At 55.8% G+C, this 135,995-nt stretch overlaps 5 protein-coding genes and 3 non-coding genes across 13 annotated transcripts; 1 reads left to right on the top strand and 7 right to left on the bottom strand.

Annotated features, from left to right (window-relative positions):
* Positions 1–8,523: 8,523 nt before the first annotated feature.
* PURB (purine rich element binding protein B) lies at positions 8,524–17,008 on the bottom strand. Its single transcript, XM_039242969.1, has one exon. The coding sequence runs from the start codon at positions 16,877–16,879 to the stop codon at positions 15,965–15,967; it is 915 nt and encodes a 304-aa protein (XP_039098900.1). The 5' UTR covers positions 16,880–17,008; the 3' UTR covers positions 8,524–15,964.
* A 16,709-nt stretch (positions 17,009–33,717) lies between these two features.
* MYO1G (myosin IG) lies at positions 33,718–47,362 on the bottom strand. The gene is made up of 22 exons (XM_039242997.1): positions 47,174–47,362; positions 45,488–45,696; positions 45,264–45,357; positions 44,459–44,624; positions 44,201–44,254; positions 43,347–43,442; positions 42,996–43,115; positions 42,267–42,491; positions 42,012–42,157; positions 41,468–41,582; positions 41,152–41,322; positions 40,919–40,989; positions 39,734–39,808; positions 39,409–39,541; positions 38,771–38,937; positions 38,270–38,477; positions 36,270–36,493; positions 35,703–35,847; positions 35,027–35,131; positions 34,773–34,886; positions 34,073–34,227; positions 33,718–33,941 (listed from the first exon to the last, which is right to left on the bottom strand). Exons 1-22 carry the CDS (start codon positions 47,263–47,265, stop codon positions 33,785–33,787), a joined length of 3,042 nt encoding a protein of 1,013 aa, XP_039098928.1. The 5' UTR covers positions 47,266–47,362; the 3' UTR covers positions 33,718–33,784.
* Positions 47,363–51,624: 4,262 nt separating this feature from the next.
* Positions 51,625–51,756, bottom strand: LOC120238932. The gene has a single exon (XR_005530331.1). It is a non-coding gene; the product is annotated as a small nucleolar RNA SNORA9 (small nucleolar RNA).
* Positions 51,757–58,624: 6,868 nt separating this feature from the next.
* CCM2 (CCM2 scaffold protein) lies at positions 58,625–100,798 on the top strand. 3 transcript variants are annotated; one of them, XM_039242956.1, is made up of 10 exons: positions 58,625–58,760; positions 81,993–82,166; positions 92,016–92,099; positions 92,476–92,659; positions 96,171–96,307; positions 97,396–97,531; positions 98,530–98,587; positions 98,710–98,848; positions 99,478–99,616; positions 100,371–100,798. In XM_039242956.1, exons 1-10 carry the CDS (start codon positions 58,731–58,733, stop codon positions 100,649–100,651), a joined length of 1,362 nt encoding a protein of 453 aa, XP_039098887.1. In that variant the 5' UTR covers positions 58,625–58,730; the 3' UTR covers positions 100,652–100,798. The 3 variants fall into 3 exon arrangements, with proteins under 3 accessions (XP_039098887.1, XP_039098888.1, XP_039098889.1); XM_039242957.1 differs by lacking the exon at positions 58,625–58,760 and adding an exon at positions 77,362–77,463; XM_039242958.1 differs by lacking the exon at positions 58,625–58,760 and adding an exon at positions 86,085–86,231 and having other exon boundaries at positions 82,078–82,166.
* A 1,472-nt stretch (positions 100,799–102,270) lies between these two features.
* NACAD (NAC alpha domain containing) lies at positions 102,271–110,738 on the bottom strand. 3 transcript variants are annotated; one of them, XM_039243011.1, is made up of 9 exons: positions 110,632–110,737; positions 105,570–108,748; positions 103,754–105,479; positions 103,507–103,634; positions 103,347–103,421; positions 102,888–103,034; positions 102,666–102,815; positions 102,445–102,567; positions 102,271–102,359 (listed from the first exon to the last, which is right to left on the bottom strand). In XM_039243011.1, the coding sequence occupies exons 1-9, from the start codon at positions 110,696–110,698 to the stop codon at positions 102,345–102,347; spliced, it is 5,610 nt and encodes a 1,869-aa protein (XP_039098942.1). In that variant the 5' UTR covers positions 110,699–110,737; the 3' UTR covers positions 102,271–102,344. The 3 variants fall into 3 exon arrangements, with proteins under 3 accessions (XP_039098942.1, XP_039098943.1, XP_039098944.1); XM_039243012.1 differs by having other exon boundaries at positions 105,660–108,748; XM_039243013.1 differs by having other exon boundaries at positions 103,754–108,748; positions 110,632–110,738.
* An 11,989-nt stretch (positions 110,739–122,727) lies between these two features.
* TBRG4 (transforming growth factor beta regulator 4) lies at positions 122,728–130,271 on the bottom strand. Of its 2 annotated transcripts, none has more exons than XM_039242993.1 (12): positions 130,232–130,271; positions 129,564–129,713; positions 128,499–128,969; positions 126,796–127,119; positions 126,284–126,455; positions 125,851–126,008; positions 125,269–125,379; positions 124,382–124,526; positions 123,822–124,070; positions 123,594–123,705; positions 123,376–123,487; positions 122,728–122,921 (listed from the first exon to the last, which is right to left on the bottom strand). In XM_039242993.1, the coding sequence occupies exons 3-12, from the start codon at positions 128,910–128,912 to the stop codon at positions 122,820–122,822; spliced, it is 1,899 nt and encodes a 632-aa protein (XP_039098924.1). In that variant the 5' UTR covers positions 128,913–128,969; positions 129,564–129,713; positions 130,232–130,271; the 3' UTR covers positions 122,728–122,819. The 2 variants fall into 2 exon arrangements, with proteins under 2 accessions (XP_039098924.1, XP_039098925.1); XM_039242994.1 differs by having other exon boundaries at positions 129,564–129,642; positions 130,232–130,269.
* LOC120238935 lies at positions 126,108–126,241 on the bottom strand. Its single transcript, XR_005530332.1, has one exon. It is a non-coding gene; the product is annotated as a small nucleolar RNA SNORA5 (small nucleolar RNA).
* Positions 126,614–126,750, bottom strand: LOC120238936. Its single transcript, XR_005530333.1, has one exon. It is a non-coding gene; the product is annotated as a small nucleolar RNA SNORA5 (small nucleolar RNA).
* Positions 130,272–135,995: the final 5,724 nt, after the last annotated feature.

Here is a 135,995-nt window from a genome sequence, read left to right as displayed (position 1 = left end):
TTTTATTTATTTATAGGAGAGAGAGAGAGAGAGACAGCGGAGCAGGGGAGGGTCAGAGAGAGAGGGAGTCACAGACTGAAACAGGCTCCAGGCTCTGAGCTGGCAGTCAGCACAGAGCCCGACGCGGGGCTCGAACCCACGAACCGCGAGATCACGACCTAAGCGAAAGTCGGACGCTTAACCGACTAAGCCACCCAGGCGCCCCAATGTTTATTTATTTTTGAGAGAGATTGTGAGCGGGGCAGGGACAGAGAGACACAGAATGTGAAGCAGGCTCCAGGCTCTGAGCTGTCAGCACAGAGCCCAACTCAGGCCTTGAACCCACGGACTGTGACATCCTGACCTGAGATCAAGTCAGACAGTTAACCAACTGAGCCACCCAGACACCCCCTTTGTTAGGAAGATTTTTAAGTACTAATTAACTTTCTTTACTTGTCCTAGGCCTATTGGGATTTTCTACTTTTTAAGTAAAAATGAAGTTTTTAAGTAAAGTTAGAGACATTCTCGGGGGGGGGAACCCCACAGAACCAATCCCCCTTATAAATACAGAAACAAATGTCTCAACTAGAGAAAATAAACTCAGCGCCATGTAAAAAAAGGTGATACACCAACCCCAAGTGGGATTTACCCTGGGAATGCAAGGTTGGCTCAACATAGGAAATCACTGTAAGGGTCACCTAGGTGGCTCAGTCGGTTAAGCGGCTGACTTCGGCTCAGGTCATGATCTCACGGTTCGGTTCGTTGGTTTGAGCTCCTCGTCAGACCCTGTGCTGACAGCTAGCTCAGAGCCTGGAGACTGCTTTGGATTCTATATCTCCCTCTCTCTCTGACCCTCTCCTGCTCACACTGCCTCTCTCTCTCTCATAAATAAATAAAAAACATTGAAAAAAAGGAATGAAAAACAATTAATTTAAAAAAAGGAAACCACTGTAATACACCATATGAATAGAATAAAGGATACAAACCGTACCATCAGCTCAACAGAGGCAGAAAAAGCATCTAGCAAAATCCAGCACCGTTTCATCCTAAAAACACTCAACAACTGAGGTACAAGGGAACTTCTTCAGGCTGGTATAGGCCATCTATGAAAACCCACAGCTAATACCATACTTAATGGTGACAGACTGATGGGAAACTCACACTTCGTGATTCAGAATTTGCCACAAAGCCGCAGTGGTCAAGGTGGGGCGGTGCTGGCATCCGGGTAACCATCATTGAGTGGAATCCATGCAGATCCACCTTTGGTGACTTGATATTGGGCAAGGCTGCCGAGACGATTCAATGTGCAAAGCAGTCTTTGCAAGAAATGATGCTGCCAGCTACTTGGAGAAAACGTGCTTTCTCTTTGTCATTCATTGTTTCACATAGAAATGGATTGCCAGAAAACGAATTGGCATTGAACAGTGAATTATTTAGAGTAAGGCGGTTATTTGTACATTTTGGCTTTTTAATATTCTTTAGTATTTTTCAATTGTGTCCCTTGGCTATGTGTCAGCTTTATAAGTACCTCTATAAAAACATATTTAGGGGTGCCTGGGTGGCTCCATCAGTTAAGCATCCGACTTCAGTCATCTGGCTCAAATCATGATCTCTCGGTTCTGCGGATTTGAGCCCCGCATGGGGCTCTGTGCTGACAGCTCAGAGCCTGGAGCCTGCTTTGGATTCTGTGTCTCCTTCTCTCTCTGCCCCTCCTCCATTCATGCCCTGTCTCTGTCTCTCAAAAATAAATGAAGTTTAAAAAATTAAAAAAAAAAAAACCCAAGAGTAACAAAGGTAAATGTTAGGGTCCTGAGAATTGTTGCAGACCCCACTGCAGGGAGCAGGGCAACCAAGGGCCCAGCTGCTGTATATTTCTCACCCTGTTGCCATTGTGGCCTTGGGGCAGAACCTTAGAGGCAGGACTGCTGGGCCAAAGGCCAGTTGGCTAGACATGGCCAAGCCCTTGCACGGCTGACTCTGCGTTCCCATGGTGATGCATGAGCGTGCCTGTCGACCCTCGGAATTGCCAGTGGCATTTTGTTGTCAGACTGTTACTGAGAAATAGTATATCAGTTAGTTTTACTTTGCATTTCTTAGTAAGCATGTGATGGTTTTCATATAATTAGGGACTGTTGCTGTCACCTTTCTCTATGAATTGTCTGCTTTTACCTTTAGGTATCCAGAAAATCCCCAGCTCCAAACAAAGGATCCGGAAACCGCCGTGGCTGAACCTGCCTGTTCTGGACAGGTGCTACTCTCTGGCCATGCCCCGTCTGTGATACTGAGACGTGGCTCCAGCACTGAGTGCTGACGGTGTTCCAGGATTCTCACACAGAGAGTCGTGACACCAAGGCTTTTCTTTCCAGGAAGCAACTTTATTCGTGCCAGCACCATTCAGTTGGGTTCGTACCTAAAGAACTGAGCAGCCCACATCACATGGCATAGTTTTTTTAATGCATTTTCTATTTCTTTGTCTCCCATATATGGTAACACACATAAACATGCAGTCTGATTAAGTTGTCTCAGTTTACAAGGCCATGGGGGATGTAGGCACCTGAGTGCATATATATCTAGGTGACCTTGAAGTCTTCTCTCCTCTCTTCTTCATTTTTTTTTCTCTCTCCTTAGGGAGGGGTTCCTACCACAACACGTGGCTGGTTCGGGAGAACAGAGCAGCCCCTCTGCCGGGTGCCCGGAGAAGTCTGGAGAGTTGTGATTACAACCTCTCTCCCTTGGCAGTAATCTTTTATTTTTAAGTGTATTTATTTTAGTCATCTCTGCACCCAACACAGGGCTTGAACCCACAACCCCTAGATCAAGAGTCCCATGTTCCTCTGACTGAGACAGCCAGGCGTCCCGGGCACTAATCTTTTACTCTTCATTGAGACTTAACAGTGGTTGAGCACCTTCTTCAGGGCGAAGGTTAAGTGAGCTCCTTGTTGCAAAGTGAAACATCAACTCGTGCTCACCAAGCCCTCGGGAGACCAGGGTATGGTCTTGGCAGGCTCTTGGCAAGGCCCACTGTGGGCTTAATGACCTTAAGAATGACCATGCCCACAGCCCTGCTCTAGAATGCACCCTTGCTGTGATGTCAGGTCCCGGTCCTTAGCAGGTGGGTGAGAACAGCTGTTAGGGGACACAGAGGAGCCGGCTCTGGCAAATGTGACCTTTGAAGGTCAATGGCAGGTACGGTGTAGAAACATCGTAGTGAAAAGCCCACAGGGAGTCCCCCACGACTTGTTTTATGCTAACTCCTGTCCACAGGAGAAATCCTTGAGCTGCCAGAGGGTTTGGAAGAGCTGAGCATGAGTATCCAAAGCAAGCTCGTAGCACCCCTAGCCCCCAAAAGGTGTGGTGTCAGCTGGGCAGACGAATGAGACCCCTCCTGCCCCAATGAGTCACTCGCCTGAGTGATGTCCCCAGCAGGGTTTTCACAGCCAGAGAACAGCAGCTGCTGCACTAGAACATTCCACGTCGCTGACAACAGCTCTCCTGCCCTTGGAAGACTGTCGTCTGCCCTTCTTCCTGAGAACCTAACACCCGTTCTTTTTCATTATTTATCCTTGAGGGTGGGGAGCCTGCCTGTGTGTTCTGAACTCTGTGTGTTTCCAGGGACACAGTCTATATATTCTTCAAGGCTCGCTCTGAACTCTCAGCCAAAGCTTCAAGGTCAGAGGCAACTAGATATCGGGAAACACTCTATGTCATAGAATAAAATTAAACCAACAACAAATTTTCGTGTTCCTAAACTGAACAAGAGTCTCATAACACAAAATCAAAGGGCAACTGGATCCTCCAGGGTGAGCATTACTTCATTTAATGACTTACTTGGAAAGGCAAGTTGTTTGCCTGAAAGGAAATACACATGAAATAGATCAGAAATGCAGTAAACAATCGCTTCATTATCAGAGTTCTCAAAATAAAGACACTTTTCTCTCAACTCCAGAGGCTCAAAAGTTTTTGTTTTACCAATAGGGAAGATGTATTTGCCTGAGCCTGACTGAATTGAACCTAAAATAATGAAAAATTAGGTTAATTTTCTTTTTTTTTTTTTTTAAATATTTTTATTTATTTCTAGGATAGAGAGAGACAGCGTGAGCAAGGGAGGGTCAGAGAGAGAGGGAGACACAGACTCTGAAACAGGCTCCAGGCTCTGAGCTGGCAGTCAGCACAGAGCCCGACGCGGGGCTTGAACCCATGAACCGCGAGATCATGACCTAAGCGAAAGTCGGCGCTTAACCGACTAAGCCACCCAGGCGCCCCTGAAAAATTAGGTTAATTTTCAATTCCATTTCTGCATGGGAGCTGTTGGCTTGGTGGCACAGCGTAATAATAACATATGTGTTAATTTAAATACCAGTTGACATATAGTATAATGATTTCAGGAATAGAATGTAGTGATTCAACACTTTATTTTTTTAAATGTTTTATTTATTTCTGAGAGAGAGAGAGAGAGAGAGAGAGAGCATGAGCAGGGGAGGGTCAGAGAGAGAGGGAGACACAGAATCTGAAACAGGCTCCAGGCTCTGAGCTGTCAGCACAGAGTCCAACAGGGGGCTCGAACCCACAAACAGTGAGATCATGACCTGAGCCAAACTCGGACGTTTAACTGAGTGAGCCACCCAGGCACCCCTATTCATCACTTAAAAAAATTTTTTTTAACGTTTATTCATTTTTGAATGACAGAGAGAGACAGAGTGTGAGCAGGGGAGGGACAGAGAAAGAGGGAGACACAGAATCTGAAGCAGCTCCAGACCCTGAGCTGATAGCATAGAGCCCGACACAGGATTCAAATCCAGGAACCATGAGATCATGACCTGAGCTGAAGTCAGACACTCAACTGACTGAGCCACCCAGGCGCCCTGATGATTTTTTTTTTAAATCTCAGCATTGTTAAGTGCCCACCACATTTATGTATGTATTGATATATATTGGGGAAAAATGTTGTATTAGATCACCAGATTCAATGATAAAAAATCCATGTTAGGTATGTGGTATTTAAGATACAAAACAGATGAACATAGGGAAGGGAAGGGAAGCAAAAATGAGATAAAAACTGAGAGATACAAACCATAAGAGACTCTTAAATACAGAGGGGGATGGGCTAAATGGGTGAGGGGCACTAAGGAGGACTCTTCTTTGGGGGAGCACTGAGTGTTATAAGTGATGAATCACTACAGGGGCACCTTCTCTCTGCCCCTCCCCGGCTTGCACTCTGTCTCTCTCAAAAATGAATAAACAATCAACAAAAAAGATTTTTAAATTATCAAAATTTGGGTAGCCTGAGTGGCTCAGTTGGTTAAGCATCCAACTCTTGGTTTTGGCTCAAGTCATGACCTCAGGGCTCATGAGTTTGACCCCCCACATCGCGCTCTGTGCTGATGGTGCGGAGCATGCTTGGGATTCTCTCTCCCCCTAACTCTCTCCCCCTACCGTGCTTGCACGCTCTCTCTCTCAAAATAAATGAACTTAAAACAAGTTTTTAAATTATAAAATTTTTTAAAAATATTTTTTTATTTATTTCTAGGAGAGAGAGAGAGACAGCGTGAGCAGGGGAGGGTCAGAGAGAGAGGGAGACACAGACTCTAAAATAGGCTCCAGGCTCTGAGCTGGCAGTCAGCACAGAGCCTGACGCGGGGCTCGAACCCACCAACCGCGAGATCATGACCTAAGCGAAAGTTGGACACTCAACCAACTAAGCCACCCAGGCACCCCTAAATTATAAAATTTTTTCAAAAGGTTGCTATATTCTTTAACAGTAGTGACCGTCAAGAAGTGGTTTTGGAGAAAGAGAGAACATTTCTGTTTCTTTACAGTGATTCCCCACTGTTCACATCTGTCAAACTGAGTGAAGTAATTTAAAAAAAAATTTTTTTTATGTCTATTTTATTTTGAGAGACAGAGAGTGAATGGGGGCAGGGTAGAGACAGACGCTTAACTGACTGAGCCACCCAGGTGCCCCTGAATTAATTTTTATAATAAAAGGAAGGGTGGGGGAGCCTGGGTGGCTCAGTCGGTTGAACATCTGACTTCAGCTCAGGTCATAATCTCGCAGTCCATGGGTTCGAGCCCTCCATTGGGCTCTGTGCTGATAGCTCAGAGCCTGGAGCCTGCTTTGGATTCTGTGTCTCCCTCTCTCTCTGCCCCTCCCCCACTCACACTGTGTCTCACTCTCAAAAATGAATGTTAAAAAATTTTTTTAAAAAGTGTGGAGATTATAACTGCCAAGAAGATGCCCACCAATGAAGGGGTACTGAATAAATGAACAAAGGGCAGGAGAATTTTGAGGGTGGGACAGTCCAGGAGGGCTTCCCAGCAGAGTCTGGGGAATGGGAAGGTGGGGAAGCAGGGACAAGGTTCGTATCTGGGTCCAGCCCCTCTCCTACAGCGTCAGTGGGTCAGTCCTGGGAAGCCTGACGGACACCTAAGTTAACAGACTTGGTTATTTCTTAGCTTGACACCTAGGTTGCAAAAAATATAAAATAGCATAAAACGCTGTTTTCAGGTCCACTTGCTCATCTCTCTCACTGGCTTGATACGAAGTTCTCGTGTGGCCCCAGTACACTCCTGCAGTCTGACTCTGGCCCCAGTGTCCTGGCCAGGGAAACCCGACTGTGACACAGAGAGGATGCTGCTGGCGTTCACGGGTGAGTGGGGCTCAGCCGGAACCAAGACAACAGCATTTTATTTCTTGGTCACTGTTACAAATGAACCAAATTGGCACGTTTTCTTTTTAACTTCGGGAAACTTTTTTGTTCTGAGTTACCATACCCTGAAGGCATTGATGAGTGTGACCCGCGCTGGGGTCTGGGGACGTGTGGCTAGGGATCAGAGGTCGCACACGGGCGGTACCCGCGGAGGGAGGTGCTCCTGCGACCCCGCGTACAGCGCGTCCTGGCTTCCGGTGAGCTAGGAGGGGGACTCGGCTCCCCCACGTCTCCCCAAACACCCCATCTTCTCGCTGCCGGCCCAGGGGCGCTGCGAACTTCGTGCTCCGCAGCGGGTGCAGTGCCTGCTTGCGGGACTGGCGGTCGGTCGAGCGCTGATTCCAGCTGCGGCCGCCAGGGGGCTCCTCCGGACACCAGACTGTCGCGAGGCCTCAAGAGTTTGTGTGTCCGGTACTTGCCCAGGGCACACTGTTAGTGTGTGACACAAGCAGGGCCAGAAGCCAGCTCAGGGCTCCCGAAAGGGAGCCCGCGAGGTGGCGGCGGCACCTGCGCGCCCGCGGAGGCGCCCCTGAGGTGTCAGAGCGCGGCCCTGCACCTGCACCTGCCGCAGCTCCTGGGAAGTGGCCCCGGCCTTCCTGGAGAGGACTGCGGCCGCTGCAAGTCATGGTTTCGGGCGTAGGTGGAAGTGCGGGCAGTCGAGGCACGGCGGTCACAAGGTAAAGCCAGTCTGGGGCCTCCACTGCCATCGTGGTGTGTCTTTTGTCTTCCTGCAGCCGACACTCCTGGCCCTTCACCCCCACTTCTGTGTGTGTGTGCTATCCCGCAGGCCGCTGGTTCTCACCCCCAACTGAGGGTCCCCCGGGGCGCTTACAGAGGTAGAGCAAAGCACACAGAACACCACGTGTGTGTCCGCTGACTGATGCAGGGGTCCCGGGTAGTGCTTGGGCATCGGCACTCGGCTCCCTAAGCGGTTCTGCAGCGCCCGCGGCATGGCCAGGAACTCGAGTCCCAGGGAACCGTGTGGGTGGGTCCCCGGGCCATCTTCTGGCTGGAGCCTCTAACTCATGTGGACAAAGACTGGGACGCACCAGGGGATGACACATCCTGCTAGTCCCTTGACCTGTTGGGGTTGGGTCAAGACCACTTCCCGGCCACATTGGTGCTCTTACCCTTTCACCTTGTCCCCCGTGGGCCTTTTCTCGAGGCCGCTGCTGGCAGTCTGTGGAGTGTGTACTTTTACTTTTGTCCAGAAAAGAATTCAACTCCTAATACGGTGGCTATCAGCTGACCCAGGCCTCACAGATAAAAGCTCCTGGGGGGGAGGGGGCCTCTGCTAAGTGTACAGGGTTAGGGTTTAGGGTTAGGGTCAGAGGGCTCCTGGGGCCAAAGGTCTGGGAAGCATGGCTGGGATCTAGGGACTCAGCATTGGTCTTTTTCCTTTAAGATGGGGTAAAGCTGTCTCCCCCTCCCTCCCCCCACCAACCCGGGGCAGTGAGCTGCAATGCAGTGAGGTACATCTGGGAGCGGCTCCTGGCCACCACCGGAAGGGACAAGGCCCAATAGCCCGTAGACTGGGAATCACCTGGGGAAGCAAGCAGCACCCCATCTGGAACATGAACAAAGCAGTAGCTACTGTGCGAGCCTGGTCCCCCGCCCAGCCCGCCTGCCAAGGAGGAAGGGGCCCTGCCAACCCGGGCGCTCAGGCCTCCACCAGCTCCTGGATGCAGGCTGCACTGGCTTTTCGGTCATTTCGGGTGGGAACGCGCACAGCTTAGACCCGCTTCTGAGCCCAAGTGAGCCGGAGGACTGTCAGCGGTCTTCCTCTCCCGCTCCCCACCGAATTCCTTAAATCAGAGACACCAGCACAAGACTGTCATTCACTTTTCCGCATACTTTATTTGTTACAAACATACAATTTTTAAATATAGACTGTAAAACTCCATTTGCAAAATCTGCTATCACCAGGAGTGCACACCAGCGGTAAGGATTCTTACACTTTTTTTTTTCCCTCTGCTTGTCTGTCAGTCTCGCTAGTTAGTGGTGAGTACGGGATCCGCCTGTCACAGGCCTGCCGGAAGCTTCTGGCTGTGCTCGCGCCGGGCTTTGGTGGCAGCCCTGCTTGTCTGGAGACTCGCAGGCGCCTGAGCCGCCATCTCCAGGAGGTGAGCTCCGCAGCCCGTCTACACTCTGCTTCTGAACGGTTTCCAGGAAGTGTGATTTCTGAACGGCACTGCGCCTCACGGGTTTGTCAGAATCGCCCATGCAGCTGTTTGTTAAAGTGCATTCTTCTTTTTGAAAAATAAGAGGAGTCATCTTTACTCTTTAACCAAGGTACTTAAAAAAATGAACTTTTTGGTCTCTCAGCAGATATTCCCAAATTGATCCTAACGCTACAAATTTTAGTGTTCTATTTACAAATATTTATAGGGTTACAGGTAGAGGAGACCTTATAAAATTAAAGGTGCGACTTCTCTTGAAGCAGAAATCAGTTCTACAGATCCATACACAGGAACACACACTTGGTGTACGACGCACAAGCATGTGGGTATTTACACAGAGACCGAAGACATCCCCCCAGTAAAACATCTAGTTGTCCGTCTAGAGCAGGAGGCTCTGTCTCTTGCTGTTTGGTTTTAACTCATTTCAACAACTTGTGCAGATTCTCTACTGGAAGGACATCAGTCCCAACTCTGGAGTGGAGACTCTGGTCTAAGGAAGCCCCTGGTGGTCATGACCGGCAGGGAAAGTGCCTACAGAATGGACGGTGTGCCACCTGGACCTATGAGAAGACAAATGGACTTCTAGAAGTGATCCTGGGAAAACATTTGCATGAAGGAGCAAAAGGAAGAATAAATCCCCACTAATGCACCGATAATCTGTTATTATTCAAATATTGATAATCACTGAAAAAAAAAATCTAAATAGACTCACCTGCTACCACAACATGTAAAGTACAGACTCTTTACAAGTATGCCCTGTACTGACTTAACCTCAGTTTTTGGACTTTTGCCCCGTCTAGGAACTTCTAGGAATCCAGAGACTTTCTGAACAAGGAGGAGACACATGTGGGAGGAAAGGGTGCGTGCCCCGCATCAGAAGAGAACGTTTACAATGAAACTGTAACCAAATTCCTAGACACAAATGTGCTTAGTGATACAATCCTGTTCCTTGCCTTTCTTGGGGCTCTCCTGCTGCCCTCAGTCCCGGAAAAGGGAACTTACAAAGGGAAGAAACATACTACTTGCCATTCTGTTTGCAAACCGACTGCTTTGACCTCGCCTGGTGTTACAGCGCAGCATGAGGCCCGGGCTGGAAAGTCCGCCTGTGGGAAACAATGTCTAGTCTAACTCCCTTTTCTTGAGTTTGCTGTTGGGAGCTACTGAAGGTAGGAAAAAAGAGAGACAGGCTCCTGTCACCTACAGGATGCTCGAGCACAAGGAGTTTGGACAGATCTGCCAAGGTCTCTCAACACAGTGCCCCCTATCTCATCACCCTAAAGCCGGAGTCACCCTCCCCTCGTCCACGTCAGCGGCCATGTTACAAGCAGGGAACATGACATTTGCTCCTAGACCCAAAATTTCATGCTAATCAAAAGTACAGTCACACTCTTTCAGCAAACCATTTGTTAGGATCATCTCTGGGGGGGGGGATTTTTTTTTTATTTTTGGTTCAAATATAGCTCTGCCCTCCTGTTATCAAAAGCCCAACCGAGCAGTGAAACTACCACTGTGGTGTCTGCTGCCGTGTGAACACGACTCTCTCGATTCCAGTCAATGTCTAATCCGAGGAAGGAGGAGTCAGATTTTCAAATGAAACGTTAAGAGATGGGGGGGGGGGGTGAGGAAGGGTGATTATGCTGATGGCATATTCCCTATGTCATTAGGAAATACGAAAATACATTCATAAAAGTCTTACTTGGATAAGGGGAACGGGTGTTAACTAGAAATTGCCAGAGTAAAGTCTTTGTGATACAACTAGATTGTTTTCTCATTCTCCCCAGGTCGAATTTCCTCCATCCTGACAACTGGACCACACTTAGCAAAAGAATAGTAATGAAAACTGTTTTAAGCCCAAGGGCTGGAAACAGTGACTTTAACTAGCAAACTGAGATACAGGAAGAGAGCCCACCGCCCCCGAGTGTGAGCTCCTAAAACTTCAGGGCATGGACTTGGAATTTAAGGAGTTTGCTTTTCTAGATGAAAAACTGGGAACATGAAGTTCTGTCTGGAATTGCACCCGGGGCCCTGACATGCACGGTTTTACTTTTGTGTCTGTATTTTTAAGGTACATGTGGTTCTTTTTTTTTCCTCTTTTGTCCAAACCATCTCCCCCACCCACCCTCACGCCCACGATCCAGTTTACTCAAGGGGGACGGTAACTGTTTAGGAAGACAGCGAGCTGGTTTACAGTAACCCCAGGAGCAGCCCTGGGAGCTGAGTGTCTCAGTCACTTACTAGGGCTTCAGCACTGCTGTTGACAGGAGGAAAAACAACAGAAAGTTACCTTAAGGCTTAAGGGAAAGTAACCATCACATCGTGAACGCAGCATCGTCAACTCTCCCACGCATTGGAAGCTAGCAAAACGCATTCTGGTCAAGAATACAAACTTTTTAACGTTAGCAAAGATTTTCACTCTTCTTACACAGAACAATATTCATAAGCAGATTATCTAAGGGAGCCTGAGAAACCGTGACCACATCACACAAAGATCCCATGTAGCTCATTATCAAAAAGTGCTTTAGCTCTGAGAAATATGTCGGGGTTCCAATGGAAATATACAATGTCAAATAACTCGACACTTTCTCAAGTGAAGTACGAAGTGGAAAAGGAGCGAAACAGGCGAGGCCCTGCTCTCCGAGCAGGCCTCGTGTCTGGGACTTTCAGGGTGTATTAAATTAAAATCGTTTTAAGAGTTAACAGTGGGGTTTTCACACCACTATATATATTCTAAAACCTGAGAATGGACACCAAAGCAGTCAACTTTGTTACTTATCAGAGCAATTCTGATACTTCCTAAAATAGAAGACAACTCAATTGAATTAATACCTCCAGGGTCAAAGCCATGAACTTTCCCCAGTCAGAAAGGAGACAAAGCGCATGAGCATTTGCCACTAAGTGTGCTGCCGGCGGCTCCCTGGTAAAGGGACCACCTGCCCACCTGCCCGCACACAGAGTTACTGCTCTCCTTCCCTCTCACTGATCAAGGCCACGCTATTTGCAAATGAATATCTACTGAGAGATCAGTTGTGCATTGGACAAAGTACCATCAACAGGGTGAAAAATGAAAACAAAATTTACAATGAAGGATACTCATGCGGGCGGCTTACACACTCAAGCTTCTTCAGCGCATCCACCTCGACAGCAAGGCAGACGCCAATGGGACAGTCACCTTGCCACACCTTGCATCGGGTGACTACCCTCAAGTAGAGCCCGTCAAGGTCACATGTAACAAAGCGTCCTAGGCAACCACAGTGCCTGCGGTGTGCAGCCGTTTTCAGACCACTCAATATGAGGGCATTATTATAACCAGCCTCTTTTGCCCACAACCCTGCATTTTCGGATAAGACAGGAGAATTGGTTTGTTTTGAGAAAACTGAAGTTCGCGTCTCTTAAAAGACCTGCGTCTACCGCAGAACAACGGAGGGAGCGGAGGCAGCGGGAGGTGACTGGCTGCCCGCACCCAACGCTTCTCCATCGTTTTTGCAGTAAACAGTTATGGAAAGTGACTTGACAGGTGGCCGCGTGTGCACCGTGGCCACAGTCCCTTATGCCAACTACATGCCTCCCACAGCAACATAGGGTGTCTGGGTTTTCCGTCCGGTTTCCGCTTGGATTGGGGGTGCCGTGCGGATGGACATTTCGCTCCGGGCAGGGTGTGCGCACAGGACTTTCTGTGCTGCCCTGCTGGAACGACAGCAGGGACAATGGGAATCAGAAGGGACTAGTGGGATCTCGTCATAGACTTTTGCTCTTTTGATTCTGTGCCAAAAATTTGACTTCTCGCATCTCTAACCACAGTAGTTTTGAGAAAAACGATTCAGCAATCGTCTGAAAGGGAAGTTTAGTTCCCTGCTTCTCAGAAACAGGACTATTTGGAACATGTGATACGCTGGGATGTTTGCCAAAGTTAAAAAAACAAGCCCTAAATCACTGTTCGTAGGAGAGGAAGAGACGAGAGATAAAAAAAAAAAAAATCGGTTGTCTCCCAATCCATAAGGCCATATTGTGGCCGAAATCAACCAACATCTTCTCTAAGGAGCACGGTTTATGAACGAGTTCCCAAACACGGCCCTGCTGGACCCACCGCACATCAAAACTTTCTATTGCCCCAGATCAGGGAGCAGAACGAGGGCCGGTGAACCGCTACAGCGAATCCACGCTCTCCCATAACCTTCCTGCGGGGACGGGAGAGGCCCGAACCACCCCCGCAGGAGGAACTAACCTCTTAGATTGGTTAAGACTTAAAAACCCACCACTATGACGTCTACCACTTAATCTTACATAGGCAGGTCAAAATTTTAATATAAATTACTTTTTCCAACACATAGCTTATGCATTCTTGGCTCCTGTTTTTGGAGGATTCTCAAATTGATATCTAAAGATTTACATATGATATATTACTGTTACACGGTCTAATGACTAAGAAAATTTCTCTGGTAACCAAAGCTGATCCCATATATGGTAGCGCTCCTGGCATACAGTCTATATGCCTCAGACCACTTCCACATTCTTTCTATTCAGCTAATTATAGCTTAGTAGCCACTGGTGAAGGGTTGCAAAGACCCTGTCATTTCTACAGAGTAGAAAGGCAAGGCTCAGGACTGCGATTCAGCCAAACGAAAAGAAAAGAAAGACAAACCAACCCCTTAAAAAGGAGAGACGCTGCACCTTTGCAGAACTGCACTGGCTCACGGCCGCGGAGCAACAGGAACCCCCGCGGAACCAAAACAGACCCGTCGGTCTACACGGGACTCGTACATGGTTTGAAAAGGAAAGTCACAGCAGTGAACCGAGAGCTGCGACCTCACTTTCCATCGCTGCCTTGAAGTCTGAAACTGAAACAGTTTCTGCAAACTTAATGCCAGCTTCTCGGCGCCCTTACCAAAACTATGTAGGGATTTGTTCTCCGCAGCAAAGAAATAAACACTCAAAACACATAAGTAAATACAGCAGGACATTATTGAAAACAGCTGCCTTGTAGTACAAAATACAGTACAAGTATACAGATGTCATTAAAACATCAAAAATACTATTGCTCCCATACAATTTAGGAAACATTCTTTGCAACGGAGAAAGTTTTTTTTTTTCTTAAAAAAAGGAAAAGCCTTAAAAAAAATCTGTTTAAAAAGTCTACTGTGGATGATAAGAGTAGAGAAATAGTCTGAAAAGGGCACCATTGTTTGTGGCTCTTCCACTTAAAAAAAAAAATCTAAGATAGACAGTATTTCTGAACCAGTCTAATTTTTAAAAAAGCCTAATTTTATGTACAGTTCTTTCCCTCCCCCTCGGCCACAATGCATGAAAACGACCTTTTTGTAGATCACTTATTTCCCAATAAATACAAAAAGACTGTATAGATTGAATAATACCAAAATAAGATAATAAAAAGGGTATGCAATAAATTAAAAGGCAGCTCAAATAAGGGCAGGCATGCAGTTAAAAAGAAAAACAAAACTAAGATCGTTGGAGGTGGGTGTTACCTGCCTCCCAGTTGAGGTGTCGCACAAGGCAGGCCTAAAAACTTTGGAAAGAACGTTAGCTCCCGTTCAATTCAAAGTCACCTAGCTCTGTGACACTTCTAGGAATACCTTTTGATGGGGTGGGATGAACTTGATTAGTAAAAATCATTTCTACTGAAAATCCATTTAAAATATAGAAGAGGCGATCCTTGAAAACCCCAACTTTTATTCTTGAAAAACAGCTGGATCCACTGGCCAAGGGCCAGTCTGTAGAAATTTCAAGATGGTATAAAAATGCTTCCAGGACATAGCGTTTTCACGTTCTTTGTCCCCATGTAGATGGATTTCAGCTTCCGAAGGGCACACGGCTCGAATCACTCATCCATCATTTGCCAACTTCGATCGTGAGGTACTGAAACAATGGATCAAGTTCTTACAAATCTACTTTAAAAGAATAGATGATGCTGGAATTCTGGACCTGAGGATCTTTAGTGTTTGAGTAAATCCACAGATTCAACTGAAGGTAGATGAAGACTTCAGTTTTGGTTATCCCCAACTTTCCCCAGAGGACGTATATTCCATTAAAGCTCAGGCTTGTAGCCACACGGTTCCTTTCGCAGGGATCTTCAAGTTTTACGGTTTAAAATCCAGCCAACCAGTGGCCCAAATGGCCGAAGTGGCCATAATTTGCTGGCTTGTGCGGTGCAGCGCTGGAGAATCCGGCTCTTATTCACCCCTAAGCCATCTCTGGGTAAGACCTCAGTGTCTGCAGACCTGGGGAGAACTTTCGTGAGCGGCGGCCCACCTGCTCCGTCCTCCTTGTGCTTGATGCCGGTTTTCTTCCTGTGTCTGCCTCAGCAATCTCCAATGTAAGACTGCTCTTAGCTTCGGACAAATTTTGCCAACTTCTAAGATCCTTTAGTAACAGATTCTAGTTGAAGGATCGACACCTGACTCCATTTGCATCCAGGAAAACAATTCCGCAAAAAGACATGAACACTGGTCCAAGTTCTGCAAAACCACTGAAGCAGGAACAATGCAACCGGTTCCTACATTTCCTGGTGGCTACTTGAACTGCTCTTTTGCCCCGTCCATGATTACTTGGAGCTGCCTTCCTTTGCGTGAAACTTGTACTCCCAGAGCCAAATAAAGGTAAAAGCCTCTCTCAAGAATCCCATAAAGACCCAGATCCAATATGCTGATTTCAGTGGAGGTGAAGTAATCGACACCAGGACAATGAGGTCTGGAGAGATGGTCAGGCCGGGACACCCAGGGGTGACACCAATTCGGCTGGCATCAGTGGCCCCGGGCATGTGCAACTCTGTCCCTTCCAGGGTTACCCTGGCAGGTTCAGAGACCTTGGCTGAAAACAACGTAAGTCGAGACGATTTTGCTCAGGTTGTCCTCTTTGCAGATTGCTGTTAACTCCTTGGAACTTTGCTGCTTTTAATTGTTCGCGACTGTTCTTTTACGGTTATTTCTCTTAATTAACTGTATTATTTTTCATTGTGTGTTCGCCCGACAGGGGCCCCCTCGCTCCGCCTCCACTAGCTCCCAGGGGATGAGCGGGAAAGGGGCTCTCTGGCCAAGGAGACGGTGGTGGGGCGGGGGGCCCATCGGGGAAGCGGCGCGCTTTGCGTCAGTCCTCGTCCACCTCCTCGCCCTCGGACTCGTCCCCACCGCGTCGCTCGTACAGCTTGTCCCGCTGTCGCTCCTGGATCTCCTTCATCTCGTCCGCATACCGGCAAAAGGCGCCCCCGAACTTGCCCCAGGCCTTGAAGGGGACAGTGATGGCGTTGCGGTAGGACGGCTTCACCTCGCTCACGCGCAAGAACACGCCGTACTTGTTGCAGCCCACGTCGAAAAAGAAGCGCTTGGAGTCCACGGTGATGGAGGTGCCCTCCGGGAGCTCGCCGTACAGGCCGCCGCCCGGGCCTCCCGCGCCGCCGCCCGCGCCGCCCGCCAGCTCGTCGTCGTCGCCGCCGTAGTCGTCGATGAGCTTGGCCAGCGCGTCCCGGAACTCGATGAGGCCCTGCGCAGGTAGCGCGATGGTCTGGCCGCTCTGCAGGCCGCCGGGCCCGGGGCCGCCGCCGCCGCGGTTGACCGTCTGTCGGATGCGCAGGAAGCGGCCACGCTGGTTTTCCTTGAGATCCAGGTAGTACTTGCGGTTCTCGCGCACCAGGAACTCGCTCTTGAGCGCGCGCCGCGGTCCGCCGCCCTCCTCGGCTCCCGCCGCCGCCGCCGCCACCTGCTCGGGGCTGCTGGGGCCCAGCTGCGCGTAGTGCTCGATGAAGTCGCCCAGGTAGTCGCGAAACTCGGCGGCCACCGCCATGGACAGCGTGAGGCGGCTCTTGGAGCCTCCCGCGCCCACCTCGGCGATCTTGAGGAAGCGACCCTTGGCGTTCTGCTTCACGTCCAAGTAGAAGCGCTTGTTCTGGATGTCCAGCCGCTTCGAGGCCAGCTCCTGCGTCTCCTGCTCGCCGACGCGGGCCGCGGGCTGGAAGCCGCCAGGCCCGCCGCCGCCGCGTTCGCTGCCGCTGTCGCCGTCCGCCATCTTCTCGGCCGCCGCCGCCGCACCTCGGCCGCCGCCGCCGCCCGCTGCGCTCGCGTCCGCCCTCCGCCCTGCGGCTCGCTCTCCGGGGCCCCCAGCCTCGCCCGCCGGCCGCTCACGCGCTCCCGCTGCTCATCGCCAGCCGCCGCCGCCGCCGCCCCCCATCGCCCCGCGCTCCGCCCCGCCACTTCCGCCCGGCTCTCGCCAGCTTCCGGCGCGCGCCCCTTGACGCCACCCGCTCCGCCCACACGTCCTCGCGGCCGGAAGCGCCGCGCCCGCGGCGTCGGGGCGCGAGGCAGTGACGTAGAGTAGTGACGGGGCGCGAGGCAGGGACTTACTAGGTTGCGGAGGGCGCAGGAAGCCGGGGGCGGGGGCGTTGTGCCTCCCCCTTGCGGTCGCGTGTCTCCGGGGTGCCACAGTGCCGCGGTTTTGATTGTTATTACTTTTAAAGGTAGAGGAAGTAAAGGACGGGGCTGGCGTTGCCGGGTCATCAGTTCTCGGAACAAAGCGCGCCTGGTAGTGTTGCTGGGCAACGGCCAGGGAGTGGCGGGCGCTTTGCGTCACGTGGTCTCGCGGTGACGTCATCCGCCGCCGCGAGGGCGGAAGGAGAGCGGGCGCGAGGAGCGGTCCCTGCTGGCCGCCGCGCGCGTTGCTTGGGGCGCGGGTGTCCCGGGTTTAGGCGGCAGGGCACGGGAGCCTCTTGGGGAAATAAGCGTGCCGCGACGGGGCGGCCCTGGGGGGGTTCCTCCGCGTGCAGAATGGGAGCGATAAGCACATGACATAATGCGTGCAAAGCACTGAACCGCGCGCTGAGTAGTTATCAGCCCTTCTCGGTTCGTGAAAAAGACCCAATCAAAATCAGGGTGATCGCTAGCAACCAAACATGGGACAGTACGAAAATATCAGACTTGGGGCTCAGAAAGGACCCCAGCTTCAGGCTGTGAGAGCGGACACGACTCCTAAGTGCTAGGGAAGGAATGGAAGACAAGTCCTCACCCGGCCCTCGTGCAAGATGTGCACGCGGTTGCTTGTCTCAGTTCTTGCTGACGGAGCACCGCGCTGCCCGGTCCTGTCGGTTGGCACGGAGAGCACGCTGCTTCCTGCTCACTTCTGTCAGCTTGCTCCTGATAGTGAGCTTCTGTCTGCGGAGTTACACCTATTGCTTGTTTCCTTTGGGATTTCATTAGGCCTACACTCTCCCCTTTCACGTATTTGATAACCTCATATTTTTTTCAGACGTTTTACAGTTCGGCTTTTTAATATATGTGATTACATTGTATATTTAACGTTTAATTCTAGTTTGTAATACATTTTGCTGCATGCTGTGAAGCAGAGAATGTAAAAAATGTTCAAATGGCCAATTGTCCCAGTGCTATTTATTGAAGAAGGACAGATCTTGACAGGTGGAGATGGGGATTATTTTGGGCAGAGAGAACATATGTTCCCAGATGGCAAGAAGTCTGTTTGATGGGGAGCCCAAGGTCTGTGAGGAGGGGTGGTGCACATCACAGTGGGAGGGCCTTGACCTGTAGACAAGGGCTTGGACTTGGGTCAAGGGAGCCCCAGTGCTGTGTGAACAGGAGTGTGACACATCTGCTCTGTAAGTCCAAGAAGTGACCCATGGCACAGGACAGCATGGTGGGCTGGAATGGGGGACAAGGACTGTCACAGACCCAAGGGAGCGGGGACTGGACATGCCTTTGGGGCAAGAGAAGCATCAAGATAAAAAACCAGATATGGGGTAGTGCAAGAGGAGTAGAACTGATTTTAGAGTGCCCAGGGCTGCTGTGGAGGGCCAGCGCTGGGGCTGATTGGGAGCACCAAACAAGACCTTGGGGTCCTCCTGCATGCAACTCACAGTGACTGGTACATGACATGGGCCATTTTGATGCGTCTTTGGAATGTCAAATTCTTTTCCCAGAAGTTTATTTCTTCTTAGTGGCCTTAAGCACCTGCCGTGACTGCCTTTTCGCAAATCCGGCACAAATGAGAAAGGGCCCAATTGTTGGTTGGCATGTTAAATTTGAGGAGCTGGCCGGCTGCCTGAGGGGAGACCTCTAGGCAGCTGTGGGACCCAGACAAGCTAAGTCGAGAAGAGGGACAGCAGGTTGGAGAGCCTCAGGCAGACAGGGTGGGTCAGACATGAGCCCCCCAGGAGGCTGGGAGGGGGCCGGGGCAGGCAGACCAGATGGGGGTTGAAAAGCTGAGGAGCCGATGTCACACTTCATACTGAGCCTGCATGTCAGCTTCCCACAGTCTCTGGAGGAGGGCGAGAATCCTACGGCTCTTAAGAGGTAGAGCAGAGAGCACTCGTGGCAGTTCTAAATCCTGCCTCTCACGCCGCTGTCTGGGGGTCATGGAAGCCAAATGTCACAGAGCTAAGGAGGAACGCAGGTGGAGGAGGCAAATGGCAAGGGAGGCATCAGGCTGCCTTCCAGAGGCCTGAGCTGACTCCGAGACTGGAGGATGCGGGGGTCGGCCATGAAGTGAGGGCCTGCAGTGACCAGGAGATGGGCACAGAGGGAAGGGGTTGGCCCTGGAAGGCGAGAGGGTGTCCTTTCTCTTCTGTGCCCAGGGAGAGTAGGAGAGAGACACAGCGGCTTCCGGGAGGGGAGAAGGGGCGTTGGGCCAAAGGTTGCACCTGTTCCAGGGCCCGAGTGAGAGCTGCCTGCCGGGTGGGAAGCTTGAGCATGACTAGAATCCCCCTGAGCAGCTGGTGTGGCCGAGGCTGGGGCAGAAGCACACTGCTTCCTGCAGCCACTGAGAGCAGCTGTCCCTGGGTGGGAGGCGCAGATGGCAGCAGGCCTTGCCAGGGTTGAGGACACAGGCAGGGGACTGGGGACTGGGGTCCATGGCCTCAGATGGATGGATCTTCTGGTTCCTTCCCTGCCCCTCCCTGTTATTTTTTATATTAAGTTTAAAATTGAAACAGAACTGTTCAAGAATAATACTCTTGATACAGATCCCCCAAATGTCAATATTTCCCTACTTTTGCCTCATCTCTCTCTGTTTTTTTCTTCCCTGGAACCGTTTGAGAATAAGGTGCAGCCACGATGCCCTGGTGATTGGGGTGCCATTCCCATGGGCGCTGAGATTTCGGCCGGCACCCTGTGTGACACCCTGGTCACGGCATCCACCTGGTGTGCATCAAAGCCTCCAGTGACCTCTTCCTGCGCCAGCCACAGAGATTGCCTTGTGCAGCCTGGCAGAGGCCCACACCTCCTGTCCTTCCGGGGATGTCTGTCCTCTGCGAGGTAGAAAACCAATTCCCTGCTTTGGTGTTGAGTTCTGGGCACAGTGTCTAGCCTTGGGGCATGTCAGTCAAGGCAGTGGCTCTCCAGGATTTGTAGCTCCTCTTGGCCTTAAAAATGTAGCTCTTGGGGCACCTGGGTAGCTCAGTCCATTAAGCATCCGATTTTGGCTCAAGTCATGATCTCACGGTTTGTGGGTTCGAGCCCCACATCGGACTTTGTGCTGACAGCTAGCTGGGAGCCTGGAGCCCATTTCAGATTCTGTATCTCCCTCTCTCTCTGACCCTCCCCTGCTCATACTGTCTCTTTCTCATAAATAAATAAGACATTAAAAAAAAAAAAAAGCAGCACTCAGGTGCTCCTAGAGGTGGACACAGCTTGGAGCGCACTTGCCAAAACCCTGATGGTCCCACGCTCATCGGGCCTGCCATGCGGCCTTGGGAGACTAGGTTCCTCCTCAAAGCACCCCAGCCTCCGCTGCCCAGCACTGGGGGAGGTGAGCGGCCTCACTCCTGCTTCCTGCCCTGGGCAGCGAGGAGGAGGCCGCATGCACCGCCCTCCAGCTCTTAAACGGCCTTGCCCTTGCTGGTGCCCTTCCTGGTTGTGTGCTGACGTGTCCTGCATGCTCCCCCATTCTGTGAGGACTCCGCGTGGAGTTGAGAGCATGTGCTCATCAACCTCAGAAGTACTTTCGCCTGTGGAGGGGATTATGTTTGTTGGACAAGACAGATGAAACCCCCAACAGAGGAAACTTAAGAGGAACAGAATCCCGGGGCACCCGACTGTCTCCGTCGGTAGAGCACGCGCCTCAGTCTCAGGGTTGTGAGTTCTAGCCCCACATTGGCCTGGGGCCTACTTAAAATAAACTTAAATAAGTTAAATAAATAAATCCTTAAAAAAAGAAAAAGAAAAAGGAGCAAGATCCCCAGAAATAGGATAACTAGAGACTGTATTAGCTGGTTACAATCAGGGTCACCTGTGTTTGAACCCAGTCACTCATACCCTCAATGGAGGGCGACCTCTCTGGGGGACAGCAGGGCGTGAGGAGCACCCTCCCAGCTGCTCGGGGACCTGTTTGCCCTTTCCCTGCGACCCTGCATCTCGTATGGTCTTTCCACAGAGCTAGATGGCAGCCGTCTGCACTGGCTTCTCATTTCATCTAGAAAATCCTAGGGTTTTGCCCACACCCCAGGGCTTCCTGGGGACTTTGCTTCTGCCTCCCTGGCCCCTTCCAAAAGGCCGTTTGGCTCAGCACCAGGCCCCTGCCTGGTGACTCCATCTGCCCTTTGCTCAGCCAGACGAGGGCCTCCCGCAGGCTGGTGATGCTGAGGCCCCAGCACAAAGCAAGGCGGCCTGATCAAGAGAGGATGGTTTCTGGCCCAGCAGTGGCACTGACAGCTCGAAGCAAGTCACAAACACGGACAGGAGGAGATTAGAATCCGTGGTGGCAGCATGAGCTTGTGGTTTCATCACACAAGTAAGCGCGCATGCACACAGGCACAAACACACGGATGGGTACAAAGGCGCAGACACAGATAGATGCGGAAGTCTATACATGCAGACACGTAGGTGTGGGCGTACATACTTATACACGTTTCCTAGAAGTGAGGTCACTCCAGCGCAGTGAGCACACCCAGCACCCAGATCGTGGCTGCTGCTTTTTAAAAAATATTTATTTAGGGGCGCCTGGGTGGCTTAGTCTGTTAAGCGTCCGACTTTCGCTTAGGTCATGATCTCGCGGTTTGTGGGTTTGAGCCCCGCGTCGGGCTCTGTGCTGACTGCCAGCTCAGACAGAGCCTGTAGCCTATTTCAGAGTCTGTATCTCCCTCTCTCTCTGACCCTCCCCTGCTCACACTGTATCTCTCTCTCTCTCCTAGAAATAAATAAAAATATTTAAAAAAAAAAACTGTCTTCTTAAAAAAAATTTATTTATTTTGAGAGTGTGAGCAGGGGAGGGGCAGAGAGAGAGAGAGGAAGAGAGAGAATACCAAGCAGGCTCCATGCTCAGCACAGAGCTGGACGCCAGGCTCAAACCCGTGAACCGTGAGATCATGACCTGAGCTAAGATCAAGGGTCAGACACTTAACCGACAGAGCCACCCAGGTGCCCCTTGATCTTGGTTTCTTAATTCTATTCTCTGCTGAGGAACTAGAGCTGCTCAGAGAAATGTCTGGCTCCAGGGCTGGAGGAGGGAGAGCACAGGCTGAGCCTGGAATATCTTGTGTCAGGCAGCACATGCTCAGAGTACCGGGGGTGGGGGAGGCATGTCAAAGCGATGGCTCCACCTGGGGCAACATAAGCATCACCTAAGTAATGATAGCAACAGGTTGTAAGCCGCTGGATAGGATAAGAATGCGGGTATATCTCCTGAGACAGTCACACAAAAGAAAGGAAAGCCCAGTGATAAAGAAGAAATGACGACTCTGAAAAATGCCATTAAGCAACCAGCATAGTGATGACTGAGTCAAATGTCACCAGCAGAGGAAAGCTCACTGAGTGAGGTGAATGCGTGCCTAGTCCCAGAGTAGCGTACCACGGGACCACGTGTAGCATCTTCGACTTTGGGGCTTCCTGCTGCGGTTGCTGAGAGGACATGTTCCCATAGGGTCTCCACCAAGAATGCAGACGCTGCGTCTGGGCTCAAGGGCACAGCAGATCAGCCCACGCTGCAGGAAGAGCTGTGAAGTTCAAGTGAATCACACAATGGGCTGTGAGCTAACCACATGGATGCAGGATGTGCATGGCCGACACAGAGCTGCTTCAGAGGAAAGGAGATGGGATGTGAAGACGTGTGGTTTGGACACTGCTTACTGGGAGATCTGAATAGGCCCGTAGATCTGATAACAATATTGTGTTAATTTCCTGACTTAGATCGCTGTGTTAATTTCCTGACTTTGGTCGCTGTGCTGTGGCTATATAAGGGAATATCCTTGTGTTTAGGAAATATACCTGCAGCATTTATACGTAAAAAGGGCGTTGTGGCTGCAGTTCATGCTCAGATGATTCAGAAAGTTACACATACGCGCACAGTGACAGAGCCAACGTGGGAGGAGGGTACCAGGCAGTTAGGCGGCGGGTGGGGCACATGCTTGCCTGCCAGCTTTCCGACAGGTCTGAAATCATATCAAGGTAAAAAGTAAAAAAAGAATTTTTCAAATTGTCAAAATGTTTTTTAAGTGATCCAAAATGGGGCCACCTGGGTGGCTCAGTCAGTTAAGCATCTGACTTTTGATTTTGGCTCAGTTTATGATCCCAGGGTCTTGGGTTCAAGTCCCCCATTGGGCTCAGCACTGAGCATGAAGCTTGCTTAGATTCTCTCTTCCTCTCTCTCTGCCCCTCTCCTGCTCTCACGTGCATGTGCTCTCTCTCAAAAATAAACATTAGAAAAATTATGTTTATACAGTACTGCGGTCTGTTGAGGGTGCAGTAGCGTTATGCATAAAGACATACATACCCTAATTAAAACATACTTTATTATTATTATTTTAATGTTTATTTTTGAGAGAGAGAGACAGAGTGTGTGTGTGCATGTGCAAGCAGGGGAGGGGCAGAGAGAGGAAGACACAGAATCCAAAGCAGGCTCCAGACTCTGAGCTGTCAGCACAAAGCCTGATGCGGGGCTTGAACTCAAGAACTGTGAGATCATGACCTGAGCTGAAGTGCATGCTTAACTAACAGAGAACCCCCCCACGTGCCCCTAAAACATACTTTATGGCTAATGTATGCTAATTGTTATTTGAGTTTTCAGTAAGTCATAGTCACCGATCTCAGATCACCATAATAGATAAAATAGTAATGAAAAACTTGAAATCTTATGAAAATTACCAAACTGTGATGCAGACACGAAGAAAATGGTGCTGATAGACTTCCTCAATGCAGGTTTGCCCTAGACCTAGAATTGCTTAAAAAAAAAAAGAAAGCAACAGCTGTGAAATGCAATAAAGCAAAGTGCAATTAAATAAGGTGTGCCTGTGTCTGACACACACACAAACACATGCACACACACACACAGTGTGAGAGAGGAAGAGAGTGGGACAGATTTATTTTAAGAAATTGCTTGTACTGTTGTGGGTGTTGACAAGTCCAGTCTGCAGGGCAGGGGGAAGCTGGAGACGCAGGGAGGAGCTAATATTGCATCCCAAGTCTGGAGGCCTCCTGGAGGCAGAATTCCCACCTCCTTGGGCGACTTCAGTCCTTTTCTCTTAAAGCCTTCAATTGATTGGATAAGGCCCACCATGTTATGGAGGGTGATCTGCTTTATTCCAAGTCCCTGATGTAAATGTTAATCTCATGTAAACAACACCTTCACCATGACATCTAGACTGATGTTTGACCAAATATCTGGGCACCATGGCCTGGCCGAGCTGACTCATAAAATTAACCGTCACATAAGTGGTCTCCTGGACTTCAGTTTTTTCACTCCCCATTATGATGTGAGGATTCACCTATCGCCTTTCATCTGGTTGGAGTTAACTCTGTTCACTGCTATATATATTTCCCATGGTAGGAAAATGCCACCATGACATGGCATCAGGGCTGTGGCTGCTGTCATAAACAGGCTGGGGGACTCCGGAGATTGTTTTCCAGGGTGCGCAGATGGGGCTGTGGCTGTGGTAAACACTCGGGAGTGGCTTCCGGAGCTGTGGGGCCTGTGACTGGCTGAGTGAATGTTCTCAAGTCATTACACTGATTTTCCCCCTCACCATGTCTGCACCCCCAGCCCTCAGCTCCTCCAGCCCTTGGTGTTGCCAGCTGCCTGGAATGGATGAGACGCACTTCTTCTTTGCTGCCTTTACTAGAGTTTCCCTGATGAACAGGAGGGAGGTGTCTGTCTTCGAGTGTGCCAGCTCTAGGTGTCTCCTTGTGGGGGAAACTGCCTGTTCATGGCTCTTGCCCATGTTTCTGTCAGGTGGGGAACTCTGTGTATCCTCAGTCCAACTGTGCCCTCTTCTCCCGTTTGTGGTTTGTCTTTCCCTTTCCTTGGGGTGCTCTTAGTGATGGCCTGTATGCTGACGTGTCAGCATGCGGCAAACGCTGTAGTGTCTCCTGGCCCATGGCCATCGGGGTGAGACCCACCCTGATTCTAACCGAGTGGGTCAGAGAACCTCCAGTCGCTCCCTGGTGTCTAGAGGCTGCTGGATCTGAATGGGGAGTAAAGAGCGAGTTTATGAAGACAGCACGGGGCCACCCCAGCAGGACAGAGCAGGAGTGGAGGATGGGCTGGGAGAGCTTCTGAGCTTCTGCACACACTGCGTTTGGACCTGAGGGCCACCGGAGAGGGAAGTGGGCCCTGAGCCCCCTGTGTGTGTGCCGCGCCTTGGGGTCCAGGTGGGGGTCAGCTCCCTGACAGCAGTCACCGCACACTTCCTGTGTTTGCCCACCGCCCCCCCCCGACACCGAGGGGCAACGAGTGTCTTTTCAGTTGAGTGAGCAGTAAACGGATCCCTTTTCACTAGGGAGGTCACTCTTGGAGGGTGCCCAATGCTGCCTGGGCCCTGTTCACACTGGGCCTCAGGGACAGCTTGTGAACCTCGTGGCAGATGGTGGCCTGGGCTTTCACTGCTTGGGTTTCCACAGAGCTGTCCCCACACCCCAGCCCTGCGCCTGTTCTCCATCCTCATCATCTCCTCCTGCCTCCCCACTGGGATCCTGGCGGCCTGGCCTTCTCTCCTTGCCTCCCTGCTGCCCCCTGGCTATCCTGGAGAATGGTCACCTCCCCTTCCACCCCCCCCTCCTGGAGATCCCAACAGCCCCTCACATCTTGCTCATGGGCACTGACAGCTCTCTGAGCTCTAACCATGTTATCACAGGCTGGCCCTCTTGTCACCATCAGGTGCCCTCATGTGCTGTGTGGCTGCTGCTGCCTGTCCTGCTTCCATCCCAGACTGCATGTGGCTGAGACCCAACCCCAGCTCCCCTCAGACCGGGCCCTGCTGTCCCCACTGCTGGGCCATACCATCTGCCCCCAGGCACGTGCTGTGGCTAAACTTACCCCAAAATGGAACCCGACACTGCGGGTCAGAGCCACAGCCCAGAGCCTTGCCTATGCCTTCATTTCCGAAGCCTGGTCGCTTTCCTGTCTTCACAGCACAAAAGGGTAAACTCCTCTGGGTCCAGGGATTGCATTTTCCCTTTCTCTTTCCAATCTCTTAGTGTTTTCCTGCCTGCCCGCTGGGGTACCAGCCAGAAACCACCCTCACATCCTCCAGATGAGTCCTTCCAGGTTTAAGCCAAGTTTCAACCCAGGAGATAGAAATGCAGTATTTTTAAAGTAGCATTTATTAAAACCTCATTAAAATACTACAGGAAATTTAAAAATGAAAAAATGTGACCTGCCTGGGTGGTTCAGTCAGTTAAGTGTCTCACTCTTGATTTCGGCTCAGGTCACGGTCTCACGGTTCGTGGGGTTGAGCCCCTAGTTGGGCTCCATGCTGTGCATGGAGCGTGGAGCCTGCTTGGGATTCTCTCTTCCTCTCCCTCTCCCCTCTTCCTCACTCATGTGAGTGCTCTGTCTCTAAAATAAAAAAATAAATAAAAAATAAGGGGCCTGGATGGCTGTCTGTGAAGTGTCAGACTCTTGATTTCAGCTCCAGTCATGATCTTGTGTCGAGGTTCATGAGCTAGACCCCCAAGTCAGGCTCTGTGCTGAAAGTGCGGAGCCTGGGGGTGCCTGGGTGGCTCAGTTGGTTAAATGTCCAACTTCAGCTCAGGTCATGATCTTGCGGTTCATGGGTTCGAGCCCCGCATTGGACTCTGTGCTGACAGCCAGCTTGGAGCCTGGATCCTGTTTCGGATTCTGCGTCTCCCTCTCTCTCTGGTCCTCCCCTGCTCTCTCTCTCTCTCTCTCTCAGAAATAAATAAAACATTAAAAAAAAATTGAAAGTGTGGAGCCTGGAGCCTGCTTGGGATTATCTCTCTCCCCTCTCTCTGCCCCTCTCCCACTCATGTTCTCCCCCACTCCCTCTCAAAATAAATACACTTAAAAACAAAAGGAAAATGAACAATTTTATTTCACTGGATTCAAACATGATAGAATTGTGGGTGCCTTTTCCTTCATTTTAAATTTCCAGAGGCACCTGGCTTGCACAGTCAGTGGAATATGACTCTTGATCTCAAGGTTTTGAGTTTAAGTCCAACGTTAGGTGTAGAGATTATTTTTAAAATATCTCCGGGTGCCTGGGTGGCTCAGTTGGTTAGGCGTCCGACTTCGGCTCAGGTTATGATCTCACACCTTGTGGGTTTGAGGCCCGTGTCAGGCTCTGTGCTAACTCAGAGCCTGGAGCCTGCTTCAGATTCTGTGTCTCCCTCTCTCTCTCTCTGCTCCTTGCTCGTGCTCTCTGTCTCTCAGAAATAAATTTAAAATTTTTTAAAAAAAATACAAATAAGTAAGTCTTTATTTTTCAAAAAAAATTTTTTAAATTTATTTCTGAGAGAGAGAGAGAGAGTGAGTGCATGAGCAGCGGAGGGTCAGAGAGAGAAGGAGACACAGAATCCAAAGCAGGCTCCAGGCTCTGAGCTGTCAGCACAGAGCGCCATGCGGGGCTTGAACCCACGAACTGTGAGATCATGACCTGAGCCAAAGTCAGACGTTTAACTGACTGAGCCACCCAGGCGCCCCCTTTTAAAGTGTTTTTTTAATGCAAATAAATAAATTTTTAAAAAGACTGTACACACAAAATAAAAAATAGACCAGTTAGACTGCTTTATTTTCATTTTATTTATTTATAATTTATTTTTATTTTTAGAGAGAGAGTACGAGGGAGAAGGAGGAAGGGGGAGAGAGGGAGAATCTTAATCAGGCTCCGTACCCGATCCCACGACCCTGGGATCATGACCTGAGACCAAAACCAAGAGCTGGACCCTCCACCAACTGAGCCATCCAGGCACCCATATTTTTATTTTTCAAAAGACGTTTATTTATTTTTAAAGTAATCTCTACACCCAGTGTGGGAGTCAAACCTATGACCCCCAGATCAAAAGTCGCATGCTCTTTGGACTGAGCCAGCCAGGTGCCCCCAGACTTCTTTAAAACGTAAAACTTCCATGTACCAAGGGGCACTGTCAAGAGAATTAAAAGACAAATCACAGGATGGGAGAAAATATTTGCAGATCACGTGGCAGATAAGGCATTAATATCCAAAATATGTAAACAACTAAAATTCAACACCTGAGAAACAGCTGACCCGATTCATAAATGGGCACAGGAGTAGAGCAGACTTCTCTCCAAGAAGACACACAAATGGGGGCGCCTGGGGGGCTCTGTCGGTTGAATGTCCAACTCTTGGTTTCAGCTCAGGTTGTGATCTCATGGTTTGTGAGTTTGAGCCCCATGTCAGGCTCTGTACTGGCAGTCCAGGCTCGGCGCCAGCTCTGGCCTTGGCTGCGGGGCCCCTGGGGAGGTCTTCTCCCTTAGAAAAGGTCCCTGCCTCCCTTGGGTGACCCACCGCGGTTTGGCTACTCCACGGGGGGCCCTTTCCTCCTGTAGCCAGTGCATCCCGAGGGCCCACCTAGTGTGGCCCCGTGACCAGGACCCACGACTCCCCTCAGCAGAAGGTTTGCGCCCATCCGATGGGCAGCCGGTGAGCCAGGTGCCACGTTCTTGTTGTTTCAGGCCTTTCTGAGACCCTGGGCAGACCACCCTCTCCTGTGAACATGTGCCCTTTCCAGACGGGCCTTGAGCTGCTCGGCCTCCCCAAGCCCGCATGCCACGCCCCTCCTGTCCCCTCGGAAGCGGCTTTCAGACCCAGAGGCTGCCCCTGGTGGGTTCTGCCTGTGCCCCTTGCGTGGCCACAGCCAGCTGGGGTCATGACCAGGGTGGGCGTGCGGGTCTGCCTTGCTGTGGGGATTAACAGGGCCTGGCTGACAGTGCAGCAAAAGCAGGAAGTTGTGGGGTTTCTGTCTTGCTTTGTTCTCCCGGAAAGTGTATGGACTGTTCGGTGGCACGTCTTCCTGGTAAACTGAGGACAGGGTGACAGACGCCTGTGGGAACTGTGCTGGGGCGTTAACCCTGCTGCTCTGTGACAGGCACCCGGCGCAGTCCTGCCATATCTCCACTTGAAGGATGGTCCTGTTTGCTCAGCCCAGAGGATTTAAACAGAATGTGGTCATCCTCACTCAGATGTTTCTGAAATTTTCTTTTCTTTTAAAAAAAAAAATTTTTTTTTAGTGTTTTATTTCTGAGAGAGAGAGAGAGACAGCATGAGCAAGGGAGGGTCAGAGAGAGAGGGAGACACAGATTATGAAACAGTCTCCAGGCTCTGAGCTGGCTGTCAGCACAGAGCTCAATGCGGGGCTCAAACCCACGAACCATGAGATCATGACCTGAGCTGAAGTCGGACGCTTAACCAACTGAGCCACCCAGGCAACGCCCCCCCCCAATTTTTTCAATGTTTATTTTCTTTTTGTGTGAGAGAGAGACAGAGCACGAGTGGGGGAGAAGCAGAGAGAGAAGGAGACACAGAATTCAAAGCAGGCTCCAGGCTCCAAGCTGTCAGCACAGAGCCCGACATGGGGCTTGAACTCACGAGCCCAGGATCATAACCTGAGCCAAAGTTGGACGTTTAACCGACTCAGCCCCCCAGGCTCCCATTTTTTTCTTTTTATTTAACTTTATTTTTATTTATGTTGAGAGAGAAAGAGCAAGTGGGAGAGGGGCAGAGAGAGAGAGGGAGAGAGAGAGACTCCCAAGCAGGCTTCATGCTGTCAGCTGTCAGCACAGAGCCTGATGTGGGACTCGTACCCACAAACCGTGAAATCATGACCTGAGCCAAAACCAAGAGTTGGACGCTGAACTGACTGAGCCACCCAGGCACCCCAGTTTCTGGAATTTTCTGATCTTCTGTAGCCCATACAGGTGTTCTGGGCAAGAGTGAAGGCCCAGCCTGCTGCCTCTCACGTCCCAGGGTGCTGACCTGTGAAACATTGGGGGCAGCTTCTAGGGTTTCTGTCCATGTCCCTGACACCTGGGGCTGTCCCTGCTGGAGGCCTGATGGCCCTGGTGATGACGCTGGTTCCGTGGTCTCATGGCAGCTGGCTCGGGCCCTGCCACGTGGGCAGAGCAGCTCGGTGCCATTTACTATAAATTTAGGGGTAAATGGAAGATGCCTGCACTGACAGGACAGAAGTCACCCTGTCTCCCACCAGGCGCTCCAGCTCATGGCCGTCTCCTTCCAACCTTTTCCACGTGAGCTCACAGGGAACATGTTCTTCTGCCGCCTCGCTCTAGGCCCCTGCACCGCCTCTGCTCAGCTCACATGGTCAAGGCCTCGCCTGGGCTCCTGGGAAGGAAGATGAGGGCTGGCACATGGTGGGACACAGAGCACCTCCCCTGCGACTGCGCCAGAGTCTCTAGAAGGTTCTGCTATATTCCCAAGGAAGGGTTGAGTGTGCTTCCTGGTGTGGGCAGGGCCTGGTCCCTGCTGGGGCCCGGAGTGGGGTATGCAGAGGACGGTGGGGCCATCTGTGCCCACCTGCGGAGCTGTGAGGTCTGTGCACCTCCTGTCTGGCCGGAAAGCCGGCCATCCACTCCACGTGTGACATGAACTTGCTCTGGCTTGCAGAAGCACCCCGGTGACTGCCCGAGAGTGGTCCGCCGCCCACATATCATCTCAGGGTGTGCACTCCCCCCCAGCAGACTCACGGGCCCAACTCCAGCTCGCAGGCCACACATGGGGAGACCCAATTCAGGCTCTCACCTAGAGTTGGATGGCGGCTTTGCGCTGATAAGTGATCTCACTAGTGCTCCAGACACATGTCAATGAGCCACTCCGATATTCCATAGTTCAACCTGGGCCCAACATAGAAAAATAAAGCTTTACTTTTTTTACTTATAAAGAAGTGGCAGAGTATCCTGAATATATAAAGAGCTCTTGCAACTCAATAATAAAAACAACCAACCAAGTTCCCCGCTTCGGGACCTCTGCTCACCTCATTGCAGGGAATAGCCTGGCCTGACAGGCTGGCAGGTACATTCTTCAGGCACATTTCGGGGCCCTTCTATGTGGGAGGTGGAGGCTTCAGGAGTGGACACCCTCTATGAGAGCACTTCCCGCCCTCAGTGGGACGGCTCAGCTGGTCAGGACACAAGATGGCACAGCTGGCCCCTTCTGTGGAAAGAGGGGTCTTCACCCGGCTCCTGGACCCTGGGGACTGGGCCCCTCCTGACAACCCATCCCTGTGGCCGAGCCCCTTGCCTGTAAACTTGGGGTCCATGACACTGACCACACAAGCTGATTCTGAGACTTCGCAGGACAAATTGGCTTACCACGCCGGACCCTTGCCCGGATACACACTGAGACAAATATGTGGATTTTGTTTTGATAGCGGCTCCTCCAAACCAGTTGTAAAAGGACCTTGGGGAAAGCTGACCAAGTGTTCCATGACATGAAGGAATTATTACACATTTTGTTAGTTTTGATCATGGCATTTGGTCGGCTAAGAAAACACGCTTCGTTCGGAGAGGTGCATGTTCGGGATGAAATGGCGTGGTATCTACAATTAACCTGAAAATACATCAGGAAAAATGGAACCAAATGTGGCAAAATGTTCATGGTTCACTCCGAGTATGGAGTGCATTCTTCTTTGTAAGTAACATTTTTTTTTTCCAAAAGTCAACATGAAGTCACCCAAATCTGGTGGTCCTACGCATTCACGTGATAAAGATGTGCGAGACTATTGGAGAGAAGCTCACAACTTACAACAGCTCATTGGCTGCACTCAGGGACACGGAAAGACATGCAGACACCGGTCAGAAAGCTTAATCTTCGTTTCAGTTACCTATCATGGTGCAAAAAAATCACCACTAAATGTAGTGGCTTAAAACCAGCAACGCTACTGCAGACTGCCGGTCTGGCTGGAGGTCTCTTGCTCCCCTATCTCGTCTCTGTCTCTGTGTCTCACACTCTTCCCAACGTGGCCCCTTGCCATGTGTTTCTGGTGTCTTAAGGCTCGGGCCTGGAGATGCTCCCACCTCTTCTGGGGGCCAGTTTGGACTCTGGGGAACCCTGCTTGGATGCAGACATCCACTCAAGGGCAGAGGGGACCGACGGCCTGCTCCTTGAGGGGCAGCAAAGGCTGAGGGCCATAGTCCCGTCTGCAAGCCAGGGCCTCGGCTGGCATGGCTGTGGGGCATGGCTGTGGGGCATGTGTGCCTGGATCTGCCCCACTCGGCACACGATGGCAGGTCACAGAGCAAGATAAAGCTAACACTGACCTCTGACCTCGGCAGGTGTGGGGCTGAGTGTCGTTTGCAAAGCGCTTCTTATATGACAAATAGGAGGATTTGTAGGACGATGTATAACGTATGTGAATAGCCCGATGTGAGGTTTGCATACAGGAAGTCCAGCACCTTCCCCTTCCTGGCCTGTCTCCCGACCTCTCTGCTGGGATCTCAGGACCCTGGAGCCCTGAGAACCAGCCCGGCAGCCATGACCTTGTTTGGAGGCTAGAGAAACCGCATTTGGCCCTGCACCTCCTGCAGCATGGGGCAGCCCCCAGAAGGGCTGTACCCTCAAATGTGTCCAGGTGCTGTGAGAGGCTCCATGAAGTTTTTCCTCCCTCACAAAGCCCTCTCCTCGACCAAGGAGCTGGGCCGCCACAGAGAATCCGGAAAGGAGCAGGCTGTCCTGAACCCCTCAGCCAAGCCAGTCTACAGAGGGCCAGGACCACCCGCTGCCCAGAGCAGCTTAGATCTCGGGATGCCAGGGGACCTGAGCACCCTTCACTGTCAGCTTGCTCTTCAGAGAAGGGCTGGCTTGTCCCGAGGCCACCATTACTGGGGACACACGCAAGAACAGGCTATGTGGGGGTCTCCGGTCCTCCAGGCTGGGCTCCCAGGGTAGGAACAGCCTAACACACCCACTCTCCTAGCAGGGGGCAACCTGCCTCATCCCCTGGGGAGGCCTCAGAAGTTGTGAGTCCTTCAAGGAGGCCACGGTAGACACATGCCACCCTCCTTTCACACCAACCTGGCACAACAAGGTGAGGGTGCCACCCAAATTTAGTGAGTCCCAAAAGAAAGGGGCCTCCTATGGAGTGAGATTTCCAGGGGGGTGAGGGTGGCAGGGTGGGGCAGGGCTGGGGCGCTGAGGGGCTGGGGCCAGGCTCTACTGCCAGAGAGGAAGGAAGTGTGTCTACCTTCCTCTGGTAGGGCTTCCGAACAGCCCCAGACTCAAGATCTTCTGTGTCCCTCCTCCCAGGATGCCCACGTCCGCAGGAGACCCGGCAGCTGGGACAGTGTCTGCTGGGCTCAGCCACATCCCTGCCCCAAGGTGGCCCTAGGACCCCCAAGCTTCCCCATGGCCCAGTAGGAACAAGGCCAGGAGCCTTATGGGAGGGGAGATAGGAAAAGGGATCCCAGCTTTGGGGAGGAACACCCTGGGACATAAAGGGCACCGTTTCCTCCCGGATTGTGGGCTGCATGTCCAGGAGGTCCCGGGGAGAACGGGATCATGCGGCCCCACCAGACCCGGCCCCCAGGCCTCCTCCTCCAGGTCAGTGACCACAGAGAGTGAGCGGAGGACACTGGGGTGACGTTTGCCAAGTTGTTGGCGGCTGTGTGGCGGTCCACCCACAGATACAAGTCTCGCAGGGCAGAGACACGCATCCTTTATTGTGCTGCGTGGCGCTGGCCCGGAGGCAGCCCAGATGCAGCGCCGGGTCAGCGGCTGGGCCAGAGGAGAGTGTAGGCCCCACGGCTGCAGTGGAAATCCGGCTCAGGCTGCTCGGGCTTCGGCTCCACCGACACGAGGCGCCGGGCCCCCCGCTGGCTCAGCGGGATGCAGTCGGAGACGCGGACCTCCAGGGTGCACCCTTCCCTGAAGCCGGGGCAGAGGGTGGGAGTGGGAGAGGTCAGAGGCGGGGCAGCGGCGCAGCCCCCCACCCCAGGGCCCTGGGACTCACCCCTAGCAGTGTCCCCCCCCTTCCCCCGCCGCGCCCTGGGACTTACCCTTGGCAGTGCGCCGCCAGCACTCCCACCAGCTCCCCTACGCGGTTGTCCAGTGGCGGCCGGGAGCGGTGCAGACACACCACCAGGTCGTCCTGGCCCCGCGCGTGCAGCACCACCAGCTGGTCCCGCCCGCTGGTCACGCTCAGCCCGGTCACCTGCATGGCAGGGGCTGGGGTCAGGGGAGTGGTAGGCTACCACCACCGTACACCCCCGCCCCACCCGGCAAACCCCGCAGCTCCCTGGAGTCCCCAGGCTCCCGCTGCGGCCCGCCCACAAAGGGAGGGCTGGCCCAGGGCGAGAATTTGCTCCAGGACTTGCTCCAGGACTGGGTGGAATGTTCTCCATGGGGGCCTCTAATCCACTGCCCTGCGGCTCTGCACTGAGTGGGCTGCCCCCCCCCCCCCCCCCCCCCCCCCCCCCCCCCCGCACTGAACCTTCTGCTATTCTCCCATTACATCTAATTGGCGCCAGTGGCATGGCCAGCGCACCAGGTGGGCCCCCACGCGGTTACAGCACCCCCCCAGAAGCAAGAGCATGGTGCAGGGGAGACAGGGGTGCAGGGAAGAGGGCCCCATGGCGCAGCCCCTGCCCTTCCCACCATCCTGAGTTGATGCTGAGCGCTAGAAAGTTCAGGCCTTCCCAGGCAGGCACCAGGAGCGGGGCCCTGCAGACACCCCCACCTCACCCCCACAGGGCTCACCGAGGCCAGGGGCACGGCTCTCATCACCCGGTACTGATGGCCAGGGTCCAGCTTGTAGAGGTGCCGGTCAGTGAGCAGGAGCGCCCGATCCTGTCTCTTGTTGAAGCGATTCACCTGCGGGACAGGCAATTTGGGGGTCCTGTCGAGCCCCAGGGTCTCTTCTCCCTGTGCCCGTGTTTTCACGGACTGAGGGGGATCTAACGGCTCCAGAAACCTCTGCCCTGGGCTGTGGCTGCCCCGGCCCCATGTCTCACCTTTCGGACGTGGCTGGAGAAGAGGACAGTCCTAAAGCCGTCCTTTTCACGGAGCGCCTTCAGTCGCTGGGCAAACAGGCCAGAGGCTGTGGGGTTGTCGGTAGCCTGAGGACAGATGGGGGCGCCTGAGAGGGGTCCTTGGGATCCGCAGCGAGTCTGGTGGATCCACTCCGCTAGCCTTCACCTTGGAAGCTGAGTTAAGTAAGTGAGGCCTTGTGCAGCCTCCCCTGGGTTCTCTGAGGGTCCCTGCACTGGCCCCAGGGTGTAGGCAGGCCTGTGCCCTCCGCTGCTGCCCATGGGCCCAGAAGCTTAGAAGGCAGTGGCTGGGTGGGACCAGGGAAAACTTTGAGCCCCTGGCCTTGGTCCCTTGTAGAACGGGGCCAGGGACACAGCTCCCGGGGCCTGTGTGAGGGCCGAGGAGAGCCATGGCATGGGGTGCATGAGCCTGAGAAGGGGATGGGGGGTACAGAGGGCAGAGGAGGAGGTGCTCAGTAAAGCCCAGGCCAGCTGGTTCTGGGTGGAAAGCTGAAACTTCAGAGGCGAGGGGCAGGTGGAGGGACTTGGCCCCCAAGCCAGCTGGATGGCCAGGCCCCGGGAGAGGACATCTGGGGTGGACGCTGGCAGGGGCTAGCCATGAGCTTGCATCAGTGGCCAGCTTCACAGCCCCAGCACTCACAGAGGACAGGTAGTCCCGGTCCCAGGCCCGCCGACAGCCCCAGTCCGGCCGTAGCTCCTGCAGGACCCCCATGGCGGCCACCTTGGCCTTGATCTGGGCCATGTCTGAAGGTGGGATGTTCTTCACCAGCTGCCGGGCCCGCCACCTGAAGGGAACCAGGTGGTCGGAGGGTCCTCATCCAGGTCCTACCCCCCCACCCCCAACTCACACATACGGCCTCTACCCTCTTTCCCCCATGGAACATGCCTCCCTGACTGGTGCCGGCTGCCCTGCATCTTGGCCTCCCTGGTCTGAGCAGGGAGGTTGCTGGGCCCTTCCTCCCAGAGAACTCCTACCCGGCCTTCAGTGCCCGCTCAGATGCTGTTTCCCGCACTACCTGGTGGCAGCCAGCCACCCACCCCTGCAGGCCTTCGGCAAGGAGACCTGGGGCTCTACTGACAACCGTGGGGGTGTGGGGACCCAGCCAATGTGCACGGCCTCCTATTTTCCCACTGATGAAAGGGGGCCTGCATTCAGTGGGTGCTAGCTGAGTGGGGCAGAGCTCAGGGGCAGGGCAAGGGCAGTCACCTGCAGAACAGCACCCGGCAAGTGTCCTGGAAGGGCTGCAGCACCGCAGGGGGTGGCGGCCAGACCACGTCCCGGCCATACAGGGGGGGCTGCCTCACGGCCTGGAAGCGCCTCTGCAGCTCTGCCAGGTGAGCGCGCACCTTGTGCTTCCGGAACCAGCGCATGATGGTGTAAACGGCCCGGAGTCTTCGGCAGCGCCGTCTGGCCAGCGTACCGCGCCACGCCTGGGGGGCCGGCCAGGCTCTCTCAGGCCCAGCGGGGCCCCGCCCCCTCCACCCACAGCCCACTGCTGGGCAAGGCTGAGCTGTCCGGGACGCCCAGGGGCAGGCTGCTTCCCAGGTGGGCACCCGGCCCTGCCTGCCGGAACCTCCATCTGACCCCTGGGAGTGCTCCCGCAGCACACTCTTAACAGGTGCTTCCCCCCAAAGAAGGACCACACTGAGTTGGCCCAGCACTGACCTCCATCCCCCAGCAGGCCCCAAGATGAGGGGTGCCCCAAGAATGCAACCATTAAAACCTAGATTGAAAATTCCACAGCAGGCAGCCCAGACTCAAACACACAGAGGACAGGACAGCAGTGTGGACAGCCCTGGAGATGGTGGGGCTGCAAGGACCCAGTGTGACCCTCCTAAGTCCCATTTCTGTGACAGTGCATTGTGGCTTGTTCATAACAACGGTCCCTATGTGTTAGGAGAGATAGCAAAGCTAACAAATGCAGTGTGTCATCACTGCTGGGTTTGTAAAGATGAGAGAAGGAATAGCAAGACACTTGTGGAAACCTTGAACTCAGCTTGCGTGTGATTTAGATACATAGATGATGTTCCGTCAGCGTTAGGGTTCTTGTCTGTAAGGTCAGCATGGTTCGACATCCTTGTTCTTAGTGTGTGTGTGTGTGTTGAAGTATTTGGAGGTGTCATTACTTTATAGGATTCAGGAAAACAGAAATACACATGTATATGAGGGCCTGAAGGTGGGTGCAGGGACAGACCACAGAGATGGGGTGGGGGCACACCACATAGCAATCCGGGTGGACAGTGAATGATCATAGAAACCTTTTGACTTTTTTGGGGGGGCGCCTGGGTGGCTTAGTCGGCTAAGCGTCCGACTTTCGCTTAGGTCATGATCTCGCAGTTTGTGGGTTCGAGCCCCGCGTCAGGCTCTGTGCTGACTGCCAGCTGAGAGCCTGGAGCCTGTTTCAGAGTCTGTTACTCCCTCTCTCTCTGACCCTCCCCTGCTCACGCTGTCTCTCTCTCTCTCTCCTAGAAATAAATAAATAAAACATAAAAAAAAAAATAAAAAAAAAAAACCTCTTGACTTTTCAGTAGGTGTGAAATGTTAGAAAGGGAGAGAGAAGGAAGAACCCCTGTCCTTTGGAAACACGTCCTAAAATGACTATAAACAAAATGATTTGCTTAAAAAGCACTGAGAAGGGGTGAAGGTGTCTGCAGAAAACCACAGTGGCCACAGGGTGACACGACTGATTCTGGGGAGTAGGTGGGGGACTTTGGAACACCAGCACACATGGTTTTCTCTGGGTCCCAAATCTCTCAGAGTAAAGAAGAAAAAAAGTAAAAAGAAAAGGAAGGTAAAAAAGAAGGAAGCCAGATTCCTGAAAACCTTGTTTTGGGTGCCTGGATCCATCTGGGCCTGAAGCTGATGGCTCATAGGACTGAGGTGAACTGAACCACAGCCACACTTTTGCTTAAGTCAGTTTTTAGTTCTGGGCTGTCTCTGGCTGAAGGGGGTTCCTCTGGTGCCTGGAGGTGTGCCTGTGGGCCCCTCGGTGCACACCCCCCCCCCAACTCCAGGGGGTGCACACCCTCCCCTCCCATCCCCCCAGGTGCATACCCCCCAACTCCAGGGGGTGCACACCCACCCCTCCCCACCCCCCGGTGCACAGCCACCCCTCTCTTCCCCCCAGATGCACACTCCCCCCTCCCCTCCCCCCCAGGTGTACACCCATCCCCCCACACCCAAGTGGGCATCCGGTGGGGCCGCACCTTCTGCAGCAGCAGCACAATGATGGGGATGAGGCGAGCACGGCTCTGCTCCAGTGTGACCAGAGTCTGGGGTGAGCGGATGAAGAGCTTGCTGTGGCCAAAGGCCACATCGCCCTGCAGCCCGTGCTGCTCCAGGAGGGCGCTCGTGGCGGCCCTGTCGGAGCCCAGGAGGTGATTGGGCCACGTGTACTCACATGTCATCTTGTACCTGTAACGCGGGACGGGGCAGGAGGCACTCACTCGAGGGAGAGGCGTGGAGCCACCCCAGCTGGGCTGACACACCCAGCCCATGCCATCGCCCTAGGTGCCACTCCCTCTAGCCCACGCCCACCCTGCCCTGTGTCCCGCAAGGAGCCTCACTGTCAGTGTCCCATGTGTCGGGTCCGAGGGGTCCTGGCTGCCTCTGGGACCCTCCGCCCACCCCTCAGACTCCTCCCTGAAGCCCGGCCCGTGGGGGACAGACACTGGGGACTCGGGGCTCCCAGAAGCAGGGAGCAGTACCTGAGCAGGAACCGAGGGTAGGGCTGGCGGGAAGCAAAGCCGGCCCTCCGGACACGCACGTTCTCCAGCAGCCCCAGGTACGCGACCTGGTGGCGACAGTGGCCCTCATCCAGCCTCCCAGCCACCTTGTCCTCGTTGGGCTTGATGCAACGGACATAGAAGGGCTCCTGCCATGACAGGAGATACTCAGGGAGACCAGCGTCAGCCCCATGGCCCCTGGGCAGGTGTGCCCCCTGCCCCCTCCCTGGCTGTCTGGCAGGGGTCCTGCCTGCCTCCCTCTTGCCTCTACAGAGGCTGGGCTGAATGTCCAGTTGTTCTGTGGCTAAGGGGGCTCTGGTGTCCTCCTGAGGTCCCCTCTGACTTTGAGCTCCGCTAGAAGCTGCTTTCCTGTCCCTATGGGCCCCGCCCACCCACCGGGTGGTGGGGACGGGCAGGAGGCTTCAGCCCAGCCCAGGACATGTCATCAGCACTGCGGAGGGTTCCTGTTGGCTGGTGGGGGTGGGGGTGCAGCTCACAGCAGGCAGGAAGCGAGCACCACCTTCCCCAGGATGTGCAGATATAGGGGGCCAGTTTGACGCTCAGGCACAGACAGAAGGCCGTGCACAGATCCAAGGTGGGGGCAGGGCAGGGGACAGTACCTTGGAGGCCAGGTTTTCCACCAGGGCTACCATCGAGTTCTTGAAGAGGGTGCCGGCCGTCAGGGGGCGCTTGGTCACCTCTGTGATGTCCTGCTGCCCATCCGGCCACATGGCCCGCAGGGTGGGGTCTGAGCTGTGGACACAGGCCACATCCCCAGCCGCCCTCTGGAGGGCAGCCCCGCCCCAGCTCTGCCACTGGTAAGCTTTGTGGCCTTGGTGTTAGACCTCAGGCTGACATCCCACACGGCTGGTGTCAGACCTGGGTGTCTGAAGGCCCTTCCAGCTTGAAGCCCTGGGGCTCCGCCTCCAACTCCAGCCCACACACCTGTTGTACAGCAGCCGCTTGAAGTCCTGGAAGAGGTGGTCCCTGTTCTTGTCAATGAAGCCCTCCACCGAGTACCTGCGGGGCAGGGGCTGGTGAGGGGCCTCTGAGAGCCCCAGGAAGTCCCCACCCTTCCCTCCCATACCCACACCCACTCCCTTCCTCCACCAGTCTGAGAGTCGCCCTCCAGGAAGATGAGTCGGTTGTTGTGACCACGGCATGGAATCCTGGCTCTAGCAGATACATGCTGTGTGGCCTAGGACCGGTGACTTAACCTGTCTCTGCCCAGACACACATCACACGCTCAGAACAGCGCCTACTGAGTTTCCCTAAGTATCAGCGGCAGTAGTTAAACCAGGAACTTGAGTCATTGGTCTGTTTGGACTCTGTAGCACCAAGAACCTCAGATTCACTGTCTTGCCCTTTGATGACAAAGGCCAGAAACCGGCTCAGGGCCAAACTCTGGGCTCCACCTGGCGCTCCGGTGAAGGCTCCGGGCATGAGGTCTGACCTCAGGCTGCACTGTCCTCTCTGCTTCTTGTCCTTGTGAGGGACACAGCAGACACTTGTGGCTTTCTCTGTGGGCCATCTCAAGTCCCATTCAGGATGAGGTGAGCGACAGGTAGTCATAAAAATATCATGGAGACTTCTGAAGGGCTCCGCAGGCATTAGTACCAAAGGTGTTGGAAACACAGACTCTTGGGCACCTGGGTGGCTCAGTCGGTTAAGCCTCCGACTTCAGCTCAGGTCATGATCTCATAGCTCGTGGGTTCGAGCCCCATGTTGGGCTCTGTGCTGACAGCTCAGAGCCTGAAGCCTGCTTCAGATTCTGTGTCTCCTTCTCTGCCTCTTTCCTGTTCGTGCTGTCTCTCTCTCTCTCTCTCTCTCAAAAATAAACATTTTAAAAATTAACAAAAAATAAGGAAAGACAGACTCTGTCGGGTCTGCGCCCCACCCCCACCCGCCCACCTGCACCTGGAGGGAGGCCACCTCCATAGTAGTGTGCCCCTCCCCCAAGCACCAGCATGGTGGGGGGCCTAGATGAGAGCATCTTTTAAAGCTTCCAAAGGATTCTATGGTGCAGCCAGGACTGAGAGCTCTGATCCTAAGACCTCCGTCCCATGTGTTTCACTTGGGCGTGTGCTGACAGGCACCTCTGGAGGGTGTAAGAAGGGGAGGGGGCCTTACGTGACGTCCCCCGCATAGTGCTTGATCCGGAAGTCTCGGCCAAACTCCATGGTCTTGTCTGTGGGGCAGAGCTGGGGAGGGGGCGGGCCAGGGTCAAGGCACAGGGCCGGTGTCTGTGTAGGGGACCACCCCCGAGGGGAGGCCCGGCCACCAAGATCCCACCAAGACAGGACGCATGGTGCCTGTGGGGCTCAGCCTGGGGACAGCTGGGGGCAGGTGGGGCGGAGTAGCACCTGGCGGCTGGTGTAGTGTGGGTGGTGGCGGTGGTGCGTGTCCAGGCTCTGCAGGAAGATGCGGTCGGTGATGGTGCCTGCGGCACTGCAGGCTTCATCCAGCACGGCCAGCACGCCGCGGTGTGGCCGCTCCACCAGGTCCACGATGGTGGCGTTGTTGAAGTACTCCACCTGCAGAGCGGCCTGGCCGGCTCAGCACCCCGGTGGTCCTCAGTGTCCCAGGGCCCTTGCGCACCAGCCCACGCATCCGCCCCCCTGCAGCCCTCGAACACGCACCCCTTGGTCCTAGCACCCACCCCGCGGCCCCGGCACTCACGGTCTGCCAGGCGATGCCCTCCCGCTCGTACTCCTCCTGCTCCTGCTTCAGGATGAGCTGGATGAACAGCTGCTGCAGCTTCTCGTTGCAATAGTTGATACAGAACTGCTCGAAGCTGCGGGCGGGCAGAGGGCCGGGTTGTTATACCCCGCCCTCGCCCTGCCCTCCTACATTGGGGTGCTCGCTCTGTGTGCAGAGAGCCTCTGCATCCACGGTGGGTCCCTCCCCAGTAGCTCCCCCGAAGTTCCCCGGAGGGGCCCCCCTGTGGGGGTGTATCTCCTGTTGCGACCTCCAGCCCCCCCAGCTCATGCATGCTCTAGAGTGGATTTGGGAGTCACAGCCAGGGGAAGTGTGCCTCAAATCTTGCCTTCTTGGGTGCCACTGGATGGGAGGCACAGCTGAGGCACAGTCGGGGGGCTAGGGACCAGCTGGGGCAGACGGACGCTATCACGCCTCCTGCTCCCTAGCCCCGGGGAGCTCCGTGGGACTAAAGTGGTCCTAGAGGTTGGGGTCAGAGCATGGATGCAGTGGTTGGGCCACCCACCTGTTCACAGGGAACACCTCGAAGCCATAGATGTCCAGTACGCCTATAACTGTGTCCTTGCCGTCACGCCGGGGGTCCCGGTCTCGGGGTTCCATGACACAGTTGATCCGGGTCACCACCCACTCAAATAGTCGTTGGTACACTGCCTGGGGGGAGGTGAGCAGCTGGGGATTTGAGCTGCGTCTGTCCTTGCCTCCTACAGGAAGGCCTCCTGGGTGTCCCCGCCTCCCTCTCGGCAGCTTGCCCCCAGAGTACCTTGGCACAGGCGTCCCGGGCATAGCTGGCCTCCGCAGCCGTGTGGCCTTTCTCAATGAGCTCCCTGCCTCCTGAGGCCACGGTGCGGGACAACAGGCTTCGCATCACCGACTCCTGGGGCGTGGCTGTCAGCTCTGCCACGTGGTCCACCAGCACCTCCTCAGCCACAGCCAGGTGCCCCTTCTCCAGCCCGCTCTCCTCCGTCTCCACAAACTCTATGTTTCCCTGGTGATGGTGAGCAGTGACAGTCAGGCTCCCCGTGACAGATCCCAGAGGAGCCTCCCTACATGCCATGCCCAGGGAGAAGGAGGGATGGCATGGGGGGGGGCATGGGGCCCCAGATGGGGGAATGGCCCACAGTGCAGAGAAGAGCCTTCTCCAAGGCTTCCCACCAAGAACATCACATCTATGGTCCCGTTGCGTCCTCCTGCTCCTCACACCGGCTCACGGAGGGGCTTAGGGGGGCTGAGTAACTGCCCAAAGCCACATGGGCCTCAAATGACAGAGGAAAGAGGCATCTGCAGGACGCTCAGCTTTACTGAGCCTGCCAGACATGGACTGGCTGGTTGCAGGCCTGACCTACATGTGTGGGAGCACAGGACCCCCAGCTAGGGGAGGGGGGCACCCAGGCTTCACAGGGCTGGACTGCCAGAGGCCAGTCTCCTCCACCAGGGGCAGCCCCAGGACACCATGTGGGCCAGTGGCCCCTCAGGCCCTGGCCAGGCTCACCAGGTGCAGTATGGCAGCCAGGATCCGGTGCACAGAGTCCACCTCCTCGGGGCTGAAGCCGATCACCCGCATGGCCTCCATCACTGCCTGGTAGTGGCACCTCTCGTCACTGTCCAAGGGCTGCAGATGGAGGGGTTTAGCCTCCTGGTACCACACTGAGCCCCCATATCTCCCATGCCTCTGACCTAGCCCACCTGCTTAACCCGCTGCACCTCTCCCCACGCAGAGCCCCCAATGCCTCCCCATGGATCCCCACTGAATCAGGCCCCCTGAGGTCTTGCCACCAGCCAGCACCCAGGGCCCTCCCATGGAGCCCCGCCCCCACTCCCACAGAGCCCCTCCCCTACTCACATTGAGGCCTGCTCCCTGCCGGGTGAAGTTGTACAGGGCGGGGTTCCTCTGCAAGTGCAGGTCTTCCAGCTGTGAGTCCTCACAGCCCCGCAGCACCTGGCGGTCAGGCACACCCCTCCCTCAGTCCCTCAGAACGCCAAGGACCCCCCCCCCAACAAACGTGCAGAAGGACAAACATGAGGAAGCTCAGTGACAGTGTGGACACTGCTCGAGTCCAGTGGTCAGACACAGTGTAGACATCACGGGAGGACGGAGAAATCCTACTTCAGTGGGTCAGAATAGCACAGATGCCACCAGTATCCAGGCAGAACCCACTTCACTGGTCAAATGCAGTGTAGATGTCACAAGGTACAGGGAGATCCCACGTCAGTGGGTTAGATATGGTGCAGATACTGCCAGTGTCCAGGCAGTACCCACCTACTGGGTAAGACTGGTGTAGACTTGGTGCCCTCAAGTCCAGGCACAACCCACCTCAGTGGGTCATACACAGTGTAGACACCACCAGAGTCAGGGAGATCCAACATGAATGGGGCAGACATGGTGTCCACCACCACCGTCCAGACCATTCCCATCTCAGTGAGTCAGAGACTGTGTAGATATGCCCATGTCCTGGGAGGTCCCACTTCAGTGTTCAGGCATGACATAAACACCACCAGAACCCAGAAAGATCCTCTCCAGAGGGCCTCACCCAGTGTAGACACCCCCCTATCCAGGGTGTCCATGGAGATCCCCCTCCCAGGGAGGGGAGGGGACTGGTGGTGTCACAGCAGAGGGGAGGCAGGGAGGGAAAAGGGCTGTGGATGGGACCGTCGGAAGGGCTTCCTGGGTGCCTCCACACATCTGCTTTGGCTCACCTGGTAGAAGGCGTGGAAGTTCCGTTCGCCCACGTGCTGCTTGAGGACCCGAGACTGAGAAGAGAAGGGCAGCTGGGCTATGGCCTGGGCAGTGGCCCCATGCAGGGGACCCCTCCCAGAGCCCCCAGGCCCATGCAGGCAGAGTGGGTGAGGTGGGCCTGGTACAGAGGGTGCCCCCTCAGAGCTGGGGACCTCCCAGAAAGCTTGCCCTGTCCCCGGGCCCAGGCAGCAGGGCCCACCTTCTCCAGCAGGGCCCACCTTCTCCAGCAGGTAGCTGTGGATATGCCCCCCGACAGGATCTCCTTTGAAGTCGAAGTTGATGTCCATGTACTTGCCGAAGCGGCTGGAGTTGTTGTTTCGGTTGGTGCGCGCATTCCCAAAGGCCTCCAGCACGCAGGTGGACTTGAGCAGCACGTCCTTGACCCTGGGTAGGGTAGGGGGCCAGGCTGGAGGGTGCAGATCGGGCCGGGCAGCCCTGCCTGCAGCCTACCATCATGTGGGCTGGGAAGGCCACCTGCCAGGTGCTCTCAGAAGTGCACCTCCTCGCCTCCCAGGCACCTGCAGCCCACAGGGAGGACAGCACACCCTGCCCTGCACCTCCAGCCACAGGCTGGACTTCGCCCCCAGCCCCCCGAGCCCCACCTCGGCCCTCTCTACAGGAAGAGCCCAGGAAGAACCAGGGCTCTCACACAGGAAGTTGCTCCCACGTGGTCCCACCAGTCACAGCTGGTGAACAGCTAGCCAGCAGATGGACGGGCAAGCCCTCATCTGGGCCCAGGCCCTTCCTGACCATCTGGGCAAACTTTCCCTTCTGTGGGGTCTGCCATGAGGGGCCCAGCACCTGTCTGTTGGCCCTGTGCACTTTGCCTCTTCCTGTTCCTGGTGGCGGGGTACACCCTGCATTGGGCCCTGCCTCTCCCGGGTTGAGAAGGACTGGCGGGTCACCTGGACCCCTCCTGAGAGATGAGCCACTGAACTGGGCCTGTGGCCAGGCTCAGTTACAGGTCTTCCCCTCCAGCGTGACACCCAGGGCCACCCCTGCACCAGCCCACCCTGCTCTCACCTCTCCACCTCTGCCCTCTGGCTGGGGTTGGTGACAGCAGCGATGTACTGCATGATGTGCTTGCTGGCCTCTGTCTTCCCTGCCCCACTCTCCCCTGCCAGGCAGATGGAGAGTCAGACAGAATTAGCAGCCGCTCTTCTTGACGGGTTCCCTGTGCCGCCGCCCCCCCCCCCCAACCCCAGGGTCCGGGGAGGCTGCCTGGGCCCTGGCGACAGGGCAGGTACCTGAGATAACAATGCAGGTGTCCCTGGACCGTCGCTTCATTGCCCTGTAGGCGGCGTTGGCTACAGCGTAGAGGTGGGGCGGCCGCTCATAGAGCTCACGGCCCTGGTACTTGGCGATGGCTTCAGGCCCGTACAGTGGCAGCTCCTGGTAGGGGTTCACTGACACCAGCACCTCGCCGATGTAGGTGTAGATGCGGCCCTTCTCGAACCTGGGTGAAGCCAGGCCTCAGTGCTCAAGGGCTGGGGATGCACACCCAGGTGCTGGGGCCCGTGGGCCGCTGTGGGAAGCCTTGGAGGGCCCTGGCCCACCCCAGGGCTGAGAGTGGGAAGAGGGTGCAGGGTGACCTGAGACTTCCCGATGCCATCCTGCTGGAACCCCACCCCCACTGCAGGGTCATGTTGGGATCCAGGCTGCTCTCCGTGCGGGTCCCAGGAATCATGACCTCCCGTTTTATGAAAGGCTGGCTTGCCCAAGACCACACTGGGCAAGGTGGAGCCCAGTGGTTTAGGTCTGAGAGGAGAAAGGAGCTGGGAGGCAGAGGGAGGGACCTCGGGCCATTTCCGTCTGGAGGCCCCCGCCCAGCCCCACCCAGATGGCTGGGACTTGGGAGGGGCGCAGGGAGAGGGCCTGGGGCTGCAGCGGCTCCTCCCCCGGCACATCCTCAGACTTCTCAGCCCTGACCGCTGAGATCCTGGACCTGGATCCTTCCCTCTCTTGACTTTTTTGCCCTGGGAGGCACCCGGGCCACCAGCTCCCGCGCGCTGTCTGGGACCCGCCCTGCCCTGGTGGCTTGCGGGCCGTCCCTGTCAGGGGTTCCTCTTCCTCAGCTGCCGCCTTGCCTCAGTAGAGGGAGTTCCCCAGCTCAGCTCCCTCCACACCCATCATCGCCTGACCTGCCCCCTGCAAGCCGTGTGGCCAGCTCAGTGCTCCATCGTGAAAATGGAGATGGGAATGTCCACCCATCTCTCGGGCTAGGTCATCAAAAGGAAGTGAAATTTTGCTTAGCCCTGAACAAAATAGCTCATCTCCTGTCTTCTACCTTCAATAACGGTGCCGGGCGGGGGCGCCCCCAGCTCTATAGCCTCCTTCTGCTCCCCCTGGCCGTCCAGCTGTCCGGGTCCTGGTGGCCACCCCATCTCCCTCTCCCCTCGCTCTTGCAGGGCAAGTCAGACCCCATGTCACTTCTACCAGCCATGCCCTGCAGCACCCCACGCACCCCCAAGCGACATCTCAGCTGCACCCTGGGATAGGGCCTGCCTGCTTCCCTCGGGGGCCCCAGGGCCCAGCACAGCCCCCCCCCCCGCAGGAGGGGGACTGTGTGCCCTGTCAGGGGGCTGGCACCTGCCGGTCCATGCCCGGCAGGAGGGGCAGAAGGCAGCCAGGCTGTGTGGAAGGCAGGGCTCTGGGAAGCCAGCCCCAGCACTGGCTGGCCACCCTGGCCCTGGGAGGACTGTCCTTCGTGTGCCCCGCCAGGTCCCCATGCAGTCACCCAGACAGTGGTCCGTGTGGGTGGGTGGGTGTAAGCCCACCTCCCCCTCCACGTCCTGGGCTGTGAGACCAGGGAGCGTGGAGGCAGGAGAGGGGGACCTGGCATGTAAGCCCACCTCTCCACCCGCCCCCCCCCCCACTGACGGGAGACCAAGGAGTGTGGGAGCAGGAGAGGGGGACCCAGCGCCTGCGTCCACCTGAGTTTTAGGTTTTCCATGAAGTCCTCCATGGTCACTTGGTCCAAAAGCACGAAGTCGGCTTTGCCGCAGTCAGGGCCTTCCTCGTCCATCCTGCCGGCGGGAGGCACCCGGCCCAGGTGGCCCCGACCTTCCTGTGCAGAGAGGCAGAGGGGAGGGTGCTCGGAGCAGGCCCTGCCCTCCTGGGCCGTCTCCCCAGGCGCGTGTGGTAAAGGAGGAAGTGGGTTCTGGCCCCAGGGAGGGGCTGCCCTCCCCCCTTGCCGCTCCCTCCTGAGAGGGGCTCTGACCCCTGCTTCCTGGTTCCCGCACCCAGTGGGCGGGCGACTGATAGTGGAGGTGGTGGGTGCTCTGGAAGGTTCCTGCTGGCCTCCTCAGTAAGCTCAGACCCTCCGTGGTCTCTATGGCCACCCCTTGGCCCAAGGAGGGTGGGGGGGTCACCCATGGCTTCACGTGGTCCTGACTGCCAACCCTATGTGTTAACTCTCATAGCTCAACACTAGGTGGTTTTTAGAGTGGGTACCTTGTACCTTGATAAAAATGGGGAATGCTGATGCCCAGGCCTTGGGGCCGGGGTCTATAACAACATTCTTCAAAGTGTGCAAGGCCACACCAGGATATAAATGGCAAACCCATGTCAGACTGCACCGCAGGGCTGATGGCCTGGGAACCTCGTGCTGAGGCTTGGGGAGGGTCGTACCGCAGGAACCCTGTGCCCTCGCATCCCCCCGCCTGTCCCTTCTGTAGTACGGATCAGGAATAGCAGAGAGCCTCTAGAAGCTGCAGACTGCCTGGTTCAGATTGGTCTTCAAACGGTCTCCCGGACAGGTCTCTCGGCACCGGGCCTGGCATGAGGCCGGAGTATCAGCCAAGAGCGAGTCATCCATATGCTTTCGGGGGCCTGTACTCAAAAACCAGTCTGTGTAATAGCTGCCTTCCAATGAACCACCTTCTAAACTCTGCAATAGTCGACATGGAAATTATAGGCTTTCTTTGCCCCTCAATCGAATACAGCTTAGTAAGGCTGGGAGGTGCTTATTCAAATGGTTGACGAAACTGGGCATGGGCCCATCTCCGCTTCGGACCTGTTGGCCTGGCCCTTCAATCTGGACAGACCTGGTGCTTTTGAAGGGCTTTTCCACACCAGAGCTCAGAACCTGGTCCCAGGTGTCACTTCCCCAACTTCCTAACCCAAGGGATCCCCCTGTCTCCGGGCACATGCTAATTAACATTACAGAGGAACACAGCTGAGGTCTGAAATTCCAGAGTCACTGGATAGTTTTCTTCGGGTTTTTCCTGGGAGAAATGTCAAGACCATGCTGAGGTTGGGGATTCCCTGCTCCGTGGAGCTTGCTGTGGGTTTTATGCGCTGTCAGTGTAACCTCAAGCCTAACCAGTCTTATCCAATCTGGAGACACAGGGATGACATCATACCAAGTCCTTTCCCTTCCTGGTCTCCCCCTCATCTGGGAAGGGGGGAACAAACCCCTAGCAGGATTTCAGCTGGGACACCAAACGGGAGGGAGGGGGCTGCATGTCACTCTCCTGACCTCACAAGGTCAGCAAAATTCCAAGATGCCTCCCTCCAGCCAGGTCCCTCTCCTTCCTGGCCCTAGCCTGGCCCCCTGCTGATGTCCTTGATTTTTTCGGCTTCTGGCAAGACTCTGAGGCTCAAATACATCCACCTCACTGAGGTGGGCTCCTGCAGGGAAGGCCCAAGGCCCCTCATAGGCTACCTCCCACTCTTCCCAGTGGGCTCTGGGGGTTTCCTCCTGGGTACACTGCTGGCTGGCACTGGAGTCACACCTGTGGGCACTGTGCATACCATCACTTTACAGATTGTCCATGTGGCTCTCTGCATCTTTCCTGAAAGAAGCTGGTCCTGCTGACATTCTTGCCAACAGCCTCCCAGCATGAGCTAAACAAACACTTAAACCCAGTGGTTGGTGGGTGTGGTCCACCAGAGGGCTGGCGTGAGATTTCCTACCAACCCTGAGTGTGCCTCACTTACACTAAGAGTGTCAGCTTACACATGGAGCTGGCCACCTGCACTTGTGCCCAGGTGTGAAGTTGAGCCCCACACCCAGATCTCAGCGTGCCAGTAAGGAGAGGGAAGGAAGCCTGTTGAGGCAGCAGAGCCCGCTCTGGAGGCCCAGGTGAAGGTCCTGGTGGTGGGGGCAGGCACCCCATCACCCACACAGTGGTCTGGGAAGGCCAGAGTGTCTCTGGCACATGGGAAGGAGGACCAGGTAGGGCTGAACCACACACTGAAAAGACTTTATTAACCACCCCCGGTTTCCCACACAGGAGCGGTCGGAGGGGCCCGGGTCACGCCGACAGCGACGAGCCTTATTTCGGAAGCAGGAAGCACGGCGGCATCCAAACCTGGGGTCAAAGGACATCAGTTAGAGATGCGCACCAGGCCCTGAGGACCCCGCTACCCCTGGCCCCAGCCTGGGCAGAGAACCAAAACTTCCTGCCTCCTCCAAGGGCGGCATGAGAGTACTTGCACCTACTTCCAGAATGGGGGCAGCACCTGCGCTAGGTGTGTGGGTGGGTGTCCATGGTTCGGCTGCGCCTTCAGACAGGAGGAGGAGGAGGAGGGACTCGGAGGCGTGCTGTGAAACATCAAGCACGTGAGCAGCCAAGGAGTGCCGTAAAACGTTGGCTGCCACTGAGAGGCAAGAACAGAACCAAGTCTGGATCTGCACTCCTGGCTACACCGTGAGCTAACCGGCCTCCGTGACGGGACTTGTAGCAGCCTGGCCTTCCCAGGTGAGCACAGCACCGACCCTGGAGGTTCCTGGGGCAAAGGCTGCAGGTCGAACCTCAAACCACCAAGGCAATCAACGCCGGGCCAAAGCATCAGGGCCCAAGGAGTCCAGATACTAGACAACTGTTGTCCAAAAAGTCTCACAAGCCTGAAGGCTATTAACCTTTCTGGGACCCAATCACCCAACTTACAATATGGGAAGGTCAGAATAAGTTGATGGTTTTGAACTTCTTCTAGGACAGGAAACTCGGGAAAATTAGCAGAGGTGAGGTGAAGACAGACCTCTCCAGCACACTCACCGCTGCAGATGCCGTTCCCCTGGCAGCCACCAGTGAGGCCATCTCTCAGGGTTCCTGTGGCTCTGGGACCTTGGGACTGCTGCTGCTGACACCCTGGGGGACCACAGACACCGCTGTCACATGCTGGGCAGTGACCCAGAGCACAGCCTGCTGGGGAAGGGGGATACCTGCCGGAAACTGAGAAGCGTCTGACGCCCCCCACCCCCACCCCCGGCTGACAAGGTGGCCCACCGTTTCAGGGATGCTAGTAGGACACACCTTTGATTGCAGACAGACCTGTCTCTTCTCAACAGCAGTGGCCAGGGCATCAGCATCCTCCCCCAGCTGGTTCCCACCAGCGGGGCAAGAAGGCACCCGCATATGCAAAGAGCCACGTGTTACAGGAATGCCAATCCTTTTACCTGCTCTGCTCAGGAGGGAGGGACTCCCTGTACATCCCAAGGCTGTGTGCTACTTGAACATCTGAAGATGGGCCAAAATTCCACCTGGGAGTCCTTGCTCCCAGGACCGCAGAAACACGAGCCCGAGTGTCTTCTTGAAGCCGTGTGTTCAGCGTCTGCACCTAGACTGGAAGAGGCAGATCCCAAGTTGGCTGAAAGCCCCAACTTTCAGGGGCTATGCTGCCCTGCCACAACCACCCTGGCCCATCCCTGGCAGCACCCAGCACCCAACAGCCCTTCCGTGGATGCCAGGACACTGGGGCATCCCCCTTCCACCCGCTTCCACATTCCAGTCCTCCCTCCTGGTCTGGCATCTGGAAAAGGCAGACAGTAAGTAGGGAGGGAGAGGCCTGGTGTTCAATCATGACCTGCCAGTTTCCGGCTGGACGACCCTGGAAGAGGGCCCCTGTTCTGTACTGGACCCAAGACACGTCACGGTGGCCCCCAAAGATCTGAACTGGGGGAGGAACAAAGACCAACGGGGGTGCCCTCCTTTAAAATGAGCACACGCTGGCCTCCCCCTCCTGCAGCCCCACTGCAAAAATTTCACTGGCTACACCTACAACTTGTAAATATCGCTCCATCCATCCCGCAGGGCAGGGCTAGTCTGGTACTATTTTCTACTCACTGCTCCCCGAAGCTCCCCCTTTACCACTCTCCCTTCAACTTCATTTCCAACTTTTGCAAAGCTTTTAAGGACAATAAAATAAAATCTGCAGCGAGCCTGGAACATCGCAAACACCTCCGAATCCACAACTTCTGCAGATGTGAATGCTCTGTAGGCTGCATGATCCCTAATAGTAGCCACTTGCCAAACGTGTCTCCTGCGAGGTGAGCAATGTGAATAAGAACCCAAGTTCCAAACTTTACTTCACCTAACCTCACGTGGCAAGAGAGATTTACAACGCGCCGCGGCACACCAGAAATGAAAGAAAAGCGGTCAGCTGTTGGAAATTTCTATAACCTTGCTCTGGATGGAGCAGGGCAAGGCCTCAAACCATTTCCTAGTGTTCTTGCAAGCACTGTAGGAATGCACGGGGCCACCCCAGGCCCAGGCACGCTGGAGGCTTGCAGCCCACCTTCCCGCAAGTCCCCAGGCCCAGGGCACCTGCCCGGCCTGGAGACTAGATTGGAAGGACTACCTTCAACGCTGCCCCTCACGACCCCGGAGCTCCCGAGCGTAACTCCGTCAACTTTCAAGAGCAGAGAAACAGCCGTACGACCGGTCATTACCCAGAGCTGCCCTTCCGCCAGTCTTCCCGGCAAGTATTCCGCAGCTGCAATCAGTCTCTCGAACGGCGCGCCGAGACCTCAGGGCACCCTCAGCGGATTTCGCAAGGGCTTCCCGGGAAAGCCGGGTGGCGGGTACGCCGGGTCGGGGAGCAGCGGCGAGCGCGGCGTCACCCCCCGCCCGAGACAGCGCCTCGAGGCGGACACGCGGTCAGCCCTAGCCGGGCTCGCCCCGCATCCGGCCGCGACCCCATCCCCGCGGCGTTGTCCCCACGGCCAGTGGTCCCCAGGCCTGAGCAGGGCGCAAGCGCCGCCGGGGAACCGCGATGGCCTCGGATGCCTACGCGGCCCAGGAGCAGCCCATTGCCGTCGGCACATGGCGCCACACTCAGCGCGCCGGAAGCCGGCCGTGGTGACGTCACGTAACGCGCCGGAAGCCGACCACCGGGAGGGCGCGGGCGGAAGCCGGGGAATGACTGCTGGGGGCCGCGGGGGCGGAGAGAGGGGCGCCGCGTTCTGTCCGCCCCCATCGGGGCACAAGTACCCCGCTTTCCTCCGCACTGCCCTGCGGCCCAAGGAGCCTGGGGACTGGCCTCGCTCGGAAGTGTCTGCCGGAGCTTTGAGCCCGGCGTCGCGGCGGGTTGAGGGCCCACGGCCGGGGGGCAGCGCCGGGACCCTGGGCTGAGCGCGAGAGCGCTTTCTTTGTTGTCGCCTCCCTTGAGCGGGTTGCCGGTGGTACACAGCCCGTCCCGGTCTGGTCTTATGCTGGAATAAAAGCATTTCCTTCTCTTCTGCCTTGGTGGGGCGCTTGTCTGGGTTGGGAGGGACGCGCCGGGGACGTACTGGAGCCGGAAAGGGTGTGGCTGGTCGGAGATTGTAGTAGGGCCTTCTCAGAGAGGACAGGGGAGCACAGACTGTACGTTCCGGTGTCTGGGATCAGGGATCAGACTAACAACTCTAACAAGTGGGTTCTGTAAGTAAAGAGCTGAGCAGTGCTTGAAACTCATTGTACGTACAGCACCTTCTAGATCCGTTCAAGCCCTTCAGCCTATACAAATCCCACTATGTATTTTATTAAATCTCATGAGATGGGGCAGGAGTATTACTTCCAGATTGCTCATATGGAAAATAACATTCATCGAAAGAGGTTAAGAGGCTTGCTCACGATCTTCTGGAAGGCTATGGCTTGGGGCCGGTTTCAGTGCTGTTTGCCTTCCGTCACTCTGCCGAGAGACTAAGAGAAACGGCGTGTGAGGGTGTGGGTCCATACTTGTGACCCAAAAAGGTGAACTCTTCCCAGGACTGAAAGAGAAGAGCTTCTTTCTAAAATGATAACAAAATGGACTAGAGATGAGATGATGCTCTATGGAAATCGTTTTCCAAGGAATTAAGTACCAGCGGCTTCTGGGTGGCTCAGTCAAGCATCTGACTTCAGCGTAGGTCATGATCTCATGGTTAGTGAGTTTGAGACCCATATTGGGCTCTGCACTGATGGCTCTAAGCCTGCTTGGGATTCTCTCTCTCTGCACCTCAGCTCTCAAAAATAACTTAAAGAAAGGGTGCTAAAACATTGAACACCACAGAACCAAAGCTTGCTTGCATTGTACAGGAAGGAAAGATGCATGAGACAGACACAAAGGGAGAGAGACCTCACAGCACTGTCTCAACGACTTACCAGAGTATCAAAAACAACTTTCTCCAAATCCACATCTCCAAAGAATAACTCCATTATTCTTCCAAGCCAACTGGGATATATGCCTGGAAAGAATATTAGCAATTTGGCTCTGGAAGAATACATAAGGAGTACAGGCAAGGAAATATCGAGGAGGAGCGGGCGGCGTCTCCCATGGAGGCCACACAGGGTGGCTGTACTTCACAGGGATGTTCACAGTCTAGAGTTGGTTTGGCCTGTTATCATTTACAGGTCTGGAAACTCGGAATTGCAAAGAGAATTCACTCAAAGTGATTTGAAGAAATTTTTTTCCTCACTGAGTAAGCCAAACCATTGGATTTGTGATGGGCACAGCATGGTACGAGGTGCTGGGCACGTGTCCGAGGACCACTTGGAGATCTCTTGTTAGTTATGTGCTGTTTAGTCTCATGAGGGAGATTCTGGATGGGAGAGAGGGACAAGAAAGAAAACACTGGAGTCAGCCTCAGGAACAGTGAAAAGATTCACTAAAAAAAAGGAGTGAGGGGCACCTGGGTGGCTCTGTTGGTTGAGCACCTGACTCTTGGTTTCAGCTCAGGTTACCATCTCATGGTTCGTGAGTTCGAGCCTCGAATCAGGCTCTGCATTGACAGTGTGGAGCCTGCTTGGGATTCTCGCTCTCCTTTTCTCTGTCTCTGCTCCTCCCTTGCTCCAGTGCATGTGTGTGTGCATGTGCTCTCTCTCTTTCTCAAAGTAAATAAACAAACAAACTCCACACCAATTAGCTGGAATCTAGCCAAGATGTGAGTACACGGAAACTGTCTTTGAGCAGGACAACTGAAGATCAATCTTGAACACTCGAGAGTCTAGCTGGGGGAGACTGTGTCCAGGTAACGTCAGTGTTTTTCCATCTATGTCTGGTCAGATGCACGTCAGTTGTCTCATTTGAGCTTCTCAGTTATGAAGAGGAATCCCACACAGTCTTTAAAGGGCCTTACAGTCTAGTAGAGGAAATGTCCTAACATGAACTCTAGCGTCAGGACACACAAAGAATGTGTTCGGGGGCTGGAGGAGGGAAAAACTGCATTCAAAGACTCAGTGGAAGAGGAGATACTTGAGCTGGGTGAAAAAGCCCAATAGCCAAGTCCACCAGGGACAAACCAGGTCTGGCTTATTAACCTGCTGCAAAGAGAGAATTCTAGAAACTTCTGCATCGTGTCTCATGACAAGAGTAGAAAAGGAATTTTGTAAGGTTTGGGGTTTGCACTAAAGAATTCTCAGGCAGGGAGAGGGGAAGTGAGGGCCAGCTCCAGATTGTTGTTGCCCCGAAGTGTGGACCACTTAGTAACTGGGTCTCCGATATTTTTGTTCATGAGGTGGGGCCACAGAGCAGGCTATGGAGGTTACTGGTAAGCAGGAAGAGGCTGTCAAAACACTTTGCAGCCGAGTGGTGACCTTGGGAGAAATATTTTCGTTATGACTGCACTGCCTCATCACTGCCTATTAAGAGACATTGAATGTACCAGTGGCCAGTGGCCAGATCATTTATGAAAATAGGCCCATGGCCTGTAGCAGGCTGCCCAAACCCATCCGTCCTCTGCAGAGGCCCACCCAGGAAGCCAGCTGCTCAAAGTCAGACTTGGAGCGATTCACACTGCTGGCTCTGGTGACAACCAAGAAAGCCACACAATACCCTGTGGACAGTCCAACTAAGCCAGATGGCCAGGACTCAGTCAATAACTGACATCTTACCTCATTTTTGTTCCTGGGTCCAAATCAGAACCAACCAGAGAAAACCAAACACATAGGATACCCCACTTCTGTGGAGCTCACCTCTGGCTCCCTCAGGCCCACAGCCCCCCATCAGGGCACCCCTGAGTCCCCCTTTACCACCACGAAGCTCTCCCCCACCCTGCCTGCCTCCGGGCCTCTGTCAAACCAGGTGATGGAGTGACTCCCTCACTATCGTAGGCTCTTAACAAATAGCCTTTGCTCATCCTCATTTGGTGGGTCCTCATTATTTCCCTGGGTCCAAAGAGCTCTGGGTTTGGTGAGCACATGGTGTTGCTGGTGGAGTGGTGACCTGGGGAGGCATTGAACCCCCGTGTGCCAGTCCCTCTACCTGCTCCAGGCATGTCTTCCATCTGGCTCCTTACCTGTAGCTTTTGTCATATCCTTTTCTAATAAGCTGGTAAACAGTCCGTAACCTCTTTTTCTGAGTTCTATGAGCCGCTCTAGCAAGTTATTGCATCCGAGGGAGGGGCATGGGAACCCCGATTCAGAGCCAATTGGTTTAGAAGCACAGGTACCACTTTGGACTCATGGTTGGCATCTTAATTGGGGGGGTCTTATGGGAGGGAGCCCTCCCCCGCAGCCGTCCCGAGTGGATGGTGCCAGAGTGAGTTACAGGGTGGGACACCCAGCCGATGTCACAGAATTGCTGGGTGTAGGGAAAGCTCTTGCGCGTCTAGTGTTAGCCGTGTTATGTGCTGCACGGCCCGATGAGAAGTATATAGAAAGGTACGTTGGTGGAAGAACACCCGACCTCGTGCTGGGGTGGGAGCCACGCGCTGCACTGTTCAGGTCTGCAGCTGTAGCTACTAAATGCCGCAGAAGGAAGACTGAAGATTTTTTCCCCCCAGCTCTGCTCTATGTGCCTGGAGTACCTACGTGTGAGGGTTCTAGGGACCAGCTAGTTAGTTGGTATCTGTCTCAAGTAGGGTCCAAAGTATCGGCCAGACACTAAAGAGAACTCCGAAGAATAAGAGAATAGTAGATAGAAGGCGGAGCTGCTATTCTGAGGGCTGAGATAAAGCCCCCGGGGGCGGAGGAAGAGACCCCTTCACCCCCAGGGCTGAGATCCAACTTGCTTGGAGAGGGCCCAGGTGAGCTACAGCTCACCAAATGGCGGAGAAGCCCTGGCGGGACGCCCTGCCAGTCCCTCCGGAATGCCGGGAAAGCTGTTCACCCTGCGCTGGCTCGCGGATATACCGCAGGAGTTGGAGGAGTGCGCTGGCAGCCTGCACCGCGGAATCAGGTGCCCACGGAACCCGGAGCTGGGAGAAGTCGTCCTCGGTGCAGGGAGCTGGGCGCGGGGGAGGCCTCTTGTTCTGCAGCTGCCAAGGGAGCTAGCTCCCTGGAGCCCGGTAGCAAAGCCCCTACCTCGGGCATCGCCTCTCAGGGGGCTCTTCCCTGACACACCTCTACCCTGGCCCACCTGGTCAGAGGGCCCAGCTCCACCCCGCAGGGCATGAAATGAGAGTGAATGCGGAGCTGGAGCTAACACTGACAACTGGCGCAGGATGCGACAACATCAGTGGAGATAAGTAATGGTGTGTTTGGTGTCAGTTTACATTCTAGCTGTGGTGCAAAGTTCTTAAAACATTAAATTAAAAAAAAATTATTTTCATTTTTGAAAGAGGGTGTGAGCTGGGGAGAGACAGAGAGGATCCAAAACGGGCTCTACGCTGACAGCAGAAAGCCAGCAGAAAGCCAGATGCCGGGCCAGAACCAATGAGATACGAGCTGTGAGATCATGACCTGAGCCTAAGTTGGACGCTTAACCCACCGAGCCACCCAGGAACCCCTGCGCTCCAAGGCTCTTGATGGCAGCTTCGCTTAGAGGCAAAATAATGGCCTGTTGCTGGCTCCTACTTGCAGCGTGGTGGGGAAACCATCAGACTCTCCAAACTTGTCTGTAAAAGGCGGCAGTTACCCTGGTGATCCTGAAGGTCACCGTCTGTCACTGACTATTATTAAGGTGACTGTTCTGAGAGGGCCCAGGCATCTCCACCTGCATCTCCACCCTTCTGAGAGCTTGTCTGAGCAACACAGGCACTGGGGCAGAGGAAGTCGTAGACAGGGTCAAGGCTGAAGCCAACGGAATTAAGGCACAGATTGAGAAAGACAAAGGAAGTGGCTTCGCCCCGCTGGTCCCGCCCAGCCCTTTCGCTGGCCCCGCCCCCAGCCCCCATCTCCCTTCCCGCCAGCCACGCCTTCGTATCCCCGTTGGCCCCGCCCACCCATCCTGCAGGTCCAGTATCTTACCAGCGCTGCCCCCTTCCCCTTCCTGTACTCACCTTCCTGCCGGCCTCGCCCCTTCCTGCCAGCCACGCCCTCCCTCGCCGCTAGCCCCGCCCACCCGCCGGCTCACCCTCATCTCACGTGGCCCGCCCCAGCCTTCCTGCCAGCCACGCCCGCCCTTACCGCTAGCTCCACCCCTCCTCTCGGGCTCCACCTCTTCCCTCCGGCCCCGCCCCCACCTCACAGGCCCACCCTTCCTTTCCTGCCAGCCCCGCCTCCTTCCCTTCCCAACTTTCCTGCCTCGCCCCTTCCCAAAGGCCCCGCCCTCACCTTTCTGCAAACCACGCCCCTTCTAGCTAGCTTCGCCTTACCCCGCCTGTCCCGCCCCCACCTCACAAGCCATGCCCTCCCTCTCCTGCTAACTTCGCCCCCTCCCCTTCTGGTCCCCACTTTCCTACCTGCTCCGCACTTTCCAGACAGCCCCGCTCCTCCCACTAGGTCAGCCTCTTCTCCCTACCTGGCCTCTACCTTAGTGCCCGCCCCTCACTCACCGTCCTGATAGCCCGCCCCTTCCCTCAGGCCCCACCCCTTCCCTCCAGCCCCGCCCCCGCTTGTGACTAGCCCCTCTTCCTTCCCCGGCCCCGCCCCCCGTTTCCAGTCGGTTTGAGCGCGTTCTTCCCCGGCGCGAGGCAGGTCGGGAAGTTGGCTGCCCTAAAGATGGCGGCAGAATCGAAAAGTTGGAACCGGGCCTGCGACCCTGAGGGGCGAAGGCCGGGCTGGGGGCGGGGCAGGTGCGCTCCCGCCCTCCCTGAAGGGCGTGGGCGGGATAGGGGAGTGATAGGCGCGCTCCCGCGGTCGCGAAGGGGTGGGGCGCGTCGGGCGCGTCCCCGGTGGCCCCGAGGGGTGGGGGCGGGACGCGGGGCGGGGCGCGGGGCGGGGCCTCGCCTCGGCCCGGAAGTGCGGGGTGCGGGGTGCGGGGCGCGGACGTCCCCTGGCGGCCGCGGCCGGAAACTGCGGCCGCGCGGGCGGGAGGCGCAGGAGCGGCGGCGGTGGCGGCGGCCGCGGGGCCAGGCGAGCATGTAGCGGCCACGGGCGACGCGGGGCTCCCGGGGCGGGCCGGGCCGCGGGGGCCGCTCGCGGCGACATGGACGAGGAGGGCAAGAAGGGCAAGAAGGTGAGCGTGCTCGGGCGCGCGCCCCCCGGGGGCCGGGCGGGGGGCGGGCTGGACCCCGGAGCCGGGCGGAGGGGCTAGCGCCGGGGCTGGGCAGGGAGAGTCCCTCGGGGCCGCGCTTCGGCCGGCCGGCGCGGGGCGCGAGGAAGTCTGATTGGAAGTCGGGCGTGGAGAGGTCGGGGGGCGCGGGCGGTCGCGGGGAGCGTGGCCGGCGGGCCGGGCGGGAGCTGGAGCGCCGCGCGGTCGGGCCCGGGACAGGGCCGCGGGGGCCGGTGCGCGCGGACGGGGGCGGGCGGCGACCTCGCGGACAATGCGGTTAGGTGGTCCTCGGTCCGGGCCGCGCGGCGGGTAGGAAGGGGCCACGCCTTTCCTCCCCTTCCGGCCAGTGACCCCCCCCCCCCCGAAAGCCGGGCTCTCTGCACATGGCCATCCCCGCGGGTCAGCGACCGGGGGCTGCCGGAGAGCCGATCCTAAGTTTTATGGGGCGGGAGTCTTGGGGACGGTGGTGGTCGGCCAGCCCAGAACACGGGCTCCCAGCGAACTGCGGGTCGAGGCAAAGGCAGCCCATTCGCCGGGTGAGGTTTGCTCTGATTCTAGCCGAGCGATTTCAGTGACGCTACATTTGGCACTTGCATTTCGGCCATAGTTCAGGAGGCGCCTTACTTAGTTCATGCAGTTTTAAAAGTGTGGCTTTAATTATAGGCTGGAGTCGTTGGTACACTCAACATTTTAAGGAGACATAACTAAGCGGGATAAGCTGGAAAATGGGTCTCAGTGATAGGGTATTTGTCACGTGCAGAATTTCACCAGTGTCCACTTACCTGCGGGAATTTAACACAGCCCTTGGTGGGTCCTCCGATCTCCGCAGCGGGAGCTGGCCACGGCCTGCTGTGCCCTTCCATGACTGGTCTGCAGCACCTTGCTTTACGAGGTGCCCATTTTAAAAAGGCTGTATTCGAGGTCCAGTCTCTGGGTGGTCTTCAGGGGGCCGTGGGGGGCTTCTCCCGACTTTCTCTCTGGGTGGTTGAGTTCTGTTGTGACTGTGAGTCTGGTTTTATAGTTACCTACAGAGATGGGTTGAGTCTGGAAAACAGTCCAAGAAAGTGATTCAGCCTGCAAGTGCCAGACTTCTGCCCACCATAGGGGGGAAAAGCTCCAGAAGAAAGCCAGTCGACTCCATCCTCTGTGTTACAGGCAGGCAGCAGGTGGGTCGGGACGCACCCAGGAGATGGCCTGTCCCCAGTGGTCTTGGCTGCCAGTGTAGCTGCGTCCCAGCACAGCACCAGTCTTGGCCTTGGCGCATCTTCCACACTCAGGCCAGATGGTGCTGGTTAGGAGGGTCAGTCCCTTCCAACGGATGCTCACCTTCCTGTGATGGGGAAGCATGGGATAGACTGATTCCTTTCTAGAGACTTCTACCAGGTTTGGTAGAAAGTGTAGAATATTCAGCAGTATTGAGAGGGGATGGGGAATCAGTGAGGCATTCCTGAGTTTTTGAAATAGAAGTGAAAAGCCAGCAAAACTCAGGAAGTTTAGAGTTGGGGTGTGTGTTGAGATTTAGGGATAGAGGGTAAAGATGAATTTCATTGTCTCTTACAGAAGATAATCTCTTGTTACATAGTTGCCTAAGCCAGGCTTCTTTGTTTCTCTGTATTCTGCCTCTGCCCTGCTCTTTTTCCATCCAGGCCATCACTTAGTACACTTTCTCTCTTGCTCTCTGCCAGGTATTCTGCTCTGCTCCTCCATACAGTGTGAGGTCACCTCCAGCTCATGAAACTTGGTGCTTATATTGTTCTCGTTGGGGTAAATTTACCAGATTAATCTATTTTAAAACTGGCACACAAATTCAGGTTAAAATAGCATAAGTAACGATCTGATCGTTTTATGAAGGTACAATTTGGACATTTAAATTTTCTCTTCAGGGGCACCTGGGTGGCTCAGTTGGCTAAGCGTCGGAATTCAGCTCAGGTCATGATCTCACGGTTCGTGAGTTCAAGCCCTGCGTCAGGCTCTGTGCTGACAGCTCAAAGCCTGGAGCCTGCTTTGGATTCTGTGTCTCCCTCTCTCTCTGCCCCTCCCCTGCTCAGGCTCTCTCTATCTCTGTCTCATAAATAAATAAAATATTATAAAAAAAATAAATGTTAAAAAATTAAAATAACACATCTTCAAATTAGTTCCGTCAGAAAATGCAGATTTAACATTTATTTTTTATTTTTATTTTATTTTTTTTAAAAGGTAAGCCGTAGGCCCATCATGGGGCTTGAACTCCTGATTCTGAGATCAAGAGTTGCATGCTCTACTGACTGAGCCAGCCAGGCGCCCCCAGATTTAACCTTTAAAAAAGTGGATTGGTAGGCTTTTTCAGGTCTTCAGATCGTTGTCCTGGTGTTTTGTCACGCAGTTATTCAGGCTTGTTCTAATGTGGCCTATTTATTTCCTCAGAATGGGAGTCTGTGAGCTGCCAGGGAATAAATAGAACAGAGTGGGTTTCATACAAAGTGGCCTCAGGTACAGCCCTGTCTTTTCTTTCTTGGTTTTTTTTTTTTTTTTTAATTTTTAAAATGTTTATATTTTGGAGAGAGAGAGAGAGAAAGAGAGACAGAGAATGTGAAGCAGGATCTAGGCTCTGAGCTGTCAGCACAGAGCGTGATATGGGGCTCGAACCCATGAACCACAAGATCATGACCTGAGCTGAAATCAAGAGTCGGACGCTTAACTGACTGAGCCACCCAGGCGCCCTTGGACCAGTGCTTTATACTTTCATCTCTCCAGCTGTCAGAGAGCCTTTTCCATGGGCATGTGTGTGTGTGTGTGTGTGTGTAAATATTTGTATACCTGAAATGAAAATGGAAAGAAATGGTACTTAATCTAAGCAGTACGCTCTGATTTTTACATTCTGTTCTTTTCCCTCCACATTAAAAAGCTGCCAGTCATGCCCTGTCGTAGCTGTGACGTGGGTTAGCCAAGGGCACTGGGGTGTATGCCCTGTTTCCTCTTTCCTCTTGGGGGGTGTGGATAGTGATTCTTGGGTGACCATGTGGCGCCCTGAGTGAGGAGTCAGGAAGAGCAGTGCACGACGTGCCTATAGAGACTGTAGGTCAGGTGGCCAGTAGGTGAGTCCGGAGAGACCAGCAACAGTGAGGCTCCTTCCTCCCCAAGTTGGAGAGGGTTATGTAGGTTACAGCACGGAGCCCGATGCGGGGCTCGAACTCACGGCCGTGGGATCAGGCCCTGAGCTGAGGTCAAGAGTCAGACACTCACCCGCTGAGATAGTATCCTGTATTTATTCATTTTCACCGTAAGGAACATGGAGTCCCTGCCACCTTCAGTCAGATCCCGTAACCCACTGGCCACCGTGCTTCCTGGTCTAGAGGCGCCAGGACCTTGCAGGGCTCGGCTGGTACTGCTCTGAGCATCATTCGGGAGGAAGGTCGCATGGAGAACATCTTTCACAGCGGTACCATGATGGAGGTGGCTCTGACACGAGAGTGGCTGTCAGCCCTCTGCCCTTGAGGTCAGAGACGAGTGCCTTCTGCCCCAGTGTGCTTGGTCACTACGATGGCCACTGGGCTCCCGTTTCTTTATTTCTGTTGGCAGCCCCATCCTGGCCGCCCCGCTCTGTGGTGGGCGGCAAGCTAAAGGTTTAACACATGGGATCTTCCCGTCTATCCCAGTGGCCATGACTGGCTTTGTGCGGTGAGGAGAGGGGCTGAGGCTGCTGTATCTTGGTGGGGGCGCCACTGCTCGCATGGCATTGGAGAAGGACAGGGGCCGGGGCCACTGCATTGGGAGAGACGCAGTGGCCAGTAGCTCATCCCACGTGGAGACTGGTTTGTGACACTCAGAAGTGGGGGATGTGCAGGGACAGCCAGGGCCCAATGGGGGTGGGGGGGTTGGTTTGGGTCCTGGGGGCAGCGGAAGCCCCTGGAGGTTTTCATACCCCTTTGGAGGGGCTCCTGGGGGGCTCGGTTGGTTGGGCGTCCAACTTCGGCTCAGGTCATGATCTCACGGTTTGTGGGTTCGAGCCCCATGTCGGGCTCTGTGCTTAGAGCTCAGAGCCTGGAGCCTGTTTCAGATTCCATATCACCCTTTCTGTCTTACCCTCCCCTGCTCACATTGTCTCTCTCTCTCTCTCTCAGAAATAAATAAAACATTTAAAAAAATTAATAAAAAAAAAAGAACTGTTTGTTGGCACTTGACCGCGTGTCAGGACAGGGCGCTGGGGGACCCATGAGCTCTGTGGCCACCGAGCTGGAGGTGCCTCTCAGAGGGCAGCTGACAGTGAACTTGGAAGGAAGGAGCTCTGACGAGAGAGACATCAGGCACAGGAGTGGAGAAAATCTCATCCTGGAACTCCTGTGCCCTGAGTGCAAACAGCATCAGTGCTTCTCTTCATTCAGCCTGCTCCCCAGCTGTGATAGCCTGAACTGTTTCCCCCAAATCCACATGGGGGAGCCTGGCCCCCAGCCCCTTCCGGAACAGGTGTGTATGTGCAGACAGGTCTTTGAGGAGGTGATGGAGATAAAACGAGGTCACTGGCATCCTTATAGGAAGAGGCAACCGGGACACAGACCGCACAGAAGAACGACCGCGTGAGGACACGGGATGACACGCCGTCTGCATGCCCTTCAGAGGCCTCAGGAGGGGTCAAGCCACCTGGTCTGATGCTTTGTCAAGGCCACTTGAGACATCAGACATCAGGGTGATGTGGCCAGAGTCTGTGCTCGGACCCTGTTGGGGGAAGGTGGTCTCAATCTGCCCAGAAGTTCTGATTGTCCCCACTGATCCCTCAGACACAGATGAGCCACTCAGTGGCAGGATGACACATTGCACACTCAGACTGCGTAGCCCATGACGGGCTCAGTGCCTGGGAGCCTGCAGTGGGGGGCAGGGGCGGGGGAGGGCTGAACGTGTCTGTCCTGCCCCGCAGTCTACACTGGCACTTGTTGGGGCTCTTTGTCATCCCTCAGTCCAGGAACAACAGCTCGGTTTTAACTGTTACATGGGGAGCTCAGCTTTGGATTTGTCAATGTACAAATAAAAAGGAAGATTTCCCGGGAGCCCTGAGCCAGCCCCGAGCCAGTGTCAGAAATGTTACACTGTTTCTTCCTAAGCTGCTGTAAAAGTAGCAGTTTCTGGCAGGCTGCACAGGAATTCAGGCACCTGACTGTGGGCGATGGACCCACGCGGTGGAAATCCTCCCCTTCACAAGGTGCAGCAGGAAGTTGGAACTGGGGCTTTTGTCTGAGGCTTAGGGTGCCGGGTGTCCTGTAACCTGGGAGGTGGGAAGAACAGTGGACCTCTGAAAGAGTGGCCCTCGTGGGCGGGCATGGGCGGGGTACACTGCTTGACCTGCTGTCCCTTGTGACTCGGAGAAGGGGACTTCTGTCTTTGAGTCTTTACTCTCCACTCTATGGTTACAGCTGCACGTGGTGTTTTACTGCAAATCCAGTGTGTTTCCTGGGTGTCATTACAGTCACTCTGTGGTCAGGAGTGGTTCAGAATCCCACGCTGTTGACCTGGTGGGGATGCGGTTTACTAATTTCAGACCTTGGACAGACCTACGTGCAGGTCTGTCATCCTGTATGTCACACATCAGGAAACATCCCAGGTCTAAGTGCCAGGAGACACGTCACCGTCCATGGCTCTCACCAGTTCACGCTCAACGAGGGAGCAGTAGCCAGAACTGATCTGCCCTTGTATGCACTGATGTCAGACCCATTTCTGGCCCCTTTATGAGGCTCCTTTCCCCCAGTATTGAATCTTCAGCCCCCTCCATGGAATAAGGGTCTACTGTCCACCCCCCAGCATTTTATTATAAACGTTTTTGCATACACCTTAGTTGAAAGATTTTATAGCACATATCTGTCCACCTGCCACCTAGATTGTATCATGAATACTCAACTGTATTTGTCTTATCCCATACATACCCCTCTGCTTCTCTCTGGACCCGCCCATCAACTCACTTTGTCCTCCTGATGCGCCTTAGGGTACATCACAGACGTCATTTCACTTTGATCTGAGTACAGCGGCGTGCATGTCATTAACTAGAGTTCAATATCATTTACAGTTTTCTTCCCCCGTGCAATCTACATACAGCGAAGTGCATGCATCTTAAAGCACATTAGCTAAATGTTGGCGGTTGTGCATACATACAACCCAAACCCCTGCCAAGAAATAGACCGTTTCCAATCTTGCAGAAAGGTCCCTCGTGCTTCTTACAAGTCCCTCCCCAAGGCAAGTGCCATGCCGACCTTGTCCACTTGGGATGAATTCCGTCAGGATCAGCTTCTGTCCTGGAGGCTCACACACATGGATTCACTCAGTACACAGTCCTGTGCACTCAGACCCCTTTACTCCGCATCACAGCCCTGAGGCTCACCCGTGATGTCAAGTGGTGCTCTGTCATCCGCAGAGACCATGGCATGTTGATCCATTCATCTGCTGCCGGCCCTTCCGGTTCCTTCCAGCTTCGGGTTCTCAGGAGAAGCTGTGAACGTTTGTGAACAACTCATTGCATGGACGTATCTTGTCATTTCTTAGCGGCAAATACCAAATGCTGACAGTGCCAAGTAAACGGTAGCCACGTATTTAACTTAATGAGACACCGCCCCGCTGTTCACCAGTAATTTGTCACCTAATTCTGGCAGTTACCGAGGGAGTGGGTGATCTCCCCACTCAGATCTCCAGTGATTGTTCTGGGTTTATTTCCTGCGGGTACATTAATTTAGGCTTCAAGTCTTTTGTTCTAAGTACGTACATGTTCAGGATCATTACGTCTCTCAGAAATGACTCTTTTTCATTGTGAAATGACCACTTTTACTTCTAGTAATATTTCTCATTTTGAAATCTACTTTGCCTGACGTTAATATAGGCACAACAGCTTGCTCTTTTTGTGTGCATTTCTGAAAATATCTTTATCGTCTAGGTAATTAGAAGACTGCTAGATTCTCGTATCTGCTTCTGCATTCTTTCTGTTGCTGTGTGTGATTTTGGTTGAAGTGTATGAAGAAAATCTGGCCTCACACAGATATGTAGCTGGAAAAGGGAGAAGTATTTTAATAGCTTTTTCAGATAATGGTGGGTTCTTTTTTTTTTTTTTTTTACATTTTTTCCATTCTTTAAAAAGAATCATTGCTTTATTAGTTTGTTTTTGAGTGGGCTCCATGCCCAGCGTTGGGCTCGAACTCAAGCCCCTGGGATCAAGAGTCACGTGCTCTACTGAGTGAGCCAGTCAGGTGCCCCAGTGGTCAATAATTCTTTTATTTTCTTTTTCTTTTTAAAATTTTATTTATTTATTTATTTTAATGTTTTATTTATTTCTGAGAGAGAGAGAGAGCATGAGCAGGGGAGGGTCAGAGAGAGAGGGAAACACAGAATCTGAAACAGGCTCCATACTCTGGGCTAGCTGTCAGCACAGAGCCCGACGTGGGGCTTGAACCCACAAACCATGAGATCATGACCTGAGCTGAAGTCAGACGCTTAACTGACTGAACCACTCAGGCGCCCCTATTTTCTTTTTAATGTTTATTTATTTTTGAGAGACAGCAAGTGGGAGAGAGGCAGAGAAGGCGAGGGGGAGAGAGAATTCCAAGCGGCCTCCACATTGTCAGTGCAGGGCCCGATGCTGGGTTCAGACTCACAAAGTGTGAGATCATGACTTGAGCTGAAATCAATAGTCAGATACATAACTGATTGAGCCACCCAGGTGCCCTGGATTATCCTTGATACTATACCAAAACTCGACGAATGGTGGTCTCCTAATGGTTAGTCACAATGCAGAATTTGAAAGCACCATCAATAAACTTTTCATGTTCTGTGCTGTTGGACCACGCCAGCTTCCTTCCACTGCACATGGGCATACTCTGTCCTTCAGCATGTCTACAGCTTTGTTGTTAAACTGCATCTGTTATAATCCACGTATTGCTTATGTGATTGTTACACCCTTTTAACCTAGTCTGACAATTTGTGCCTTTTAATTTTGCATTCAAATTTAATACAATTATCAATAGCCCTTTTGCTGTTTCTCTTCTGTGCTTTGATTCTTTCCAATCTTTCCAATCTTCTTTCCAATCTTGTTTGGGGTCGAGTATTTTTAGGGTTCTGTTGTGTTGCTAACCACTCTTTAGTTGTACCTCCTGTGGGGGCTGTGGGACCTCGCACAAGCGACCACAAATCACTGTCATGCTCCCCCCCCCCCCCCCGCTTTCTTTTAACATAGGCTTCATGCCCAGCATGGAGCCCAACACAGGACTCGAACTCATGATCCTGAGGTTTAGACCTGAGCTGAGATTAGGAGTTGGACACTAAACTGAGCCACCCAGTTGCCCCTGATGTCTCTAAGGTTTTATTGTGGTAAAAACCCCATCACCTACCATTTACCATCTTAACTATTTGTTTACTAAAAATTAAAAAAAAATCACAAACTTTTATTTAGTTTTGAGAGAGAGATGACATGACAGCAGGGGAGGGGCAGAGAGAGAGGGAGACAAAGAATCCGAAGCAAGTTCCAGGCTCTGAGCTGTCAGCCCCGATGTGGGGCTTGAACTCACAAACTGTGAGGTCATGACCTGAGCCGAAGTTGGATGCTCAGCTGACTGAGCCACCCAGGCGTGTCATTAACCATTTTTAAAAATGTTTCTTTACTTTAGAGAGAGAGAGAGTACGAGTAGCAGAGGGGCAGAGAGAGAAGGAGACAGAGAATCCTTAGCCAACTCCATGTTGACAGCTCAAAGCCTGATGTGGGGCTCAAACCCAAGAACTGTGAGATCATGACCTGAGCCAAAGTCAGACACTCAACCGACTGAGCCACCCAGGCATTCCCACCATCGTAACCATTTTTAAGTGTGCAGTTTGGTCACATTAAGTGTGTTCACGCTGTTGCGTGGCTCGTGGCTTTTGACCAGCCCCAGTATACTTTGAGCTCTTGCTTACATTTGCTATGAGACATTCTGGGCTAATCTGCTGCCTTCCTGCCCTAGCCCAGAACCAGACATTTGTCCGGGGGCCTGGTTGTTTTCAGTGGAAGTGGTTTCTAGAAACCAACATCCGGTCAGTGGATGTGCTCACTGCTCTGGGGGTGTTACTTCTACGAGGGGACTAGGAATCTCTCGGGGACTATTTTTTCCTGACAGTATATTTTTGGAGATCTTTCATTATGCACGTTACTCTTTAGGGCTCCGTGGCATTTTCTCTTGGATTAATACAATTCATAGTTCAACCATAGCTTATTTATAAAATTTAACGTCGTTTTGCTCTAAGAAAAAAATACAGAGATTGGCTGTTTACACACCTTTCATGGGTGTGTATGTGTATCCGTGGATTAGTTCCCCAAAATGCAATTGTTAGGAAGGCTTACGCACATTTGTAATTTTAGTCAATGCCGATAAGTTGTTCCTCACAGCAGCACTGGTTTTAATTAAGAGCAGTTTATGAGAATGCGTGTATTCAAATAGCTTTGCTCACTTAACACGGTATCACAGTGTTGAATACTTGTCAAGCTGGTAGGTGAAAAGGGTATATGCTAATAATTTGGGGGTTTATTTTCCAACATGAACTTAAATGTTTTCTTACTAAAAACTACATTTATAACTGAGAAAAAGTAGCAAAATATATTTAAGAAAAGAATGGAAAAAAGCTATCTGCTAGAAACAACTATTCTATTAGAGCTTTGCTGGTGGCTTTCTTACATGTGCATTCTTTTCTGTGTTCGCACATAGTTTTATTTCGTTGGTTTCATTCATTGCAAACACTGGTTTAGCGCCAACTGGATGTAGGGTTTTCTGGGGAACTGTACCTGCCTTACTAGAACTCCCTCACCATCTGCGGGGGCAGCTTTTAGTGCCATGAGATAGTGCTGTCAGAAGGAGCACAGGGCGGTGGGTCAGCATGTGCACTCTGCAAAGTGAGTGGATTCTCTGAAGAGCCCTTCCCCCCTCCCCTTGCTATCCTCATTCTGTCATGTGGTCCTGTTGCTGGAGATGGGGGGCCCACCCTGCCTGCCCCCGCTGGGCTGCTCCTTGGTGAGAAGCACAGATTTCTGTAGCTACATCTGGCCTGTGTAGGGACCAGCAGGAGGTGGAGCACACCTGCGAGGAGTTACTTGTCCTGAAAGGAGGTGGAGGAGTCAGGGTGACTGGTTCCCGGTATCCCTTGAAGATTCTGTTGTGTTTTAATACCTGCTAAAAAGAGACATCTGTGGACCCTGTTTCTGGGGTGACCCTTCTGCATCTGTATGAAGTGTTCTCGTAAGTTTATTCCCAGAGTGGACGTTTTGCCGTATTAGCAGAGGGAGGAAATCCGGCCACAGCCCACCTTGTCTGCGGTATTTTATCACCTGGCACACACAGAGAAGACATTCCATGTCCATGCATCTCCCGGACCGTCCTGCTTGGGAACCCTCGTTTTCACAGCTCTTCCCGTGTGTCTGGATCCTACGTGTTCAATGAGAAATTTGTGCTTGGCTCCCTGGTGCTGTGGCATTTTGGAAGGGGCATGGTTTGACCTTTCCATGGATATCCTGGATGCCTGGCGTACCTCGTCCCCGGTGCCTGCCTTCAGCAGTGGGACATGGTGGTCTGAACCCCCTCTCGCTCCCTCCATTGTTGGTGCTTGGCCACAGGAGGAGGTGGCACCTCTGATTGGTCCCTGCTGCTTACGGGGGTTTCCTGTTTGCCATCTTCACCTGTTCTCTGGCTCCTTTGATCCTCAGTCCTCCTCTTCCTACACACCTCACCCTCATTGGCGAGCATCCTAACCTCTTTAATGTGGGTCCTTTTCTCTGTGTTCTTGTAAAACGTGTGTTGTTTTCATGCTTAAAAAAAAACTCTATTTTGAGAGAATTTCAAACTTAAGAAGAGTGGCCGGAGCGGCATGGGAGCCCCTGTGTGCCCTCAGCAGAGTCACTGTGTTGGCGGCGTCCACGGCAGAAGCAGGGTGGCTGTGTTCTGCCCACCACCTGCCCTTGGCAGCTGCCCAGTGTCTCCTGGCCACTCATCACTGTGGGGTCAGGGTAAGGCCCCGGCGCAGATGCTCCTCTCCGGGTGCTTGCATGGGCTGCATGGATGGACAGTCCTGTCGTCCTTCGGGGAGGAGCCGCCCCCTGTTGGCTATGGCCAGGCATCGTGCTGTGGGCGGGTCATGGTCCCTAATGCGAACACCTACAGTTTTCCAGGGGCCGTGTGCCTCAGGGGCGAGGCGGGTCCAGGCAGGTGGACACAGCTGTGCTGAGCCGGTGGTGTGAGTGAGGCAGCAAACTCACATCTACTGCGCCCAGGCCCTGCTGTGTGCTGCTGTCTGTTTGCAGAAGTGGCCAGGTTTGCCCTTTAACGAAGGTGCCCTTTCCCTCTCCTGGTGGCATTCTTGGGTGGGTTTTACCTTGTGGGAAAGCAGTTGGGGAGAACCCTGCAGAATTGGGGTGAACCGTCATTGCTTTCTATCCTGAGGGCACCCCTTTCCCTCCTCCCATTCCCTCTGAGGTGCTCCTCTCTCTTCCCATTCTCTCTGAGGGTGCTCCTCCCCTTCCTCCCATTCACTTCGAGGGTGCTCCTCCTTCATTCTGTTCCCTCCGAGGGTGCTCCTCTCTCTCCTCCCGTCCCCTCTGAGGATGCTCCTCCTCCATTCCATTTCCTCCGAGGATGCTCCTCCCCCTCCTCCCGTTCCCTCCGAGGGTGCTTCTTTCCCTCTTCCCATTTCCTCTGAGGGTGCTCCTCGCTCTCATCCTGTTCATTCCGAGGATTCTCCGCCCCCTCCTCCCATTCCCTTTGAGGGTGCTCCTCTTCCTCCTCATTTCCCCTGAGGGTGCTCCTCTCCCTCCTCCCATTTCCCTTTCCCTCCTCCCGCTCCCCCCAAGGGTGCTCCTCACCCTCCTCCCATTCCATCTGAGGGTGCCCCTCGCCCTCCTCCCGTTCCCCCCCAAGGGTGCTCCTCTCCCTCCTCCCATTCCATCTGAGGGCGCTCCTCTCCCTCCTGTTCCCCTTTCCCCCAAGGGCACTCCTTTCTTTTATCTCTATACCTCCATATGTGCTCCTCCTCCTCATCCCATTTATTCTGTGAGTGTTTCTTTCTCTCATCCCATTCCCTCTGTTGGTTGTCTGTGTTTTTGGCCTGGACTCGGGCAGCACTTCCTGCCTGGCCGCAGAGAAAGTTCTTTGGTCAGGAGTTTGGATGGCCTTAGGTGCCGGGGAGTGCTGAGCTCTAGGCCAGGCCTGTTGTCAGAGCTCCTGAGGCTGTAGGGCTGGTCCCCGCACTGGGAGAGGAATTGGTGGGGGTATGGAGGGCAGAGGGCTGTGCACTTCCGGCCACACTGGGAGGGAGCTGTGGAACGCCCAGAGGTGGATGAAGCCTCCTGCGTCTCCCAGGAGGTTGTGCCACGTTCTGTTCTTGGTGGCCATGGGGCCCGCCTGTGCAGGGCTGTCTGCGGTCCTGTCCAGATACCTCAGGGATGACCTGGGGAAGCGGAGCCGTGGCCTGCACCCTTTTCATGACCTGCCTTTAGACAGAAGTGCGGAAACGAGTGGTACCCTTGCAGGGGGCTCTCTCTGGAGGCCATCCGTGAGTCAGGACGCCCCCCAGGATGAGGCTGGCAGTGTGTGGCCAGTGGAGAGTTCAGATGGTGAGGGGCCCTTGTCCCCTTGGCCACTGCCGCCGGGCTGCTGCTCGTCTCCTCATCAGGGCGCCACACTTTCAGGCCTGGTTACCTCACTGGGCAGCATGGGGGCGGCAGCCTGCTCTCTGGGGGCTCCGTGCACTGTGGCTTCTGGCTGACCTGGGCTCCATCCTGCATCTTGGCCCCTCTAGGGGTGATGGCTTCGCCCTGCAGGGGTTGACACCCTGAGCCTTCTCTTCTGTTACTGGGGCTGATGAGACAACAAGCCCAAGTGCCAGCACCAGTGCTCATGTCAGCACGGGCACCCGATCCCATCCCACTACCCGCTCTGCTCACTGGCCCGTCCGTGGGTGTGGGCGCGTGCTCTCGGCTTAGAGCAGACCTGGCTGGAATGTCTATGAGACAGACTCCTGAAACAGACCAGCGGTGGAGGAAAGGGGGACCCATCTTGTATTTGGATGGGATGGTGGCCTCGTGACTGTGTCCAGCCGCCCCAGGTTGCTTTACACCAGGACCTGAGTGAAGATGCCACCCGGCTCTGAGAACTTGACATCACACTCCTGATTTATGAGCAGGAGCAGAGCAGGAGCAGGTGACAGCAGCCAGAAACCTCTGAAAAGGAGGACAGTGAGGGAGGGAGCCGAGAGCAGGCGTGCCATGAGGGGCCATGGGCCGGGGGGCCTTGTGTGCAGGGCCGTGGTGGGGGAAGGGGGGTGAGTGTGCAGGCCATGGGGGCTCCAAGTGTGCGAGGCCACGGGCAGGGGGCAAGTGAGGGGCTGTGAGGAGCCAGGTGAGTGGGATGTGTGAGGGGCACCGGGCCACATAGTGTGCAGGGCGCAGACTCTGCACAGAGAAGGGTGAAATGTGTGAGTGGTTCATACTCTATGCGGATGATCAGCAGATGGTCCAGAGACTGGAGCAAGGAACAAGCTAAGTACTTCGGCCATGACATACACATAAGCAGAGTAAGAAGACATATAAATAGAGAAAACAATACCTGCAGCTTCTAAACCAGAAGGTAAACATCTCATAAATAACACAAGAAGACAGAACAACCAAGGCCTGGGGCTGAGAGGAAAAACAGGCAAGATGGGAACAGATGCAGGAATGAGTGAAGACGCAAGTCAGACTCTCCAGAAGAGGAGAGTGCAGATTAGGAGCACTTTGGGCCACCTGTCCCACCCCCCCAAGGTCCACAGAAATCCCTGAGCTGACAGCACAGTGGCCGTGCATCCTTACCTGGAGCGTTGACTGAGCCAGCATCCCACTTCTGAAGACCACCCAGGGACACACTGGCAGGAGTGGGGAGCAGTCTGTGCCCTGGGCCGTGCATCATGGCCACGCTCCATGTGTAGGTGCGTGTTCCCCAAACTGTGCTGTGCCTACCTGCTGGCTGTCAGGGCAGTGTGACCCGTGAGCCCCGTGCGAGCCCTGTGACCGCAGAGCCCTGTGAGCAGGCTCTAGGATGTGTGCGTGCATGTATCCACTCCAGTGGTTTTTATCTCTTCTATTTATTTTCTAATGTTTATTTATTTTTGTGAGAGAGAGAGAGAGTGAGGGAGCACGCGAGAGGGAGGAGCAGAGAGAGAGGGAGACACAGGCTCTGAAGCAGGCTCCAGGCTCTGAGCTGTCAGCACAGAGCCCCATGTGGGGCTCGAACTCACTAACTATGAGATCATGACCTGAGCCAAAGTCGATTAACCCACTGAGCCACCCACTCTGATGGTTCTTAAATGGTTACCTGGAGGCAAGGGGAGTGTGACCACTTAGCACGAGCCTCACGACTGCAGCCATCTAATGTTCTGTAGTAGTACAAATTGAATAAACGCTTCTTAAAATGTCACTTGAAAATGAAAAGCAAAATATGTATCAAAAATGACATAGGGGTGCCCGGGTGGCTCAGTAGGTTAAGTGTCCGACTCTTAGCTTCGGCTCAGGTCATGATCTCACGGTTTGTGCAATGGAGCCTCATGTGCTCTGGGCTGGCAGTGCAGAGCCTGCTTGGGATGCTCTCTCTCCGTTTCTCTGTCTCTCTCTCCCCCTCTCTTTCTGCCCCTCCTTCTTTTTCGGCCCTCCCCTTTCTCTCAAAATAAATAAATAAACTTAAAAAAAAAGTTGTAAACCTAAACCATGGACATTTGACAGACGCCCCCAGTGGGCTATGCACCGAGGATGAAAACTACAAAAAAGCCCTAAACAAGTTGTTTTTGGTGATTGTATTATTGGTAATACCTGGTGTCATTTTGCACCTGCTGCGTGTGTTTGAGGATGAGGTGCCGGTGTGCTTGCGTTAGCATCATTACCTGCAGACTCTCGGCGTGGGGGCCGGGGCACAGCCTGCCCAGGAAGCTGACCCATAACCCTGTGATCCCACATCTGGATAGGACATGTCACTCTGAACGCCTAAGGTTCTTTAAACACAGAAAACTTGTCTCCTTACTCTCTGTCACCAGGTCCCCCAGAACAAGGCCCGCAAACACCTCAGTGCTTTCCTGCAGGGGCAGTAGCACTCCCGGCAGCTGTTCCCCAGTCTGAGCTGTCCCCTGAGCAGCTCTCCTCTGAGCTCTCCCCCGAGCCGTCCCCTGAGCCATCCCCTGCCACTGGCCAGAGGGTGGGCTGTATGAGTGTCCGTAAGGCGATGGCCGTGGACTGTTCTGTTACGTTGGGCGACGGTGAAGGATCAGCTGTGGTTGCAGTGGCTGCTGTGGCCAGAGAGAAGGGAGGACGCCCTGAGCAAACACTCACCTGCCTCCTTAGGTGTGTGCTTGGCTCCTTTCATCTGGGGTGGGGGTGGGACGCCTGGTGCTCTGTGGCCTCTGTGGTGAGCTGCAAAGCACTGGGACCACTGGCCAGACATGGTGTCCACCTTCCTCCTCTCACATGTCCTCCTCCCCCCACCTCCCATTCCTCCCCTTCCCCCCACCTCTCCCTCCCCGTTCCCTCCTCTCTTGCTTCTCTCCTTCTTCTTTTCAACGTTTTGTCCATTTTGTCAGTTACTTAGCAAAGAAGTTCCTCAGGGTCACATTGTGTTTGGTACTCGCTTCAGTTCTTGACCCGGGGGAGGATATTTCACTTTGACTTCCTAATCGTGCGTGTGTGAGGTCCCCTACAGGCTGGATGGTGGGGCGGTCCTCCTGTGGTCGGAGCTGCAGATGCAGGGGCTCTGTGGGCGGTGCACGAGGCGCTGGGGTGGGCACCTCACGGACGTGAGTGGCATTCGTGCGGGGGCTGCTGGCCGACCAGGTGATCAGGGACCGAGATCATTCTCGTGAGACGTGAAAGACCCAAATGTAAAGTTAAGGAAGGTCCTATTTGATTCGTGTTGAATTAGAACTCTCAGATTGAACCCACGATCCCCATTTTTAAAAGCGGCGTCTCACAGGTGTAGAAACACCTGGAGGCGGTGATGGTCCACTAGCCGTGAGCCTGCCCGGTGCCTCAGGTGGGCTGAGTTCCATGCTGGGTTGTGTGGTCAGACTGTGGCAAAGTGTAATTCTGCCACAGGGTCTGTGCTTCTGGAGAGGCGTCAGGCTGGGCCCCGCGTAGACCCCCAGGCTGCGGCACCCAGTATCAGGACTGGGTCGAATCGTAGTACATTTCACGCTGGGGCCGGGGGGGTGTGTTTTGACCAACTTTGGTTTTCTAGAGTTTTTTGTAAATTGCTTTTCTTTTTTTCTTTGAAAAGAGGCAAGGTTTTATTGTCAGTGTAGACCTTCTGGGGTCTTACGCATACAAATCACATACCAAGAGTCCTCCTTCACGTTGTTTCTGGGCCTCCTCACTCTGTTCTAACGTGGACCCAGGGCTGTGCTGGCTCTGCTCGCGACTCTTCGTGCGATTGAGGTCATCGCGTTCCTGGGTTACTTGCCCTGTTCCCTGGAATCCATGTGTTTTTCTTTTGCTGGTAGGACATTGGCTGGTATGTCTCTCAGAGGGACTTCTTGGGTGTAAACACCGCCAGCCTAGTTCTGTCTGAATCTGATGGATAGTTTGACTCTGTATGAACTTCTGGGTTCTGAATAATTGCTCTGCAGAACTTGATGGGGATGCTTCTGAGCTCGTTCAGGGACGGGAAGCCCTTCCATGTTTCCTGGTCAGAAAGCTTTGTACCCTGTTGGAGCCCTGTAGTTTTATGAGGCTGGGTCTGCATGTCTGGGCTCCGTCTGTCCCAGATGGCCTTCGTACAAAGCCTTTTCAATTTGCAGAGCCAGTGCCTCATTGCTATTGTTGGGATTTGAGTCACTTCCAGTCTGCCCGCCCTCGACCCCTCCCAGATCTCCATGCCCACCCTTGACCCCATGCCTGCCCTTAACTCTCCCAGGCTGCCATGCCTGCCCTTGTCCCCTCCCAGATCCATGCCCACCCTTGACCCCATGCCTACTCTTGACCCCTCCCAGGTGGCGATGGCCGCCCTTGTCCCCTCCCAGGTCACCCACAGACTTTATGGGTCTGGCTTCCATGGCCTGTAGTGTATGTTATCTTATTTTTCTTGTTTTGCTTTGTGTTCTAGGACAGGGTGAGCAAACTTTTCACATAAAATGGGCCTGGTAGTACATATGTTCGGTTTTGTGGCCCAAGAAGGAAAATCAGGAACACTGGGAGGAATTCTGTAAGTGGAAAGGAAACAAATTTCCACAACATTTTCACGGATGAAGTTCAAAGTACCATGATGGTTGAGTAGTGTTTTTGTGCCGTGGCCCTACAAGAATGGAGTTGTTTTGGGGGCTGGTGTGTTGTTTAGTTGGGGTTTAGCGTTAGCACCATGGGCATACTGACTGGACAGTCCACTTGTGGGTGGTCTCCCTGGTGGATGGTTTCACCTGCGCCTTCCCAGATGCCTGCAGGGGCCGTGTGTCTGTCCCGTCTCTGCGGCCTCTTCCGGGAGCTCACTGGCCTCTCTCGCCCAGCAGGCAATCATGGCATGTGCGGGAGCAGGCCGCCCAGGGCTTCCTGGAGTTGTGTGCAGGCCGGGGGTTGGCCCACATCTGTCCTTGGCGGCTGGTTGGGGGCCAGGGCCACGCAGTCCCACTTTGTGGGGGCAGCTTTGAGGAAGGAGGAAAAGTCTTGATTTCAGGCAGCGTGCTGCCCCGAGTCCCTAAGGAGATAAAGGGACAGTCCAGTCAGGACTGGGCTTCCTTCCAGCCAGTCTGTCCTGGCAGCCTCCCCATCCTACAGTACCTTCTCCGTCCAGGGTACATGGGTGGTAACTGGGGCACAGAGTGATTGCCTTGGAGCCTCGGTCTTCTCAGAATCAGGAAGTACTGACCTTTGCCACAGGCTAAGTGGAACCATGGGAAATGGCCACTTTTATGGGCAAAAGGCTGTTGAAAGTCAGCATTTGGATTGGGTTCATCCTAATAACAAACCTGTTATAATTGTTGAGTTTGTTGATCTGTGAGCACACGTGGTCACTCTGCCTCACCAGATGCTTAGTTGCTCACCTTCCCTGTTGGCAGTCTGTTCTGGAATGTTCTGTGTCAGGGCCTGTACCCTTAGCTCAGGAGCTTCTGCTTTGCCACATGAATGGCTTTGACCCCGAAGACGTTGAAGGGAACTTGCTCAGAGACACACTCTTCAGGGTCATAGTGGGAGCCCCAGCTCAGGAGTGAAGGGTCAGGGAGGGCGAGGGTCAGGAGGTGCCCCCCGAAGGGTTGAGGGGGATAGCCCTGCGGGGCTCTGGATTTGCCCACCCACTCTTGCTCATGTTGGTGCGAGATTGCATTCATATGGCTCAGCCGACCCCGCAGCTGTGGCTGGAAGTGCGGGAGGCAGGGGGGCGCCCTTGCGTCCTGCTGGACGTGGTGAGGGTGCAGCTCCGCTCAGCGTCCTTCTGTGCCTGCTGCTGTCTTTGGGCTTTGCCGGCAGTTTGAGGTGCCACCTCCTCTCTCGCTGTTGATGGACCTGAGCCCCTTCAGCGGGGTTTGCAGAAGGAAGCTGTGGTCTCGTCTTCCCGTTCACTCGCCTGTGTCTTCCGGGGGGAGGGCCAACATCGAGCGTGTTTTCATCACGGTCAGGAGTGAGCAGAGGAGAGGGGGAGCCAGAGCCCCCTGAAACCCCTCCTCAGACACACTTGCCTGCCCGTGTCCCATGGAGAACGAGGTAGGTGTCGGCCCTGCGGGGCAGCCGGTAAGGATGATGGCCCCCGACCCCTGCTTCGGGGAGGGGGGAGGAGGGCTCCTGCCGGCTTCCGGGTCTGTGAAGTGGTGGCTGGCCGCTGATGGGGAGCGATGAGGAGGGGCCATCGTCTTAACTCAAGGGGCGGGAGGCCTCCGGTGTCCCGTGTGTGGGGACAGTGGTCGGCTGGGACCCAGGAAAGGGCGAAGAAAAAGCAAATGCACACTGGCATGGCCAGAAGCTTGCACACTACGGCCACGGGCGGCCTGCGTGCCTGCAGCCATGGGGAGCCTTGCCGTGGGGCGTCCTGCCATGGGGACCCAGGCCCAGGGGAGGCCTGAGGGCACCGGCCGGGTCCTGTTGGCAGGAACTTACTACCGAAGGTGGTTTAGGAAGCTTACCTTTTGGGGTGCCTGGCTGGCTCATTCAGAAGAGCGGGTGACCCTTGGTGTCAGGGTCGAGTTCAAGCCCCACGCTGGGGCTTAAAAATACAATCTTAAAAAAAAAAAGACAAGCAGTGCTGTAGCACAGGTGTGCAACAAAGGTGCTCTGGTAAGGTGGGCTCTCCGCCGGGAGACACCGCGGCCACACTGGGTGCCTGCTCGGTCCCCGACTTCAGGTGTTGTTTCAAGATGGAAAAGATCTAACAATATGGTAAGGGTCTCGGGATCGTTACCCAGCCAGTCCGGAAAGTTCCACACAGTCACAGAAGGCTTAGGCCCAGGAGGCCCCCAGGCTGCGCCCAGTGCTGGCTCCGTTCCTGTGGGGGAATCGTCCTTGGCTTGTGCTCCTCCTGGGGCTGCGCTGGTCCTTTTGGCTTTCAGGGCCAGGGCGGTGAGAGCACTTAGGTGGTGAGCGTGAGCATGGGCGTCCCGGCAGGACACGTGAGTGGAGAATGAGGACGTGGTGGCCAAAACTGCTTTCAGAACTTGACGTCTTGATCTGGAGAATATTCCACGGAGCTAGAGGGTCTGATCGTGTGTGGGAGCCCTGCTCCTGTGTGCCAGAACATTCTGGATTTTCTCTGTGTGTGTTTGTGTGTGTGTGTTTGGAGAGTGAGCAGAGGAGGGGCAGAAAGAGAGGGAGAGAATCCCAAATAGGTTCCATGCTGTCAGCCCAGAGCCCGACGCAGGGTTTGAACTCGTGAACCACAAGATCATGACCTGAGCTAAAATCAAGAGTCAGACGCTTAATCGACTGAGCCACCCAGAGGCCCCTCTCCATGTGTTTTTTTAACCAGAACTTGACTTTATGTTTTCATGTTTATCATTTATTTTTTAATTTTTTTAAATGTTTTATTTATTTCTGAGAGAGAGAGAGAGAGAGAGACAACGTGAACAGGGGAGGAGCAGAGAGAGAGGGAGACACAGAATCTGAAGTAGGCTCCAGGCTCTGAGCTGTCAGCACAGAGCCCGAGGCAAGACTTGAGGCCATGAACCATGAGATCATGACCTGAGCTGAAGCTGGACGCTTAACTGACTGAGCCACCCAGGCGCCGCATACATTTTCATGTTTAAAAGCAACATCAGTTCCAAAACCCTGAGTGCTCTCCTGGTAGTGGTGTGTCTGGAGAAGCAGAGGGGCCCCGCGGTCCCTGTGGGAGCCGCCGCCAGTGCTGCGGTGATGTGGGTGAGGTGGTGGCAAGAAGGGGCAGGTTTGCTACGATCTGTGTCTTCGCACAGTGATTTCAGTGTTCCACTTTCTCGACAGGCTAGTCCGCCAGTTATGGTTACCGGAGACGTTAACCAAAAAAAAGCATGTGGTGCCCGGGGCACCAAGGCTCAGAGCTGAGGCCGGGAAAGCTGTGCTGTCCCCATATGTTCCCAGGGCTCGCGGCCAAGGGCTGGTATAGGGCTGTTGCGGGCCTGCGCCTGGTGGCTGGGGTGAGCCTCTGAACGCAGAGCAGTCGGCTCTCAAGCACATGGTTGAGGCACCAGGCCAGTGATTTTCATTATGGAGATAATGCCTGGTTACCTGCTCCAGGCTGATTCCCCTGCCTGACTCCGCACTTTTGACATAGGAATTGTGTCATTTACTCGCGGGGCCTCCCCCTTGCCTGGCTGGCGTGGGCACCGAGCCATCACCGGCCAGCACTTCCTGTTCCCTCGGCGCTGGAGTCCTGTGCGGGGTTCTAGGAGGTACAGCTAGAGGCAGACGGCATGGGGCTCAGTGGAGGGGTGGTGGCCCCTGGGCAGTAGGAAGTGGGCTGGCTGGTTTCCTCCATGTGCTGGGGCCAGACAGATGCTGTTTATTGGCCCGCAGAGGGTCTGTCCGGAGAGCGGGCTGCAGGGTGAGGCCCTGGGGTCCCTCACAGCACACACTGCAACTTTCTGACCTGTGTCTCCACTTGAAAATAGTACTGCAGGTTGCATGTGATCAGTGCACCTGGTGATTCGGCCTGGGCTTCGTGGCGAAAGGCTGACCTTGGCAAACCTCTCCTCTGAGGTCAGTTCCCGTTGTCCCCAGGTGCTGCAGTTGGTCGTGACCCAGGAGCGTGCGTTCTTTGGGGCTGCCAGATGCGGATGGTGTGGGGGCAGACATCTGCGTCTGTGAAGGTTGTAGGTTTTGAGAAGGCCAATGTTTTTGTGTGCTGCCTCAGTTTCCTTGCAGCCCTGTGGCAGTGTGCACCTGTCACAGGGCCCAGGAGGCGCTCTGTGTTCAGAAGCCAGTGATCAGGAAGGGCCCTGATGACAGGGATATGGGCCAGAGAGGGAGCCACAGTCCAGCGTGGCCTGCCTGGGGTGGGGCTGGTGGGACATGGCGTTCACTCTCCTGAAGTTCCTGGGTTATTTTTAACTTGAAGTTTACTGTCCGTGTCAGGCCGATTGGGGGTGACCATTTCCTACCGTTCCTCGCATGAGCTGCCCACAGTGCCTACCTGCTCCGATGCTCCCAGGCTTTCACCTAGAGCACCCCCCTCTTGGCCACTCCCCAAAGTTGTGTGGGGCTGAAATCCCCCCAGGGACCGGCAGGCATCCCTTCTCCGTTTGTCCATGTGCCTGTGATGGCCACGTTATGGTGACTCTGGACATCCTGTCTCAGCCGAATCACGAGCAGCTACAGGCAGGAACTGTTCTCATCCTTACGTAAGATACTTAGTGAGATGGAAGGTTAGAAATATAGAGAGTAGAGAGACAAGTATGTGAATCTCCACGTGGACATCATCCAGCTCCCGGGGTAACCCTGTGGCCTCCTTCCTTATTCCACTCACCCCTGACAAGAGCACTAAGGAGCCCCATGGAGGGGGCATGGGGAGTGGGAGCAGGGGAGTGCTCCAGGGGTAGGAGGAGGTGCTCCAGGGCAGGGGAAAGGGTGCTCAGGGCAGGAGGTTGTGCTCTAGGGTGGGAGGGATACTCCAGGGCAGGGAGGTGGTATCCAGGACAGGGAGGGAGGTGGTGCTCCAGGGCAGGGGGGGTGAGGTCACGTAGCAGAATGTGCTGGTGGGTGCAGGGTATGCTGAGAGACACCGAGGCCTCCCCTGCCTTTGCTGGCGGGGGGGGGGGGGGGGGGCAGTCACTGCACCTCTTCATCTCTGCCGGGGAGGCTGACGCACTAGTGAGGAGCTTCACAGCTTCAGAGCTCATGACGATGACTTGTGTTGGATTCGGCCTATGGCTGCATCCTGTGCACCGAGGACATAGAGGCAAGAGCTTGTGAGGAATGTTCCATGGCGCTGGCATCTAGTCGTTTCTGTAAGTGTGGTCCAGGAGGGGCCTGTGGTCCTGGCTGCATTTGGGCGCCAGGCTGTGTAGGCTGGCGGGCTGCCTTCTCGGGCTGATGGGACGCTGCTTCCCAGAGAGGCTGTGCACTGGCTTTCTCTGGTGTGCGTTCCTTCGGGCTGGACACAGTGTGCCTCGGTGTCCATCTGTGACACGACTGTGTGTGAACCTCTGTGCCCTGGGGGGCGAGGGGCTCTCTTGCAGAGTCACAAGGAAGGGACCCAGGCCTATTCTTGGGGCTCCCAGGTCAGGCTGACTTGTTGGCCCTGCTCCCCCCATTCATGCTCTGTGGGGTGACTTTGGTTGTAGGACTGGGCCACAGGGGAGACCCCGATTTGGCATGTGGGTTTCCCTGTGCTGGTCGGCACCTGGGGCCAGTGAGGCCCGGGACCAAGGAAGGGAATGTAGAGCACATGCATCAAGAAGAGGCGGCCAGGCACTGATGCTTGGGGCCCTGGGGTGAAGTGACCCAGTGGTACCAGGGGGTTGGGTAGCTCTACACTCCTGTCTTCCGGGGGGTCCTCTCCCCCTTCCCGCCTCTTCTTTGCCAGGAGGTCGCCTGGACATGGCCCCTTGTCCTTCAGGGTGTCTGTGAGTGTGTGAGGGACGGGGCTCCATGCATCCGTGATGTGTGATGCGTCATGCGTCCATGATGTGTGAGGGACTGCCCCCCACCCTGGTGTGTGTTCCAGGCCTGCGAGGGGACTGTGCTGGTGGCTTCAGCTTGTTAGCCGTGGGAGCAGTGCAAAGCCTTCGTGAGTAACAAACTCCTATTCTTGCCATTTTTGCCTGCAGCCCGGGATTGTGTCGCCGTTTAAGCGAGTATTCCTTAAGGGTGAAAAGAGTAGAGATAAGAAAGCCCACGAGAAGGTGACAGAGAGGCGCCCTCTGCACACGGTGGCGCTGTCCCTGCCTGAGCGCGTGGAGCCTGACAGACTGCTGAGCGACTACATTGAGAAGGAGGTGAAGGTAAGTCCGGCCGTAGGACGTGCCTCTGCCCAGTGCTCACGCCGCGCTCCTCCACCCGTGGTCCCACCTGCGCTGCCTGTGGCGACTGTGCCCACGCTTCAGCTTCCTGCCTTCAGCCCCATTTCCAGCTCTTTCCACAGGAGCAGCTGCCTCCTTTCCCTCAAGGGTGGGTGTGCATGCGTGTGTGTTCTGAGTGTTGTGGTCATGGCCTGAATCCTGTCAAATCTCGTGCTCACTGGCGTGGACATGAACCAGGGAGAGGGGCCGTGCCCTCGAGGTCAGGGAGGTGGAGAGGGGGCTCTACCAGGGTCGTGGCCCCCATGCTTGTAGAGGGAGTGCAGTGCACCTAGTTACCCTGCTGTCACTGCCCTGAAGGGATACTCAGTGGTCCAGCCTGACCCCTGGGTCGAGAAGGGCTTGGGGCAGTGTCCCTGGAGGGGGTTCCTCTCTCACCAGGCCATCAGGTGACCAGAGATGTGGGTGGCATCCCTGGCAGAGACGTGGGACTGGGTAGGCTCAGACGTGGGGATGCCTGGCACGGAGGAGGGTTGCGGCGACCCAGAGTGAGGACCGGGGGTCAAGCCAGCCTGCGTATGGAGCGGAGGTTGTGTCCCCGCGGCCTGCTGACCCAGGTTACTGCCCCGCCACCCATGTGAAAGGCTTCTGTCAGGGGCACTGAAGTTCATGCGCATTTAAGGAAAGGTGGCCTCAAGATGGAGCCCACAACAGGCACAAGTGAACATGGATGTGACAGCAGCCGTGCAGAACATGGGAAAGCAGAATGTTCTGGAAGAGATAAAAGAAGATACTGTGAATTGTGAGGTGACAGGATCCACTTTTAAATAAAGGGCTGGAGACAAGAGCCTTTGGAACAAAACATATGTCAGTGTGCATCCTGTGAATGAGAATCAGGAGAGGCACTGAGAAATAATAGGAAGATGAAGAGAGAGGAGCTTTGTCAACGAGAAACAGAAAGGGAGCAAAAGGAGATGATAAGTTGATCCAGAGGCCCAGCAGGTGTGGTGGAGGAGAGGCAGCCTCCAGACCATGATGCAGGACCTGTCACAGCTGCCAGTGTGACTTCGAGGGATGCAGGGGCCTCGCTGGCAGGCACACAGCATGAGGGTGGAGATGTGGACCTGGAGGCTGGGTTCCAGCCCAGGAAGGAAGCCAGGCTGCAGCGAGAGTGTGAGGACCGGCCGAGGCAGCACCAGGAGAAGGGACAGGCTGGTTTATGTGTTTGGTGTGGGGGGAGCTGGGGAAGAACCCGGAAGAGTGGGAGCTGCCTGTGGAGGGCACAGAGGTGCTGGGGAAGGTGGCCTGCGTTAAACTAACCCACGAAGAGGAAAGGTTGGGGATTTCTGCTGCAGGAAGGTGAGCTGCACACACCTGTCCCTCTTACCACCCACAACTGAAGTCCTGAGCATCCTATGTGCAGCAGCCATAAGAAGGCTCTGCAAGGTGGACAGAGGGCAGAGCGGCAGGGGCTTGTGGGTCAACAGGAGGCCCCCAGTGTCTCTCTCTCCTCATGTATCCGGGCTTGGAGCTGAAGAGGCTTGCTTCACAGGTGCCGACACACCCCAACAGAAGCTGCTTCCTCTGGGCCAAAGGCCAGGAAGGCAATGGTGTAAGGGGACATATGATGTTTAAGAACAAACACGATGGGAAAGCCTGAGGCCTGGGTTCTGTCCCCGATGCCAGCCAAGGCTGAGTGGGGGCCAGCACCCTTCCCAGGGGCAGCAACTTTCTCCCTGGATGAACCCAGGGGAGCCAGAGAACCTGCCATGCCCAGTGGAAAGAGGAGCACCCTCTATGGCTGCACTTCCCAGCATGGGCGTGGTCAAAGTCCTGGAGGGAGGGGCCGAGGAGCGCACCTCCCAGTGAGGGCATGGGCGGAGTCCCAGAGGGAGGGGCTGAGAAGCTGTTCAGGGCAGAAGACCTACATAGAGATTTGAGAAGCTGAGCAGAGCACAAGCCATCACACAGACACGTGACCAGGAAACTTCTGAAGAGCAGGGATGGAGAGGACCGTGTTATCCACAGGGAGAACTGGGGTGGAGGAGGCAGTGAGAGGCAGGGACAGCAGCTACAGTCCTGGTCCCGGGGTCAAGAGTGGAAAAGACAATGGCTACAGGTAGATTGGCTCCTCGAGCCCCCACCACATGCAGCAGGAAGATGGGGCAGTTTGAATTGCGCTGCAGCAACTGACCTCACTCGGCATCCCATCTGGAACCTTCCATCCAGGCCTCCATCCCTGGAGGGTTCTCTCCAACGTTTAGAGAATCGACAGTGGTTCCACACGGTGTGTCTCCTAGAAAGAAAGAAGGGGTGAACTCCCTTTGTGAAGGGACACGGGGCTAGCTCTCAGTTTCCGAGGGAACCACAGCCTGAGCGCTGTACCTGCACACGAGACATTGCTCGGAACGGGCAGGGCCAGGTGACACAACCCTGTTCCCGGGCCACACGCCAGGGCTGACTTGGCTCCCTCGCGGGACGGTGCCTTATGGGGCCGCAGAGCCTGCCGCTGTGACGGGGACTGCTGTGCCCTGGCCTGTTCCTGGATATGTGAGCCGAGCTGGGGCACTGGGCTTTCATCAGTTGTGCACCAGTGATCGCAAGGCAGTTGGATGAGCTGAGGGGAGCCCCGCATATCTGTACTGGGGTCCTGTGGCTCTGTGGTAAGACGATGACCATGCTCGGGAATGGGATGTTTGCCCAATGAGCAGCTGCCAGCCCGTGCCGCGCGAGGCTCATCTCTCACAGAGAAGTCTGTCCGGTTCACTTGTGCAGGCCACCACATACCACACACCAGCGGTTTCCCAGGGGCTGGGCACGAGGTGGAGCCCAGTGTCCCTGTAGGTCCTGGAGGGCAACACGCATCTCTGCGTTTGCCAGCGGCAGTGACTTGTTCCTGCTTTGGAACCTTGGCCAGGGATGGCTGCGGGATGAATTTCAGGGGCTTTCGCGTGGCCATTTGCACGCCAGCAGATCCTGGTGCTCCCATGGCACAAGGGATGTGGGTCTGGACCGCGAGGATGTGCCGTGTGTGCAACCGGGCCTGGCCCCTGCGCATTGTCCCAGATCTGCCTTTCCAGAGCTGCGAAGGGTTTCCCGGTGCCCCCGGTTCCCCAGCATGCGGCGTGTCTGCTTGTGCTGAGGGTGCCTTCTCCAGGGTCGCACCTCTCCTCCAGCCCCCTTCTGGCCCGGAGGCTGGGTAACATCCCCATGTGGTCCTTGTCCTTGTCTGTGTGCTGTGCGTGTGGTGAGGCAGGCAATGCCCGGGCTTCATAGCCCCCGCTGCTCAGGCCACCGTCTGGCTCTGCTCCCCAGGTCCTGTTGTCCCCTGTCTCATCACCTGCACCTTCACGGAGCCCCTCATGGTGTCACTGCCTCTGTTCCAGCGCATCCTCCAGCATGGGGCATCTGCCTAGCCTTCCCAAGGAGTGGGGGGAGCAGCAGCGGGGGTGTCCTTCTTACACTGGGGGCCCCATCCCTCACAGCCGCGGCATAACATCCCCTGCATTCAGTGTGGGCCTCACTCTAGCTGAGCTGTCAACAGCTGGACCAGCAGCGCCCGTGCTGAGGGGAGAGCCCCGCAGACCAGCCGCCCTGTCGGCGCTCAGTTCCCAGTTGTGTCCTGTTGAGATCTGACCCAGGCCAGACCCCGAGGAGGGTGAAGGGTCATGAAACATGCCCCTCCCATTTGCAGTCTAAGTGTCGTTGCCAGGCAAGGGGTGTGTGTGCACGTGTGTGTGTGTGTGTGTGTGTGTGTGTGTGTGTGTGTGTGTGTCGGGGGTCATATGTCTGCTGACAAGTGGGAACGGGCCACTTCTGCAGGCCCCGGTGTTGAGAAGACATTTAGGTCCCCACATACGCCGCCCTGTGTCCCCATCCCTGTTTTCCCTGCACTCCTGCCAGGCTTCACCTGCTGTGGGATCTCGCTGATCGAGGCCACCGATGGGTGGACGTCATCAGGAGGCCAGCCTGGGGTCAGTGGAAAAACAGACTTCCGCTGTGTGTCATCGGCAGGGATGTTTGGAAGCACTCTCTGTGTTTGGAGATGGGGTATGCACTCGCCAGCACGCTACCGCGGTCCCTATCAGCGTGGCGGGAAGGCAGTGGGGTCTGTGGTGCCTGAGATGGCCCCTCGCTGGTGCCAGGGCCACTGAGCACATGTGAAGGAAGGCTGGTCAGGTAGCTCCTCGGTCTGTTATGCTGCATCACCTTGACCCCTCTGTGATGGCGCCCTGGGCGTGGGCCAGCTGCTCAGCCTGCGGTGGGAAAGGCATGGTGAGAGATGGGCCTCAGGCACCCTGTGTCCCATCTGGGATTGTGATGAGGACGCGACCTGCGATCTTCCTATACTGGCTGTGCTGTTTTATCAAGACATGCTTGATGATGAAGAAGATGTCGAATGAATGAGAACTCACCCGTGAAGAACGTGGAATCCTCTTTGGAGATCCGCTGTCCTGAGTCTGAAGTTTGAGGCGCTAAGAGGAAGGGAGGGGACAGGTGGCATTGTACCCCTGGCCACAGGGAGGCAGGGCAGTCCCTGTGCTGTCTTGGACATGCAGAACCGGGGCATGTTTGCTTCAGCAAAGCACCGAAGCTGGGAGTGATAGTTAATACCGAGTATTGCGTTGATTGTGATTTAAGACCTTTCTAGCAAATGAAGTGACTGAGTAAAGCTACTGAAGTCATTTTTCATTGTGGTAAAATATACACGACAAAATTTATCACATTAGCCACATTCGTGCACTTCGATGACATGAAGGACACTCACATTTATGTGCCGTCCCCACCACCATCTGTGTCCGGAACATTCTCATCTCCCCGAACTAAAGCTCTGTCCCCATGAGACCCCAGGCCCCCAGCTCCTGGCACCCCCTACTCTGCTCTGGGACCTCGACCTGTGGACTCACACGGTGTGTGTCCCTGTGTCTGGCTCATTCTCCCCAGCGTCCCGTCCCCCAGTTGTGGCTGTGGGGGTGTGAGTGTCAGAGTTTCTTCTCATGGCTGGATGCTCTCCGGCGTGTATACACACATCTTACTTGCCCTTCATCTGGCAGGGCAGTGGGTGGTTTCCACCTCCTCTGACTGTTGTGAATAGTGCTGCTGTGAACTTGGGGAGGAGTATCTGTTCAAGTGTCTGCGTTGGCCCCTTTGTGTTAAAACGCACGTAACGAGTTCTCCCAGCTCAGCCGTCTATAAGTACATGGTTCAGAGGATTGAGTGCGTCCACGCTGCTCCTCAGCCGCCACCACTGCCGCCCGGCTCCGGCACTGTCCCCTTGTAAACCCGAAGCTCTCCCCCTGCCCCTGGCCCCTGGGAGCCCCCATTGTACCTTCCATCTCCGTGGTTCTGACCTCTCCAAGCGCCTCGCCTAAGTGGCATCCCACGGTGTTTGTCTTTTTGTGACTGGCTTATGTCACCCGGCGTAATGTCCTCATGGTATGTCCATAATCTACCTTATGGCAGGGTTTCCTTCCTTTTTTCTTCTTTTAAATTTTATGTTTTTGAGAGAGAGAGAGAACTAGCAGGGGAGGGACAGAAAGAGAGGGGGACAGAGAATCTCAAGCAGGCTTTGCACTGTCAGCACAGAGTCTGACACGGGGCTCGAACTCACAAAACTGTGAGATCATGACCGAGCCAAAAACAAAAGTCGGATGCTAACTGACTAAGCCCCCAGGTCCCCCAGGGTACCCTTCCTTTTTAAGGCTAAGTCACATTCCATTGCGCAGATGGACCCCCGTTTGATCGATCAGCTGTGCATCCATGGACAGACCCCGCGTTGCTTCTATCCTATGGCTTTTGTGAGGAGTGCTGCTGTGAACATGGGTGTGCACATGTCTCTCTGTCATGAGCGTAGGTGTGCACGTGTCACTTTGAGGTCCTGCTTTCCAGTCTTGTGGGTGTAGACCCAGAAGTGGAATACGGCGATTCGATTTTTCATTTCTCAAGGAGCCAACACACGGTTTTCCCCAGCGGCTGTGTCATTTCCCCTTCCCGCCAACAGTGCACGGGTCTCCGGTTTCCACATGTCCTCGCCAGCATGGCCTTTGCTGTCTGGATGGGAGCCATCCAAATGGGCGTGTGCACTGGTGTCTGGCTGTGGCTTTGGTTCACATTTCCATGCTCAACGGTGCTCTTATGTGTGCGTTGTCCTTCTGTACATTTTCTTTGGAAAAATATCTGTTTAAGTCCTTTGTTTTTTAATTGAGCTGTTTAGTTTTTGGTTGCTGAGTTGTAGGAGTTCTTTATAGATAGACTCTGAGTATTTGATGGAGACTAATTGCTCTGTTTTCTTTTATTTCCCGTGCTTTTGGTGTCATATCCGAGAAATCATTACCAAATCCAGCACCATGAAGCTTTTTCTCTGTTTTCTTCTAAGACTTACTGCTTTGGGTCTTGCATTTAGGTGTTTTATCCATTTGAATTAATTTTTGCGTGTGGTGTGAGGTAAGGATCTGACTTCATTCTTCTCTGTGTGGGACTCTAGTGCCATTTGTTGAAATGACTGTGCTTTCTCCATTGATGGCCTTTGCCGCCTTGTCGAAGATCAGCTGACTGCAGATGTGAGTGTTCATTTCTGGACTCTGTTCTGTTCCCTCAGTCCGTGAGTCTGTCCTTACGCCCGTACCACATCGTTTGGTTATTGTAGCATTATAGTGGATTTTGAAATCAGGAAGCATGAGAATAGAAGAAATTTAATACTGATAATGTAGATAAGCATGTGTGTTTGACTTCTGTGCGTAAATAAGGAGCAGATGGAGAGGCATTGGCTAACTGCAGATCTGTGAAAATATTCTAGAATCTTCATTGATTAGAAGTGAAGTGTGAGCCCGTGATTACACGTGCTCTTTCAGAGGGAGAGTCCCAGCCCTAGAGAGAGTGGGAACCAGCATACATTTTAGTTTTATTCCCTCTCCTCCACCCTCAACTTAGAGAAGATGAAATAGAAAACTAAAAAAAATTTTTTAATGTTTACTTTTTGAGAGAGAGAGAGAGAGAGAGAGAGACTGAGTGCCAGTGGGACAGGGCAGAGAGAGAGAGGGAGACACAATCCAAAGCAGGCTCTGGTCTCTGAGCTGTCAGCACAGAGCCCGACGTGGGGCTTGAACCCACCAACTGAGATCATGAACTGAGCCGAAGTTGGACACTTAACCTACTGAGCCGCCCAGGCGCCCCTAGAACTTTTTAGCACGAGCATGTGTCTCCCTGCAGAGCTGCAGCACCCGTGGACAGCTGTGGAAAGCAGCGTTTCTGAAGTTTAGTCTGCTTGACTTGTGCTGCTATGTCCGGTGTGCACTTCTGCCGTGTTCCTCCTCTGTATGAGCAGTGATCACCTGGCACAGCACAGGGGGACCAACTTGGGCCACCATGTTTCCCTTGCTTGCACTCGGTCATCTTCAGAGTGACCTGCCTGCTTGGTTCCCCAGTCGGAGAGGGCTCAGCAAATAAACACAGTTTGATTTCTTTCCCAATATGTACCTTCTGTTTCCTTTTCTTGTCTCTTTGCATTAGCTAGGACTTCGATACAGTGTTGGAAAGCAGTGGTGAGAAGTGACATCTTGTCTTATTCCTGATGTTAAGTGATGTTCAAGCATGTCACCATTAATGATGGTGGTAGCTGTAGGTTTTTTGTGCACACTCTGTATCAATTTGAGGAGATTTCTTTCTGTTCCTCCTTTGATGAGTGTTTTTTGTCATGAATGGGTATTAGATGTTGCCAAATGCTTTTTCTGCAACTATTGATATGATCGTATGATTTTCTGTTTTAGTCTGTTGATGTGTGATGGATTACATTGGTTTATTTCTCAATTTTTAATCAGCCTTGCCTACCTTGGATAAATGCCACTTAGTCATTGTAATTATTTTTATACCTTGTTGGATTCCATTTGCTAATATTTCATTGCAGATTTTTGCATTTCTGTTTATGAGAAATACTGATGTGTAGTTTTTCCTTTCTTGTAGGATCTTTGATTTTGATACTAGGGTAATGCCACCACATAGAATGGGTTAGGAAATGTTTCCTCTGGTTTTATTTTCCAGAAGAGATTATAGAGAATTGTATAATTTCTCCCTTCAGTGTGTGGTACGTACGATTCACACATGAACCTGTCTGGGCCTGATGCTTTCTGTTTTGGGAGGTTTTAAACTGTTGATTCAATTTCTGTAACAGATCTATTATGCCTGTTCAGATTATCCATTTCTTTTTCTGTGAATTTTGATAGTTGGGTCTTGCAAAGAATTTCATTATGATTTGAGAACATACTGCGTACGGTTTCCAGTATTTTACATTTGTTAAGGTGTATTTTATGGCCCGGAATGTGCTGTCCCTTGGTGAATGTTCACGTGAGCCTGAGAAGAATGCGCTCTCCAGCTGTTGGTTGAAGTCGTCTGTAGATACAGTTGTATCCTGTTGATCGAGGGTGTTGAGTTCACCTGCGTCCTTGCTGATTTTTCTGCCCGCTGAAGAAAAATCTGAGTCTTTCCGCTTCTGATAGGAGTGTTGAAGTCTCCAGTTGTAACCATTAAATCCCTCCAATTCTGTTTGTCGGAGACAGTTTTTATTTCCCCTTTGCTTCAAGGAGAGGCTCCCCAGATACAGAAGTGCAGGTTGATGGGATTCTTCAAACACTTCAGTGTTCCTTTCCTCTCCTGCTTGCCTGGTTTCTGAAGAAAAGTCTGATGCCATTCTTACCCCTGTTCCTCCGTAGAGATGGGGCTTTTTTCATGTGGCTTCCTTCAAGTTCTTCTCTTTGTCTTTTTATTTTTTACAGTGTAAACGTGAAATGCCTCGGTGTAGGGTTTTCCATTTTTCTCTTTTCCCTCTTTCTTCTGCTTTGGTGTTCTTTGGGCTTTCCGAGTCTGTGGTTTAGTGTGGGTCGTTATGGTTTCAGGTATTTCTTATTATTTCTTCTTCCTTCTCTTCTTTTCTTGGTGGTCCCGTGACACATATGGTGCGCCTCCTGTCATTTTCTTGCCGTGTTTCAATATCCTGTTCTGTCTTCATGCTTTTTCTGTGCTTTCTGGTTGACCTGTCTCCACACTCACTGATGCATCCCTTGACCGTGTCCAGCCTACAGATACATCCATCAAAGCCACTCTTCAGTCTTCATTCTGTCATGGTGATTTTGATCATTGGTGTTTCCCATTGATCCATGTTTAGGATTTCCATCTTTCTGTTTATGTCACCCATGATGCATGATGTCTGCTTTTTCTCTCAGAGTCCTTAGTGTATTGATCACGCTGCTTAGAGCTTTGGGTCTAATAGTTCCTGGGAACAGCCCTGTCATAATCTGCATCCGGTTCTGACGCTCACCCTGTCCGTCCAAACAGTGTTTTTGCGTCTTAACGTGCCCTGTAACTTTTTGTTGAAAGCTGGACAAGATGTATCAGGTAAAAGGAACAGAGTTAAACAGGTCTTGCATGTGAGGTTGTGCGTTGATCTGGCTGGAGGCCGATGTGTGGGGGCGGGGTCCACTCTCATGGTTAGTCTGCCTCTGTCCCCCATGAGCCTATGCCCCCTGGCTGCCAAGGGCACACCTGCCCCTCACTTTGCTTCCCCTTCTGGAGAGAAGGCTGGGGGCCAGAGTCAGGGGTTTCTGTCCCTGGTGGTGCAGGTGCTGGGAAACGAGTTCTCCTTGTGGGAGGGCCCTTGTGACAAAGAACAGAATGCTCTGCTCACAGTGTGGGATGGCAGGACGTGTGGGAGCGTCTTCTCCACCAGTGGTTTCCCCGGGAACTCAGAGCTTACCAGGCGGCGGGCCTGGTGTCAGCAGACAGGGGCCGGGCTGTGCCCTCGGCACACCCTTGGCTGATCTTCCCTTCCTCGCTTTCTCTCAGTACTTAGGTCAATTAACGTCCATACCAGGATACCTGAATCCCTCCAGTAGGACCGAGATCCTGCATTTCATAGACAATGCAAAGGTAACCCCATCCTCCCGACCCTAATCTCTAACCCTGCCTCTGCTCCAGCCCTTCACTCTGACGTCTGACGCTCCCACCCTGATACCAGCCCTTGGTCCTCTGACAGTGGGCCTTCATGGCCCCGTCCTGTCATGTAATGGGTGCGCTTGGCCCTTGGCCATAAAGACTGTTCCTGTCTGAACATGACCTTAATTCTTCCTTGTGGTCTCGGGCTGTTTCCAGAACTCCTGTTTCACAGATGTGTAAAGCACGTGCCATAGGCCGAACCAAGGTGGCTCCAGGCATGGCTCTGCTGGAGGGCGAATGCCAGCCTTCGCACAGGCGGGGCTCCCGGGCACGGCCGGGCCTGCGCCTCTGATGTTCTGGTCCCTTCCAGAGAGCCCACCAGCTCCCCGGACACCTGACCCAGGAACATGACGCTGTGATCAGCCTGTCTGCCTACAACGTCAAGCTGGCCTGGCGGGACGGGGAAGACACCATCCTCAGGGTCCCCATCCACGACATCGCCGCTGTGTCCTATGTGCGGGACGACGCCTCGCACCTGGTGGTCCTGAAGACAGGTATGGACCTGGGAGGCGGGGCCGGTGGATCCTCATTGGGAATAGCTGCCGTGGCCTGGTCCCTGGGAGCCGGTCTGAGAACCTGCTGGAGCCCTGCAGGCAGCAACTCCAGTGTCGGGTCAGCCACGCCGGGCCACTGCACCCAGGAACTGGCCCTCTGGCCTCTGAGGTCAGCCTCGGCCAGAGGAGGTCAGGGACCCGGGGAGGGGTGGGGGCAGGAGGAATAGGTGAGCCGGCCCCTCTCACTGTGGGGCCCGCGGGTGTCTGGTGTGGCCCCCCTGGGACGCCAGAGTGTCCTCTAGGTGTGTGGGTGCGGTGCAGCCGCAAAGCGCACCTCAGCTCGGCCCCCTCCCCGCCAACCTTTGGGCCCTGCCTTTGGCTATGGCTTCACAAAGCTGGGTGCGAAGGTGACACCAGACTGTCCATGAGGCCTTCTGTGTGTGTCCTTGGAGGAGAGTTGGGAGGACCCTAAAACCAGGCCCCCCCGACCTGCACCTGGTCCACCACTCCCCTGGGGTTGGAGCTCTCCCGACGGGCCCCCCATCAGGTGCCATGGCCGCTGCCTGGTCCCCAGTCCCTGGGACACAAGGAGAGAAATTACAGCTTTGCTTGAGCTCCTCTCGTTGCTCAGGGCCGGGTGCGGCCCTCAAGCCATTCATTTCTAGCAGGCCTGGGGGCAGGGCCTGGGGGGGGGCCAGGGGGATCCACCCGGAGCACACGTAGGGCAGTGTGGGTGGAACGTTTTTCTGCCAGAGGATGGCAGTTCGTGGGGCATCTGAGAGACTCTCTCAAGAGGCCGGGCCCAGGGGAGGCTTCTTACACATGCCCCTGAGCTGCCCTGGGAGTGACAGCCCCTCTGCTTGTGTGGCTGTGGCTTAGCACCCCTGCGTACGCCACACATCACACATGTTCACACCACACACACACCACACACTCACACCACACAGTTCGTACCACAGATGCTTGCACACATACCACACACATTCACACCACATGTTCACATCACATGTCACACCACACAGTTCATAGCACATGCACATATACCACACACATTCAGCTATACACGTTCACACCACATGTTCACACCACACGCACACCACACGTTTACACCACACACTCCATACCACACAGTTCATACCACACATGCTTGCATACATACTGCACACGTTCCACCACATGTGTTCACACCACATGCACACATACCACACACTCGCACCACACACACACCACACTACATATACTCCCACACACAGCAGACATGTTCACGTGACACATACACACCTACTCACTGTACCACACCCACACCACACACATTCACACTACACACACACCAAACATGCCACACACACCACACCTCACACACATGCAACTCACACCCCTGTTCTGACCCACTGCACATCTGAGGGAGGTCCCCTCTGGTCTGCTTATCCTTCCCGTCGCTGAGCATCTAATGTTTAACAATGGGCATTATTTCAGGTTGAAGGTCATGATGCTTCCCATATGCAACCATTTTAATTTACAAAATTGGCAGTTTGGTATGTCTCAGACAGTAGAAGGCACAGGCCTTGGGCCTCCTCTTTATGTACCTCTCCATGTAGGCCGTGAGGAGGCCCCTGTTCTCCTGCCTCACAGATGGGCCGCCGGAGCGTGGAGGCCGAGGGACTGGAGGAGGGCCTGCCGGGGAAGTGGTGGGGCCGGCTGGCCCAGGAAGCAGCACTGGGGGTGCTCCCACCACTGCTGCCCAGTGCCGCCGTGGCCGCCCGTTGCCCTGCCTGGGGGCAGACGGTCCTGCGGGAGGCCTGGGGTCTGGCAGCCTGAGGAACCGAAAGCAGTGGGAAGACGGGCCTCCGGCAACGTTGAACCTGCTGGGTGGAGAGCTGGGCTCCCTGGTGTCCCGAGTTGCGGGACATGTATCCGCGTTAATTGTTCAAGCCAGTTGCTAGGAAACAGGGAACAGATTTTTCTAGAGGGAGAGAGTGAGCTCCATAGGAGCCGCTTTGCAAAATGGGATGAACACTTGAGAGCGTTCGAGTTGAAGGAAGAGAACGCATCCACGTGTCCCCGGCCTCCTCACCGTTCAGCGGCCAGCCCTGCAGCGAAGGCCTGAGACTGGGACCCTGTGCTGGGCCGCCATGTAGGAGGTCGTGAGCAGAGTGGCCGCAGCACACTGGCGTGGGCAGCTGACATTCGTGAAGTGTGGTGCCCCTGTGTGCCTCTTCAGGTCCAGGCTGTGCTGGTGTGGAGGGCGCGCTTGGGGGTCAGGCCTGGCCGTGGGGGCTTCCATGCGGCAGCTAGACATCCAGGCTTGCTGAGCTGGAGCGGCCTGCACAGTCTTGTGGGGGGTGTTCGGTGGATGGACGGGGACAGGCAGCAGCTACAGGGACAGCCAGTGGCCAGTGGGGACGCTGTTGGGGGCCAGACGTCGGCTTGTCAGAGACCGCACATGCTCACTGGGTGTGGCTCTGGGGCTGCACATGCTGTTTCCTTGGGAACGGCCACGGAGCTACTTAGACTGTCCTCGTAGCCACAGAAGTGACAGGAAGCAAGGGAAACTAGCGTTCATGTGTATCATGCAGCCATTTGTGTCCCAGATGTGCTGGCGCATCACCAGTACGACCATCATTAAGACATCGCGTGTTCTTCGTTATTCCCGAGACCCTGTGTGTCGTTCCCAATCTCTGCATGGCGCAGGATGGACTTGTCACACCTCACGTGCTCAGTGCCTGTGGCTGATGGGGGCCCACGCAGCCCTGGAGTCTAGCTGTGGCCTTTGTGGGGCTCGGCCCGTGTGGGGTGCTGCCCGCCCTTCAGGGCCCCAGTCTCTGCGGGCACAGCTGTCTTGACTGTGGCTTCCCCTGCGTGGTTCCTGTCTCCCAGCGACGTGTGGGCTTTGGGTGTCCTCTGTGGTTGCCCCCAGACACCCCAGCATTGGGGCACTGGAGGCTCCGCCTCCCACTCCTGCTCCCAGGGGCCGCTGAGCTGACAGCCCAGTGCTCCCACAGGGCAGGGGCCTCCCCCCTGCACGGCCCCAGGGCACCTTTGGGAGGTCCTGTGTGGAGTGTTAGAAATGTGGGCTGGGGCCATGGGACCCCTCCTGGCCTCTGCTCCTCTCTTGCCCTTGGGCCTGGCCCTTCAGCCCCCACACCTCAGTTTCCCCGTTTCCTGTCAGAATTGTGCTCATGCCCATGGCTCAGTGACACTGTGAATGGAACCCCGGGAATACCTTCTTCTGTGTGGGTCGGAGCAGCCAGATATCGGCAGTTCCACATCTCAGCCTAGGATTTTTGCACCATCTGTAGCAGTGATGCCAGAAGGCCCCATAGGGTGTCGGCCTCAGTGAGCAGCCACCAAGGGTGAAGGCGTGGCTAACGTGTTCCCCGCCTTGTTTAGAGGTGGGGGAAGGGCACACATGGGGCAAGCCTGTCCCTTACCTGCGCCAGGTGGGGGCTGCCCACAGCCTGCTGTTGAGCTCCCACACCTGCCCTAACCTGCCGCCATGCTGACTTCTCAGCCCAGGACCCTGGCATCTCCCCCAGCCAGAGTCTGTGTGCAGAAAGTTCCAGAGGCCTCCCCGCAGCCTCCCTGTCAGAGAGTGGAGTAGGGCCTGTGGAGGCGTGCTGCCTGGTAATCCTGGCGACGGAGAGCAAGGTGAGTAGAGGATGGGCCCTGGGACTCAGGCCCACCCACACCAGGTCCCTGCTCCTCCCAGCGCTGGCCCAGACCCCACCCATAACCCAACTCAGGGCCCCCCATCCCAGACCCCGTCCACACCCTACCCAGGCCCCTCCACATCCCTGATCCAGACCCCACCCACAACCCCTACCCAGAGCCTGACCCCACCCACACCCCACTCAGGCTCCTCCCAGATGCCCGCCCCTCCACCCAGACCCTGCCCCAGGCTCCTCACACACCCCGAGCAGGCTCCACCCACATCCTGACCTAGACTCTTCCTACAGTGCAACCCAGGCCCCGCCCACACCCTGATCCAGGCTCCTCCCAACACCTGTAGTCCAGGCTCCTCCCACATGCCAGCCCAGGCCCCTCCCACAGCCTGCCCCGGCTCTGCATAGGCTCCTGCTAGCTGTGCTGAGTCTGGTGTCTTCAGGCTATGCTCCTTTTTCCTTCCAGGGGCCTCACCCCTTTTTCTCCAACGCTGATGGGGGTGGTGGTCACCCGTACCCCAGGCTGTGCCCTGAGAGTGGCGAGTGCGGGCTTGGGGCTCCCCAGCTGCCTCAGGGCTGGCAGCCTCCGGGAGCTTCCTGGTAGCCTTTGTTTTCGTTTATGTCTGTAAGACTGTGGGGGGGACCCCCGCCCTGCGGGAGCCTCTGATCAGTGCCCCTCCTTGGCTCTGCCCACCTTCCAGCCAGGCAGCTCTCCTCATGGGGCTGTGTCCCTGGCCTGTCCCCACTGCAAGCCCCTCCAGACACCGCCCCATGTCTGGGGGCAGAGCCGCCCATGACGGGACCCACATGCGTGTGAAGCCGTGTGCTCTCCTGAGCTTAGGGCAGCAGAGGGCCGGGAGTTGGGGGGCCAGGGTGGTGGGAAGATGGGGGCTGGCGGCTGATGCACCTACTGCCTTGAGCCCAGAGAGCCTTCTAGACTTCTGGACGTGAACTGGTCCCCTTGGGGCCCGGCTGGGTGGTGGGAGGCCCAGGGCCCTGGGTCCCAGTGTCTGTCTGGCACCTGAAGTGCTGGGCAAGCCGCCAGGGAGGGTCCAGCTTTGTTCTGCACGGCAGGTTGCCGCCGAGGAGCTGTGCTCCCTGCTCGGGCAGGTCTTCCAGATCGTGTACACAGAGTCCACCATCGACTTCCTGGACCGAGCCATATTCGACGGGGCCTCCACACCCACCCACCACCTGTCTCTCCACAGCGGTATGTGGGCCCCAGCGGACAGAGGTGCTGTGGGTGTTGACCCGCGGCCTGAGTCAAGGCAGATGGGTTCCCTCGCCTTGGCTAGCCTGGTGGCTTCCTGCGTGGCTGGGGGCCAGGCAACGCTGTCTCCGCCAGTCGCCTCACTTAGCTCCGAACAGAGGGTCAGGAGGGGCTTGGAGCACTGGGGGCTGGAGGGTATGTGTGGGGAGGAACCCCCAGACCTTGCTGCTCTTGGGGTGAGGGCTTCCAGGACCCAGGCTGCCTGGGTGGTGGGCATGTGGAAGCCACCCCCTCTGGTATCTGGGGAACACTTTCGGGTGCACTAGAGCGGGGACGGGCTTCACTCACACATGGCTGGCTCACTTAGGTCCATGTTCTGCACACCAGGAGTGTGCACTTGGTTCCCACCGCCAGGAATGCCCCTTGCTTGTCCCACCCACCCCTCTCAGAGCTCACCAGCTACACAGAGTGGTGTCTGTGTCCTTCATGGTCAGCATCACCCAGACCTGAGGTCATCTGTCCGATGTTTCCCCAGGAGCTGTTGTCCGCTGGGCTCTGCTGATGTGAGAGTCTCAGGCGCTTGGGGGCCGCCTCTGTCCTCGGGGAGTAGCTGTCCCCGCATGGAGCTCCCCGCGTCCAGGCCAGGGTTCAGATCTGCCTCTAGATTGTGGCTCCTGCCCCCCTCGGCAGCTGTGAGATGTGGGGCAGGTCCTCTGACCTCTGGGATTCAGTTTCTCATCCAAAGGAGGCAACACAGCCCCTGGGACGCTGCTGGCGCCCCCAAGTAGCCTTTTCCTTATCCTTGGCCACTGAGCGCCCCCCACCCCCCGCCTCCCCCTTGGTATGTCCTCTGAGACCAGAGCGATGCTGCTCAGGCCCAGATCTGCAGCAGGTGGTATGGCTCACATCTTCTGCCTGGGGCTGGGCTGCTGAACCCCATGCCTCCTGCCCATGTAACCGTGGGCAGAAGCTGCTTCTGACTTTTGCGATCCCCACAGACGACTCTTCCAGCAAGGTGGACGTGAAAGAGCCATACGAGACGGAGGTTGGCACGTTGTGAGTAGCCTGCCTGTTGCCCCTCGACCCTGTCAGCCTCCCCAACTGCCACGCTGGGCGCCCCCTGGCCGTCACCCGGCATCCGCAGTGGAGCCAAGTGCCCATGGCCCCTGTCCTTTCAGCTCCTTCCCTGAGTGCGCGCATGCAGGCGGCGTCTCGCCCTTGTCCTTCTGTATGCAGACGGCGCCCCACGCCAAGACAGTCAGTGAGAGCGAGCTGAGCGCCACTGCCACCGAGCTGCTGCAGGACTACATGCTCACGGTGCGCCCGGCCCAGCCTCTGCCATGGCTGCTCCCCAAGGGGACGGGGGTGGGGAGGTGTGTGGGCTGGGGGAGCAGGGACAGGTGACTCTGCTCATGATCTTACAAGCTTCTCTGTGTGTGCACGTGCCCTGGTGGCACAGCTGGCCCCGGCTCCATGTGGACACACTCCCTTGGGGCACGTTTGTGGTCAGAGGAGGGTTGCTTGGTGGGCTCCTCATGGATCTCAGTCAGGATTCCCCCTCCTGTAGGATGACAGCGGCTACGGGGGGAGAGGATAGTGGCTGCTGTGGGGGGGACTGAGGGGGAGGGAAGAGGACAGCAGCTGTGGGGGGGAGACTGCAGGGGTGGGGAGAGGACAGTGGGTGTTGGGGGGAGGACTGTGGGGGCAGGGAGAGGACAGTGGGTGCTGTGGGGGAGGACTGGGGGGACGGGGGAAAGAACAGTGGTTGTGGGAGTGGGGAGAGGACAGCGGCTGCAGGGTGGTGGGGAGAAGATAACTACTGTGTGGGGGGAGGACAGCAGCTATGGGGACGGAGTGAGGACAGCGGCTGCGGGGGGGAGAAGACAGCAGCTGGGGGGTTTGCGGCGGTGCTGTTCACCCCTTCCCTACCCCCCCCCCCGCCACAGCTGCGCACCAAGCTCTCCTCGCAGGAGATCCAGCAGTTCGCTGCACTGCTGCACGAGTACCGGGATGGGGCCTCAGTGCACGAGTTCTGCATCAACCTGCGCCAGCTCTACGGGGACAGCCGCAAGTTCCTGCTGCTTGGTGAGTCCCTTGGGTGCGGCCGTGTCTGCCCGGAGGGCTCTTCCCAGTGACCAGCAGGACCTGCCTGCGGGAGGCAGACTGAGAGGAAGCTGGGAGCTGTGTGCGGCTAGAGGGATGGCAGGGGTGTGGGTGTGTGTGTGGTGGATGGCTTCCTAAAGGAGGTGGCACTTGAGTGGGTTTTGACGGGTGATTAGGAGTTCTCTGGGTGGAGAAGCAAAGACACCACTACTGGCTCTGAGCTCAGCACCTTAGGTCAGTGCGGTGGGCAGGTGGGATGTGGTCCTGTGTGCCTACCCACGCCCTCTGCGGGGTGATGGGCGCCTGTGTCTTCAGATTGCTGACCTTGAAGAAGGCAGCTAATGATGGTGGCTGCCGAAGGCTCCCGGGCTCTGTCCCCCCAGCACCCCGCCCCCCCGCTGTCTTGGAGGGAGTGGTTTGCCCTTGTTAAAAATGCCACCTGCTGCATATAGGTTGAGCTCTCGCCGACCCCCAGCCTTCCCACCAGAGTCAATTACCCAGTCCCCCGCCCATTCCTTTGTGCCTGGTTCTCATGTAGAAGAGTGGGTGGTACCCCTGGCGGTCAGGCCCCCTCTGTTCTTCGCTGGGAGGCAAGTGAGCGCCCTCCAGCCAGGACTGAGGCAGGGACTAGGGGCCACCTGCTGCAGAGCCAAGATGCCTAGCCCCGCCCCATGGTGCCCGTTGGGGGCAGGGCTGGATGCAGGGTGGGAGCATCAGGCACACCTTGTGTCCTCAGGTCTGCGGCCCTTCATCCCGGAGAAGGACAGCCAGCACTTTGAGAACTTCCTGGAGACCATTGGGGTGAAGGATGGCCGGGGCATCATCACCGATAGCTTCGGCAGGTACCGGCGGGCGCTGAGCTCCGCCTCCACCTCCACCTGCACCGGAAATAGGGCCACGGGCAGCTCAGATGACCAGTCCGCGCCCTCAGAAGGGGACGAATGGGACCGCATGATCTCGGACATCAGCAACGACATTGAGGCTCTGGGCTGCAGCATGGACCGGGACTCCGCCTGACCCTCTACTGTGAAGGACGTGCCCCGGGGCGCTGGTGCATGGGCCTGCCCCCGGAGGGGTCCTGGGGGGGCCCTTTGGTTTTGCACACGACATTTCTGTCGAAACTCTGAGAACTTTGAAGAAGTTTACCGCGATGTGAATGATTCACCTGTGGTCCTGGTGTGCTTGCGATGTAGCGGTCAGGGGGCCCGGGTGTGACCCCCTCCCCCGAGTCCCTAGTTCCTCGGTCTCTCTGCCACCACAGGTGGGCCCCACCACAAACCCGTCCCCCTTTCCGTGCCCTGAGAGCCCGGGGTCCTGCTCTTGGTCTTCCTTGCTGGTCCCCCTTCTGGGCCCGTGCACATAGGAGCCAGTGGGGGTGACTCTGGGGCTGAGGTCTGGAGCCTGCCGCCACGGGTGGCTGACACAGAGAGCCCCTCCTCACCTGGAAGGTGTCTCGGCCCCGGGAGCCCCCTGGCAGCACATGCAGGAGGCCTCAGGCCGAGCGGGGCTGGTGCTGGGGCTGCAGGGAGGGAGGACGGTCCTTGGCTCATAGGGAGGGGGTCAGGGTGGAAGGAGGGATCTCAGACTTGGCCGTGGCCTGGGATGTCCAGGAGCTGGTGGTGGGCCCAGGCAGGCAGAGCTAAGGGGCCGTGCAGTAGAGTTCTAGATGTGTGTGCAAATCAATCTGTTCTGGAAGCTTCTGGAACAGCTGAAGACATCCAGTCAGGACTGGCCTCTCCCCAGCCCACCATGGGTCTACGGAGCCATAGCAGGGGGTGAGGGGAGGGGGCCACAGGATGGGATGTCTAAGTGTCCTGTGTGGACGGCAGGAACGGTTCCCTCCCCTCCGAGGGCCCGCTCCCACGTGGCCCCACTCAGTGGGCATTCTTGGACTTCAGAGAAAACATGGGGAGGATGCATGGCCCTCCAGGGCTGGGTACAGTGAGGGGCCGAGGACTCTGGGGACCAGCCACTGTCCCATCAAGCACCTTTCCACAGCTTGAGCCACAAGCTTTGGGCCACAGCCAGGTGACCACCTACATTCTCTGGGCAGGATTGGCACCCTGGATGTGGATGGGCCCTCCCCCGTCTCCCGGGGACCCCCACCCTTCAGAGACACTTAGGGACAGAGCCCCACCTTCTGTGGACACAGGACCGCCATTCTCTGGGAGATATGGGACAGACCCCATCTTCTGGGTCACGTGGGAACAAAGCCCTGACCTCTGGGAACATGGGGAGAGGACACCTACCCTCTAGGGGCACAGAAAGACCACCACCCTTTAAGAACACAGGGGACAGACCCCCATTCTCTAGGTCACGGGATGAGGACCCCCACCCTCTTGGACATGTAGGCCCAGATCTCTGCACTCTTGGGACATGAGGGGAGGACCCCCACCTTCTGGGGACATGTGGGGACAGAGCCCTGCCCTCTGGGGACAGGGGGAGGCCACCACCTCTGGGACATGAGAGGGTGGGACCACCACCTTTAGGAACATGGGATAGATCTCCACCCTGTGGGACACGGGAGGGGACCCCTCCTCCTCAGGCTCTGCATGGGTGCAGGAAGTATGTCCACCCCTTCCCAAGGCCCACTGGGCCGCGGCCTGCCTGGGGCGTCGGAGCAAGAGCAGAGGCACTGAGGAGACACCCATTTATTGAGCAGCACAGCTGGGGGGCGGGGGGCGGAGCCATGGCGGGCAGGCAGCAGCGGCTACATGGTGAGCTCCTGCAGGAAATGTGGAAAGAAGGGCAGGCTAGAGAAGGGCCGGCAGGGCCAGTGGCAGGGGTCTGGGAGGGGGCCGGCCACTCACCATGATGGCGTTGACGATGTCGCTCTGGTTGTCCCTCAGGGCCCGCACGGCCCTGGCCCTTGACACATTGGCCTGTGCCATCACCAGCTCGATATCCCGGAGCTCCAGCCCAGCTTCGTCCACCTGGCAAGAGGGGGAGCAGGCAGGTTCTGGGGCTGCCTCCACCCTGGGAGAAGCCCCGAGACACCCCCTCCTGGCCCCCCTGCGGCCCTGGGCCTCACCTCCTCCTCCTCTTCTTCCTCTTCCTCTTCCTCACACTCGGGCCTCACCAGTGGCCCAGGCGTGGACTCGGGGACCAGGGCGGAAGGCTCTGTGGGCACTTTGAACTTCTCGGCGGCGGCCCTGTGCACTTGCTGTGACAGGTCCTCGATCTGCAGCAGGGCACACAGCTGTCAGGCAGGCCCCTGCCCCCACCCCCCGCCCCCACCCTCGGCTGGCCAGACCTTGGCCTCCCCGAAGACCACGTAGGTGTCCGAGGCTGGGCTCTTGAAGACATCGGGCTTGGCGATGACAAAGAGGATATTCTTGGACTTCTGGATGGTGATCCTAGTGACACCTTGGATTTGCCGCAGGCCCAGCTTGGACATCGCCTGGGGGCACAACCGGCTCAACCCTGGGCCTTGGCCAGGGGGTCCCAGGCTGGGGTGGGGAGGGGGAGGCGCAGAGGAAGGCAGCACGCTGATGGGGGGAAGGAGGCTCTGCAGCTGACTCAGGGGGACCCTCTAGGCTTTGGGCCCACCCTGCTCCGGGTGTACATGGGTCCCCGGCTATGTACTGGTGTCCGGGACTGCATTTACCCGATGGTTCCTCCAGAGCCGTTTGTCACCCATTGGGTCTGATGGGTCCCCTTATGCGACAGACCCCTCCCAGTGGAGCACCCCAGCCCACCCCCCTGCACCCACCTTTCGGGCCTTCTTCTCACTGCGACTCTGCTTGGCTTTGGTGACGGTCTCCTCACTGCCACCACCTGCTGAGGCCTGGGGATGACAGGGTCTGAGCCCCTGAGGGGATGGTGGGGAGGGGTGCCCTCCCAGGGCTGCACCCTCCCCCCTGCCTGGGCACCTGAGCTGGGCACTGCGCGCCCCGTGCTCCCGACAGGTCCTGCTCCTCTGGTTCTGCTGATGACTCCCCGTGGCTGTCGGAGTGCTGGGCCGATCCCTGGCCAGATCCCGGGGCCCTGGGTGGCGAGTCTGGGGAGGGGTGTGTGTGAAGATGGCCTCTGCCTTCTGACTCGATACCCTGCCCCCCTGCCCCCCCTCCACCCAGGACTGTGCTCTGCCGTCCCCCTCCCCGCCACACCCCCACTCACCTTCCTCCAGGCTGTCCTGGTCATCCTGCTGCTCGGCAGCTGAGGCCGGGAGCCCTCGAGGGCCAGGAGGCACTTGGCAGGGGGCCGAGATCCGCCAGGCCTGGTCTTTGGCATGGGTGTCCCCCGTGGGGGCCGTTTTGGGGCTGAGGAGGAGGGAGTGGGGCAGGAGGCCCGCACAATGCGCAGCCCCCGGAGGCTTTGCGGTTCCTGAGAAGGCAGCTGCTGCCCGCTGGGCTCCTGCTTGTGGTGGCTGGAGACCTGGAGAGCCCAGGGACTCCTTGCTCTCCACCAAGTCTTCCCCGGAGCCCTGGCAAGGGCAGGGGGTAGGGGGTGCCTCTGTGGGGACACGGGGAGCAGAGGGCTCAGGGCCTGGGAGCCTGTCCAGGGGCACGCTGGGCAGGCCTTTGGCAGGGCTCTTCGGGGACTGTGCTGGGGACGAGCTGGGGGCTCTTGGTGCCGCCTGTGCCCACGCCCCACTGCCTGGGCTCAGCACAGGCTCCTGATGCAGAGAGGGTGCTGGTGAGTGGGGGGCAGGCTCTTTGGGGCAGCCCCTGCCCAGTCTGGGCACAGACCTCAGTGGGGACTCTGAGCAGGAGCTGGGCCCCGCCTCCGAGGCCACAGCAATGGGAAACCCAAGCCCTGGGTTTGCGCTTGCCTCCGCTGGGCTCTGGGGTGACACTTGGCCCACCTCGGGGCGAGCAACAGGATGTGCCCTCCTAGCCCCCTGGGGTGCTGGCTCAAGGCCTCCAGCCTGCCGATTCTCACTCCTCGGGGCCTCCTTTGGGGCCAAACAGGGCCCACCTGCATCGGCAGCGTGCACACGAGGCCTGGGATGGGCTCCCTGCTTGGGTGCTGCTTCCTCTCCAGCAGAGGCAGGCGTGGGTGGGGCCGTGGCCTCCGCGGCAGGCTCAGGGCATTCTAGGGCCTCTCTGGCAGGTTCTTGGGGTGCTAGGGCACCCATAGCAGGCTCTGGGTATTCTGGGGCCTCTGTGGTAGGCTCAGGACATTCCAGGGCCTCCATGCCAGGCTCAGAATGTTCCAGAACCTCTGTGGTAGGCTCGGGATGTTCCAGGGTCTCCGTGGCAGCCTTAGGATGTTCTGGAGTCTCTGTGGCAGGCTCTAGGTATTCCAGGGCCTCCGTGGCAGACCCAGCATGTTCTGGGGTCTCCATGGCAGGCTCAAGGGCCTCCGTGGCAGGCTTAGGAAGTTCTGGAGCCTCTGTGGCAGGCCCAGCATGTTCTGGGGCCTCTGTGGCAGGCTCTGAGTGTTCTGGAGCCTCCGAGTGTTCCGGAGTCTCTGTAGCAGGCTTAGGAAGTTCTAGAGCCTCCGTGGCAGGCCCAGCATGTTCTGGGGCCTCTGTGGCAGGCTCTGAGTGTTCTGGAGCCTCCGAGTGTTCCGGAGTCTCTGTAGCAGGCTTAGGAAGTTCTAGAGCCTCCGTGGCAGGCCCAGCATGTTCTGGGGCCTCTGTGGCAGGCTCTGAGTGTTCTGGAGCCTCCGAGTGTTCCGGAGTCTCTGTAGCAGGCTTAGGAAGTTCTAGAGCCTCCGTGGCAGGCCCAGCATGTTCTGGGGCCTCTGTGGCAGGCTCTGAGTGTTCTGGAGCCTCCGAGTGTTCCGGAGTCTCTGTAGCAGGCTTAGGAAGTTCTAGAGCCTCCGTGGCAGGCCCAGCATGTTCTGGGGCCTCTGTGGCAGGCTCTGAGTGTTCTGGAGCCTCCGAGTGTTCCGGAGTCTCTGTAGCAGGCTTAGGAAGTTCTAGAGCCTCCGTGGCAGGCCCAGCATGTTCTGGGGCCTCTGTGGCAGGCTCTGAGTGTTCTGGAGCCTCTGTAGCAGGCTTAGGAAGTTCTAGAGCCTCCGTGGCAGGCCCAGCATGTTCTGGGGCCTCTGTGGCAGGCTCTGAGTGTTCTGGAGCCTCTGTAGCAGGCTTAGGAAATTCTAGAGCCTCCGTGGCAGGCCCAGCATGTTCTGGGGCCTCTGTGGCAGGCTCTGAGTGTTCTGGAGCCTCCATAGCAGGCTTAGGAAGTTCTAGAGCCTCCGTGGCAGGCCCAACATGTTCTGGGGCTTCTGTGGCAGGCTCAGAGTGTTCTGGAGTCTCCGTAGCAGGCTTAGGAAGTTCTAGAGCCTCGGTGGCAGGCTCAGGATGTTCCATGGTCTCAGTGGGAGGCTCACGATGTTCCAGAGTCTCAGTGGCAGCCTCAGGGCATTCTGTGGTCTCCACGGCCAGCTCTGGGGGGTGGTATTCTGGAGCCTCCATGACAGGCTCAGGATGTTCTGGGGTCTCTGTGGCAGGCTCAGAATGTTCCCGAACCTCTGTGACAGAATGTTCCAGAACTGTTGTGACAGGTTCTGAGTGTTCTGGGTCCCTCATGGCAGGCTCAGGATGTGCTGGGGTCTCAGTGGCAGGCTCAGAATGTTCTAGAACCTCTGTGACAGGCTCAGAGTGTTCTGGGGCCCCCATGGCAGGCTCAGGATGTTCCAGAACCTCTGGGACAGGCTCAGAGTGTTCTGGGGCCCCCATGGCAGGCTCAGAATGTTCGGGAACCTCTGTGACAGGCTCAGGGTGTTCTGGGGCTTCTGTGGCAGGCTCAGAATGTTCCAGAACCTCCGTGACAGGCTCAGGGTGTTCTGGGGCCTCCGTGGCAAGCTCAGAATGTTTCAGAACCTCTGTGACAGGCTCAGGGTGTTCTGGGGCTTCTGTGGCAGGCTCGGAATGTTCTGGAACCTCTGTGACAGGCTCAGGGTGTTCTGGGGCCTCCGTGGCAGGCTCAGGATGTTCCAAGTTCTCAGTGACAAGCCCAGGGTGTTCTGGTGTCTCCGAGACAGGCTCACGGTGTTCTGGGGTCTCCATGGCAGGCTCAGGGTATTCTGTGGCCTCTGTGGTAGTCTTGGGGTGCTCCAGGTCCTCCATGGCAACCTTGGGGCATTCTGGGGCCTCCATGGCAGGCTGTGGAAGGTCTGTGGCTTGTATGACAGATTCAGGGCATTCTGGGACCTTCATAGCAGGCTGTGGGGGGTCTGCGGCCTCCGTTTCAGACTTGGAGGTACCTGCAGTTCCGCCTGAGGCCCAGAGTGTCCCAGTGTCTACAGCCGGCTCCACTGGGCTGCCGTCTGGCTGGGCTTGGTTCCAGGCCGGAGGCTCCAGGCCTCCAGTGCAGTTAGTGTCCCTCTTCTCAGGTGCTGGCCTCGGTTCCAAGGTCACTTGTCCTTCCTGCTGGGTTGTGGTGGCCACAGGCTTTATCCCCAGGGTGCAGCCTGCATCTGCAAGCAGGGTCTGAAGGCTGGCTGTAGGGGCACACCCCTGGCTCGAGGGGAGGCCTGTGTTCTGCGGGGGCTGGGGTGGGGCCACAGAGTCAGGGTCCTCGGGTAAGGTGCCATCGATTTCTCCCGGCTGGGACATGGGGCTGGCCGCATTGGCAGACCCCCAGCCTGAGGGGAAGCCTGTGTCCTGCAGGGGCCGGGATGAGGCCACAGAATCAGGGTCCTGGCCTGCTTCCTGCTTCAGGGTCTGTGGAGAGTCTGGGCTTGGCATGAGGCCCCCCTCTTCCAGGATAGTGCAAGGGGCCAGGCCTACGGTGGTGCTGTCCTCTAACGGCAGGGGCCGAGGCATGACCGCGACAGGCACTGGACCCAGCATGGAGCCCAGCTCCTCCCCCCAGGCCTGAGAGGTCATCCCGGTGAGGCCTGGGGCTTCCTGCAGGGCGGGAGGGGCCGAAGCAGCGGCGGCAGCAGGCTGCCCGCCTGAAACAGGGGCCACCCTTCTCTCCCAGGCACCCAGTTCCTGGCCGGCCTCTCCCTCGGAGACCCCAGGAGCGGACCCCCCAGGGCTATCATGCAGCAGCGTGGCAGGCTGCGCATGGGGCTCCCCGCTGTACAGCCTCTCATCATCTGCCCCCGTGTAGGAGGCGGAGTCGGGGTCGGATGAGGCTGCTGAGGTGTCGTCCCGGAAGGCAAAGGCCTCGTCCATGCCCTCAGTGATGGAGAGGTCAGACAGCGACTGCAGGGAGGAGGCGAACGTACTGTCATCCTCTCCCTCCCCGGCTGGGTCCCCTGCAGAGTCCTGGGCATCATCCTCCTCTTCCTCCTCCACCTCCTCCTCCTCCTCCTCCTCAGGGTCCCTCGGCGTCACCTCCACAGCCTCCACCTGAAACAGGAGGCTGCCCCGGAAGGGCAGGAGGGAGGCGGGGATCATGGGGTCATTGGCCAGGAAGTCTAGCTCAAAGAAGTGGCCATCCCGGCCCCAGGAAGAGCTGCTGTCCGCCGAGATGCTGGACTCCGGGGACGGGGGCCCGGGGGGCCCGGTGGGGGGCAGCTCCTGCTCATCTGCCACAGAGCCCGGTGGGGAAAAGCCCCAGCCCGAAGGGACATCCAGCCCTTCGGCCGGGGCCAGCAGGCTCAGGGAACAGGACGGGGACGAGGCCCAACTGTCCCCATCCGCCGTGATGTAAGAGCCCGAGGGCGAGGGCGGCGGCGAGTCCCCCAGCTCGGCCTGGGTGTCCCGGGCGTCCCTGCGGGGCCCCAGGCTGAGGAGCGGGGCACAGGCGGTCTCGGTGGGGGTGGAGGGAGGTGTGAAGTAGGAGTCGGGGTCTGGGGGAGGGCAAGGCACAGGAGGGTCACCCTGAGAACACAACTCGGGGGGTGGGTTCAGGCTGGGGTGCCCACCTTCCCAGTCCCTGAGCTCTGGCAGGGCTGCCCTGGGCGGCGGGAGCGCCCAGCGGGTCTCCTCGCCCATTACGATTCGGGGCTCCAGGGTGGCTGGAGGGGGACCTCCGGTGGGCCGGGCCTCAGGGGGCCCAGGGCTGGGGCCACCTTCTGCGGGGACTGCCCAGGCCAAGGGGGTGCTGCGCAGCCCTGCATCCCAGCTGGCTCCCTCCGGTGGGGGCCGGGCGCCCGGCTTGCTGGGCAGAAACTCGAGGGCCAGGCCGCCAGGTCCGGGGATCAGGGCACAGTGCTCCAGCCGGTCCCCTCTAGGAGTGGCGGCCGCAGCCACATCACAGGACGACTCTGTGGGAAGAGAAGGGTGTGAGGAGGTCGGAGGGTATGGAGGGCAGGGCCGGCAGGAGAGTGACCTGGGGCTGCAGCATCTGGTGCAGGGCGTGGGGTGTGGCACGGCGAGGTGGGGGGGCAGGGGGATGGCCCTGCACACGGATGGGCGCCGGCTTCCCTCTGAGGCTCCGCAAAGGTGAGGCTGGTACCCCTCCCCTCAGGTGCCTGCTGGCTGGCCCCCAGTCCTCAGTCTGCAACCTTTGGCGACCGCCAGCGACAGAGGCCCCGCACTCCACTGCTCTGGGACACTGCAGGCCTCCGGGCTCCTGTAACGCGGGGGTTGGGCCTCTCTTCCTCATCTCTCTCCTCGCTGCCTCCTCCTGAGGCCAGCCTGCCCCACCCGCACCCACTCCCAGAGCTGACAGGGGAAGCAGACTGCTTTGTGCATGTCCTCAGGCTGGGATGAGAGGTGGGGGCAGCGCTGCCATGGGGATGGGCCAGGGAAGGGGGAAGCTGTGAGGGACGGGCCCTGGGGGCTGCAGGGTCGCAGGCCAGCAGGGACTCTCCATGCTGGCAGTGGCTCCTTGGGGCTGGAAGGGCTCCACCCTCCCCCCACACCCCCACCAGAAGCACGTGAGTGGGCCCCCTGGGGTGTTACGGGGGTTGCCTCTAGGGGTTCCTGCCCTACCACACTCACCCATGATCACCCCACAAGCACTTCTGTGCCCCGGCTTTCTGTCTGCAAAGTGGAGTTCCCGCCAGGATTAGAGGGGAAAGCTTTCACGAAGGGGCAGGCCCCATCCCAGACTACCCGCAGGCCTGCAGCCCTGGCTGAGCGCAGGGCCATTGGGCCATACCACTGGGATTCTGAGAAGCGGGTGGCCGGGTCCCCTGCAGTGTGACAAACACCCAGCACCTGGAGATGGGTGTGGTGGGCGGGGTTGGGTGGAGACTGGCTCTTGGCACTGAGCCCAGAGTGGTGCCCTTGCTGACCTGCCGCACTGGGGCAGGGAGAGGGCAGAGCTGGGCCAAGGGGGCAGTGGAAGGGAAGCCAAAGGTCAAAGGTTTTGTAACCATCAAGGTCATCAAGTGGTCTGAGCAGAGCCAGCCTGAGACCCTGGGTCTGGGGAGTCCTAGCCTCCACCTGCTTTACTGGACCCTCGAGGGAGGCCGGGCTGCTGGGCCTAGCACTGGCCACATTCCTGGGTGACTTACATCCATAGCAAGGTGCCCTTGGCTCTCCAGGAGCCACACATGGCTGACCTCCTGCTGGCCACCCTGGCTGGTCCTCCCAGACCCAGGCAGGCCCCCTCAGCCTCCACTGACAGTGCTGACCTGGCCTCTCCAGGAAGGTGGGCCTGCACCCCAGCGCCAGTGCCCCAGACCCTGCTCCCCCAGGACAGCCCGGCGCTTGCGGCGGCCCCTCTGCCTTCCCCAGGTTCAGGCTCCAGTCCTGCTCCGCAGACCCAGGCCCAACCAGTCACTGGCCCTGGGGCAGCCTTCAGGCATCTAAGGGTCAGGGGTCTCTTGGCAGCAGCTGAGACCTGAACCACCCAGGACTGCCTGGCCCAGGGCTCCTGGAAGACAATGGGGTGGCGGCCCAGAGGGCTGGACGGGGGCAGGGAGCCCCAGAGCCAGGGGATGCTCACCGCCTCTCGAGAGGCTTCTGGCTCCTGGAAGACACACCGGTTCCACCTGCCTTTCCCCGCAGTCCTGAGTTGGCGCTTTTGGGCCGTTGGGGGGGTGGGGTGGTCAGAATTCAGGTGCTCGAAAGGGCAGGAAGCCAAAAGGACACGGGAGGGGACGGGGAGGGGGATGGCTGGAGAAGGACGGAGTGGGACGGGAAGGGAGAGGCTGAAGGTGGCTGAGACGCACGCAGGAGCGAGAGCCCGAGACCTCACCTGTGCGCGGCCCGGGCCCGTCCACCTCCGGCAGCAGCAGCTCGGCGCGGGCAGCCTCCCCGGGCATGGCCTGACCGTGCGCCCTTCTCTCGGTGCCGGGTCTGTCCGTGCGTCCGGCCGGCCGAGCCTGCGCGGCCACCGCCCCTCTGCCAGAGGGTGGGGGTCAGCGGATGATGTCAGAGGCGCCCCGCCCGCCCAGCGCCCCGAGTGAGCGAGTGAGCGTGCGCGTGCGCTCCGAGCACTGCGGAGGGCCGTGCAGGGGGGAGGCGGGGGGGGGGAGGGGAGTGCAGCCTCCCCCCTCTCCCGACCAGGCTGCGCCCTCCTTCCATGCCACGCAGCCCCCCCTTTCCCGCACCATCTCCCCCTTTAACCGTAGGAGCCCGACCCCATGGGCCATCACCCCTAAGCCGGGCCTGGCAGAGACAGGGTGGGGACAGTCACCAGAACTCGGGCTGCGGGGGCCTCGGCGCTTTGGGGAAGGTGGCAACGTGGTCCTGGTGCCCGTCCTCCTGCGCCCCGCCCCCGCCCCTTGCCTCTATCGCGGAGGTGAGCTGGGGCCGCAGCTCCAAGCTCATTGGCTGGTCCTCGCAGTCGGTCTCCGTGGCAACCGCCTCCGGGCTCCATGGAAACCAGAGAGCATGGAAACCAGCGGGAGCGCGGGGAAGGCGGCCCCAGGGAAGGGGGAGCGGCAGCCAACCCGGGTTCCCGTCCGGGTCTGCGCGCCCGCAGCTCGGCTCGTGGGCGGAAGAGGAGACACGGCTTCCCTCGCCCTGGCCACACCCCGGGGGCGCAAGTGTTCCCGAGCCTCCCTGAGCTGTGCCATCGCTCGCAACCAGGCCCTCCCGCGCCCGCACCCGCCCAGTGCCAGGCTCCGGCCCGGGGACACAGATGACCATTGTCGCCACCCCAGAACTGGGCGCAGGCAGAGAATCAGAGCGGCCATTGTCGTGGGCAGGGGTGGGGGTAGTGTCCCCCACCCTGTCTGCCGCTGGCGCAATCCCGGACACACCGCGGGGCTGGCTTCCTGCCTGCACAGGGCCCCAGCGGCGCCATGCACACCCTGAGCCCTGCTGCTTGCACCCTGTCGCTTCCTGGCAATGCTGGAAACCCATCCACCAGTCCCCCTGATGGGCGCCCCTTCTCCTCTTCCTCCCCTTTCCCCACACCCTTCATCCTCACCTCCCAGGCTTTCCTAAGGTGCCTTCCAGGGCCCTTCACTCTTCCCCTTGGCAGGCCCCCTCCTGGCTCCCACTGCACTGTCGACTGCCTACCACCTGGACAACAGACTTTCCTGAAACTAAAAGCCCTTCAGCAGTCCTGAGGAGCTTCCAGTAGGCATGGGCTTGTCTCTCTGCTTCTCCAGACTAACCTAGCAAATAATGCAGGAAACACAAGACAACCAAAACAGGGCCTCCTGGGGGGCTCAGTTGGTCAGGTGACCAACTCCTGATCTCCGCTCAGGTCATGATCCCCAGGTTCATGATTTTGAGCCCCCGTCAGGCTCGGCACTGATAGTGCGGACCCTGCTTGGGATTCTCTTTCTCTCTCAAAATAAAAAACATTAAAAAGAGAGAGGGGGGGGGGTGCCTGGGTGGTTCAGTCAGTTAAGCATCTGACTTTGGCTCAGATCATGATCTCACGGTTCGTGGGTTCAAGCCCCACATCGGGCTCTGTGCTTACAGCTCAGAGCCTGGAGCCTACAGTCTGCTTAGGATTCTGTGTGTGTCTCTCTTTCTGCCCCTCCCCTACTCATGTTGTGTCTCTCTCTCAAAAATAAATAAGCATTAAAAAAAAATTAAAACTAAGGAAAAAGAGTATTCAAAGAAATGATAGCTGAAACTTCCCCAATTAGGCAAAGAATAGAAACTTACATCTTCAAGGAGCTGAGCAAATCTCAAAGACAATAGATGCATCTAAGGCAACCCACGTCCAGATGCCTGACCTGTGACATCTGAGCGCTGAGGAGGGAAGGGGCCAAGAGACCCCACGGAGCAGCAAGGAGAACCACCTTGCGCTTCTCCCTCCAGCCAGGGCACCCCCTGCCATGCCCGTATGTCTGCCTTCTCCGTGCTCCTCCGTCTGGAGCTTCAGCATGCTCCCTTATCCTTCATCTTCCCTTTGCTGAGGAACTGCTTTTCCCGGGCACGTACGTGCGGCCAAAGCCAGCACCTTCCTTCTCCAATGACACTTTCTCTCAACACTTGACAAACCTCCTGCCCCCTTGGTGGCTCAGTCGGCTAAGCATCCATCTGAATCTTCGTTTTGACTCTTGATTTCGGCTCACGTTGGTGAGACCGAGCCCTGTGTGGGGCTCTGTGCTGACAGTGTGGAGCCTGCTTGGGATTCTGTTTCCCTCTCGCTCTGCCCCTTCCCGCTTGTGCATGTGCACGCATGTGCGTGCACTCTCTCCCAAAATAATCATTAAGAAAAAGCAAGACAACTACATGTGGTTTATAATAAACTCACTCCAAGTCCAGTGACAGCTGCGCTGGGGAAACCTAACAGACAATTGACACATCATAAGGAGAGTTATCAAACGGGATGACACACAGCCACAAGCAGGGCGGCTGGGTTAATATGCGACTAGGTGCGCTCTGATGCACAGGGGACAGGTGGCGACAGACCAGCGTCCTGTGAGGACGCTTCTCCTACGCTAATGGCTCCACCAGGAAGACACAACAATCCTACTCCCACAGCCACCAGCTCCTGGGACCCCAGTACGCATGCGGCAGAAGCTGGAGGAGCCGCGGGCCGGGAGGCTGGTCTGCAGGAGTGGCTGAGGGCTTGGCTGTCAGGCATCTACGGAATAGCCGCTGGATGTTGGAGGGCCCGCAGGGTGGTCCGCCCAGCAGTGCAGGGTGACCCTGTGTCCAATGTGGGAGCCATTCCCCAAGACAGATCTGACCCCGGACCGTAAGGCAAAAGTCAACATGTCCCAAATAACTGAAATCACAGGGTTTGTACTCAGACCACAAGGGCCTCCCGCAGAAAATCAGCAAGAGGGAAAATCCCCAAACACTGGGAAGAAAACTGCACTTGTAAAGGATCCTGGGTCAGACTACAAGTGCTCCGCACAGGACTGAGGGGCGCCTGGGGGGCTCAGGTGGCTGGCTTCGGCTCAGGTCATGATCTCGCAGTTCGTGGGTTCAAGCCCCCACATCGGGCTCTGAGCTGACAGCTTGGAGCCTGGAACCTGCTTCCAATTCTGTCTTTCTCTTTCTCTCTCTCAAAAAATAAAAACATTAAAAATTGAAATAAAAACACAGAACTGAACTGGATAAAAATAAAAACACGAGACATCAAAGTGTGTGGCCTGTGGCTAAAGCAGCACTGAGAGCCATATTTACAGCCCAACGGAGAAGAGGCGAGGCCTCCAAGTCATTGGAAGCCCCACCTCATGACACTTGGAAAGTAAGAGCAAAATAAAACCACAACAAGCAGAAAGAAGGAAATAATAAAGTCCAGAGCAGAAATCAATGAAATTGGAAACAGGGAAAGAGAAGAGATTAATAAGATACAAAAACCTCTCACGAGGTCAGCAACAGTAAAAAGAGGGAAGACATATATGACCACACAGGAGTGCACTGGGGGCTGGGTGGTTAATTCCAGGTTAGCCTGATGGGGCTGTGGGAAGCCCAGACACCAGGTCAGATATTATTTCTGGGAGTGCCAGAGTGATGCATGAAATCCTGGATGCAAGGGGAAAATTAAAACCTACCAAATTTCAGCAAACAAGATGAAACAGATAATCTGAAAAGTCCTGTAACCATGAAATAAATTTAATGTTTAATTTAAAATCTCACCCAAAGAAACTTTCAGGCCCAGATAATTTCACTGGAGAATTCTACCAAGTATTTAAGTAGAATTAATATCAATTTAAAGCAATCTCTGCCTGGGAAACCTGGGGGGCTCAACTGGTTAAGCGTCTGACTCTTGATTCAGCTCAGGTCATGATCTCATGGTTTGTGGGTTTGAGCTCTACATCGGCCTCTGTGCTGATGGTGCAGAGCCTCCTTGGGATTCTCTGTCTCCCTTTCTCTCTGCCCCATCCCACTGCTCTCTTTCTCTCTCTCAAAAAATAAACTAAAAATTTTTTTAAAAAATGAAGCAATTTCTGCCAGAAAACAGAAGAGGAGGGAATACCTCCTAACTCATTTCCTGAGACAATTTTTTAAATTTATTTTTTTATTTGAGAGAAGGGGGAGAGAGAGAGAGAGAATGAATGAGCTGGGGAGAGGGGCAGAAGGGGAGAGGGACAGAAGGAAGAGAGGGAGAATATTAAGCAGGCTCTATGCCCAGTATGGAGCCCGATATGAGGCTCGGTCTCACAACCCTGGGGTCATGCACTGAGCCCAAATCAAGAGTCAGGCTTAACCGAATGAGCCACCCAGGTGTGCCAGGAAACAAAGTTAAATACTGTTACCAAAGGAAGGCAAGGAGAGCACCAAATACAAACAAAAAAACTACAGAGCAATATAGCCCACGAAGGTAGGCACAAAAATTCTCAATAAAATATTGGCAAATCAAATCCAACAATCACGCACCTATGAGCAGGTGTGCATGGGCGGCTCAGCATGTGAGAAGCAGCCGGTGTAATCCGCCAGGCCTGCAGGCCGGAGAAGGGAACTTATGAGATCGTATCAACCACACAGTCCAACAGCCGTTCTGATTGTAAAAGACTTCTCGGCAAGTTAAAATTAACTCCATAAAAATCATATGCCAAAGTCTTACAGCCAACGCCGTGCTGGGCACCAGAAGACTGAGCGCTGTCTGAGGCTAGATCAGGACAAGGGCCTCCGCTCCTGTCCCTGTTTTCATCACGAGGCTGCAGATCTAGCCCCACAGTGGGCCAGGAAAAGAAGTTAAGGCAGACAGACTTCCAGAATGGAAGCATGAGGGGCTCCACTGGCCAACTTGCCCGCAAAACTGGTGGAAATCATATGACTAACAGTTGAAGCTCCTGGAAGTGGACTGATGCGCAAGTCAAACGGCGTTCAAGACAGTCAGTGCCAAGTTAGCAGGAAAGCAGAGTTCGTGGTATTTGGGCTCCCTTTCACCAAGGCAGAGAATCCAGCTGACGGGGGCTCAGCATTTCCTGTCCTGAACTGATACCTGTTGCTGGGGTGGGAGGGGGGGCTGAGTCCCAGGCAAGTGCCACGGAGGTGGGGCCCATTCCTCCATTTTGCCTCCACTTGTGGGAGGGAGACTCTCCCTCGGGTGTGGCTCACTGCAACGCCTGGCTCCATGGCCTCTCTCGAGGCCATGGTCCCACGCCAGGAGAGGCTGCCATCCCTCCACCGAGGGCTCAGCTCCCACAGCAGGGGTGTCTCTGAGAAGCTTGCTTGGAGCCCCGGCTGATTCTGCCAGGCTGTGAAGAGGATGCCTCCCAGTTCCTTCCCACAGGACTGGGCTTCGCTTGCAACTGAGTATGGGAGCATGTCAACCTGAGCGCCCACAGGACAGTGGAGGTTGTGGTCAAAGGCACTTGGGAGAAGATCCGCGGAGCCAGTGAGCCGCAGCCTGGACAGCAGGCCGGGGTGATTGGGGGCACAGCCGCGCCCTCCCTGAGGAGAAGCAGCAGAGGCTGAGCACTGCGGGGCAAGAGAGCAGGCTTCACCCAAATAGCCTAGCCCGTCAGCAAGCAAACGTGCTAACAGCAGTAACAAGCCCCAGAGAAGGGGGGGGGGGGGCACTGGGCCACAACCTACGGTTGTTACAGTATTTTATTTAAAAGGCCCAATTGCCAACAAAACATTACCAGGCACACAAAGATAGGAAAGTCTGGCCCAAATGCTGGTGAGAAGGCCGGCAACGGAAACTGTCTACAAGAGTGACTGATGCCCTGTGTCACAGAGAAAGACGTCGAGGTGGCCATTAGAAGTATGTTCACAGCTAAAGGAGAGCATGATTAAAGAGGCAAAGGAAGACATGATGATGAGGTCGCAGCAAGTGGAGAATAGCCATCAGGGACAGAGACGATGACATCACTTTAGGGGCAGAGCAGAAAATCTGGGGAAGGAGATGACCTTCAAGGTGCGAGCTGGAGAAGAGGAGAGAAAAATGATCACAGAGATGCAGAAGACATGAACCATGTCAGCACGTGTGTACAGGGAACACCAGGGGGAGAGGAGAGCATTCCAAGAAGGCACAGCTGCAAACGTCCCAAGCTGAAAATGAACACATGTATCATATAAAAAAGCAAAAAGTCAAAGGCAAAATCTTGAAAGCAGCAAAAATCATTAGGACTGACACATTAGTTCAGCAAGATTGGACGATTCAAGATCAGGATATACAAATCTGTGCTGACAGCGTGGAGCCTGCTTGGGATTCTCTCTCTGCCTCCTTCCCCCACCCCCAGTGCTCCCTCTCCCAGTAAATAAACATAAAAAAAAAATCAATTGTTGACCCCAAATAGCCAAAGCAGTCTTGAAAAAGAACAGAACTGGGGGCATCACACTCCCAGAGTTTGAACTCTACTACAAAGCAAATTAGCAATGAAAACAGTATGGTCCTGGCAGGAAACACAGAGCAATGGAACTGAATAAAGGGCCCAGAAATAAACCCACACTTATAGGGTCAATGATTCTATTTTTTTAAGATTTTATTTTCTTTTTTGTTTATATATTTACTTTGAGAGAGCGGGAGAGCTCATGCGAGTGGGGGAGGGGCAGAGGAAGAGGGAGGGAGAGAGAGAATCCCAAGCAGGCTCTGCATTGTGGAGCCCAACGTGGGGCTTGAACTCATGAACTGTGAGACCAAGACCTGAGCTGAAACCAAGAGTCGGAAGCCTAACCAACTGAGCCCCAAAGGTGGCCCAATGAATCTATGGTGAAAAAGGCAAAAATATACAATGGGATAAAGCCAATCTCTTCAACAAATGGTGTTGGGAAGACTGGACAGCTACTTGCCAAAGACTGAAACTGGATCCCTTTCTTACATCAGGCACAAAAATAAACTCAGAATGGATTAGAGACATAAATGTGAGACCTGAAACCTTAAAAACCCTAGAGGCAGTAAATTCTCGGACTGTGACCTCAGCAAGTTTTCTGTACCAGTCTCTTCAGGCAAGGGCAAGGGATTGCATCAGGCTGAAAACGAAGAGAAGCTAGGGAATGGGAGAGCGATCTGCAAATCGTACAACAGATAACAGGGTAACGCCCAAAGTATATAAAGAACTTACACAACTTAATATAAACAACAACCTGATGAAAAAATGGACTGAGGGGGCACCTGGGTGGCATCGGTTAAGCGTCCAACTTTGGCTCAGGTCATGATCTTGTGGCTTGTGAGTTCAAGCCCCACATTGTCTCTGTGCTGACAGCTCAGGACCTGGAACCTGCTTGGGATTCTGTGTCTTCCTCTCTCTCTCCTCCCTGCCTGCTTGTGCTCTCAAAAATAAATAAACATTCGAATGGGCATTTCTCTGAAGACCTGCAGACGGCCACCAGACACATGCACCGGTGCTCCCTACCACTCCCCATCTGGGAAATGCAAGTCAAAACCACGGTAAGACATGACCTCGCCCTTGTCAGAATGGCTGGTATCAAAAAGAAAATGACAAGTGCTGGTGAGGTTGTGGAGAAAAGGGACCCCTCAGACACTGTTGGTGGGAAGGTAGATTGGTGCTACCGCTGTGGAAAACAGTGTGGAGGTACCCGCCCCCCCGCCAAGATTATAAATTACAAACAAATCTAAAAAACGAAATGCACAGAATGGAAACACATTCATAGATAAACCAACTGTTGGTCACCACAGGAGGGAGGGGTTGGGCCAGTATATAGATGAAGGGGATTGAGAGGTGCAAACCTCCCATCATAAAATAAATAGGTCACGAGTACGTAATGTAGAGCATGACAAATACGGTCTATAATATTTTAATAACTTTGGTGACAGATGGCAACCAGACTTATGGGGAGCATTTCATAATGTATACAAATACTGTATGCGAATTATGGTATGTAGTATATGTGAATTATACTTCCATTAGAAAAAATTGATTGTGGGGCCCCTGGCTGGCTCAGTCGGTTGAGTGTCTGACTCTTGATTTCAGATCCCGGAGTTGTGGGATCGGACTCTGTGCTGAGTGTGGAATCTGCTTAAGATTCTCTCTCTCTCTCTGTCCCTCTCCCTTGCTGTCATGCTCCCTCTAAAAAAAAAAATAAAAAAAAAAAAAAAAAAAAAAAAAAAAAAAAAAAAAAAAAAAAAAAAGAAAAAATCAAATGTATTTCTATAAACTTGCAATAAACAATCCAAAATTAAAATAAAATTCCATTCATAATGGCACCAAAAAGAATAAAGTACTTAGGAATCAGTTTAGCAAAAGAAGTTCAAAATTTATACTCTGAAACCTACAACACTGTTGAAATTAAGGAATACCTAAATAAATGGGCCAATGCCCCACGTTCATGGATCAGAAGTCAAGGTAACACTCCCCAAACCGATCTAAGCCTTCCTTGCAATCTCTCCCATAATCCAAACTACTTCTCTGTAATAACTGATAAGATTTTATTTATTTAGAGAGCAAGGAGCATGGGCACAAGGGGGGGACAGGCGGAGAGAGAACCCCAAGCAGGCTCAGCACTGTCAGTGCACAGCTTGATGCACAGCTTGAACTCATGAACCATGGGACCATGACCTGAACCAAAACCCAGAGTTGGACGCTTAACCAACTGGGCCACCCAGGTGCCCCAATAGGCTACTTCTAAAATTTATATGGAATTGCAGGGGACCCAGAATAGCCAAAACAATCTTGAAAATGTACACTAAAGCAGGACTCACACTTTTTAAAATTCCAGCGTAGGTAACATACAATGCTGTGAGTTGCGGGTGTATAGCATAGTCATTCCACACTTCTGCACGTTGCTCAGTGCTCATCAGGGAGTGTAGGGACGCGTCGGGGCTCAGGTGGTTTCAGGTCATGATCTCAGTTTGTGAGTTCAAGCCCTGTGTCAGGCTCTATGCTGACAGCTTGGGGCCTGGAGCCTGCTTCAGATTCTGTGTCTCCTCTCTCTGCCCCCTCCCACTTTCTCAAAAATAAACATCAAAAAAAAGGTGTACTTAACCCCCTCCACCAATTTCCCTTACCCAAGCCTCCCTCACTTCCCCTCAGGTAACCATCTGTTCTCTATCGTTAAGAGTGTATTTTGGTTTGTCTTTTTTCCTTTGTTCATTTATTTCTTAAATGAACGAGCGACATGAAATGGTATTTGTCTTTCTCTGACTTCTCTCACTTAGCATATTACTCTCTAGGTCCATTCATGTGGCTGCAAATGGCAAGATTTCATTGATGGTTGAGTAACATTCCATTGTGTGTGTGTGTGTACATGTACACCTTTATCCATTCATCAGCTGATAGACTCTATTTCCAGTTTGGCTGTTGTAGATAATGCTACTGGAAACATTGGATGCACATATTCCTTTTAACTCACGTTTTTTGTATTTGGGTAAATACCTGGTATTGAAATTGTTAGATTGCAGGGTAGTTCTATTATTAACTTTTTGAGGACTCTCCATACCGTTTCCCAGAATGGCTGCACAAGTTTGCATTCCCACCAGCAGCGCAAGACTGTTCCCTTCCCTGCACCCTCGATAACATTGGTTTCTGTGGTGTGGAGTTTAGCCACGGAAAGGTAAGAGGCAGTATCTCACCCTGGTTTTTATTTGTATTTCACTGATGAAGAGTGATGTTGAGCACATTTTCATGTATGCTGTTAACTGTCTGGATGTCTTCTTTGGAAAAATGTCTGTTCATGTGTTCTGCTCACTTTCAACATATATTTCATTAAACTATTAATTATATAATAAAAATAATATATTTACGTATAAATGTTCTGCTCATTTTCAACATATATATATTTTATATTCTATATATATTTTAATTTTTTTTGTGGGGGGCACCTGGGTGGCTGTTGAGCATTCGACTTGATCTCACCGTTTGATTTGGAGCCCTCCATCAAACTCGCAGTCAGCACGGAGCCTGCTTCAGATCCTGTCACTCCAGCCCCCACCCCTCCTCTGTGCTCTCTGCCTCAAAAATAGTTTATGTGTTGTAAGAAAGAGCAAGTGCACAAGTAGGGGAGGGATACGGAATTCCAAATAGGCCCCATGCTGTTAGCACAGAGCCTGATGCAGGGATTGAACTCACGAACCATGAGATCATGACCTGGGCCAAAATGAATTGGATGTTTAACTACTAAGCCACCCAGGTGGCCTGTTCTGCCTATTTTTTAATGGATTATTTGTTTTGCTTTTGGTGTTGAGTTGAATGAATTCTTTACGTTCTTTGGGTACTAACCCCTTATCAGATACGTCATTTGCAAACCTCTCCTTGCGCTCAGGAGACTGCCTTAATTTAGTTTTGTTTCCTTAGCTGTGCAGAAGCTACTCTGTTGTAGTCCAGGATTCACACTTTCTGATTTCAGAATGTTCTGCAGAGCAACAATCAAGAGACAGTGAGCTACTGAGCCCAGGAGCCCAGACACCCGTGGGCAAGCCGCGTTTTGGCAAAGGTGCCAAGAGCAAGAGGACAGAACGGTCTTGGCCACACCACTGGGACAACTGAAAAGTCCACACGGAACGGAGCTCACGGTGGCAAATATAAATGTTCACTCCCTAAGGAGAAATCTGCAAGGGCAAAGTTAAATCATAAAAGTTCTTTGAAATAGTCAAATTCTTAGAAGAAAACAGGTGTATTTCCACGACCTTGATTCACCAAAGGACTCTTGGACAGGACGCCAAAGGCACAAGCAAAGACGACTGGGCAGACGTTGGCGGAGCAGAAAGCTTGCTGCTCAAGGGCCACCACCGGGCCACCACCGAGAGGGAAGGCGGGACCCGCAGAATGGGGGAGAGCCTTTGCACACCATTTCCGACAGAAGAGGCAGGAAGGTGACTGAGTGGAGTCCTGGACACAGAATGGGGGTGGGGATTTTTCCGGAGATCACAGTCCAGCAGGCACTAGAGATGTGAGACACTCCCAACACCCTCACCCGTGGGGTGACCAGCCACCTGCAGGAACGCGGAAGGACCAGCGCACGGCCCCCTGGATGAGCCAGGGCAGATTGAGCCTGAGGGCTGTGCAGAACCCTCTACAGAAAGCTCTCAAAACAAGCACACAGATGGAAGGCAGGTTGGTGGCCTCCAGCAGAGGGAGATGGGGTGTGGATGGTGGCACGAGGGGTCCTTGCAGAGTCACCGGTCCTGCATGTGGACTCCTATTCCTTTCAGTGTCCTGGTGACCTGTACCAACTCTAGACATCACCACTGAGAGTGGAAGAGGACATGCAGACCACTGTGATTATCTCTCAGTGCAAAGGGAACCCAGTGTCTGCAGTGGACACAGTGGACGGGTCTAGCTCTCATGTCCCCCGCGGGACCTCCCTGAGCCCTCCTGAACTGACCGCATACCCCGACACTAGTCCATGCCTGTCCTTCACTGCGCTATGTCCTGCCCGCTCTGGCGTCTTGCCTGGGCCTGGGGTCACTGGCTTCAAAGTTATCTCGGCTGCCCCTCCCTTCGGCCTGTGCAAATGACACACCATGTACCCCAATGCCTGTGTGGGCTGCAAGGTTTCAGGACAGTGTACTAGCTCTTCCAGAGGGACCACTTTGGAGGTGGCCTTTCTCCCTGCCCCACCCTGAACTGCTGGGGGCAAACGGTAGTGCGTGGCGCTCACCCTCTTCACTGTTCTTCAGGTGAAGTCTTGGCCAAAGGACAGACAGACTGCTAGGCAGGGCAGGGATGGAGGCTTGGGTCGCTTGGGCACAGGATGTCCCCCCTACCCCCTGGCCTGGACGTGATGGCAGCCCTGCCTTGTCAGCCGAATCCACCCGTCTTCTGCCCCAGAGCCAGCGACACCAGTCAGCCTGGGTCCTTGGGGGTCCCCCCACTCACAGACCACGGGCAGGAGGGGAACCCCAGAACACCTGTGGTCAGTACCCACACCAATACCCAAACCCCAAGCTGTGTGCTCAAAACCCTACAGGCCGGAGCCAGGAAGGTCCTTGTGGCCCAAAGGCTGGAATCCCAGGGCCCTGGGGGCAGACTGCATGGTGTGAGCGGCAGGCAGCGATGGTGACAGAACCTGGGACGCCTCCTGGTGTGGATACCGGCAGTTACTGTTTATTGCCCACGAGGGGGTGGGAGCTGCCGGCCAGCCCCCGGGGCACAGTCCAGGCCACGGGCTTCCTCACTTGGCCAGCTCCTCCGCCACAGCTTTCCGCATCTTGTCCTTGAGGTAGGCACCTTTCTGCCACTCTGACTTGAGCTCCAGCCACTCATAGTAGGGGACCTGCAGGGGCGGGGGGCATCTCTGCTCTTCCCTTCTGCTCCACCCCTCACGCCCCCCTGGCCCCCAGGCCCATGAAGCTGCTGAGTGTGGCTGCAGAAGGAGCTGCTGGGGCCGGAACCCCCCACCCTTGCCCGCCCCAGGCCAGGGATCTGAGGATCCGTGGCGCCTCGTGATAACTGCTTTAATTTTTGAAGTCAAAGAAAAAAAAATCACTAACAAACCAGGAACAAACTACCGCAAGAAATAAATGTGACAAAACTCTCACGTGGTCCCCTGGCCCTAGTATAAGACAGTCTGCTGTGGAATGGGGCAGCAGACTTGGGGTGGGCACATGCAGGGCACAGACTTGCTCTAAGAGTCCTGAGCAGATGCCCCAAAGCCGCAGGCGTGAGGAAACCACGAGGCTCCAGGCTTCCCCTTCTCCCGCGTGAAGGGCCCGCCCAACGGAACTCACGTCCACCACCAGGAAGCCAGCGGCCAGCACATGACGTCGGGCCAGGGCGAAGCGCCCCAGCAGCTCTCTGCTCCGGCTGAAGTTGGGGAACTCCCAGCGCAGGAAGGCCAGCCTGGCAGGGGAGGGGCAGAGCGCTAGGCGTCCTCTCAGGGGAGGGAGCTGGGGGAGGGGAGCACCAGAGAAGGGCCAGGGCCCACGGCTGGCCTTGGGCCACCTACCTCTTGGCCCCAGGAGGCAGTGGCTGGGTCCCAGAGGGAGGGGCGAGATGCGGGGCCAAGAAATCTCTCAGGGGCAGGAACTGACCGTCTGTGTCCAGCAGCACCTCGGCATCTAGGTAAGGGCATGGGCGGACACGGAGGGGACTGTCCCTGGGGCTCAGAGACCTTGTCCCAGATGGAAGGAGCCCCATGGCTGCCATGAGGTGAGTGGGGGGAGGGGACTCTTACCCAGAACCCAGCCGTACTGCGTGGCCACCATGAAGCTGCCCCTGCTGTCGCTCCCCAGGAGCCCTTGAAGGGTACCCTGCAGCTCCTTCTGCAGGGGCGTCACCTTCCCATCATGGGCTGGGAGCCGGGGCGCCCAGGCTGAGGCTGGTGGCAGGAGGGGGCCCATGTACTCAGGGTGCTCCAGCTGGGCGGTGGCATTGATGTGCAGTAGCTTCTGGAAAGTGCTCTGGCCCTTTGGGGACCCATCACCTGAAGAAGAATGAGAAGTGAGGGTGAGCTGAAGGCCGATGCCAGGGCGGAGAATGGGGGGTGGCCGGGGGACAGGGACACCCTCATCCCCAAGCTTAGAGGTCTAACTTGGCATTGCCAAAAGCAAAGACAAGAGATCACGTGGATCACACACAGAGAGGCAGAAGGGTAGATGACAGCCAGATGAGCTCCAGGTGCCGTCTCACTGCTCTGAGGTTCCCTCCCCAGCCGGAAGCTCCCAGCTGGTGGGGGGGGGGGGGAAGAGGCGGGCTCTGCATGGCTCAGGAGAGGGGATGCCCTAGTGGGCTCACCTAGGAACTGGGTGTGAAGTTCGGGGTGGAGCACGGCCTGCAGCTCCTCCCCCTGCACCTGCTGTAGGACGCACAGCGACCACACCACATCCACCTGCAGGGTCGGGTTCAGGCTCCTCAGCTCAGACCCCAGCTTCTCGTGAATCTGGATGGAGCGGGGTGCAGAGAGGGGGCTCTGCTCAGTGGCTGCACACCTCCCCATGTCGGCAGTGGTCAGGGCACCGGAATGACTCGGTCACACCGAGGTCAGAACAGCTACGGGGAGCAATCCTGGCTAATGCTCTTGGTCGGGCTTGGAGACCCCCACTGGTAGAAAGTACCAGAAACCCTCCTCACCCAGAACCAATGGACAGCACAACACGAGGCTGGAATTTCCTCCAGCCCCTCCACCATCAAGGACCTGTGGCACAAGATCACAGGTCCCCAGGGACAGGGATGGATTTCTGGCCTCGAGGGGACTTGTGGAAGACACATGCGGGGGCAGCGTCCTGGTAGAGGCCCAGGGTCACACCTGGTGCACACATGGGATGCTTCACACCTGCGTGGGTGTCCTCGGCAGGGTGGCCCACATACCACTCAACCGCTCAGCCCCTCAGGCCTCTAAAGCAGTCTGCCAAGGGCTCGGAGCATCAGCAGGGTGGTAAAGGAGCAGCAGGCTCCCCCGCCCCCCAACCTGGCCCAGCCCTGACTGTGGGTGAGTGACCCAGCCAACATCTTCCAAACCACACACGTGGCCACAGCAGACATGTTGGGATCTCATGTCTTTTGTCCCCAGACAGTCCCTGTGACATAAGGCTCCAGCGACCCTAGCACTCCCAAGGCCCCACGCCAGGTCCCCTCCCACTCTTGCCTTCACATCCAGGGCGGGAAAAGTACACAGACCGTACCAGGCTGAAGAACTTGTCCTCTTGCTCAGGACGGAAGTTCAGGTGTGCGAAGGCCAGAAGCACGTTGCACAGGTGCAGCATGGTGACAGTGTCTGCTCGGTCTAGGACATGCTGGGCCGGCCAGGTGGGGACAGAGTGAATGAGAAGGGCCCTCCCACGGGACCCACAAGCCCTGAACAGGGTGGTGGGCCAGACCTCACCCTGCTGGCTGCCCCCACCCAGAGGCTGATAGAGGCATTACAGAAGCCCCAGGAGGTCCATGCGGCCCCAAGCTGCTGCAGGTAAGTTAAGGGTCTTCCCTCATGGCTTTGGGGTGATAGAAGTTTATAGAGTTCTGAGCAGATTCTGAATCTCACCATCCACACCATGCCCTGCTACAACCACCTGAAGATGGATGGAAACTCCTCTGGAATTCAATGACACAACAGACACCGTCCTCACCCACCATCTCCACTAACCAGAAAGGCTGCTCCTCTCTGAATCAGCCAGGTAGGAACTAGCTCCCTGTGTCCGGGGTGGCCATGCCTCTGAGCAATAAGCAGGAGCCTCTGAGCTCTGGCCTCCTGGGTCTGCCTGGCTCACCTGAGCAAAGGCCTCGAACAGGGGCGGGCTGAGCCACTTGAGCAGGGCGAAGGACTTGGCGCAGCGGGCCACCTCGCCGGATGTGAGGCCAGGAACATGGGACAGCAGGTCGGCAGCCAGGCGCTGTAACACCTGGGTCTGGTGGAAGCCAAGTTTGCCTTCGGGACAGAGCGACGGCGGAGTTCACCCGGTGAGGGCAGGAAGGCTGCCCTGGGGACCACCCGGCCTCCCCAGCCTGGCCTTGAGGATCGGGGGCTTGATGTCCGTGACCGAATTTATCCCTGAGACCTAGCACATAGGATCAGGGCCCATGAGCCACAGTGTTTCTGTGGCAGCCTTTCGGGCCGGCGCCTGCCACAGCCAGGCGGGCACCGAATTTGACACGGCTGCGGCCAACACCTCCTGCCCGCCGCTCCCTGTGGGAAAGGCTCACCATAGGCATAGGCCAGGTCCAGGAGTGTGCCTTTCGTCAGTGAGAAGGGCTTCTGGACCAAGTGGTAAGAGATGGCGCGCAGCAAGGGCACCGACCGCCGGTTCTGAGCCGCCAGCGTCACCAGCACCTTCCGCAGCTCGTCGGGGCCAAAGTGTTCCACCAGCTCCAGGCACTGTCAACCACAGCCCGCACGGTCAGCTCGGCGGCCCAGGCCGGGGTCCCATGTGGCACCGTCCCTGTGGGACAGCGACTGGACCTGAGCTCACTAAACCTGGATCCCGCTGTGCAGGCCCACCAGGTTCCCCGCCAGGGTGCCCCTGGGCCAAGAAGCCCTGTCTGCAGCCACACTTATCCCCGGGGCCCAGGGTGGGGGACCCGGGGCCCATGAGCTGCACGGCTTGCTTTAGCAGCCACCTGGGCCGGCTCCTGCTGCAACAGGAACAGGGGCCGAATTTGACGTGACTGCAGGGCGTGCCGCACGTCATGAGGAAGTGCCCACCCTGCCGTGGTACCTTGTCCTCCAGGCGGTTCATCAGCGGCTCCGAGAGGTGCCCGGCCTTGGCCATCAGGGCCACTGCCGTGCGGCCATCATCAATCTCCGTCCAGCGCCGCTCCAGCTGCAGCAGCAGTTCGGCCAGCAGCTCTGGGGAGCCCCGCTCCTGCATGTGCGTGGCGCTGGACTCGGCCAGGAAGGCCAGGTGCTGGTACTTGAGCCTGCGCAGGCGCCAGCGCACCTCTTGCTCCACCGAGCGCAGCTCCCTGCAGGCTGCTGGCAGCACCAGTGCGTACAGGCTACGGAGCAGTTTCACGAGGGTCCCGTGCCACACAATGCCTATCTGGGGGGATGGGGGATAGGGCAGTCACGGCTAGAACCCTGCCCGGCTGGTCTGCAGCCCACCACCAAGGCAACCTCCCCGTGCCACCTGGTCAGCCGCACAGGGTTACCTGCGAGCAAGGCCCCTGCGTGGGAAGGTCCCCTCGAGGGGTGAACACAGAGATCCGGCCACTGCTCCACGTGCCTGAGGGGCACCCGTCTACACGTGTGCCCAAACCTAAGCAAAACCGCCGAGTCCAGAGGCCAGGGGAAGCGTGTGGGACGGACTCGGAGTTGAGTTTTGTCAACCCGCTGGCCCTGTTACTCGTAACGATGGCAACAGTCAGGTGTTACAGACACACCGGCCCTCATCCCGGAGGCAGAGGTCACATGGATTCCGACAAACCCCGAACCCTGATTTTCTCCCCTAAAGGTGTCCTCAAGTTTCTGAGAACATAGTCTCTTAGGAATGTGAGCGCCAAGGACAGCAAGAGTGACATCCCCGCAGAGCAGGCCCAGGTGCCAGTACCCTGCTGCCCTCCCCCACCTCCACCAGAGGAGATGCCCTTGGCACGTGAAGCTGCGTGAAACAGCACTCGATATGCACGCAGAGAGGGACCCAGTGCCAGAGTCCTGCCCACCCTATGCTCCCCAGCACCACTGAGGGGAGTGGCTGGTCGGCCACCTGCTGCCATGTCAGATGCTGTGAGGCTCCATGCTGTGCTCCACAACGTCCCGAAGCCCCAGACTCCCTACTCTTGGGGGCCCGCCCATTTCTGTTCCCAGTGTGTCACGGCCCGGTGCAGACTATGGGCTCGCAGAGACAGCCTGTGGCAGAGGCCCCCAGGGGACCCAGAAGCCTACAGCACCGGAGCTGACAGCCTGCCCAAAGGGAGTCTCTCCTCAGTCGGCCCGGCGATGGCCTGAGGTCTGTTCACCCCTGCACTGCCCCCGCACTCAGATGAGGGTCTGAATGGCTAGACAACAGCCATGCCCTGCCCGGCTGCCTGGGATCTCTTGTCAGTCACCCCAAATACCCTGCAGCCAGAGGAACGCCCCCTAGGCCAGCTAGACACAGGAGCAGGGCCACACAAGCAGGTGTGCCTGGTGAGGAGACGTGCACCCGAGAAATCAGGCAGACCTAGCACACTTCCTGTGCTTCCGTGTCTCGTGTGCTGCTGGAAGGAAGGCATAGTTCACCTAACAGGGCCGCCCTGATATCAATAGGGAGACAGCAGGCAAGAGTAGTCTGGACTCTAGCAAATGAAAACTTATCAGAAAATGGAGAGAACTAAGCAGTGCAGAACAGTTCCGTCTATACCTGGAAAGCAATCGGCTGCTTTAGACTCCAGCACCTATTTTCTGCATGGTGAGCCCTCAGAGAACATTCTAGAAACCCACCTGGCTGTCGACGAGATGGAGAAGCTGTTGAAAGCGGGCATCCTGCACGAGGGAGGCTCTGTCTTCTGGCTTGTCAGACAGCAGGCGAGAAAGCTGGATGAGCACGAGGGCTGCGTGGTTTTCTTGCAGGCAGCGACTGCCACCGAGCAGCTCCAGGAGCTCCTCTGGCTGGGTGGCCTTCTCGATGACCTGCTCCACCTCCCGGTGCCCTGGGTAGGGGGCGGACGCTTGCTCCTTCTCCACAAGCCCCGACAAGGGGTCTGGGAAGTGGGAACTGGGGCAGGTGGCCGAGAAAGTCAGAGTCCTGGCCGCCATGCTAGCAAGTGGCAGTCGGCCAACCGGAGCCACTGCAGGGGCCAGAAGGGTGGCCTCTCTCAGGAGGCACGTGCATCGCTTCACCAGGCGGGCTGCCATGACGGCCTGGGTGACAGGGAAAGAAGATTCCTAGCAAGCAGGTCCTGGCCCGAAGCCCTGAAGAGGAAAAGGATGAAAAGAGGCACTGCAGGCGTGGCTCCCGAGTCAGAGACCCGAGAACAGGGCAGATGAAACACAGTTGCCGCCGCTCTCTGCTCCCCACACCAGCGGGGACCTGTGCTTCCTGCCTTGCCCCCCAGGGTGTGACACAGAGCGCTTCCCTTCTACTGCAGGATGGAGCCAGATGCCCAAACTCAGGAGCATTACAGCTAGGGCTGGAGCGCGCAATCGCCTATGGGGTGGTTCAACCATTCACATCCCCAGGCTTGGGCCCAGGCTTTTAGGTGGGAATCTCTGAAAGTAGGGATTAGAAAAAGTCCTTTTATTTAAAAGTACCCAGGAGCAAGAATGGAAGACTTCCAGAAGCGCAGAACAAGATGCTTCACATCACACTGCTCCTGGAGAGCTCTGAACCTGTTACCCACATCCTGCAGCCTCACAACTGTGGCTCAGAATGACCTTCTGCCTTTACTTCCCTCATCCCAACAAGCCCTGCACCTTCAGTAGACCCAGAGAGGGCAGCTGCCAGCGCCCCCCCCCCCGCACCCACGAAATCACCCGTCGTCTTTCCACACCCAAGCAAAACGTTACCTCCTCCAGGAGTGTGTCACATATCCCGATATTGTTCAGTCTCGCCCGCCAGGGCGATCAAGCGACCGGGTGTGCCTGCCTGCCAAAGCAGAGAGCGTGTTGGACTATCGGCTTCCCGGAACTTGGTACGCGGCCGGCGCATTATTGCAGCTGTAAAATGCTTATTCTAATTACACAACATAAGAGGTTCAGGGAGAATACCGACCCGCACCCACTGAGCCCCGGCGGCGGCGAAGCCGGAAACAGTCCCGACCGAGGTCACCCTGTGCCCTGGGTAGCGAGCTGCGGTCCAGGGGCCCAAATGGGCTCCACCAGCCCCGAAGCTCGGCCCGCAGATGCAGACACCACACCCGCACCAAGGCGGGGAGGCCCGCTCGCCAAGACGCGAGGGTCTGTGCGCCGCCCAAGGGACACAACACCCGGCTCTGGTGGAGGTGCGCGCATGCGCACAGGCGGGAACGGCCCCTTCCCCCACCTCGCGCTGCCCCCCCCCCCCCCCCCCCCCGCCCTGGCAGCCCAGGACCCTACCCCCCCCCCAACCCCGCGTCCCGGAGCACCCGTCCAGTCTCCTCCACTTGGCCTCGCCTTCCGGCCCTCAGAACCAACGCCCCGCAGCCCCTTCTCCGCCGCCGGGAGACCCAAGTTGCCGCAGCAGCGCGTCCACTGACCTCCATGCGCCCCAGCTCCGTCCTCGGACCACGCCGCGCGGCGCGCTAATCACGTCACTCGGAGCGCCGCGGGAAGCGAGCCTCGCCGCGCTCCGCCCGGCCGGAAGTCACGCCCGCGCCAGTCGGGTGCCATCTTTGCTGAGGGCACGCAGCCAGCTAGAAGTCGCGCTGGCTGTTCTTTTCCGGACAGGTGCCATCTTTGTTGAGGGCGCACAGTAGGGGAAGGGAAGCGGGGAGAAAAGCGTTAGGCAGTTCAGGGGAGGTGAGGGGAGGAGAACGAGGATTCTAGGCGCGGCGGCCGGAGGCTGGGCGTCCTCCAGCCTGCACCCCAGCGTGTGCGGAGGCTGCGGGGTGCACGGCGCCCGGGAGGGCTGAGGTCCTCCGGAAATGCAGGCAGTTTGCCCACATGTTGCCGAATTAAAAAAAAAAAGTCTGGAATCCTGGAATTTTATGTACAGTCTTCTGATTTTTGAAGTGTTGACGTTTAATTTTGAAAGAATTCAAGTGCGGTTAAGCCAAGAACAGGCACCTGCAGTCAGTGTGTGGGCTTGATTTCCCTTCCACGCTTAATCACTTTCCGTGGAATTAGTAATTGTCTTTTTGTTTGTTTGTTTAAGATTCCGCGTGTATATTGATGTGGGAAACAAAGGCAAGAAAAATATAAGACAAGTCCTTGAAACAGGCAGAGTGACCTCCCTCCTTCCCTCCCTTCTTCCCTCCTCCCTTCCCTCTTTCCCTCCTTCCTTTTTTCCTTCCCTCCTCCCTTCCCTTCTTTCTTCCTCTTTTTAAGTTCTCTTTTGTTTTTAATTTCTAAAAGCTGTATCTTTTACTTTTCATGATTTCTGATATTTCACAATGATCCGAGTCCACCCTGAGCACCTGATGGGCCCTCAACCTAAAAGCACTTGTCCTCTGCCCAAATTCATTGTTGTTTATTTGTATCCCCTTTCCTCCATTTTCTCTAATCTCTTTTTCTGAAATGCCCACATTTGAACACTGGTTTTGTGGGCTGATTTCTGATTTTCCCTGATTTTCCATCTTGTCTGTGTCCCTCTCCGTCTCCTCATTATTTATTTGCTTTCTGAGATATTTCCTCCACTTTAGCTTCCGGCTCTTCTGAAAGCTCCTGTCAACACACCTTTCTTTCCTAAGAGGTCCTTTTTGGCTTTTGATGTTCCTTTTTACAGTATTTTTTTTTCATGATTGTGGTATTTTCTCCTACTCCTGTAAGGATTTCAATGATAGGGATCCCCCCCCCCGCCGAGTTTTTCTTCTCCCTGTTTACACGCTGTTGGTTTTTTTCTCTTGCTGTTTTTCTTCATATGGTTTTGGTTTCTATCCTCATATTTAAGGGGGGAGCTCTCATTCTGTTGGTTGAAATGGCAACATGGTGCTGTCGCTTTTGCAGTTTACTAGTTTTTTGTGTGTGTCGTTTTTTTTTTTTTTAACAAAACCTAAACATACTCTTAGTGCAGGCAATGGGTGTTTCTGCCCCCAGATTCATATGTGGAAACCTAAGAGGTGGGGCGTTTTGGAGGTGACTGGGGCCTGAGAGTATAGGCTTCACAAGAGACCCCAGAGCCCCTGGCTGTTCCCAGACGTGAGGACACAGCGACAAGCCTGAGGTACAGGACAGACAGCCCCCCGCCCCCATGCTGCCGCCCTGATCTCAGAGTTCCAGCCTCCAGAAGTGTGAGAAACAGTTTTCTGTTGTTTATAAGCCACAGAGATTATGGTACTTTGTGACTGCAGCCGGAAAGGACACCGTGCAGTCCGGCCACCGTGCTCTTTGATATCCCCCCCAGGGGAGGTGAGAACGTATCCACACAGAACCCCGTGCACCTGTATTTATAGCAGCTCCAGCCATAACTATCGGGACTTGGAAGCAACCGAGCGAGGTGTCCTTCAGGAGGCGGACGGATAAATGCACTGTGGTCCGTCCAGATAATGGGATATTCTTTAGTGGCAAAAAGAAAGGGGCTATCAAGCCATGAAAAGACTTGGAGAAACCTTAAATGCGGGTTACTAAGCGATAGAAGCTGATTTGAAAAGGCTGTGCACTGGATGATTCCGAGTATATGACGTTCTGGAAAAGGCAAAGCTGTGGGGGCAGTAGAGAGGTCAGTGGTTGCCAGGGGTTAGGGCAGGGGGATGAAAAGGTTGAGGACAGAGAGTTTTTAGGGCAATGAAAGTATTCTACTTGATACCGTAATGGACAGGCTATTATATCTTTGTCCAAACCCATAGAATGTACGCCAAGACTGAACTGTAATGTAAACTGTGGACTTTGGTGGTCGTGATGAGTCACCATGAGTTCATGGATCACAGCAAATGCACCTTTGGTGGGGGCTGTTGAGAGTGGGGGAAGAGTGGGTGTGCGGTGGCGGGGGCAAGAGGTAGATTTCACTGTACTTTTCACTCAGTTTTGCCGTGAACCTAAATTGCTCTACAAAATGAAGAATATTAAGAAAAAGCAATAAGGGGCGCCGGGGTGGCTCAGTCGGTTGAGTGTCTGACTTCGGCTCAGGTCATGATCTTACAGTTCGAGGGTTTGAGCCCCGCGACAGGCTCTGAGTGACAGCTCGGAGCCTGCAACCTGCTTCGGATTCCGTCTCCCTGTCTCTCTGCTCCTCCCCTGCTCGCACTGTCTCTCAAAGATAAATAAACATTAAAAAATTAAAAAGTAATGAACAACTATGCCAGCAAGGACGTGGATGAGTCTCAGAACGATGATGGTGAGTGGGGAAGGAGCTCTTGCGACGTGACAGCCAAGGGCAATTGCCCAGTTAAGAGCCGCTCAAATAATCTGAGTAGACGCTTCTCTAGAGGAGATACACGATGTCCAGCGAGCATGTGGAATGTTGCTCAACACCCCTAACCATCAGGCCAATGCGAATTAAAAACCACGATGAGGGGCCCCTTCACACCCACTTAGGATGGCTGCCGTTAAAACAACAGGAAAACCCAGAACATACCAAGCGTTGGTGAGGATGTGGAGAGGCTGGCACATCGAGGCAGTGCTGGTGGCAGCGCATGTGACATGGCGTGGCTGCTTTGCAAAGCAGCTTAGCAGTTTCTTGGAAGAGAATTGCTGTGTAACGCTTAGGCGAATACCCAAGAAAACGGAATCCATGTCAATGCAAAAACTTGTATGCAAATGTTCACAGAAGCGTTATCTATAAAAGCCAAAAAATAGGCACGATCCCGATGCTAACCGATGGCTGCATGAACGAACAAAAGGCGGTATATCCATGGTGGGATATCGTCTGCCCAAGTTAACATGGAAGGACCTCGAAAACATTACGCTCGGAGAAAGAATCCAGATGGACACTCCCTGTGATTCCTTTTGTGTGCCATGTCCAGAGAGGCAAGTCCATAGACCCGGGGGTCGATCAGTGGTTTCCGGCGGGCTGTGGACATGACAGTAGGATGGAGACTGACGAATGGGTCTGGGATTTTTTTGGGGGCTCTGGAAATGTTTTGGGGTTGAGTAGTTGGACGGTTAACTATGGGAAGGTCTGAGGAGCCGCTGAGTTCTACACTGTAAGGAGTGAATATCCGTTATGTGAGTTGTATCTCAGTGAAGCTGGTACCTTAAAAAATAGTGGCGGGCCATTAAGAGGACTTTCTGGCAGTGAACCTTGCCATCAGGCCATATTTAGGGTGCTCACGGTTGACATATTTTTCGTTCTTTCCTCTTGGGCCAGAGCTGCCAACATTTGGGGAGCCTGCTGGGGGAGGGATACCTGGGGAGGGACAGAGAGTCTCAGGCTTGAGGCACATACCTTTCCTCCATCAGTGTTCCTGTCGCTGTTGCTAGTGGGGGTTGTGAGGGAGGATCATCTGTGCGCGACTTCAGTGAGGGGGGCCTCACCTGCAGTGGCTGGGAGCCAGAGATCCCCGCTGAGGGCCCCTGTGCCACATGACAGCCTCTTCCTGTTTTCTGGGGCACAAGTGACGAGATCCCTAGAGGTGCTCTAGGCCCCACACGGATCTAGGGGGCCTCTGACCCCACTCTGGGGGCACGGTGGTTGAGGACAGACCCCTGAAGAGCCCGGCCCCACTCTGCCCAGCACGTGAACCTGTCTTCCACACCCTCTTCATGTATGGAAAACTGAGGCCAGGAAGGGGGGAAGGGACTGCCCAAGGGCACCTGGAGAGTGAGCAACTGAACTCCCCATGCCTCTCCATCCTGGCTGCAGGCTCCCTCCCAACTGGGGAGGGATGGTGAGCCCTCTGCCCTCCCAAACCCCAAATCGGGCCAGCAGCCAGGCCCCCCAAACACACAGACTGACGCACCCCCCTTCCCCTTTGTCTTTCCCTCCTCTTCCATCATCCTTCTTCTTCCTCCATCCCTCTTCCTCCATCATCCCTTCTCCTCCTCCTCCCTCACCCATCCTCCATCACTCCTCCCCGATCATTCCTCCTCCTCCATCCCCCCTTCTCCATCTCCCCTCCTCGATCCCCCCTCCTCCATCCCCCTCCTCTTCCATCCCCCCTCCATCCCCCTCCTCTTCCATCCCCCCTCCATCCCCTCTCCTCTACCCCCTTCCTCCTCCTCCATCTCCCCTCCTCCTCCAGCCCCCTCTTCGTCCATCCCCCTCCTCCTCCATCCCTCCTCCTCCTTCTCCCCCATCATCCCTTCTTCTCCTCCATCCCTCCTCCACCCCTCCTCCTCCATCACTCCTCCTCCTCCGTTTTTCCTTGTCCATTCCTCCACCTCGTCCATGGTCTGCCTTGCCCATCCTTCCGGCATGTCCACCAGGAAGTCCTGCAAAGCCCTCCTGGCGCGGTGTGTTGGTACCGTGTGTGGGCGGGGTCCGGCACCAAGCTATACCCAGGGAGCCCTTCTCACAGCCTCTCCTGGCCTCAGTCCACCCCGGGGTCCTCCTTGGGGGCCTTTAGCACCGAGGAGCTGAGCTGCAGGGGTTGGAGCTGAGTGGCCTGGGCAGGAGATCTGCCTAGGAGGGCCTGGGAGCTCTGGGCTTAGCTGCCGTGAGCACATGGTGGGGGGTGGCGGAGCAGGGATACAGTCCCCCGCACCCCTGGGTCCTCTCTGAGATGGATGTCTGGCCCCTGAAAGCAATCATCTCTAACGTGTCTTGTATTAATAGAAAAGCCTAGGTCTGGTGAGGCCAAAAGATCAGGAGAGGGTTGCCACTGAGAATAGCGTGTTAGTCACAGTTATCAGGGACAGAAAGGGGCAGTCCATGCCTTGCAGGGTCACCCAGGGGAGCACTGGGTTGATCAGGAGGCGGGGGTTGTCACTGTGGGCACAGACCTCTCCTGTGGTTTCTGTGGGGAGCTTCAGGCAAGGGAGGGCAGGGGCCCTTAGGACTGGCTAGTGTGAATAATTGAGCAGGCTCCGCTGTGGGGGGGCTGCTCCCAGCCGTCCCTGGGGGTGAGGAGAGCAGGGATAGTGGCCTGGCGCTGAAGACCCCCAGAGAGGAGGGATTGGGGCACGGGCTCTGCATCGTTTGAGTTGCACTTGAAAAGTGCTCCCCTTACCCCGTGGGAGAGGAGTGCTCCTGAGGAAGATGTGGAGGAGGCAGGGGTGGGGGGTGGGTAAGTTGACTCAGGCATGTCAGTAGTGCCCAGTGCATGCATGGGGGTGCAGATGGTAGGGCACCAAGCTTACAGAAGTTGGATGCAGGGCTAATGCAGGGGTGGAGGGGATTGGTGTTCTGTGCCGAGGAGGAGTCCCCCAGCATGGGGGTGGGGGACTCCCTGCTGCCTGGCTCACTCTGAGCTTGAGGAAGGGTGG

Source organism: Hyaena hyaena, unplaced genomic scaffold, assembly GCF_003009895.1.
Source record: "Hyaena hyaena isolate Hyena2069 unplaced genomic scaffold, ASM300989v1 scaffold_218, whole genome shotgun sequence".
NCBI lineage: Eukaryota > Metazoa > Chordata > Mammalia > Carnivora > Hyaenidae > Hyaena > Hyaena hyaena.
Note: the sequence above shows the minus strand (reverse complement) of the source record. Positions and strands in the feature narration are given on the sequence as shown.

Coding starts and splice junctions, on each gene's coding strand:
- CCM2 (XM_039242956.1), top strand. CDS start 58,731: ATGGACGAGGAGGGCAAGAAGGGCAAGAAG. Junction 82,167..92,015: donor ACATTGAGAAGGAGGTGAAG/GTAAGTCCGGCC, acceptor GCTTTCTCTCAG/TACTTAGGTCAATTAACGTC. Junction 99,617..100,370: donor CCGCAAGTTCCTGCTGCTTG/GTGAGTCCCTTG, acceptor TTGTGTCCTCAG/GTCTGCGGCCCTTCATCCCG.
- MYO1G (XM_039242997.1), bottom strand. CDS start 47,265: ATGGACGAGGAAGGCCCTGACTGCGGCAAAGCCGACTTCGTGCTTTTG. Junction 44,255..44,458: donor ACAGCTACCTGCTGGAGAAG/GTGGGCCCTGCT, acceptor TTCTCTTCTCAG/TCTCGGGTCCTCAAGCAGCA. Junction 41,583..42,011: donor GAGGTGTTCCCTGTGAACAG/GTGGGTGGCCCA, acceptor GCCCGCCCGCAG/CTTCGAGCAGTTCTGTATCA.
- TBRG4 (XM_039242993.1), bottom strand. CDS start 128,912: ATGGCAGCCCGCCTGGTGAAGCGATGCACGTGCCTCCTGAGAGAGGCC. Junction 127,120..128,498: donor TCCATCTCGTCGACAGCCAG/GTGGGTTTCTAG, acceptor CCATCCCCCCAG/ATAGGCATTGTGTGGCACGG. Junction 124,527..125,268: donor AGGACAAGTTCTTCAGCCTG/GTACGGTCTGTG, acceptor CGCTCCATCCAG/ATTCACGAGAAGCTGGGGTC.
- PURB (XM_039242969.1), bottom strand. CDS start 16,879: ATGGCGGACGGCGACAGCGGCAGCGAACGCGGCGGCGGCGGGCCTGGC.
- NACAD (XM_039243013.1), bottom strand. CDS start 110,698: ATGCCCGGGGAGGCTGCCCGCGCCGAGCTGCTGCTGCCGGAGGTGGAC. Junction 103,635..103,753: donor CCAGGACAGCCTGGAGGAAG/GTGAGTGGGGGT, acceptor ACCCCTCCCCAG/ACTCGCCACCCAGGGCCCCG. Junction 102,816..102,887: donor TGGTCTTCGGGGAGGCCAAG/GTCTGGCCAGCC, acceptor GCCCTGCTGCAG/ATCGAGGACCTGTCACAGCA.